Genomic DNA, 144,179 nt, shown 5'->3' with positions numbered 1-144,179 from the left:
TTTTCACACCCCTGTGTGTGGGAAGAGTCTTCTTAAATGAAGTAGATATTTCCTCTCCAGTCATGCTGGAGAAAGGCCACTTAGGACAGAAAATGAGAATTAGTAACTTAGCTTAGACTGAGACAAGTATCTGAACTCAAAGACATGGAAATTCTTGAAGCTGATGCCTGTCCCTGGAGACCCCCATTAGAGGAGCTGAAGGGTGCAGACAGAAAAATCTTCCCTCCCTCCCTTCTTGGTTCTTTGTCAGCTACATTGACACAGGAGAGATTCACAGGAGAAAAACAAATTTAATCTTGTATGTACAGGACGCCATAAAACCATGCGACCCAAATCCAGTGGAGCGACTGAGGCTTGTGTGCTATCCCGAGCTCCGGAAGGGGGACAGGGGCCTGACCTTCCCAGGGAAGGGCCGTTCACGGCAAGATAAGGAGAGCAACTATTTGGTGATCTGGTGATCGCCCTACCATCCTGATAAAACTTTCTTCAGATGAAAAGTTATTTCTGATAATAGCTGTCTGTCTGGGCTCGGCCATGCCATATCTAAAGTCTTTGAGTCAGTTAAGAAAGAGGTAAAACCTTTTCCCGAGTCTACTTGGCCTTGATTGCCTAACGGCATAATCCACATGCCAGTGCGGCCCCTGTCGGGTGGCACAGTCTCCTCCCCTTGAAGGGAAACATGGGTAAGCGCTCACCAAACCTGTGCAAAAGCACTGAAGAATCCTTTGAAGGGAAGGAATAAAGTTGAGATCGTCTTGAAGGATTAGAGAGAAGAGAATTTAGGAAGGCAACAGTTGTGTTCAAATCCTGGCCCTGCCAATTACTAGCTAAACGACCTACAGGGGATGGGTTAGTCTCTCATCCCTTAGTTTCTTCATCCGTCAAAATAGTAACACTCTTATAAATAGGTTGTCCTGAGGACTACACTGAAGCTTATGGAATAGTGTTGAACCATTCAAAGATCATTGTGGACCTAGATCGGTGACAGCTCATGGTAGCATTTATCAATGGAAATATAGTCATTATGTTGTTGATGAAAAATGTCATGAGAGAATAGATGTATTTTAATGATATTTTGTCAATGTATTTAGAGATAAAAAGAGAAATCATGGAAAAAACATAGTCCAGTATCTCTAGACTGGGACATTACATTTTAATTTTTTCCTATTCACGTCTCTATTTCTAGAATTAGCTATAGTAACTTTCTTTAATAAAAAAAAAAAGAAAATACATTTTAATACACAATGAAAGAGCAGCCTAAGAATTCTGGAAAGTTGATTGATAAAAATCAGGTTCTTCAATATGCCCCAAGAAATTAATTTTAATTTCAAAATGCCCTAAGAATTTAGAGGACAAGTCCTGATTTGACTCTTTACCAGTGTGATGTTTAAAACTTATAGTGCCTGCTATTATCCCGCTATCCTTCTAAAAACAATTCCATCCTTGTCAGCAAAGGACACTATGCTAGAATCACTCTCAATGAATAGGCAGGGAATGGACAGTCCTTTAAAAATAGTGACTTGTTGGCACAAAAGCAGCTATACATTAACTTCGCCTTGAAACACTGGATAAGACTGACCAGTTGGTATTAAACAGAAAACAGAGCTGCTCTATAAACATTACGTGTCTACATTTTCACAACAACCTCATAAGAAAGGTGCTAACTATTAGCAAATTTTTCAGTGGACCTAGAGAGCTCACATAACTTGCCCCAAATTACACAGCCAAGATCAAACCAGGAGCCAAATGCAAGCCTGGCATATAGCAGGGCAGCACACTGCCCTGAGCTTCCCCCACAGGAGCTCGGGTCATGTGTGTGCACCCTCACTCTACACGGACACGAAGAGAATCCTTGACACACGTTATAACGAGTTGTTCCCAAGGCTTCCCAGCACTGAGCCCTTGGACTTTAGGATTCTACATTAGCTTATAATTCGAGATTCGAGGCTAAATGGAAAAGGAGGAAGTGATGTCACTAAAAACACTGAAACCAAAGAACAGCCATTGCCTCCGCAGGCCAAACATCTGAAAGAGAACATTGCAAGTTTGGGAGCTGTGTATTACCACAAACCTTTTTTACTTGTCATTATAGAATACAGATGCCGTTCATCTTCTCCACGAACAATTCCAGGGTGTCTGTTACACTCCAGGCACGGTATGCTAGACATTTACGTTGGTCTCAAAAGCCCTCTTACAAGGGCTTCATTTTTTATTTCAAACTTCTCCGACGGTCAGTCCCCAAGGTTCAGCACTAACAGAGGGACGTACCTGCATCCGAGTTCACACACACTCCTGTGCACATGCTGACATAGGCCATGAGCTTCTCTTAAGTTGTCTAAACAAGGAACAGACTTTGCATTCTCCCCGACTAACCTTCAGTTAAGGATTTCTACCTATCTCTAGGAATTATGATGAAAGCAAGTAAGTGTATATTGATGAGATTCAGGACACACTAGTCCAAAATACAGCACCTTGGCACATTGAATATTTTACACCAAAGGAGTGTGAGAAAACAGCAGGAGGAAGGAGGTCACTTCGACTCCGCCACCACCACCTTCTCCTCTCACACATGTCATAAAATCCTCATGGGGGACGTGTTCAGCCCCTGACTCGGAAAGAAAGAAACATGCTTATCTCCAAAGGCTAAGAAGGAAAGTCCACCACTTTTCTTCCACCAAGAAAAGTCCAAGCAAAGGGACTTGCTCAGTTCCCGCCACTTACTTCCTGACCCCTTACTCTGACCTCTTGTATTCCTACACGACTGCCCACTCGCCATCAAACCTAGCATAAAACATTCACGTGTGTGTCTTCCAGGCTCCGTTTCCTTCGTGAAGGCTCCCACATCACATAGAACTTCTATACATGTGTAGGTTTTTCTCTCGGTCAGTTCCATTTTCAGACCCAGCCAAATACTCCAAGAGGATCAAGGAAAACTTTTCTTCCTTCTCAATATACAAATAAAGGTTAATGCAGTTGGAAGGTATTGATACCCAGCAGATATCTATAATTGAGGACCCACTTAACCCCAGTGATCTAAAAAAAAAAAAAAAGTCTGTAACAATGACCATCTTCTTGGAACGGGGACAGAATCGAAGTCTGATTTGACGCATGTAAGGCACTTTGTGTTGATAGTGATGTGTCTTCCTCCTTCAAAGGCAGGGAGACTCTGCGGGAGCACTAGCCCATCCTTCATCACGGAAGGCCTGCTTTGTAATGGAGTCATTATCTTTCTGAGGACTAAGTAAGAGAAAATGTTCCTTCTTTTCTGTATTGAAGTGCCTGCTCCTTGACTCAGTTATTAAAATGAGGGAGCAAATAGCTCCTTGTTCTAATTTTCCTTATCAGCCTCCACAGGGCCCATTTCAGGCTGTCTGTGAAGTATTAGAATGCAATCGTGTGCTTGAATAAAAAGGAGAAACTGAATTAGAGCCTCTTAAGACTATTATATTGTCTTATTTAGTGACACTGTTTGCCTCACCATTACTAAGCAATGAGCTAAGTGTTCTTCCTGAGTAATAATAATAATATCCACATTTAAAGCACTTTTGCATGCTTTATCCCTTTTCATCCATGCAACGAGCCCATCAGGAAGATGGTTTGATCATCGGTGTATAAAGGAGGGGACTGAATTGTGGTTAAGTTACAGTTTAAAACTTGAAAGCCAACCTTTGAAAGCAGATGAGCCTGGTAATGGAGCCTAGTTTGTCCCACTTTTTTTTTTTTTTTTAAAGATTTTTATTTATTTATTTTTTTGACAGAGGGAGATCACAAGGAGGCAGAGAGGCAGGCAGAGAGAGAGAGGAGGAAGCAGGCTCCCTGCTGAGCAGAGAGCCCGATGCGGGATTCGATCCCAGCACCCTGGGACCATGACCCAAGCCGAAGGCAGAGGCCTAGCCCACTGAGCCACCCAGGCGCCCCTTGTCCCACTTTTGAGACAGACAATCCTCCACCTCATAGGAACTCAACGCTCAGCCTCCCTCCGCCTCTGGGTAGAATCCTCTGGATCCTAACTTAAATGGTGACTCGTTGAAAGGACAGAAATGAGGTAAACCGGAAGCACTTCATATTAGAGGACAGAAACATGAATATTTGTTATTAAGCCATGTGTTAGGGAGGGCAGGTCATTTTTTAAAGTGCATATTTATGTGAATATTTTCATAATCTAGTTAGATATTCTGTCATATGTCAAAAAGAGTCCACGTTTCATAGAACATTTCAATACCATCACAAACAGTCTTTTATTATAAATGACACTAGCTGGTATACCTGCTGGTTTGCTTCTTTTAGACACAAACACAATCCTAGATATGTTCGTATAAACCAATTTTCTGACAAACGGAATTTTAGGAGAGGTTTTCCTGATTTTATAGAATTCCCTGAAGATGCTGTTTTATGATGCAAGTAATCTCTCTTTGACTAACTTTACTGATCAATTTGCAGTTTAAGTATAAATTGTTCTTCAAGCAGAATGTGCATAAATGACTCTTAGATCGGTCCTTCGTTTAAATCGGCTGTAGCATTTGCTGAGTGCGAGAACTCTACCAGAGACGGAGGATTCAAAGACGAAAACACTAATGCTTGTCCTCAGGTGCTCACAACGCTGGCTGGAAAGGAAACTAGCGAGGAAAAGGCTGACGTCTCCCTTTGGCCGTCTGCAAATCCCCAGAGATCTCTAAAGCCATTCACGTCATTACCATCAGTAGCGCCCGATCCTGGTCTGGGACCTCTAGAAGGTCGAGCCTTGGTGACAATCAAGATGGTAATGCTTTGGTTAGAGGCTGGAAGGCCAGGGCAGGGGTACGGAGGAAAGGAAAGGAAGCAAGGAGGGACGTGACGCGGTACTCAGGGTCCCCGCTCTGTGACCTTCGCTCTGTAGTCAGCCAGCAAGTTGTTGCGCTCGTGTTAAATAATAAAGAGAAGCATGTTAAAATTTTTTGAGAGTCCATCTGAGCAAAAATTGGGTTGAGTCAGGCAGCACCAAACTGGCAGTGGTTAGGAGGGCTCCACTGACAGAAGAAGGGGAAAGACTTTTTTTTTTTTTTAAGATTTTATTTATTTATTTGACAGACAGAGATCACAAGTAGGCAGAGAGAGAGGAGGAAGCAGGCCCGATGCGGGGCTTGATTCCAGGACCCGGGGATCATGACCTGAGCCGAAGGCAGAGGCTTTAACCTACTGAGCCACCCAGGCGACCCAGGGAAAGATTTTTCAGGAGAGGCAGGAGCAAAGCAAGGAAATTATCTGATTGGCTGTAGCTTAAGCAGCTGCACCGTTTGGGAAAGCCTCGTTGACTGTTGGTGATTGGTGGTCAATTTCTTGACCTGGGGGCATTCCACGCTTAGGTTTTGGTTTCTTCGGTAGGTTTCTAAGGTATTAGAACCAGCTCAGTCTAATGGCCTCCTTGCTTAATTAATTAGACACCGGGGTCTTGATTCTCTGTGGAAACTTCTCTGGAAAGACTGTGAGAATGAACGGTCAGAGTCACCTGTGGGAGAGAGCAAGCAGGGGAAGTTTCTGTGCCAGGCTCCCAGTTTTGTTTGTTTATCGATGAAGGTTAAGCCACAGGGAACACTGATTGCAAATCAGCCCCTCTGTTCACTTGGGAGCCAGTTACCACGCCCAGGGGATGTTTTGTTCAAGGCCAGGTGTGGGGAGACCACTTGGTGGGGGTAACGCACCAGCTGGAAGGGACCGAGCGAGGGAGGGACTCGGAGAGCGGATTTACCTTGACCTCAAGACCACATCCCTTCTCATTTCCATATTTTAGACTCAACACATAAAATAATTGCATGGCTTTCTCCCCAGAATATACTCAGTGAAGACGGTAGGTGAAGTGACTTTTTTACCTCATGTTGAAGAACCATGTGTCTCCCCTCAAAACACTTTCCAGTACACGGTCATTGTTTTTGGATTACTATTTGTCGCTTCTGCTAAATAGTAAGTTTTTGATAACAAGGATCACATCTGGTTTTTATTTCTATCATGTCTCCAGTAGCTGGCATGCGCTAGGAGCTCAGCAGACATCTGTTGAGTGAATAAAGGAATGGATGAGGTGATTGGATTCCACAGTCAGTCACGGAGTTGCTGGCATTCAGCGGCCGCTCGGCTAGCCTCTCTGGTGGCCCTGTTACATACATTTAAAATGTTTTTATTCTTTGTCCTATTTTTTTCATATGCTCTCAACGGCACATAAACATTAAATGGTCATACTTTTCTCTCTGATCTGTCCTTTTAAGTCCTCTACTCTTCCTCTTCCGTCTTTACTCCTTGGGTTTTTCGAACAAGGGAAAGGAATGAGACAGACGTGGTGCCTTTTTACGTACAGGTGCTGCTGTGTCTAAGACACGCATGGCCCCTGGGTGGCCAGGGTCCAAATGCTCTCTCGTGGAGTGCAGGTACTTTTTAGAGCGCTGGGTGGAGAGAGTTTCTGCCAAGGCCTCTATTCTGTGGAGTTCCTTGATGTGGGATGCCTGCTCCAGCTCAACTTCCCCTAATACCCCCTTAGCTCCCACCTCGGGTGGCCTGTGGGCTCTTGCTCCTGGAGTCCCCTCACCAGCAACCAGCCCTCTCAGGCAGGTAAAAGGAAAGTATTAGCAAGTGTGAAGGGGGAAGGGAGGGGAGAGAAGAGAGAAAGAAAAGAAAGAGACAAAAGAAAATGTATATTACTGAACACAATTACCAAAAGCAGTGATTTCAGGGCACTAAACATCCGGGCTGCTGGCTATCTGTCTTCCCTAATCATCTCCTCCATCTGATTTTCTGGCCTTTGTCCTTTGTACTCAAATCACTACCAGGTAATTAAATGACTAAAGTTAATCTAATTCCTGTTGTGGTGGTATTGACAAGTATGAATGATGTAATGGTCTAGCCTATCCAGATAACACATTTGCAGTTGACTGGGTCCTTCAAAGCCTTACCTGTAAGGAAGGGAGGGGGAATGTTAATTTAGAGCTCTACTACAAATCACTACGGGAGATATTTTAGATAGGCAAGAGCATTCTTCCAGTTCTTCTTAAAACTATCATTTATCTTAAGTTGCTGCTTCCTCTCCTTCCTAAAAGCATTGAAATCTATATTTTTACTTAAGATAAAGAGAATTATAATAATCTTATAAGATTTTTGTGGCACATTTTGAGATCATTGGAGACCTCCTGATGTGCCATTACACCAAGGATTGAAATTCCCTCTACAAAACGGTTCGGTAGTTTGTGAAAATCTTATGTATTAAGGTACTTCCAAAAGGAGACCAAACACCCAAATTTTCCCTCTGGAGCCTTGGTTCTAATCCTTAAATTATTCTGATCCGCTCTCACAGGTGCTACATGTGACAACTGAGCTATAATTGCTAGAGGCACTATAAATTAGATGGTGTGTTGTCTTTTTCTTTGATAAAGTTAAACTCTTACCGTTAATCAGAAATGAATTCTGAGTTGTTTAAATAGAGTCCAGGGTCAGAGCGCCACCTGCTGGTTTAATATGTACACTCACGCAACTTTCCTTGATCATAGCTAATAAATACTCTGGTCATTTCTCTATTACCAAAAATCGCCATAATAAAATTTAATTTCAGGAAAAAGTTATTAACATATGTAAAATGTGTATATTATTTTTCTGAGATTACTTTAAAACTTCTAAGGAAAAAAAGTCACTGAACTCTGAAAACCTGACTTGGTTCTACCAACATCAACCAGGGAACAGTGAACAAGTTTTTAATGTCACTGAGCCTCGGGCTTCTAATCTGAAACATTTGGGTCCAAAAAAAAAAAAAAAAATCTGTTCTGGATGAAATACAATACCTTCTTTGAGGAAGGATGAAACAGTGCTGAGAGTGGAAGAATGAATGCAGAATGAAGAATTTACTTACATTGATCCCAAGTCCTGAAAAATGAGATTTGCAGTTTGGTGGGAAACTAAGAGAAGGACGTCTTAGGACAAAATTAAAAGACATTGTACAAGGAACATATACGTCCCTTAGGAATTTATGTAAATGATTCTGGTATGCCTAATCCCTACATTAAAAATATATAGCTGCTTCTTTTAAAAAAAAAAAAAAGGATTTTTAACATGAAAAAAGAACCTAAAATCCAGACTTAGGAAAACATGAAAGGCAAGAGACTAGAGATCACAATGAGACGAGATGAGAGAGAAGGAAACTTCAAATAAGGAAGTGAGTGGTCCAGAGGATAGGACAGAGATTCATCCCAGAGCATGCCAGATGGTGGTGATGTCACAAGTGTGGGGAAAGGGGTGTGTGTCTCGGGGGTAGAGGTACCACACTAGTCTAGGTGTGGGCTGAGTTGCCCAGTGGGCGTTGAATGGTCAATGGCAGCAAAGAGAAAAGACTATCAGCAGGTGTCCAAGTCCCTGCGAACTATGGGGGAGAGACTACCACAACAAGAAGGAAAAGAGGATGATAGAGGCTGAGAGTATCAGTGCCAAAGCAGCTATAATTTCTGCTTGAGGATGGCAGTTTCCTCATCAGTCTCTTGCTCCATCTCTATCTCTCTCTTTATCTCTGTCTTTGTCTATAGTGTCCCAAAAGACTTAAGCTACTTTTAAACTTTAATAACTCCAAAATTACCAAAAAAAAAAAAAAAATCAGTTGAGAGTTTTGCATTTTATTCACTTTTATTTAGTTTTACAGCTTTTTAAATATAAATTTCTAATTTTAATTTGTATTTCAGTCAAAGTTTGCCATCTTCAATCAGAGGAACTGAATGTATTTATTCAGCCAAGATTGATTAAAACCTTCCAACCTACTAAGATTCACAAGCACCTCCTAGCAACAGTGGTAGGGGTGAGGGTGTGGTTCCTATAGCATAGAAATAATTCTTTGATAAAGGAAGGTTGAGTCTCCTTTCCTTCTCAGTATGACCAACTTCATTCAGACACACATATTCACACATATATGCAGAGGCCAGTTTGAAAGCCTGAAACTCGGGAAACCTTCCCAGTTTGTTCCTGGAGGTGCACAGCTGGTCAACTATTAAGATGTAGCACTGTTTCAATTTAAAAAAATAAGGACATACTCCTGGGAAATTTTTGCTAAATGGGCCAGGAATAACTCAGATTCCGTAGCTTTTAATTTGTTTTCTCTCCCTTGCATTTCAGCTCTGTCTCTATTCCCTTGTAAAAAGACGTCAACTACATTAAAAACATATCTTAATAAAACTGAAGTCAAGTTTACCATATATACGGTATGTGTTATTTATTAGATTGTGTCAGTATATTGTTTGTTATATATCACGCTATGTATGAAACCCATTTTCTTATAAAAGTACAAAGCCTGAGGCCATGCTGCTCATTTTAGCATGTGTTCGGGGTTGGTAGAGTAGAATAACTAAAAGCAGACTAACCTGGGTTCTACCTACTAGCTAGGTAATCTTTGGTTAGTTAACCATTCTGAGACTCGATTTCTTCTACTATAAAATGGGGATAGTAATACTGCTCCTTATCCCATAGGTTCTTAAAGAGGATTTAAAGAGATAACATAGGGAAAAGCTATAGCAATGCAGCAGAAAGGTTGTCACTTGGGAGGGAGTCCAATTAGCTCAACCTGTGTTCCATATCCCTTTCCTGCTCCTCCCTGTCCACATGTTAACCTGACCTGCTTCAGCAATCATTTGAAGTGGGAAGTTAAACCTAACTTGCAAGTCTTCCTCTTCCAAATTCCTTCTAGAAAAGAATGCTCCCTTTTCTTTGATCTTCTCTCCCTCCATAAGAATTTGGGGCTGAAATGTAAGACATTTAAATTCACTTTAATCTCAGGGGATCTTAGCATATTGGAGCTCTGTGTCTACTCACTGTCATTGACTTTAAATGTTAGATTCTAGTTCTTAAACCAAAAAGCAATGTGGATTTATTCTTGCCAAGCCAAATTCTCATTCCTTGGTGTTCCCTAGATGCAAACGAAATGGAGATTATAAAAAGGTTAAAGTATTTTTGGAAATTGTAACTATTATGCCAAGCTTTAACTAATTAACCCTTCCATTGAATTAATGACAGGGTTAATTAGCTCATACGGGATACATCATGTAGTTTAGAGGGGAAAAAAAGCCTTGGAGATCAGAGTCATTCTTTTGCCACCTTGTGGTTTCATTCGCACACTGCATTGTGTTATAGAGATTTTTACAAAAGCTGGATAGATACATTGGTCATCTATGTAATGTTAGTATATCTCAGCATGGTATTTAAAGCTGCTGATTAAAACTACCAGATGATTGCATTTGGTCTTTTTTTTTTTTTTTTTTCAAAATGCCAGATACTCAAAAGCTCAGTCTTGATGTCCTTTTAAAGGGGAAAACATTTCATAGACAGTGGCAATAAATGGCACAAGATATAAGGAACAGCTGAGTTGACAAGGGAAGACTGGAATTTGCACAGTTCTGTGGGTTTCTTACTTAGAAGCTACAGCTTCTGCAAGTGTATCATTCCTACTTTTTATCAGCCCAGCTACTGATATCTTGGAAAGATGTAATCAACACAACTTAGACTTCTTACCTTAAAGACAAGTGTTGTCCTGCGATGCTGCTGTCCTTTGTGAACCTCCCTTCTCCCATGCAGGTGGCCACTTCCTTCACCTCCTTCCCTTCATTCTAATGCTGACCAGGAGAGAGCCCTAACCTCACCCTCTTCTTCAGTCACCAGCATTAGCAGTGACTGAATCAGTGCCAAGGTCAAGAAAATCTTTAGGTTCTATAATTTCTGGTCCACTTTTATTTCCACCACACGCTTGAAACATACTCTTATGAACACAGCACACATAAAATAAAAATTCTCCTATTTCCACGTCTCCAAAAGAGGACTACCAGAGATGACCTTTGAAGCTAAAATAGAACTTGCAACTTAAATAAGCAAATCTATAATTTTCCAACTGAAGTGCTAACTGAGCATTAGAACACAGACACATCCATCCTGAAATAACATCCTGTTTTGTCTCAGAGATAACATTATAAATGAATTCACTAGAAAGGACTTCCTAAGCTGGATCAGTTAAGCTATTACAACATGTGGTTAGCTGAGTAATCTGTATTACTTAGCTATATAACCAACCATGTAAAGCATACTGACTTAAAACAATAATTCTGCCATCCAGCCATTAGGACTGGGTTCAGTCGGTGGCTCTCCTGGTCTTCACTGGGCTCTCACATGCATCTGTGGCCATTTGTTGGGTTGGCCAAAAGGTAGTTGGTCTAAGACGGTCTCAGCTGAGACTACATGTCTCTGCTGTCCACAGTGTCTCACCCCTCAGCAGGCTCATTCTGGTTTATTCTCGTGGTATCAGAGCAGGTTTTCAAGGCCTGTTAACGCCAAAACCTGAAACTTGCCTGGGAAGTATTCAAAGACTCTTAAGGCCTAGGCTCATATTTGATACGCTGTCACACCCGCTGCATTCTATTAACCAAAGTGAGTCACAAGGCCATTACAGTCACATAGTAAAGGACATAAATCCAGGGAAGAGTGAAGGATGATTGTGACCTCCTTTTTTTCTCCTTTTTTGCAATCTGTCATTTTTATACCCAGCATATGTAGTTGTAGTTGAATACTTTCAAACAACTATTAACAGACACAGAGGAAGAAACTAACAATAATACAATAATAGTAGGGGAATTTAATACCCTATTTACATCAATGAATAGCTAATACAGATTTAAAAAATCAATAAGGAAATAGTGGCTTTGAATGACATACTGGACTAGATGAACCTAACATATATATTTAGAACATTCTATCCAAAAACAGTGTAATATACATTCTTTTCAAGTTCATATGGAACTTTCTCCAGAATATGTCACAAGTTAGGACACAAAATAAGTCTCAACAAATTCAGAAAGATTAAATCATAATATGCATATTTTCTGATCACAACAGTATGAGACTAGAAATTTTAAAATAAATAAATAAATAACGTGGAAGGAGCACAAATACATGGAAGATAAATAAAATAATAAAAAGCAATCAATGGGTCAGCGAGGAAATTAAAAATACATGAAGACAAATGAAAATGAAAATAAAACAATCCAAAATCTTCAGGATGCAGCAAAAGCTGTTCTAAGAGAGAAAATTATAGCAACACAGACCTACCTCAAAAAATGAGAAAAACTCAAATAAACAACCCAACCTTATACCAAAAGGGGCTGAAAAAGAACAAGGCCCAAAGTCAGTAGGAGAAAGGAAATGATAAAGATTAGAACAGAAATAAATGAAACAGAAACTAAACAAAATAATAGAACTGATCAATGAAACCAGGAGTTCATTCTTTGAAAAATTGATAAAACTTAACCATACTCATAAACAAAAAAACAGAGAGGATCCAAATAAATAAAATCAGAAAGGAAGGATGAGAAATTACAGCCAAAACCACAGAAATATGGGGATTATAAGAAAATACTATGAAAAATTATATTCCAACAGACTGGACAACCTAGTAGAAGTGGATGAATTCCTAGAAACATGCAACCTCCCAAACAGAATCAGAAAGAAATGGAAAATTTGAACAGATGACTACCAGCAATGAAATTGAATCAGTAATCAAAAAATCCCCAAAAAGCAAATGTCCAGAACCAGATGGTTTCACTGAATTCTACCACACATATAAAGAAGAGTTAATCAATACCTATTCTCCTCAAACTTTTTCAAAAAATGGAAAAGGAAGGAAAGCTTCCAAATTTATTCTGAGGCCAACATTACCCTGACACTAAAACCAGATAAATATACTATAAAAGAGAGAAAGAGAGAGAACTACAGGCCAATGTTTCTGATGAGCACACATGCAAAAACCCTCAATAAAATATTAGCAAAGCAAATTCAACAATACATTTTTTTTTAAATGACCATGACAAAGTGGGTATTATTCCTGGGATGCAAAGATGGGGTTCAAATTCACAAATCAAATAACATGGTATATCACATTAAAAAAGAGAAAGGATAAAATCCATATGATCACCTCAATAAATGCAGAAAACACACTTGACAAAATACAACATCCATTCATAATAAAAAACCCTCCACAAAGATACTAGGGAGAGGAAGCAAGATGGTGGAGGAGTAGCAGACTGAAATATCATTAGGTCCCAGGAGTTCAGCTAGATAGTTACCAAACCATTCCAAACACCTACAAACTTAACAGGAGATAGAAGAAGAGCAGCAATCTGGGAACAGAAAATCAACCGTTTTCTGGAGGACGTGGGGTGTCTGAATTTAGCAGAGCTCATAAGTATCAGAGCAGGGAAGCCGGCGACAGAGCCAGAGCTGAGGACTGAGCTCTCAGCTCGGAGTTACCTTAAACCAAGATCCAAGACACAGTCAGGCTGCTGCTCTCTGAGCAGGGACCCCACAAGTGGCAGATCCAGAGAGACCCACCCCTTCCTCCTCCAGAAGGAGTGGCATGGGAGCATGCTGCAGGAATCTGCTGTGTTTGGATACTCCAAATGAGGCTGTGCACCAGAGACAGAAATGCTCAGTTAGAGGCCAGCTGAGCACAGAGTGTGGCCAGAGACCAGGGAGCTGAGAGGGATTGACTGCTATTCTTTTTTGAGGTTCACTGAGGAGGGGGGTCCCGAGCTCTCAGCTCCTTCAGGCCACAGACTGGGAGCCTACCAATTTCACTCCCATCTTCCAGAGCTCTACAGAAAGAGTTCAGGGAACAAAAGCTACTGAGGGAGAACCCAAGCAGATTACTTAGCCTGGCCCCTGGCAAGGGCAGTACAATTCCACCTGGGGAAAAGACATTTGAAAATCACTACAATGGCCTCTCCCCCAGAATATCAGCAAGAAATTCCAGCCAAGACCAAGACCACCAATCAACAAGAACTGTGGAACTCCAGAGCTGGGGAAAGCAACACAGAATTCATGGCTTTTTTCCCATGATCCTTAAGTCTCGCAAAGTTAAATTTCCTTTAATTTTATTTTTTTATGATTCTATTTTTTAACTTTTCCTCTTCCCTCTTTTAATGTTTTTTGACTGCTTTATCAATACATTTTTAAAAAATCTTTTAAAATTTTCATTAGCATAGTCATAGTTTATCCCTTCATTGTATTTAACCTTATTTTTTGTATGCATACATTTTTTTCCCCTTAAAATTTTGGGTTGAAATTTTTAAAAGCTGTTAATGAGGTTCAATAAAAAACGGAGACTCTTGGGGCACCTGGTGGCTCAGTGGGTTAAGCTTCTACCTTCTGCTCAGGTCATGATCTTAGGGTCCTGGGATCAAGACCTGCATCAGACTCCCTGCTCAGCTGGGGGCCTGCTTCTTGCTCCCCCTCTGCCTGCCTCTCTGCCTACTTGTGATCTCTCTCTCTGTCAAATAAATAAATAAAATCTTTTTTTTAATGTAATATTTTTTTAAAATGGAGGTTCTTAAATAACCCAATCAGGAAATGGGCAGAGGACATGAACAGACATTTCTACAAAGAATACATTCAGATGGCCAACAGACACATGAAAAACTGCTCCACATCACTCGGCATCAGGGAAATACAAATCAAAACCAGAATGAGATACCACCTCACACCAGTCAGAATGGCTAAATTAACAAGTCAGGAAATGACAGATGCTGGCGAGGATGCAGAGAAAGGGGAATGTTCCTACACTGTTGGTGGGAATGCAAACTGATGCAACCATCCAGGAAAACAGCATGGAGGTTCCTCAAAGAGTTGAAAATAGAGCTATCCTACGACCCAGAAATCGCACTACTGAGTATTTAACCTAAAGATACAAATGTAGTGATCTGAAGGGGCATGTGCACCCAAATGTTTATAGCAGCAATGTCCACAATAGCCAAACTGTGGAAAGAAAGAACCTAGATGTCCATCAACAGATGAATGGATAAAGAAGAAGTGGTATATATATATACAATGGAATACAATGCAGCCATCAAAGGAAATGAAATCTTGCCATTTGCGATGATGTGGATGGAACTAGAGGGTATTATGCTGAGCGAAATAAGTCAATCAGAGAAAGACAATTGTCATATGATATCCCTGATATGAGGAAGTGGAGATGCAACATGGGGGATGTTGGGGGGTACGAAAAGAATAAATGAAACAAGATGAGATCAGGAGGGAGTCAAACCATAAGACACTCTTAATCTCACAAACAAACTGAGGGTTGCTGGGGGGAAGAGGTAGGGAGAGGGAGTTAAGGCATGGACATTGGGGAGGGCATGTGCTATGGTGAGTGCTGTGAAGTGTGTAAACCTGGCAATTCAGACCTGTACCCCTGGGGCTAATAATACATTATATGTTTATAAATTTTTTTAAAATGGAGGTTCTTACTGCTAGAATAAATGAGGCAGAAGAGAGAACTAGTGATAAAGAAGACCTAATGATGGAGAATAAAGAAGCTGAGCAAAAGAGAGACAAACAACTACTGGAACATGAGGGGAGAATTCAAGAGATAAGTGATACCATAAGATGAAACAATATTAGAATAATTGGAATTCCAGAAGAAGAAGAGAGAGAGGGGGGCAGAAGGGATATTGGAGCAAATTATAATAGAGACTTTACCTAATATGGCAAAGGGAACAAGCATCAAAATCCAGAAGGCACAGAGAACCCCCCTCAAAATCAATTAAAACAGGTCTACACCCTGTCATCTACAGTAAAACATACAAGTCTTAGTGACAAAGAGAAAATCCTGAAGGCAGCTCGGAACAAAAGGTCGGTAACATACAATGATAGAAATATTAGATTGACAGCACACGCTTATCCACAGAGACCTAGCAGGCGAGAAAGGACTGTCAAGATATATTCAGAGCACTAACGAGAAAAATATGCAGCCAAGAGTACTATACCCAGCTAGGCTGTCATTGAAAATAGAAGGCGAGATAAAAAGCTTTCAGGACAAAAAAAAAAAAAAAATTTTTTTTTAAGAATTTACAAACACCAAACCAGCCCTACAAAAAATATTGAAAGGGGTCCTCTAAGCAAAGAGGGAACCTAAAAGTAATAGATCAGAAAGGAACAAAGACAATATACAGTAACAGTCACCTTACAGGCAATATAATGACAGTAAATTCATATCTTAACCTGAATGTAAATAGGCTAAATGCCTCAATCAAAAGACACAGGGTATCAGAATGGATTTAAAAAAAAAAAAAAAGACTCATTGATATGCTGTCTACAAGAAACTCATGATCCAAAGACACCTCCAGATTTAAAGTGAGGGGTGGAAAACAATTTACCATGCTAATGGACATCAACAGAAAGTTGGGGTGGCAAACCTTATATCAGAGAAATTAGATTTTAAGCCAAAGACTATAATATGAGATGAAGAAGGACACTATATCATACTTAAATAGTCTGTCCAACAAGAAGATCTAACAACTTTAAATGTCTATGCCTCTAAAATGGGAGTAGCCAATTACATAAACCAGAATCAAAGAAACACATTGACAATAACAGAATAATAGTAGGGGATTTTAACATCCCCCCCCCTCACTGAAATGGAAAGATCATCTAAGCAAAAGATCAACAAGGAAATAAAGCCCTTAAATGACACACTGGACCGGATGGACATCACAGATATAATAAGAACATTCCATCCCAAAGCAACAGAATACACATTCTCTGTAGTGCACATGGAACATTCCCCAGAATAGATCACATCCTGAGTCACAAATCAGGTCTCAAACAGTACCAAAATATTGGGATCATTCTCTGCATATTTTCAGACCAAAATGCTCTGAAGCTAGAACTCAATCACAAGAGGAAAGCTGGAAAGAACTCAACTACATGGAGGCTAAAGAGCACCTACTAAAGAATGAATGGGTCAACCAGAAAATTAAAGAAGAATTGAAAAAAATTCATGGAAACAAATGAAGGTGAAAACACAACTGTTCAAAATCTTTGGGACACAGAAAGGTGGTCCCGAGAGAAAGTGTATAGCGATACAAGCCTTTCTCAAGAAACAAGAAAGTTCTCAAGTACACAACCTAACCATACACCGAAAGGAGCTAGAGAAAAACAGCAAAGAAAGTCTAAATCCAAAAGAAGAAGAGAAATCATAAAGATCAGAGCAGAAATCAATGAAATAGAAACCAAAGGAACAGTAGAACAAATCAAAAAAATCAGGATCTGGTTCTTCGAAAGAATTAATAAGATTGATAAACCCCTGGCCAGACTTATCATAAAGAAAAGAGAAAGGACCCAAATTAATAAAATCATGAATGAAAGAGGAGATATCACAACCAACACCAAAGAAATACAAATAATTATAAGAACATATTATGAGCAACTATACGCCACCAAATTTGACAGTCTGGAAAAAATGGATGCATCCTTAGAGACATATAAACTACCAAACCTGAACCAGGAAGAAATAGAAAGCCTGAACAGATCCATAACCAGTAAGGATATTGAAGCAGACATCAAAAATCTTCCAAAAAAACAAGAGCGCAGGCCCAGATGGCTTCCCAGGGCAATTCCACCAAACATTTAAAGAAGAATTAATACCTATTCTCCTGCAGCTGTTCCAAAAAACAGAAATGAAAGGAAAACTCAAAATCATTTTATGAAGCCAGCATTACCCTGATCCCAAAATCAGACAAAGACCCCATTAAAAAGGAGAAATACAGACCAATATACTTGATGAATACAGATGCAAAAATTCTCATCAAAATACAAGCCAATAGGATCCAACAACAGTACATTAAAAGGATTTTCCCCAGGACCAAGTGGGATTTATTCCTGGGCTGCAAGGATGGTTCAACATCTGCAAATCAATCAATGTGATACAATACATTAATAAAAGAAAGAACAAGAACCATATGATACTCTCAATAGATGCTGAAAAAGCATTTGACAAAGTACAGCATACTTTCGTGATCAAAGTCTTCAAAGTGTAGGGATACAGGGGACATATCTTAATACCATCAAAGTCATCTATGAAAAACCCACATCGAATATTATTCTCAATGGGGGAAAACTGAGAGCTTTTCCCCTAAGGTCAGGAAAACAGCAGGGATGTCCACTATCACCACTGCCATTCAACATACTGCTAGAAGTCCTAGCCTCAGCAATCAGACAACAAAAAGAAATAAAAGACATCTGAATCAACAAAGAAGTCAAACTCTCACTCTTTGCAGATGATATAATACTTTATTTGGACAACCCAAAAGACGCCACTCTAAAAAGCTAGTGCTCATGCAGGAATTTAGTAAAGTGTCAGGATATAAAATTAGTGCACAGAAATCAGTTGCATTTCTATACACCAACAGCAAAACAGAAGAAAGAGAAATAAAGGAGTCGACCCCATTTACAATTGCACCCAAAACCATAAGATATCTAGGAATAAACCTAATCAAAGAGGCATTGAATCTGTACTCAGCAAAGTATAAAGTCATGAAAGAAATTGAGGAAGACACAAAGAAATGAAAAAACATTCCATGCTCATGGACTGGAAGAACAAATATTGTGAAAATGTCTATACTACCTAAGGCAATCTACACATTTAATGCAATCCCTATCAAAATATCATCAATTTTTTTCAATAAACTGGAACAAATAATCCTAAAATTTATATGGAACCAGAAAAGACCCCAAATAGGCAGAGGAATGTTGAAAAAGAAAGCTGAAGTTGGTGGCATCACAATTCCAGACTTCAAGCTCTATTACAAAGCTGTCATCATCAAGACAGTATGGTACTTGCACAAAAACAGACACATAGGTCAATAGAACAGAATAGAGAGCCCAGAAATAGACCCTCAACTCTATGGTCAACTAATCTTTGACAAAGTAGGAAAGAATGTCCAATGGAAAAAAGACAGTCTTTTCAACAAATGGTGTTGGGAAAATTGGACAGGCGCATGCAGAGAAATGAAACTAGACCATTTCCTTACACCACACACATAAATAGACTCAAAATGGATGAAAGACCTCAATGTGAGAAAGAAATCCATCAAAATCCTTGAGGAGAACACAGGCAGCAACTTCTTCCTAGAAACGTCACCAAAGGCAAGGGAAGCAAGGGCAAAAATGAACTACTGGGACTTCATCAAAATCAAAAGCTTTTGTGCAGCAAAGGAGATAGTCAATAAAACCAGAAGACAACTGACAGAATGGGAGAAGATTTTCGCAAATGACATATAAGATAAAGGGCTAATATCCAAAATCTATAAAGAACTTCTCAAATTCAATACCCAAAGAGCAAATAACACAATCAAGAAATGGGCAGAGGACATGAACAGACATTTCTGCAAAGAAGACATCCAGATGGCCAACAGACACATGAAAAAGTGCTCCACATCACTTGGCATCAGGAAAATATAAATCAAAACCACAATGAGTTACCACCTCACACCAAGTCAGAATGGCTAAAATTAACAAGTCAGGAAACAATAGATGCTGGCAAGGATGTGGAGAAAGGGGAACCCTCCTACACTGCTGGTGGGAATGCAAGCTTGTGCAGCCACTCTGGAAAACAGCATGGAAGTTCATCAAAAAATTTAAAAATAGAGCTACCCTACAACCCAGCAATCGCACTACTGGGTATTTACCCTAAAGATATAAATGTAGTGATCTGAAGGGGCACATGCACCCAATATTTATAGCAGCAATGTCCACAATAGCCAGACTGTGGAAAGAACCTAGATGTCCATCAACAGATGAATGGATAAAGAAGAAGTGGTATATATACAATGGAATACAATGCAGCCATCAAAAGAAATGAAATCTTGCCATTTGTGATGATGTGGATGGAACTAGAGGGTATTATTCTGAGTGAAATAAATCAATCAGAGAAAGACAATTGTCATATGAGTTCTCTGATATGAGGAAGTTGAGAGGTGTGGCAGGGGTTATGAGGGGTAGGGAAGGAAAAAGTGAAGCAAGGGTGCATCGGGTAGGAGACAAACCATAAGAGACCCTTAATCTCAGGAAAAAGAGGGTTCCTGAGGGGTGGGGGTGTATAGAGAGGGTGGTTCGGTTATGGACATTGGGGAGGGTATGTGCTATGGTGAGTGCTGTGAAATGTCTAAGCATGATGATTCATAGACCTGTACTCTTGGGGCAAATAGCATATTATATCGTAATAAAAATAATTTTTAAAAAAACCTCAACAAAGTAGGTTTTAGAGGGAATGTACCTCAACACAATAAAGTCTGTATATGGAAAACCCATAGCAAAATCATATTTAATGGTGAAAAACTGCAAGCTTTTCCCCCAAGATTAGGAACAAGACACGGATGGCCACTCTTACCAATTTTATTCCACACAGTACTGGAATTCCTACCCACAACAATCAAGTAAGAAATTTTAAAAATGCATTCAAATTGGTAAGGAAGAGGTAAAACTTTCACTATTTGCAGATGATAGAACCCTAAAGACTCCACCAAAAAACTAGACTTGATTAATGAATTTAGTAAAGCCACAGGTTACAAAATTAATATACAGAAATCTGTTGTATTTCTATACACTAATAATGAATTAGCAAAAAGAGAAATTAAGCAAACAATCCCATTTACAACTGGACCAAAAATAATAAAATATCTAAGAGTAAACTTAGCCAATGAAGTTAAAGATTGGTACTTCAAAACTATAAAACATTAATGACAGAAATTGAAGATGACACAAATGGAAAGATAGCCCATGCTTATGGAAGAAACAATATTGTTAAAATGTCCATATTATCCAAAGCAATTTATAGATTTGATGCAATCCCAGCAAAATACCACCACTGTTTTTCACAAAACTGAAACAAATAATTCTAAAATCTATATGGAACTATAAAAGAGCCCAAATAGCCAAAAAATCTTGAGAAGAATAAAGCTGGTAATATCACAATGCCAGATTTCAAGATATACTACAAATCTGTAGTACTCAAACAGTATGATACTGGCACAAAGATAGACACATAGATCAATAGAACAGAGAGCTCAGACATAAACCCACCCTTACATGGTCAATTAACCTATGACAAAGGAGGCAAAAATATACAATGGGGAAAGACAGTCTCTTCAACAAATGGTGCTGGGAAAACTGGATAGCAACATGCAAAAGAGTGAAAGGACCATTTTCTTATGCCATACTCATAAAATAAACTCAAAATGGATCAAAGACCTAAATGTGAAATCTGAAACCAAAACCCCTAGAAGAAAACATAGACAGTAATTTCTTTGACATCAGTCATAGCAACATTTTCTAGATATGTCTCCTCAGTCAAGGTGGGGAAAGTAAAATTAAACTATTAGGACTATACCAAATAAAATCTTTTTGCAGTGAAGGAAACCATCAACAAAACAAAAAGGCAACCTATTAAATGGGAAAAGATATTTACAAATTATATATCCAATAAGGGGCTAATATCCAAAAAATATGAAGAACTTACACAACTCAACACACACAAAAAAATCCAATTCAAATGAGCAGGGGTCTGAATAGACATTTTTCCAAAGAAGACATCCAGATGGCTAACAGACACATGCAAAGATGCTCAACATCGTTCATCATCAGGGAAATGCAAATCAAAACCACAGTGAGATACCACCTTACACCTGTCAGAATGGCTAAATTCAAAAAGACAAGAACACGTGTTGGCGAGGATATGGAGAAAAAGGAACCCTCTCGCACTGTTGGTGGGAATGCAAATTGGTAGAGTTGCTGTGGAAAAAGGAGGTTCCTCAAAAAATTAAAAATAGAATTACCATATGATCCAGTAATTCCACTACTGGGTATTTACACGAAGAAAATGGAAAGACAATTTGAAAAGCTACAGGCACCCCTAAGTTTACTGCGGCATTATTTACAACAGCCAAGTTATGAAAGCAACCCCAAGGCCCATTCATAGATGAATGGATAAAGAAGACAAGATGTGTGCGTGCGCGCGCGCACACACACACACACACACACGCAGTGGAATATACTTAGCCATAAAAAAAAGAATGAAATCCTGCCATTTGCAAGGATGTGGATAGAACTAGAGAGTATTATGCTAAGTGAAATAAGTCAGTCAGAGAAAGACAAATACTATATGATTTCACTCATATGTGGAATTGAAAAACAAAACAAATGAACAAATAAAGATGAAAAAGACAAACAAAAAACCAGATTTTAAATAGGACAAACTGGTGTTTCCAAGAGGGGAAGTGGGGGGGATGTGTGGAACAGATAAAGGGGATCAAGAATACACTTATTTCAATGAATAGTAGAGACTTGTGGAATCATATGTACACTTGAAACTAGGAAAACAAAAATAAAATAATTTTTTAAAGAGAAAAATATGAATAACTTCAAGTTCACTCCCATTTAGTTTAGGACAGTGATGTAACACAACAGACTCCCAGTGTTACCAAGAATCTAATAATATTTACATGGAAACGTATTCAAATCATTTTTACAAACTTTATACAAAGTACCAACCCTATTTTAACCTGACATTTACTCCACAGGTTGTAACTAACTAGGAATTGCTAATTAACTTCAATGCCACACAGAAAAATAATGCATTCCAGTGGGGAAAGTAGTGAACTAGAAAACAGATAAAACATAGGCATTTTGGTTCCACCTATGACTCCCTACAATGGTGTCTTCAGGTTAAACCCAAAGACCAGGGAGTTATCCAGATTCACAAACCCCACTCAGTCAAAATAGGAGAAATGAATGAAGAGAGGAGAAGACGAAATGGTGATGTCGAAGAAGGCAAAGGATCCTCTGAAATCTTCGTTTTTGGGGGGAAGTAGCCTGACAGAATAGAAAGAGTACTAGTTGGAGAAATAGAAAGACTGGGGTTCCATTCTCAGCTCTACCACTTACTTATTAGTGGCCTTGGAAAGAACTTGATAGCTATGAAGTTGTGTTCCATCATTTCCATAAGTTAAAGCAGTGGAGTTCAAAAATCCCTGTGAGTGCTTTAAAAACAAAAAAAAAGGTGTGCTGTCTTTGGAAGATCCTGAATTTACCATATAATTACTATGACTAATTCCCATCTTTCTTCATCACCCTCCCACTCCCTATACTTCCCACCCATCATGGAAGAAAAAAAAATTCCAAAAATATGTGTGTAGAAAGGCCTCAATCCGGGGGGACTAAGCGTACTTGCAATGTAAATGGAAGAATTCAACGTGCTCACATTGGTAGTGAGTGCAACTTGTTTGACAGCCAGATTATACGACAGACAAGGCAAGACAAGGCTGCCAACAAGGTCCTGGATGTGTGACTGAGGTGTGGGCGGTGAGGAATGACAGGGACATGAGGAAATAAACACTTTTCTCAAAAAACAGATGATCCCACAGAGAATAAAAATGAAGCTGCTTTGAAGAAAGTAGATAAGACTTCTAGATAAACTCCTTAAAGAGCTACAGGGATGGGTGATTAGAAAAGATGTGAAAGCCAAATGTCAAAATAGGAGAACAGAGTACAAAGCTCAGGGGCGCTAAATGGGGCTGTGTTTCAGAAGAAAGGAGATTCACAGAGACTTCTAGGAATGGAATTCCAAACAATGAGTACTCCGTTCAACTCAGTAAATTCAACAAATGTGTATTGAGAGCCTATTTTGTGCCAAACAACATTCTTCCCGTAAAATAAACCTTTGAAATGCATATTCTTGTCTTCATTGAGCATTTATTAAGGAATGGCAGGCCATAAGCAATACAAATAAATATTATGAATTAGAAAGTATGAGGTGTTATGGGAATAAATAAAGATGGAAAGGGGTCCCCGGTCGGGGTCAGGTAGGTTGCAATTTTAAACAGGAAGATTTCAAGGAGCAGGTGGCATTTAAACACAGACTAGAAAGGTGTGAGGGGATTAGCTTCATGAGCATCTAGGGAAAGATGGTCAAAGGAGAGCATGCCTTATAGATTCTAGGTGCTGAGAAGCCAGTGTAGCTGGAATGGAGTGAGTGGAGGGGAAGGTATAGGAGATCAAGAGAAGAGCCGGTGTGGGCAATGTTCGATGGCCACTCTAAGGATGTGGACTTTGACCCAGAGCATCCTAGGAAGCCAGGGTGTGGCTTGAGCACGAATTTGGCTTGAATGCCATGGGGCTTTGGGCTCAGTCTGACCTGGTTGGTTCATAAACATTTGTACATAAGGAGGACAAATATAAAACAGAACCAAGATCTCCAAATCAGTTTATTCTTCATTCAATGAACAATTATTTACTGAGTGACCAAACATAAGCTTAAATTCTAGGGATACAACATTGAGGATACGCAGACCTACCATAGGAATAAAGATTTAGTGGAGAAATGAGTCACACCTCTGATGTAACTTTCTTTATTCTTTTATAAATAAACCTGATTTGCTCAAAGGCCTTCATTTCCACTCAATAATAGGAAAAAAAAAATGTTACCCATTCACAGTAACCTCCATATTAAAAACAAAAACCAAAACCTAATTCCAATTTAGCTCAGTCTCTTTGGTTCTCCCAGGTTTGGGGTTTCCCCCCTCTCAGAGTGTGGGATAAGTTTATAAAACAAGGGAGAGGCATCTCTTCCCATGTCGATCTCTGAGGCATCCCAGCCCCTCACCTCGGTCTCATTTGTGAGCATCCGACTTTCAGCCGAAGCGTCTGAGGGTTGACTATTCTCTCAGCGTTGCCAACATCACCACTGGTGACCTGCTTTTGCCCGAATCCTCACTGATGACGCTGGTTCTCTGTGATTTTCCCACGACCCCCACTGGCCCTTACCTTTGGACGATTTACCTGCAAGCAAGTTGGTTCCCACACTTCTGGACGCATTCCACATACTCCAGAAGGACATATGAACCATTGTCATCTTCTTCATTCCACTCACAGGCTCCTGGGTATCAAGGAGAGGAAACCCTCACAACCACTTCACATCGGAGGGAAGCACGGTAAGACGTCTGGCTCAGTTTCTCTGATAGAAAACCAGGTACAAAAGCACTCTGTTCTGCAATTCCGCAAACCTTTCTGACTTGTCTTTCTTCCCTCAAACCAAAGTGCACACCCTGAGTTAGGCGCAGGGAATAAGTCCTACACCTATCTCCATTCTACACCTATCTCCATTCTACACCTATCTCCATGCAGGCGCCTGCCTGAACTGAAAAAGGGGCTCTTCTCTCCTTCTGTGGAGTGAAGGCCTGATACAACCTGCATTCTCTCTACTCAATACCTTGGTCTCAAGTTCCCTTTACACTCTTTATTTTTTTTTTAAGATTTTTATTTATTTATTTGACAGACACAGATCACAAGTAGGCAGAGAGGCAGGCAGAGAGAGGAGGAAGTGGGCTCCAAGCTGAGCAGAGAGCCCGATGCAGGGCTCGATCCCAGGACCCTAGGATGATGACCTGAGCCAAAGGCAGAAGCTTTAACCCACTGAACCACCCAGGCGCCCCTCTCTTTACACTCTTGAAAAATTTAATGACCCCAAGGAGTTTTTGCATGGGTTGTATCGATTAATATTTAATGTATTAGAAATTAAAAGACAATTATAAATGCCTATTTCCAAATTAATTATATTATTTTTAAAATAACAATAAACTCATTATATGTTAACATAATATAATATTTCAGAGGGAAAAATACTAAATTTTCAGAAAGGGTTCATGTTTTTGCAAATCTCTTTAATACCTGCTCAATAGATGTCTTAGTTCTGACTGCTATAGCAAAAATACCATAGACTGGTGACTTAAAGAATAGAAATTTATTCTTCACAGTTCTGGAGGCTGAGGAGGCCAAGATTAAGGCATCAACAGCAAGCAGCTTCAGTGTTTTGTGACCTAGTCCTGATTTGCAGACAATTGATTACCTGCTTACTATGTCTCACTTGGCAAGAAAGGAAAGAGGAAGTAGGGGGAGGGAGAGAGAACTCTGTCCTGTTTTTAAAAGGTCACTAATTTCATCATGAGAGCTCCATCTTCATAACCTAATTAACCTTCTACAGACTCCATATACCGTCACATTGGGGTTTAGGGTTTCAACATAGGAATTTGGGGGCAGACACAAATATGCATCCATAACAACAGAAGACAGCTGGATTTTCATCTCTGTTTCTGCATTTAATGTGTTACAATGTGTTGTAAAGAAAATCTGATCACACAGCTATGTAGTTGAAAGGGGAGAAGTATTTTCATAGCCTTTTCGAATTATACTGTATATTCTTCTTTGATTGTATGCCAAAATTTGGTAAGTGGTAGTATCTTAAATGTTAGTTGCAATGTTACATCTGAAATGCAATATTATTGAACATTTTTTTAAAGATTATTTATTTATTTATTTATTTATTTGACAGAGAGAGAGAGGGAGAGAGAGAATCAGGCTCCCCGCGGAGCAAGGAGCCTGATGCTGGCTTTATTCCAGGACCCTGGGATCATGACCTGGGCCAAAGGCAGACGCTTAACCGACTGAGACACTCCAGGTCCCCAAATTAGTGAGCTTTTTGAACTACATTATGTAAAAATCCATTGGTCTCTCTTACACTTTGAATGGATCTTTTTTTTTTTTTCAAGATTTTATTTATTTATTTGACAGAGAGAGATCACAAGTAGGCAGAGAGGCAGGCAGAGAGAGAGGAGGAAGCAGGCTCCCCGCTGAGCAGAGAGCCTGATTCGGGACTCGATCCCAGGACCCTGAGATCATGACCCGAGCTGAAGGCAGCGGCTCAACCCACCGAGCCACCCAGGCGCCCCTTGAATGGATCTTTAACCCATGTGATTTTTCATCACACATGGCTCATTTAAAAATATTGGTTCACTGCGGTGCCTGGGTGACTCAGCTGGTTAAGGGTCAGACTCTTGATTTTGGCTTAAGTCATGATCTCATGGTCATGGAATTGAGCCCTACATTGGGCTCTGTACTCAGCGCAGTCTTCTTGTCCCTCTCCCTTGCTCCGATCCCCACTTGTGCTGTCTCTCCCTATCTCTTAAAATAAGACAATAAATAAAATCTTTAAAAATATACATATATTGGGTCATGAAGTTATGCAAATCTTCCAGTGTTGACACATTTCACTATACCATATCCAAAACACACATTTATTTAGGAAGCAGTGAAATTTAAGATGGCAGATTCAAGTCTAATTTTCACTTGAAAGCAAAATTTATCACCAGAAACAATTACTGTTAGTTGTTTTTCTTGATGTTATAGGCTCATTTAATTGATTTTTTTTTTAATTTCTGCCAAATACCCAACTCTGAATAACAATACCTTGTCTGTCAGTCACTCAGGTAAGAATGATGTTCCATGAAAAAAGTGCCTGGTTCAGCTCTCTACTCTAACATAAATGTTTTTCCACCAGATAGCCATCGTATGCTTTAAAAAATAGTTTTTGTTTGTTTGTTTTTAAAGATTTTATTTATTTGTTTGACAGAGATCATAAGTAGGCAGAGAGGCAGGCAGAGAAGGAGGACGAAGCAGGCTCCCCGCCAAGCAGAGAGCCCGATGCAGGGCTAGATCCCAGGACCCTGGGATCATGCCCTGAGCTGAAGGCAGAGGCTTAACCCACTGAGCCACCCAGGCGCCCCTTTAAAAAATAGTTTTATTGAGATATTATTCACATACATACTGTTCATTTAAGGTGCAAAGTTCAGTAAATCTTAGTATATTCACAGAGTTGTGCATCAGGCATCATCACTACCATAAGTTTTAGAACATTTTCAATCACTGCCTAAAGAAAATCCATACTCTCCAATTCCTATTCCCCTGCTCCACCCCTAAGCAACCTCTAACCTACTTTCTGTCTACAGATTTGCCTTTTCTAGACATTTTAATATAAACAAAATCATGTGGTCTTTTGTGAAAGGTTTCTTTCACTTGGCATATTTTCAAGGTTTATCCCAATTGTAGCATGAATCCGTACTTCATTCATTTTTTATGGCCAAGTAATATACCATTGTCTGGATATCACAGATTTCCACATATCCACTCATCAATTGATACAATTAGGGTTGTTTCCACTTTGGGGTTATTATGAATATGCTGCTATGAACCTCTACATTTAAGTTTTTACATGAATATATATTTTAATTTTTCTTGAGTATATAACTAGAAGTAGCATTGCTGGATCATAAGGTAACATAGATTCAACTATTTGAAGACCTATCAGACTGTGCTCCAAGCACCTACATTATTTTTCATTTTCACCAGTAGTGCATGAGAGGTCCAATTTCTCCACATCCTTTCTAACACATATCTTTATCTGTCTTTTTTATATTAGCTATTTTAATGGGTGTGAAGTATATTTGTTTCAATTCAAATTTCTTTAATAGTTAATATTGTTGGGCATCTTTTCATGTGATTAATAGGCCATTTGTAGAACATCTTTGGGGAAATACCTCTTCAAATTATTTGCCCATTTTTAAGTTGGATTATGTCTCTTTATTATTCAATTGCAGAAGTACTTTATATATCAAAGATATAAGTCTTTTTCTTTTTCTTTTTTTTTTTTTAGATTTTTATTTACTTGAGAGAGCATGAGCAGGGGGAGAGACAGAGAGAGAGAGAGAAGTGGACTCCCTGCTGAGCAAGAAGCCTGATATGGGGCTCAATCCCAGGACTCCGGGATCATGACCTGAGCCAAAGGCAGAAGCTTAGCCAACTGAGCCACCCAGGTGTCCCCTCAAAGATACAAGTCTTATCAGACTTGCAGTTTACAAATATTTTCTCCCATTCAATGAGTCTTTTCTTTTTATTATGTTCATTGAAGCACAAAAGTTTTAAATTTTCATGATGTCCACTTTTGTTGTAAAATGAATATTTGTATCCCTCCAAAATTTATATGTTGAACTCTTAATTCTCAATGTGTTGCTATTTGGAGGTGAGGCCTTTGGGAAGTAATTAAGTCATGAGTGGAGCCCTCATGACAGAATTAGTGCTCTTATATATAGAGAGAGTAGGGAGCTTGCTTCCCCTCCTCCATTCCCTTTCCATGTGAGGACACAGGAAGCAGAACTCTATTGCAAACCAAGAAGTGGGAACCTCACCAGATATTGAAACTGGTGGTGCATTAATCTTGAACTTTCTTGCCCCCAGAACCGTGAGGAATAAATTTCAAACAGTCACCCAGTCTCTGGTATTTTTGTTACAGTAGCCTAAACAGAATAAGACAACTTTAACTAAAGAATTATTTTCTCCCTGTGTACATTTTTGCATGCTATTTGTGTTAATCAGGGTTCTCCAGAGAACTATACCCAATAGGATATATGTAGATACAGAGATTTATTACAGAAATTGGCTCTTGCAATTATGGAGGCTGAGAAGTCCCACAATCAGCCATCTGCAAGCTGGGGAACCAGAAAAGCCAGTGGTGTGTCATCCCAAGTCTCACGTTTTGAGAATCAGGGAGTTGATAGTGTAAGTTACAATCTGAGTCCAAAATCATAACAATCAGGAACACCAACGTCCAAAAGTGGGAGAAGATGGATGTCTCAGCCCAAGCAGAGAACTTTCCCTTCCTTAGCCTTTTTGTTCTATGTGGACCCTCAAAGATGCCCACACTCACATTGGAGAGAGGACCATCTCTTTACTCATTTCACCAAATGCTAATCGCTTCCAGAAACACCTTCACAGACACACTAGAAATATTATACTACCTTATCTAAGTATTACTTAACTTAGTCAAGTTAACACATAAAACTGACCATCCCATGATTCCTCAAAGCCATCCTCCACCACAGCAATGAGGGTGGGTCACAGGGAGTGGGCAAATCAGAATAATCTCCAAGACTTTTCTGATAGAGATACTGAGAAAAATAGTCTTTTGCTTCACAGCATGTGAAATAATGTAAAACTAAAACTGGCCATCTACCTATTTTGCAGTAAGAGAGAATGAAAGACAACCACGCAGACAGAGCAAAGAAAGATCTAGTGCTCTCTTGCCAGTGCCAAATCTTAATCTCTAGTCCTGAGTCTCTACCTCCTGTAGCTTTTCCTTCTAGTGAACTGCTGCAATACCCCTCTCAATAATGTACATCGGTATTTTTTTTTTATTACTCTAGTAGAATTAGGTTGGGGTCACCTAGAAGTAAAAGTGATTGGACATGTTGGTGCTTTCTTGTTATTGGAGCACCCTATGGATTAGAGGTGTAGTAGCATCAGTGTGGTTAGAGTGACTGCCATTGCGAGAACACATTTCTAACATGGTGGGGAGTCTGGATGTGTTTTCTCGTGAATCAGTGGAGATACAGAAGCTAGTATTTTGATAAACAAAGTTATCTTAAAAACCACTTTTTTAAATAAAGATTTTATTTATTCATTTGTCAGAGAGAGAGCCAGCGAGAGAGGGAACACAAACAGGAGGTGTGGGAGAGGGAGGAGCAGGCTTCCCGCTGAGCAGGGAGCCTAATGTGGGCCTCCATCTCAGGACCCTGGGATCATGACCTGAGCCAAAGGCAGACGTTTAACAACTGAGCCACCCAGGCGCCCCATCTTAAAAACCACCTTAACTTTGATCCACTGGTTATCAAAAGGTTACTTTAACTTTGTTGCCTAAATGAAGTTAATTGTTTTGACACAAAAACAGCTAAGAAAACAACGGTATCACTTCACATCTACTTGGATGGCTGTAATTTTTTAAAATACACAAAATAAAAAGTGTTGGCAAGGATATAGACAAACTGAAACCCTAGTGCTTTGATGGTAGGAATGTGAAAATAAATAGTGGCGTGTCTGCTGTGGAAAACAGTTTGGTGGTTCCTCAACAAGTTAAACATAAAATTTCCAATAACCCAGCAATTCCACTCTTATATATATACCCAAAAGAATTGAAAGCAGTGGAAGTAACTGCCCATAAGGCTACTGCAATAAATCACTACAAACTTGGTGACCTAAAACAATAGAAATTGTTTCTCACTGTTCTAACGGCCAGAAGTCTGAAGAAATCAAGGTGTCAGCAGGGCCACATTGCCACTGAAAGCTCTAGGGAAGGATCTTGCTTTACCTCTCCTAGTTTGTGATGGCTGTTGACATCCTTTCTTTAGCTTAACTAGAATAACTCAAGTCTATGCCTCCATGGCCTTCTCTGCGTGTCCCTGGGTGTAATTTTCCATCTCTTAGAAGGACCCTGGCATTGGATTTAGTGCCTACCCTAATCCAGTATGCTCTCATCTCATCCTTGCCTTAAGTACATCTCTAAAGATCTTATTTCCAAATAAGATCAATTCTGAGGTTCTAAGTGGGCATGAATTTAGGGGACACTAACGCAACCTTGTACACTAATGAAGAAATGGGCTGTGGCCTCAGACAGATTTGGATATAAAGTCCCAAATCTGCTTCTTTCTAACTCCGTGATCTTAGCAAGTCATGCCTCTCTGGTTCTTAACACTGGAAATGTTAATTATATTCGGTCATAATATTTGGATTTTTTAAAGATTTTATTTATTTGACAGAGATCACAAGTAGGCAGAGAGGCAGGCAGAGAGAGCGGGGGTAGGGGAGAGCAGGATCCCTGCTGAGAGCCCAATGCAGGGTTCAATCCCAGGACCCCAGGATCATGACCTGAGCTGAAGGCAGAGGCTTTAACCCACTGAGCCACCCAGGTGCCCCTGGATATGGTTTTAAACTTGTCTGATAATATATGTAAAAAAGTAAGGAAAATCAAGCAGTGGAAAAGAGATGACTCTTCATGGTTTGTTTGAAGACATTCTGAACAGTTGAATATTTAAAGTTGTAATATTTTGGTTTTTAGGTAATACAGACTAATAACGATAATGAATATATTGCTGAAATACATACCTGAGTTATTTTAAAATAATAAAAATTTAAAATAATTAATGGCATTATCAACGTCATCAAAACTCTTCACTAATCTCTCATTTCAAATTGTGAATATATTTCCTCTAAATAAATAGTAAGTTTGAAATGGTAGTGTCTTCTAATCACTTATGTGAGCTGAACTGCGTCCCTGAAAAATTCATATGTTGAAGCCCTAACACCCAGTACCTCAGAACATGACTGCACTTGAAGACAAACCTTCCTAGAGGTAATTAAATTAAATGAGGTCATTAGAGGGGTGCCTCGGTGGCTCAGTGGGTTAAGCCTCTACCTTCAGCTCAGGTCATGATCTCAGGGTCCTGGGATTGAGCTCCACAACGGGCTCTCTGCTCAGCAGGGAGCCTGCTACCCCCCCGCCCCACCACAGCCTGCATGTGATCTCTCTGTCAAATAAATAAAATCTTAAAAAAAAAAAAAAAAGATTTAAATGAGGTCATTAGAGAGGGCTCTAACCCAATATAACTGGTATCCTTAAAAGAGGAAGAATTTGAACACAGACACACACAGAGGAAAGACAATGGGAAGACACAGGGAGAAGACAGCCATCTGTAAGCCGAGTCCCCATAAAAAATCAACACTGCTGACACACTGACCTTGTACTTCTTGCCTCTAGAATAGTGAGCAAATGAATTTCTCTTCTTTAGGCGACCCACTCTGTGGTACTTTGTTATGGCAGTCCCATTTGCCATTCATTTATATATCGCACTAAAATCTGAGCATACTCAGAGTGTTCTCTTTCCTTAAGATGAACTATTCTCTGAAAATCGCTATGTGGATTGTAATGTAATTTTAATGAATATTACAATTTTCAGGGTAGGATCTAGTTAGAACAACAGCCTGAGAAATGGTGTCTCTTGGGACCTACAAATTATTACTATTTCTGGTATCTTCTCATTCATCTTTGTAAAAAACAATTTTTTTTTTTCCTGGAGTACAATCTCAATTTTCTTCATATGATGTTCATTGGTCACAAACTTCTTAATATTTTCATTTTGGCAATCTATCTTACCTTCACTTGACTAGGTGGCTGGGAATAGATTCTAAGTTCAAAGTCACTTCATCTTATACTTGGACTTTTCCTTTGTTTCATATAGCCCACTATTGTGGATAAGATGTCTGAGCTGATCCTTGTTCCTTTGTAAAGATCTTCTTCTGCTTCTATCTGAAAGCTTTTAGGATTTCCTTTTTATACTTAAGAGTTTTAAAACGTATTATCGACATGTTTCCAGGTGTATCTTTTAAAATATTTTTCTTCTTGGTTCTTCAGGGATTCTTTCAGTCTGAAGACTCTTTTCTTTAGCTCAAGAAAATTGTCTTCCATTATTTTTTTTTCTGCTTTCCAGATTCTGCTCCTTTATAGAATTTCTCCTAATGCTATACCTGCTAAATATACCACATTCTTTAAATTTTCTATCATATTTTCTTTAGTTCACTTATTTGTCTTTCACATTGCCAGTTGGTTTTTCAACCATGTCCTTTCTAGTTATTTATCATACCTACTGAATACCTAAATTTCTAACCACTCTTATTGCCTAACAGCTTTTTTTTTTTTTTTTTAACAGCAATGCTTGTTTTATGGGTCTAATTTCTTCTTCAATACTTATAAAGACACTAACTAGAATTTTTTATATTTTTATTTTTTTACATTTGCTTCCCACATGAATTGTTTCTGTCTCTTGTTGGTTGTTGCGTCAGTTAATCCTGATCTTTTTAATACTTTTTCCTCTTCCTGTGTGGGTTTTCTCTTCAGTTTGGTTGTCCTGTTTCCCTAGTAATCCTTTCATCTGAAGGGGAGGGTAGGTTTCACGTAGGGAGGTGACACCTGCCCATAGGCAGGATTCCTTGCAGGGTGGGTGGCCTGGGAACTAGTCAACAGGCAGACAGGGCTGTGTTTGAAAAAATAAGGACACAATGTATTCTGCTTAAACCATGAGTTCGGCTGCCTATTCTTTTCATTTCCTCTGTGTCTATTTTTGAGGACACAAACTGTTCCACCTCTCAGGATCAAACACCCCAACTAGAAACTGCTCAACAATCTGTTCCATTCTGGGGAGAAATATGGTGCTTAGCTTATTATCTTGAACCAGAAATTCTAAGTTAGTTTCTTTAACCTTATCAATTCTTTTTTTTTTTAAGATTTTATTTATTTATTTGACGGACAGAGATCACAAGTAGGTAGAGAGGCAGCCAGAGAGAGAGAGAGAGGAGGAAGCAGGCTTTCTGCAGAGCAGACAGCCCAACGTGGGGCTCGATCCCAGGACACTGGGATTCTGACCTGAGCCGAAGGCAGAGGCTTTAACCCACTGAGCCACCCAGGCGCCCCAACCTTATCAATTCTTTTTTAGGCATGGTTAAAGTGAGATAATACTCAGAGACTTTGCTTTGTATTCAATAGCAACAACAAAATTATCTTGCTGCTGCTGCTGCGGCTTCTTCTTTTCTTACTATTATCACCATCATCATCACGAAGGACTTTATTTTTTAGTTTTAGGTATATAGAAAAATTAAGTGTAAAGTAGAAAAAATTCCCATATGTCCCCTCTCCTGACAGAACATTTTCCTCTGTTACTTATGTTTTACATTAGTGTTAAATTTGTTACAGTTGATGAACCATTACCATGCATTTTTTAAAGTGAGGTATAATTGACATGTAAGTTTCATATGTAGCACACAGTGTTTAAATACATGTATATAGTGCAGAATGATCACAATTAGTCTAGTTAACATCTGTCAACATGTAATTTTTTTTTCTCGTGATGAGAAGTTTTAAGATCTACTCTTAGCAACTTTCTCAACTATGCAATACAGTATTATTACCTATAGTCACCATGCTGTAGAATACATCCTTCATGACTTATTTTATAACTAGAAATTTTTACCTTTGACCCCTTTCACTTACTTCACCTACCTCCCATTCACCACCTCTGGCAATCGCCAATCTGTTCTCTACATCTATGAGCTTGGTTTTGGTTATTTTTGTTTTTTTAGATTCCACTTCTAAGTGAGGCCATATGGTATTTCTTTTAAGGTCCATCCATGTTGTCTGTTACAAATGGCAAGATTTCCTTCTATTTTTTGGCTGAAATACTTTCCACTGTGTGTGTGTGTCTGTGTGTGTGTGTGTCTGTGTGTATACACATTTTCTCTATCCATTCACCTATCAATGGACATTTAGTTCGTTCCCCATATCTTAGCTACTGTAAATATTGTTGCAATGAATATGAAGGTGCCTATCTTTTTGAGTTAGTGTTTTTGTGTCGTTCAGATAAATACCAGAAGTGGAATTCCTGAGTCATATGGTAGTTCGATTTTTAAATTTTTTGAAGGAAAATCCAGTTTTTCATAGTGACTAAACTAATATACATTCCCATCAACAGTATACAGTATTCAACAGTATACAAGAATTCCTTTTTCTCCACATCCTTGCAAACATGTATTTCTTGTTTTTTTGACAACAGCTAACCTATGAAGTGACATCTCACTGTACTTTTGATTTGCATTTCCCTGATGGTTAATGATGTAAACACCTATTCAATATACCTGTTGACCATCCGTATGTCTTCTTTGGAAAAATGTCTATTTAGATCCTCTGCCCATTTTAATTGGATTATTTGGCTTTTGCTATTGAGTTGTATACCATTACCTTGCATTTTTATAGCACTTTATTGTTTACAAAATCCTTTAGTTATGTCTTTTAATCATCAGATAGCAGGTGTCCAGTAAATACTTTTGGATCATTGAATGAATTAAGCAGCTGTGTATGAGCTACAACTGGGTTGTAATTAAATGCAGATGGCAGGACAAAAATATTAAAATAACTATTCTTTTTAAACTTAGCATCTATCATTTGCTAAATTACATCTTCCAGACTACTAGTAATTCCTTGGTATCTTATACGGTTGATTTGCCTCAGTGGAGGGAGAACTTGGTACCTAGAATATTCCCTCCCTCTGGCTCACGAGGCAATATGACTAAGCATATAATCATAATAAAAAAAAGTTTTAAATGCCTAAAATTATACTTTACTGAAATATTGTTTTCACAACTCCACTAATTATAGTGACCTTCTGACATAAGTTATTAAAATGGTTTTATTAAAAATATGTTCTTTGTATTACCCACACCTGAATCATGTGAAACATTGCTTTTAAAGATCTTCTCTGTGCTAAGAAAGTATATTCTAATTAGCCAATATTTTTGCTAAGATTTTAGGGAGCAACCAGAGGAAGAAAATGCTCAGATATTAAAAGACTAATAAGATATCTTATACTACATAAATCCTCCACATAAATAGCATCAGTGGTTTGTAGCTAGCATTTTCTACTTCCATATGCAGGATTCTCTGAGGGAAAACAAAAAGTATTCACTCCATAGAGACTGATCTAAAAGCTGATCTTTCATTGGGTTGAAATCCAACTGCAATGGCATCTCAGAGATTCAGAGTCTAACCCTGTTGTTACTACTACTTATCTAAAGCCCTTAACTCTTACAAAATTTATCCAGCAAGTGGGAAGAGGGTCCCTATCTTGATTCCTGAGGAAAAGACTTTTGCTATGTTGTGGCCCATACTCAAGAGACCACTAGAGAAAAATATATAGCAATAGTAAAATAAGGAAACTATCATTCTTTTCTTTTCATGTATGTTCTGTATGTCATGGGCTGATTACAAAGTAATCAGGATGTCCAAAAAAGAACTACCTATGAGTTCCAGAAGAGCAAGGAATATCAGAATAATATGAAGCCTGGGAAGACTGAAGTATAAAAGTGGGCATAAAGAAGCCCACTCCAGCAGACCTAGAGATTATTCTCATCTTCATCCGTCATAACCTTGGCAAAGGAACCCAGAAAGATTTGGTAGGAAGGAAATGAGTTTGTCAACTTCATACGCTGACTACTAATCTAATGTTGTTAGGCAGTAAGTTTTTACCCATTAACTTCTTAATATAAGCTAAAAACCTTGACATGATATAAGGTTTAGCCCCAGTTCCCTCATAAATCTTTAAAAAGCGTAACAGAAGAATATTCCTTAGCACTGCAAAGAATATTAAGAATAACTATCTTAAACTAGTATACATTACTTTTATAATCAAGGATAAACTAGATACATTACTTTTATAATCAATGATAAAACTTTGTTCTGATAATTCTGGCCAAAGCATTTAATAAAAAACCTAAACAAAAGTATAAAAGAGAAAAAAAAGACACAGACACATGCATACACTTCCAAATTCAGTCCACTTGCAGATCCAAAGAGTGCTGTAACCTAGCTACAGCCTCTCTTAAGCACGGGATGAAAGTAATTGAGGAAGACTCAAGGAAATGGAAAGATATTCTCTATTCATGGATTGGAATTAACATTGTTGAAATGACCATACTACCCAAAACCATCTTTAGATTCAATGCAATCCCTATCAAAATTCCAGTGGCAACCTTCACAGAAATAGGAACAATAACCCTAAAAGTCCTATGGAACTACAAAAGACCTCAGATAGCCAAAACAATCCTGAGAAAGAACAAAATTGGAGGCCTCAAACTGATTTCAAGTTGTCTTAAAAAGATATAGTATCAAAACGGTATGGTGTTGGCATAAAAATACTCATAATCCAATGCAACAGAATGGAGAGCCAAGAAATAAACCCATGCATATGAACTCAACTAATCTTTAACAAGGGTACCAAGAATACAGAATGGGGAAACACTGACCTTGTCAATAAATGGTGCTGGGACAACTGGATAGCCACATGCAAAATAATGAAGTTAAAACCATGTTTTACACTATATACAAAAACTAACTCAAAATAAAGTCTAAAACATAAGACTTGGAACTCTGTAACTTCTAGAAAAAAACAGGGAAAACCTTGACATTACATTAGTCTCAGCAATTTATTTATTTATTTATTTTTGGGGGGGGGGGGATTTGACACCAAATAAACAAATAGGGCTACATCAGCCTACAAGGCTTCTGGGGGCACCTGGGTCAGTGGGTTAAAGCCTCTGCCTTCAGCCCAGGGTCCTGGGATCGAGCCCTGCATCAGGCTCTCTGCTCAGCAGGGAGCCTGCTTCCCTTCCTCTCTCTCTGCCTGCCTCTCTGCCTACTTGGTACCTAGAATATCAAATAAATAAATAAATAAATATCTTTAAATATCAATAAATATCAATAAATATCAAATATCAAATAAATAAATAAATATCTGTCAAATAAATAAATAAATATCTTTAAAAATAAAATAAAAATTAAAAAACTTCTGCACAGAGAGGAAAAAATCAACAAAATTAAAAGCAACTTACAGGAAAAGTATTCAAAAAGACCTCATATAACTCAATAGCAAAACTGAAAAAAAATACAATTTCAAAATGGGCTAAAACCTAAAAAGACATTTTCTAAAAGGACTACAAATGGTAAACAGGTATATGAAAAAGCTCTCAATATCACGCATCATCAGAGAAATGCAAATCAAAACCAGTTATCACTTCACATCTGTTAGGACTACTGGTACTAAAAGACAAGAAATTGCCAAGTGTTGACAAGGATGTGAAGGAAAGGAAATCCTTTTATACTGTTGGTAAGAATATAAAACTGTACAGCTTTTATGGAAAACAGCATGGGGATTCCCAAAGAAATAAAAATAAAACTACCATAAAATTCAATAATCCCTCTTCTGGGTAAATAGCCGAAGGAAATAAAATCAGGATTTTATTTTATTTTTTTTTAAGATTTTATTTATTTACTTGAGAGAGAGACAGTGAGAGAGAGCATAAACGAGGAGAAGGTCAGAGAGAGAAGCAGACTCCCCATGGAGCTGGGAGTCCGATGCGGGACTTGATCCCGGTACTCCAGGATCATGACCTGAACTGAAGGCAGTCGTCCAACCAACTGAGCCACCCAGGCGTCCCTAAAATCAGGATTTTAAAGCAGTATCTGCACTCCCATGTTCACTGCAGCTTAATTCACAGTAGCTAAAATACTTAATCTAAATATCTACTGATGGACAAAAAAATTATGGTATATATACACCTACAAACATCCACACTAATGGAGTATCTAAAAAAAGGAGATCCTGGCACATCTGCAGCAACATGAACTTGGAGAAAATTGTGCAAAGTGAAATAAATCAGACACAGGGGGGAAAAAATACTGTATGATTCATTTATATGTAGAATCTAAAAAAGACAAACTCTAAGAGTAGAATGGTTGTAGTCGGGTTGGGGGGGCAGGGAATGAGGAGCTGTTGGTCAAATGATACAAAAAGTCAGTTATAAGATTAATAAGATCTAAAGATCTAACATACAACATGATTAGAGTTAGTAATATTGCATAGTGCACTTGATATTTACTAAGAGAGTAAATCTTAAGTGTTCTTACCATACATCCAAAAAAAAAAAAAAATTGGTAACTATGTGAGGAAATGAATGTGCTAACTTGTGTGGTAATTGCTTCCCAATGTATACATGTTAAATTATCAAGTTGTAAACCTTAATAATAAAATGATGTACTTCATACTAAAAGCATGATTTATGAAAGAAAAAAATCATAAATTAGACTTCATCAAAATTTAAAACTTCACTCTTAAAAAGACCCCATTAAGATGATGAAAAGGATACCAAAGACTAGGAAAAAATATTCCAAACCACATACCCAAAATATGACTCCTATCTAAAATAAATTTTTCCAGAGTGCCTGGGTGGCTCAATGGGTTAAGCCGCTGCCCTCGGCTCAGGTCATGATCTCAGGGTCCTGGGATCGAGTCCCGCATCGGGCTCTCTGCTCAGCAGGGAGCCTGCTGCCTCCTCTCTCTCTCTCTGCCTGCCTCTCTACCTACTTGTAATCTCTCTCTGTCAAATAAATAAATAAAATCTTTAAAAAAATAAAATAAAATAAATTTTTCCAGGGGTGCCTGCCTGGTCCAGTCAGACTCTTGACCTTGGGGTTTTAAGTCTGAGCTCCACGTTAGGTGTAGAGATTACTTAAAAAAGCAAAATCTTTAAAAAAACATTTTTAGAAATAATAAAATACATTTTTTATTTCTAGCTTTACTGAGATATAATTGACATGTATTTTAATAGTTCTAGATTATATATTTTATATATATTTATATATTTTAAGATTGTATATATTATGTATAATATATATATATATAATAATGATTTTATTTATTTAGGGGAGAGAGGGACAGAGAGAGAGAGCACAAGCGTGGGGGGGGGGCAGAGGGAGAAGCAGACTCCCCGCTGAGCAGGGAGCTGTGCAGGGCTCGATCCCAGGACCCTGAGATCATGACCTGAGCTAAGGCAGAAGCTTAAGTGACTGAGCCACCCAGGCATCCCTAGCCGTATGTAATTTTTTAAATGATAAAAAATCAACATTTAAAAAAAAATCCAAATAGAAAATGGTCAAAAAACATGAAGAGATACTGCACTGACAAAGATCTATGGATGACAAATAAACATATGAAAAGATATTCAACATCATTAGAAAATACAAATAAAATTATGAGATAACACTATCTATTCAAACAGATTTTAAAAAGGTGAAAATAGCAAATGCTGCTGCTGATGTGACAAAACTGGTTATCTCATACTGATAGTGGTAATGTGAAACAGTACAGCCACTCGAAAATAAGTTTAGCAATTTCTTTAAAAAAAAGTTACCATATGTATTTCTGCACATTTATTCCAGTGAAATAAAAACTTAAATTTACATAAAAACAGGTACACAATACTATACTTTTAGCACAGTGATACCAAAGAACACTACTCATGACAGAAATAAATGAACTATTGGTCTATCTAACAACTTCGGTGGTTCCCAAGGACATTATGCTGAGTGAGAAAAGCCAAAGGTCATATATTCGATAAGATTCCATTGATATAACAATCTGTAGGTGACAATATTATAGTGATGAAAATAAGTGAGTAGTTGCCAGAACTTAAGACTAGAAGGCTGGGGAAAAAAAAAAAAAAAAGACTAGAAGGCCAGGTGATGGAAAGCGGTGAGCTGATAGGAGTATTAAGAGGGAGCATAAAGAAGAGCTTTGTGGCCATCTTGGTTGCAGTGGTGGTTACATGTAATAAAGTAACATGGAATCATACACATTATTCTCATCCAAATTATGTTTTGGACATTGTACTATAGTATATAATATGTAACGATTAGGGACAACTGAATGAATGGTACATCCATTCATCAAGTGAATGGATAAAAAAACTGGAATACTATTAAACAATAAAAATAATTACAAGCCTCACAGGTTTTTGTGGGAGATGTCCATGATGGATTAATGGATATTGAATTTATTCTCTCTGCACTATGTACTAGCAAAATATTAAACATAATTATGTGGAGGCATTGGACAACAGTGCAGGGCTCCAATTCTTGAAAGGCATAAGGTTAGCTCCACATGCTTTAGGGCACTTTGCAAAACTGAGCACAGGGAGTGGAATTCAAACAGAGCAGCAGTCTCATGGGGCAGTGAAAACAGACTGTAATATGGGCTACTGTTGAGAGAGCTGGAATTGCAGAGATACCAAATACGGAGCTGCATTGAAAACAGAGCTCCAGAAGCCTGCATGGTGCCCAAGAACAGTGTTGTGTAATAGAACTTTCTGTAATGATGGAAATATGTATTTTTTGCAAAGATGGAAATATTTAATGTGCTGTCCAGTATGACAGCACCACTATTATATGGCTACTGAGCACTTGAACTGTGGCATGTACAAGTAAGGAACTAACATTTTGTTTAAATTTAAATAGCTACAACATGCGGTTTGCCCTAGAGTTTGACTGAATAAATTGCAAATATGCAGGGCAAAATTCAATGAGGTCTTTCTGTATCTGGCTTATTTCCCTTAGCATAATACAGTCCAGATTGATCCATGTTGTTGTGAATGGCATGACCTCCTTTTTAAAAACTATATTGTGCAGATATATGCCACAATTTATCCATTCATCTGTTGGCAGTTTGTTTCTCTATCTGGACTGTTGTGAATTATGCTGAAATGAATACGGGAGTATTCAAATAGCTCTGATTTCTTCTCCTCTGGATATATACCCAGAAGAGTGATTACCCAATTGCATGGTAGTTCTATTTTTAAAATTTTTTTTTTTTTAAGATTTTATTTATTTGGGCGTCTGGGTAGCTCAGTGGGTTGAGCCATTGCCTTCAGCTCAGGTCATGATCTCAGGGTCCTGGGATCGAGTCCCGCTTCGGGCTCTCTGCTCAGCAGGGAGTTTGCTTCCTCCTCTCTCTCTCTCTGCCTGTCTCTCTGCCTACTTGTGATCTCTCTCTGTCAAATAAATAAATAAAATCTTCTTTTACTTTTTTTTAAAGATTTTATTTATTTATTTGACAGAGAGAGATCACAAGTAGGCAGAGAGACAGGCAGAGAAGCAGGCTCCCTGCTGAGCAGAGAGCCCGATGCGGGACTCGATCCCAGGACCCTGAGATCATGACCTGAGCCAAAGGCAGCAGCTTAACCCACTGAGCCACCCAGGCGCCCAGATAAAATCTTTAAAAAAAAATTTTATTTATTTATTTGACAGAGAGATCACAAGTAGGCAGAGAGGCAGGCAGAGAGAGAGAAGGAAGTGGGCTCCTAATGCGGGGCTCCATCCAAGGACCCTGAGATCATGACCTGAGCCAAAAGCAGAGGCTTAACTCAGCCATCCAGGTGCCCCTATTTTTAATTTTTTGAGGAACCTCTATACTGTTTTCCATAAAGGCTGTACGACTCTACATTCCTACTAACAGGGTTCTCTCTTCTCCAATCACATCTACACTTATCTTTTATCCTTTTGATAACAGCCATCCTAACATGTGATAACTCTGTGATTTTGATCTGCATTTCCCTGATTAGTGATGTTGAACATCTTTTCATGCATCTGGTTGGTCATTTTTGTTTTCTCTGGAAAATTATCTCACTTACAGGTTGAATCTAGAAAAGTTGAACTCATAAAAGCAGAGTAGAACGGTAGTTCCTGGGGGCAGGGAAGTGGAGGAAATCAGGAGATGGCTGTTGAAAGGGTACAAAGTTGTAGCTATGTAGGATGAGTAAGTTTTGGAGATCTAATGTGCAGTATGATGACTACAGTTAATACAGTATTATATACTGGAAATTTGCTGACAGCAGATTCTAGGTGCTCTTGTCACACATGAGAACATACATGAAATGGAAATTAAGGAGACACATGTGCTAACTAGTTTGACTGCAGTAATGGTTTTACTATGTATATCAAAACACCATGTTACACACTTTAAAGATACACAATTTTTATTAAAAGCAAACAAAAAGGGCACCTGGGTGGCTCAGCAGGTTAAGTCTCTTCCTTCAGCTCAGGTCATGATCTCAGGATCCTGGGATGGAGCCCTACATTGGGTTCTCTGCTCAGCGGGGAGCCTGCTCTCCCCCCCCCTCACCTGCCTCTCTGCCTACTTGTGATCTGTCAAATAAATAAATTAAATCAAAAAAAAAAAAAAAAAAAAAAAGCAAACAAAAAAAACTTTGTGAGGCCTGAAAGAATTACCAGGAGCTGTGAGCTGAAAGAATGGCAAAATGTAGATACATTTCTCACAAACTCGAGAGCCCTTGTTGAACCACCCAGGCTTTTACTTTAGACACAGAAAGTCCACACTTCAGGAAAAGCTACTCTACATTTAGAAATGGTTTGTCAACCTCGGCATTACTGACACATTTTAATGGGGATTAATTATCTGGCATGCAATGTTGGAAGTGGGAGTGTCTGTTCACTGTGCAAGGTTTACCAGCCTTCCTGGACTCTACAGTAGTGCCAGTAGCACCCACACAAATTCTCACTATAACGATCAAAATTGTTTCCAGGGGCATCTGGGTGGCTAGCCAGTTAAGCATCTGATTCTTGGTTTCAGCTCACGTCATGATCTCAGGGTCCTGGGATTAAGCCCTGCATCAGGCTCTGCACTCAGTATGGAATCTGTTTAAGATTCTTTTCTCCCTCTGTCCCTACCCCCCCCCCCAATTCATTCTGTCTCTCTCTCTCAAACAAATAAATAAGATCTTAAAAAGAGGGACACTTGGGTGGCTCAGTGGACTAAAGCCTCTGCCTTCGGCTCAAGTCATGATCCCAAAGTTCTGGGATCGAGCCCCACATTGGGCTCTCTGCCCAGCAGGGAGCCTGCTTCCTTTCTTCTCTCTCTGCCTGCCTCTCGGCCTACTTGTGATCTCTGTCTGCCAAAAAATAAACTGAATATTAAAAAAAAAAAAGAAAGAAAGAAAAACCAGAACCATTTCTAGACATTGCCAGATGTTTACTGAATCATAAAATCACCCTAGGTGAGAATCACTCTCTAGAGTAACAGCCAATCTGAAACTATCCTACAGACCAAAACAAATTCTCAACAGGATCACGCTGATCAATAATAAAGTAACCCCTTAAATAAAATTCTTTAGAGGGGAAAAAAAACCTCAGTAATAAAGTTTATTTCCAGTAATACATGTATTAAGAGGTCAACAATTTCCCTACTTTAAAAAAAGTATAAAGCTAGACAAAATGGTCAAAAGCTATCATTTCAAGGCACCAGAAACCAACCTGGGGTAAATACTAGGTTAAGAACATTTATTCCTGAAAAAACAGCTAAAGCTCTGGGGGAAAGTAAAAAAAAAAAAAGCTGGAGCCTATGGGATTCTTTTTTTTTTTAAGATTTTTATTTATTTATTTGTCAGAGAGAGCGAGCGAGCGAGCGAAAGCACAAGCGCACAAGCGGCCAGAGGTAGAGAGAGAAGCAGGCTCCCTGCCAAGCAAGGAGCCCGATGCAGGACTCGATCCCAGAACCCTGGGATCATGACCTGAGCCAAAGGCAGTGGCTTAACCGACTGAGCCACCCAGGAATCCCATGCCTATGGGATTCTTGAGTGAGGTTTTCATTCTACCCAAGTTGGTCAGTAAGGATTATATCTTTAACAGGCTATGGCTGACTACAAAAACCAACAACTCTGCCCTAAAAGGGAATGGACTTGATTCAGTGCTGTGGTGTAAATCTATAGCTTTGTCAGTTAATGTGCAGGAAATCAGTCAGGAATGGCCATGGAACCTGTAGTTACTAGCTAAAAGTTACAGTCCCAGTTCTTAGAAAGTTAACAGAGCTGCCAGAAATTTACTTAGATGATCCTGGAAACAAGACAGACACATAAGAGCTAAGATAGATCTGTACACATACTATCTAACTCAGAAATGAAGCAAACACAGGAGAGATGCGAAAGAGGATGGCAAAAAGTAAAAGCCAAGGAAGATTTAAGAACAATACTGAATGTATCTCCCCTCCCCCTCATCCCACACAGGGAGCAATTAGCAGAAGGTAGAAAGTCTACAGACTCAAAGTGTCAATATGTCAACCTCTGTTTAATCATCAGCCAACTACTAAACTATATAAAAATAGAGGCTATCCCTACAGAGCCAGGATTAAACACTTAAATAAAGAATTTTAAAAACTGAGCAGAAATACCACAGGGGCAACAGAGTCCATAGTTTGAGTCCAGGAGAGATCATAAATTAAGAAAAAAAAGAAACCCCAGACATAAAACATAACCAAGAATTGCTACAATACCTAAAAGGTCTAATTTTCAACCAAAAATTATTAGACATGCAAAAAACAGACAAATATGAAAAATACTAAAGGGAAAAAGGCAGTCACTAATGATAACTGAGTCTGTATGAACCTAGGTGTTAGATTAACAAAGACTACAATAGGGTATTAAACACATTTATATAATTAAAGGGAAGTATGTTAAAAATGAATCAACAAAATTGGAAATCTACATAAACTATAAAAAGAACCAAATTTAAATTCTAGAGTTAAAAAAGCACAATTACTGACATTAAAAATAAAAATCATTTACATGAGCTCAAACAGCAAATATGCGATAGCAGAGAATCACTGATTTCGAGACGTTATCAATAGAAAGTATCCAAAGAATTAAAAGAAAAAAGATTTTAAAAAGGAATAGAACATCAGAAATCAACATATGTGTAGTGAGTCAGAGGAGGAAAGAAAAAGGAGAAAAAAACTTCTGAGTAATAGCCCAAAAGTTCCCAAATTTGATCAAAAACATTAACATTCAGATGCAAACAGCTCACCAAATTCCTAGGAGAATAAATACAAAAAGAATCTAGAATCTATACCAGAGTCAAAATGATAAAAGGCAAAAAAATCTTCAAAGGAGCCAGAAAAACAGGACTCATCACACAGAACAATGTAATTAAGAATGGACTTACTAGAAATGAAGGAGGACATAGGTAATGGAAAAACAAAGTCAATATGCTCAAACAACAACAAAAACCATAAACCCAAAATGATCTATCAAGTAGAACTATCATTCAGAAATGAAGTCAAAATAAAAGCATTCCCAGATACACAAAAATTAAGAGAATATGTTGCTAATAGATTTACCCTATAAAAGGTACTAACGTTCGTCAGGCTGGAAGGAATAATGCCAGGCAAGTTAGATGTACAGGAAGGAATGAAGAATACCAAAGACAATCAATATAAAAGACTGTTTATGTTTTTTCTCTTTTCTTAATTAAAAAAAAATAATTCAAAATAAAAATTATGACACAAAATTGTTGAACTATATAAATACACATAGTCAGATATATGCATATTAAACAATGAAATAGTATAAATTAAAAGAAAAAAGAAATGAAGCTAAGAAAATGCAAAATTGCTAAGTTTTACTGAAATGAAGTCAGTAGTAACCTGACTTAAGATAAACTTAATCTGACCAAGATAAACTTAAAGATATAGACATCTCTATAGCAACCGATAAAATAATACCTCAACGTATATATTCAGTGGATTTAAAATGGTACACTATAAAGACTGCTAACCCCAATAAAGCAAGAAGAAACAGTTATAATAAAAACAAAAAACTCCTCCCCAATGTCCATAACCCCACCCCCCTTCTCCCAACCCCCCTCCCCCAAGCAAAACTCCTTAAGACATATAGAAAACAAAAGAGCACATATAAATTCAATCTTACCAATATTTACATTAAATAAGTAGATTACATATTCCAATCAAAAGGCAGAGCCTATTACATTGGATTTTTTTTTAAGATTTTATTTATTTATTTGCCAGAGAGAGAGAGCGAGCGAGCGAGCACAGGCAGGCAGAGTGGCAGCAGAGGCAGAGGGAGAAGCAGGCTCCCTGCTGAGCAAGGAGCCCGATGTGGGACTCGATCCCAGGACTCTAGGATCATGACCTGAGCTGAAGGCAGCCACTTAACTAACTGAGCCACCCAGGCATCCCTTACACTAGATTTTAAAAACTCAAGATCCAACTATGTGCTTTCCATAAGAGACACATCTTAAATTAAGACATAATAAATTAATGTTAAAAGGACAGAAAAAGATACATCAGATGAATGGTATACATAAGACAGTTGAAGTAGCTATATTAACATCAAACAAAATAAACTTTAAGATTAAAAAAATTACTAAAAGATACTTCATAATGATAAACAGTTCAATACAGCAGTAAAACAATGATAAATTTTGAATATGAACCTAACAAAAGGATCAAAATAGATGAAGGAAAAATTGACAGATATAAAAGAAACATATTTAATAGGCAGAATCAGAGGTATCAATACTCCTTTATCAGTAATAGAAAGAAAAACTACACAAAAATCAGGAAATATATGGAAGACTTACACAACACTATCAACCAAAAGACAGAGAATACCCCACCCAACAGCAACAGAACACACATTAGCTTCTAACACAAGGAAAATTCTCAAAGACAGACCATATTGTTGACCATAAAATATCATCAATAAATGTTAAAGGACTGAAAGTGTACAAATGATGTTTTCCGCATACATCAGAGGCCAACAAATCCCACTTACAGGCTAAAAACAGATCACTGACTGCATTTTGTATATGAAGTTTTATTGCAACATAACCATACCTATTCATTTATTTATTGTCTATGATGCTTTCATGTTTCAGGGGCAGAACTGAGTTGTTGCAGTATCAACCATACAGCTGCAAAAGTTAAAACTTGAGTTGGTTTAGAAAAATCAAATCTGGAGAACTTCCAAATATTCAATTTACAAGAAACACTTCCAAATAACTCACTGGTAAATGAGGGCCTCACAAGAAAAAATTTTAAAGTACCTTGAATTAAATGACATATCAAATGAAGCTTTCAATGGTTGAAACAGGAAGGAAGAAAATTCTAAATTAAAGAATCTAAACATTCACCTTAAGCAGCTAGGGAAAAAAAGGGCAAATTAAACCCAAAGCAGAATACAGTAAATCATAAAGATTCCTTATTTATTTATTTATTTATTTGTAAGAGAGAGAAAGGAAGATGGACAGGGAGAAGGAGAGAAGCAGATGTCTCGCTGAGCACGGAGCACACCTCAATGAGGCGCTCAATCTACAACTCCCAAGATCATGAGCTGAAACCAAGACTCCCAACACTACACTTATTAAGTCACCCAAGTGCCCCAGAATGCACTAAATTATAAAGAGCAGATCAAAAATGAATGGAATAGAAATACAAAGAGAGAAAAATCAATTAAACGAAGTTAATTTTTTTTAAATTTTATTTATTTATTTAACAGAGAAAGAGAGATCACAAGTAGGCAGAGAGGCAGGCAGAGGGGGAAGTGGAAGCAGGCTCCCCCTGAGTAGAGAGTCTGACCCGGGGCTCGACCCCAGGACCCTGAGATCATGACCTAGGCCAAAAGCAGAGGCTTTAACCCACTGAGCCACCCAGGCACCCCAAAAGTTAATTATTTTAAAAGAACCATTGATAAAAGCTTAGCAAAAAATGACCAAAAAAAGAAAAAGGGAAAAAAAGTAATTATACAGCAAAATTTGTGCTTCAGATACTGTACTATTTTTATATTAATTTGGGTATTTTAAGATTATTTTGTCAAATCTCAAAAAAGCTTGAGAGAAAATATAAAATTTCACACAAATCAAGGTAAAACTTTAGAGATATGCAAATTCTTTAAAAAATAAACCTACCAAAACTAAAGAGATAAGAAATCTGGATATTCTGGTACTTATTAAAGAAGTTAAAGCCATAATTAAAAATTTCCCCACAAAGAAAACCCCAGACCTGGACGGTTTTACTGTTAATTCTTTGTAACACTTAAGAAGGAAATGTTACCAATCTATTACAAACCCTTCCAAGGATTACAAAAAGAAGAAACAGGAATGCCTGGGTAGCTCAATTGGTTAAGCCGCTGCCTTTGGCTCAGGTCCTGATCCTGGTATCCCAGCACAGAGTCCCACATCAGACTCCCTGCTTAGCTTCTCCCTCTAACCCTACCCCCTCATGCTCTCTCTCATTCTCTCTCTCTCAAATAAATAAATACAATCTTTAAAAAAATTTTAAAAAAAGGAACAGTGTTCACAGAGACTACTACTCAGAAATAAAACATGAATGTACTGATATACATACTATGGTGGAAGAAACTTAGACACTGTGTTGAATGAAAGTATATTTTATGAGTCATTTATATCAAGTTCTAGAATAAGCAAAACCTCTCCACCATGATAAAGAAGAACAGTGGCCCAGGGTCCAAGTCAGGTTAGCAGGAATTGAATTGGACAGAACAGGAACTTCCTGAAGTGGCAGAAGTTTTGTGGGTTACTTAGTTTAAGATGTACTTGCCAAGAACCCACTGAACTGTCAGATCTATGCATCTGACCATTTGTAAGTTACATCTATAAAATAAATGCTTCACTTAAAAAAATAATCAAGCCATTGCAGATAACTGACCAAAAATCTGGCCAGTCCAGGTAAAGATGGAGACACATCTAGTCCTATAACTCTTGACTTAGGAAAGCAAATATAACCAGTTTCTCTAGTGATAAAAGTTTATTCATATACTAAATTCTGCAACTTCTTACAGAAACACTGAGAAGTTAATAGACAATGTCTTAGCAAGCCTCAAAAAAAAATGAATGTGCACGATTTTTTTAATAAAAGCAACAGTGAACACATACTGTTAAATTACATGACAAATGAAACTAAGATTTTCAAGTTAATATGAAAATACCTATTAAAATGACTTCAAAAATAGCTGCTAGCAATTTGTGACATTTAGCCATTTTTCTCCCCTAAATCTACATATTTTCAGTGCATCTGGTCATATTAAGAAGAAAGCCTGAGTTATTTTTAAATGATCTTTCACACTGACTTTCCCTCTAATAGAAAGATGAGTGCTAAGCAGAAGCATCATTGTGAAACCTGAAGGTTTCAGAGAGAACTTGATCCTGCCGACATTTTGATTTCAGGACAGTGAGACAATAAATTTTTATTTTTAAGCCACCAGTTTGTACTATTTTGTTACGAAGCCCTAAGAAAGTAATACAAATGTACTATTTATATATATCACAATTCTCATTATTGGATTATTTCATTAGTGACTTAAAAACATTTAGAAAAGATTAAATGAATGAACATATTAATCAAATCTCTCCTAAAAAAGAAATGTCCTATATTTCATTCACTGTGACAGCTGATTCTTTTCCTGTTATTAAAATACTATGAATATGGGCATCACTACAGACTATGTGTACATTTGTAGAAAAATCAGAAGACACATGGGAGTTTGAAATGTTTATCAAAGAACACACAAAACTGAATAAAATTTTTATTTTAAAATATATCACAAATAATTATAAAGATAAATGTCTCAACTGCACAAACTTTTATATATTTACGTGTATGTGTATATATATGTGTCCACATATATACACACACAATATATATACATACACAAGTATTTAAACTTTGCTTCATCTTTCATCTTTTTATCTGAGTAAAAAGAAGCACACTTTCCTCATTCAGGAGATTTTTGATGTTGTAATAATTACCTAGAAGGAAAGTGGTAAGAAAAAAAAATTATTTCCATAGACATCATTTCCTTTTGACTAAATATTTAGCTATCACTAAGGCAGTTACAGTATATAGTACCAAATTTTTTCTTAAATCAGTTCATCTAACCTAAAGTAAGTTTTATTCAACTCCATGAACTAAAAAATCCAAGAGTTAACCATCACCTGTGATCCAGACAAGGTTTGAAAGAAATGAAAATCTCACATCATTCTGATAATGAATGCAAAGGTGAATTAGACGAGGGTGAAGAAGAGAAAATTTCTGTATATTCAAACTAATACATGCTAAGATTAACTGAGTTACAATAAATGAAATGTGTTCACAACAGTTCTGGTACATGCTAAGGACTATATAAACATTGCTATTATTATTATTATTATCTTCTTTCATTGGAATGTAAGCTCTGTAAGGACAGGGAGTTTTCCTCTATTTTGCTCACTTATGTATCCTATACTCTGAGAGCAGTGCTTAACAGATTCTCTGTCGAATGATGAATAAATAAATGAACAAATTAAAAGTTCTCTTTCCAGAGGCTTGTGCTCTTTAATAGCTGATGAAAAACACTATTCTGTATGTTTAAAATAATCTACTAAAAATTGCTTGACTACATAATGTCTTATAGATAATATAGCAGAAATAATTTTCCTCCTACCCTAGACACAACTAAATCTTTATACACTTTGCAATAAGCAATTCTTATCCAATTTTCACATACCCATATACTAACATACTTACCTAAAGACAAAATCAAAATATGCATTGTCATGAGTCACATGACATTTTATTTTGACCCGTGTGGCTTCCATTTGCATGGTACTCATGCGCAACTATATAAATATTTTAACTATATGAAAGAAGATTGTCTTTATTTTCCTTACCTGAAGGAACATAGAACGAATCCCCAGTTGTTATTATATAAGGTGTTTCATGTAAGGTACATAAAAGGTCACCAAAGTTAACATAAAAAACCTGTAAAATTAAAAATTAAAATCTCATTTCAAATCGAACCACCACCACAACACGGTACAAAAAAACTTAAAGGAATGCAGTACGCAGAATCATAACCCTCCAAAGATGTCCACACTCTAATCTCCAGAATTTATTTTGTTACATGACAAAAGGGACCTAGAGACTGGGAGATAGGTTAAGTCTGGATTATATAGTTGGGCCTCTTCTAATCACGCAAACCGTTAAAAGTGGAGAGTTTCTCCTGGAAGCAGAAGAGAGATGAAGCAGAGGGAAACCAGAGAAATTCAAAACATGAAAAGGACAGACTGTTGCTAGCACTGAAGATAATAGGACCATGGGTCAAGAAATACAGGCTATTTCTAGAAGCTGAGAATGAACTCTGGCCAACAGCCAGCAAGGAAATGGGAGCCTCAGCCCTACAATATGGAACTGAATTCTGCCAACAACCTGAATAAACCTGAAAGCAGATTCATCCTAAGAGTCTCCAGAGAGGGATACAGAGCTCCCAACATCTTGATTCCAGCCCTTTGGTACTCTCAACAGAAGACTCGGCCAAGCTTACCAGGGTTCTAATCAATATAACTGTAAGATAATAAATAGATCTTGTTTTAAGTCAATGAATTTATAGTAATTTGTTAAAACAGCAATAGAAAACAAACACTGGAAAAAATTTCTTTTGTTCTTATTATTTAACAGCTTATGAAAATTCAGAACCACTGTAAATAATATCACTTAGCTATACTACAAAATAGCTTGGTCTTATATACACCTCTTCAAAGGTTACATGGTTGGGACAAGTAATTCAATCACCCCACCAAAGAGAGGACAAAAAGTAAAACAAATAAATGGTACATTTAAGCAAATATCAACAAGAAAGTAAAAGAGAATAAATCTAATTCTCAATCATAAAGACTTCCATATTCATAGTCACGGCAAATTTTACATTTTATACATAGGTAGCACCCAAGTGATGATTTGGTTTTGGGACAACTAGAAAAACCGAAAGCCTTCCAACATTCAGATTCAAATTTTGAGATTCAGCCATCAAAAATATTTTGCCTCAGAGAATTACTCCTCCTCTTCCACCCCCTTCTCTTATTTTTTTTTTAACACTTTGTAAAATGAGCCTTAAATACCAGAAAAACGATAGCAGCTAGCACTTATATAGCACTTACTCCTTGCCAGTCACTATTCTGAGCACCTAATTTACATTCATTTTATGTATGTAAGTAGCAGTGAGACAGGTACTATTTTAATAGTTTTATACAAATGAAGAAAATAAGGCAACAGACTGGGGTAATTTTCCAAGTTCACAATGTAAAAGGCAGAAACGAGATTTGAACTCAGGCACTTTGATTCCAGAATTCATGCTCTTAACCACTATGAAATGCTGCCTCCCTAAATAGGGAAAAAACTCTTCAAATGGTTCCAAAGTACGGTACCTTATAATTTACTTTTAAAAAATTTTATTATATCTTAAAATAATTTTGCATTAATTGAAAAGACAAAAAGGTAACAAACATACTACCCAGAAGGTCAAGCATATATTTCTAGGTGTTTTTTTTTTTCCTTTATCTATTCAGCTTACACCTCTTTCCACTTCTGCAAACATCTTGGTAGGAAGGTTTTTGAAAGTGCTTGCTTTGGCAGCACATACTAAAACTGGAAGGCTTCTGAAGTACACAGATACAGAAGGACGAACTCCCATGAATACCCAACACCAACAGCTTTCCCCCGTTCCATCTCGTTACTTCCCCCATTCCATGTTATCTTGCAATAAATACCCCAGCATCATAAATCATCTGCAAATATTTCAGTGTGTACTAAAAAAGTCAAGGTGTTTTTAATTTTTTATTTTTTAAAGTTTGGTTTATTATTATTATTATTATTAGTTATCTCCATACTCAGCATGTGGCTTGAACTCAGGATCCCAAAATAAAGAGTCACATGTTCTACCAATAGAACCAGCCAGGCACACCTCAAGGTGCTTTATAAAAACACAACTATAACAGTTTTATCACAACTAAACATAAATGAATATTTAATATCAAATACCCAGTCAGTATTAAATTTCCAATTTTTTCTTAAATGTATTTTTTTTTTAAGATTTTATTTATTTGACAGAGAGAGATCACAAGTAGGCAGAGGCAGGCAGAGAGAGAGGAAGGGAAGCAGGCTCCCCACTGAGAAGAGAGCCCAATGCGGGGCTCGATCCTAGGACTCTGGGATCATGACCTGAGCTGAAAGTAGAGGCTTTAACCCACTGAGCCACTCAGGCGCCCCTCTTAAATGTATTAAGAAGTTGTTCATCCTCTTAAATTGCTCAATCTATAGTGGTTCTCAATTTGGGGGTGCTTTCTCAATTTCCGGAGACAACAGGCAATGTCTGGGGACATTTCTGATTCTTACAACTAGAGGAGTACAGCTAGAATCTACTTGGCAGAGGCCAGGGATGCTACCAAACATCCCACAATGCATAGGAAGCCCCTCTACAACAAAGCATTATCTGAACTAAAATGTCAATAGTGCCATGGTTGAGAAACAGTGATCTATAGGTTCTACTTGGTTTTTATTCCTTGCAACTTATTTATTAAAGAAATCAAGCAGCAAAGTTTGCTGTAAAAATCTTTGCATAGCTGAATTTTGCTGATTACCAACACCTGAGTATCATATGAAAGGTCATCTATTCTTTATTTCCTATAAATTGGTGGTTAGATATTAGAGTTTGATCAAATTTGGGTATTTTTGTTGTTTGCTTTATAGGTTTTTTCTGTTTGCTTGTTTTTAAAGGAGATGGAAGAGGCAAGACTATTTCATACAATGTTGTACTCTTCCATCAGGAGGCACATAATGTCTGGTTATCTTCTTTTTATTTTTTTTCTCCTATTTTTTAAATTTACTTTTTTTTTTTTTTTTAAGATTTTATTTCTTTATCCGGGATCACGAGTAGGCAGAAAGGCAGGCAGAGAGAGGAGGAAGCAGGCTCCCCACTGAGCAGAGAACCCGAAGTGGGGCTCAATCCCAGGACCCTGGGATCACGACCTGAGCTGAAGGCAGAGGCTTTAACCCACTGAGCCACCCAGGCGCCCCTAATTTACTTTTATAATTAATTATTTTTACCCCTCCTCCCACTCTCCTTCCTTCCACCAACCCTCAGTTTGTTTCCTATAATTAAGAGTCTCTATGGTTTGTCTCCCTGATTTTGTTTTGTCTTATTTTTTCCTCTCTTCCCCTGTGATCCTGTTCTTTTTTTTTCCAGTTTTGTTTCTTAAATTCCACATGAGTGAGCTCATTTGGTAATTCTTTCTCTGACTGACTGACTTCATTTAGTATAATACCCTCTAGTTCCATCCACATCATTGCAAAAGACAAGATTCCATTTTTTGATGGCTGAGTAATATTCTATTACGTGTATATGGAATATTGTGTATGTACACACACACACACACACACACACACACACACATCTTCTTTATCCATTCATCTGTCAGTGTACATCTGGGCTCTTTCCATAGTTTGGCTATTGTGGACATTGCTGCTATCAACACTGGGGTGCAAGTGTCCCTTCAGATCACTACATTTGTATCTTTGGGGTAAATCCCTAGTAGTGCAATCACTAGGTCATACGGTAGCTCTATTTTCAACTTTCAGGGTTGTCTTCTTTTTTAGATATTAGCAGACATTGATACTCAATGCCTAGACAGATCCAACAGTTTATCAAGGATTACAAAATGACAATATTTTACTCTACTATTTCTTTTTCATTTATTAATTGGAATTTCTTTTTAAAGATTTTATTTATTTATTTGAGAGAGTGAGAGTACAAGCAGGGGGTACATCAGAGGGAGAGGGAAAAGCAGGCTCCCCACTGAGCAGGGAGTCTGATGAGGGGCTCGATCCCAGGAACATGGGATCATGACCTGAATCAAAGACAGATGCTTAACCAATTGAGCCACCCAGGCACCCCTAAATGAAATATTTCTAACAAAAACAAACTTCACCTCATTTTTATTTGGTTACGTAATAGTACACTTTATAAGAAAAGGGCAGAAAAAATATTCGATTATTTCCCTTTATTTATCCTTTGTTGTCAATATAAGTTAGCCTCCTAGTATTCTCCAAGAGTGGTGAATTAGGTTTTCTTTTAGTATCAGTCTTTCAAATTCATGAATTTATATATAGTAGATATGTATCAATCCACTTAAGTTATTCTTATTTACTCAAAACACTTCAAGATCAGGGGTACCTGGGTGATACAGTCCACTAGGCCTCCAACTCTTGGTTTCAGCTCAGGTCATGGTCTCAGGATTGTGGGATTGAGCCCTGTGTCACACTCCACGCTCAGCGCAGAGTCTGCTTGAGATCCTCTCACTTAACCTCTCCCAATCCTCCCCACATTCTCTTTCTAAAATAAATAAATAAATAAATCTTTAAAAATACATATTTCAAGCTCAGCTCCAGGCCTCCATTCAGACAATTCTCTAAGGAGCTCTGGTTCTTTAAAGTATGTTGCTCTAACTTTTTGTTTTTTAGTTCTGGAACATTTATTGTCTAATTTTTCAAATATTTCCATCCCTTCACTCATTTGGTTTTATTTCCTCTCTTCTGTTTTCTTTTCCTGTTTTCCACATCACTTCACTTTTTTATTTTATATTACATAATTTTTTATATTTATATTATATATTTTATATTTATATAATATAATAAAATATATATTTTATATTACCATTTCTAAATCTCATCTTTTGGGAGAGCTCCACAACCAAATCCCATAGTAATCTGTTAATTCTTTTGTGGTTTGATTTTAACAAATCTACTACTGCTACTATCTCCCTCTCATACAGACTTTTTAACATTGAGTTTGAAGGAAAGAGTTAACAGTCTATGCTAGTTCTCTCTCTGGTCCCTTTTGTTTTTCAAAAGCATATATTTAAAAGTGTCCTTCATGTTTTAAAAAATTTAAAAATACTCTCATATTAAAAAAAAGAATAACTCTGATTTTCATTCTAAAAAGTTAAAGGCAATATTTAGAAGAAATAAAAATAAACTATGATCACCTGATAACGTTATTTTTCTATAGTTCCTTCAATTTTCATTTTTAAATTTTGGTCAGAATAAAACAGTTTTCTATTTTCCATACGTTTGCTTAAATATTTATCCTAAAGTTCTTCTTATATGGCTATTCTTCAAAACTATATGCTTAAACTGATATAAAAATACTTATTACAGTATCTGGAACATCTAAGTCCTATATAACTGCTTATTATCATATAATGACATCTTATTATAAAGTCAAAATATAAAATATAACCATTTCTTTCTGCAACTTTTCAATAGTTTCTAATTTTTGCAATTACTATCAATGTTACAAAAAAATACCTATATATGTTCAGTTTCCCTACCCTTTAAATTATTTTCTGAGGAAAATATACTGAAATAAGAGTCATAAATCAAAGGGTACAGATATTTTTCCAATAATTTCTACTAGCTCAGTAAATATAAAATATTCTTGTTTTTAATGTTTTTTAATGTACATTCCTTAGAATAGTAGCCAGATTAAATACTTTCAAACATCTTCTATTTACATTTACTATTTAAATTTTCTTTTGTCTAATAAAGGCATCACAGTTTAATGGGTAACTGGTATTATTTCAATCATGATATTTCATAATGCTTGTCTTATTAACTGTTCCTTAATTATTATGCAGAAATCATCATTACTTTAGTTAGTTAAATGTGTTTTTTACTCTTTTAATAGCACCTGGAGATCTTTATCATTTTAAGATTGGATTAAAGTATTTTCTAATTCTAGTTATACTAAGGTATTAATGAGTTACTTTTTCATGTGTGCCTTTTTTTCTTGCCTCAATTTGCCCTTCTTTGATAATATAAACCCAAGGGTCCTCGTGTTCCTTCTCTTTTTCTTTCTTGAGTAAAATTAATTGTTTTGAATGCAATACTCCAGTAACCCATGATACCACAGGTTCTTGAAATGTTACATACTGAAAAATGTGCCTTAGACTAAGTATTTTTAAATGGCAGTAAAACAGTAAATATATATTTTTTTAAAGATTTGATTGATTTATTTGTCAGAAAGAGAGAGCAAAAGCAGAGGAACAGCAGGCAGAGGGAGAAGCAGGCTCCCTGCCCAGTAAGGAGCCGGATGTGGGACTTTAATCCCAGGACCCTAGGATCATGACCTGAACCAAAGACATGCTCAACCAACTGAGCCACCCAGGCATCCCTAAAACAGTAAATATTATTAAAATTTGGTGATATTCAAATTCTGCAATTTTCAAATTCAAAATGTACAAATATAACATATATATACTTCACATTAATGGTGCAAAGGTGTGTGTCTCCAATGAGAGAACAAAGATGGACTCACCTTGAAACTCATTATAATTTCAGCCAGTAATGCTGCCACATACAGTAATACATTATTTAATATTTATTGAAGTAACTAGCTCCTACTCCTTAGTCTACTGCTAATTACATGATTCTGAGAAAAACTTTTAAAACCTCATTATTCTTAAACTACATGATCAGTGAAATGAAATTTAGACTTAATTTTCACCAGCTCTAATGATTTGTTTGCAAATCTATATTCTACCATTCCTCAAAGTAAAGAACATTCCTTAAACTTTTAAATTTCAAGGTTACATGGCTATGCAGAGAACAGGTACTTATTAAAGAACCATTGCCTGATTGACTCTAAACAGATTTAACAGAAAAATTCTCTATGCACCACAATAATATCATTTCTGAGAAAACAGCATTTTTAATGCCTCATCAAGTCCAATAAATCAGAGTTATGCCAATAGAGAAACATAAAGATATGGAGAAATACACTCACCAATATATCTGAGCCAACATGCTGCTTTCCCTTTTCTTGATGTGGTCCCAATATCAATTTTCCAGTAGAAAAAATAGGTGTATCCAGTGTTTTATACACTTTCAACTCATGATGCTCAACACAAAATTGATATGTATCTCGTGGCCTTAAAAGATCTAAGGGAAAAACACTAATATAAATATAGAGCAATAGCAATAATAATGCTCAATGATATAACATATATACACACATATATAATAGCATTATTCCTAGATATAAACCTGGCTTACAATGACAGAAGTGATTAAGGTCATTTACTTGAGCTAGAATGGTAGAGGTCAAATTTTGTCTATCTCACAAGTTGTGTGACCAGGCAAGTTACTTCTCTATGCCTCTGTTTTCTTTTCTCTAAAATGGGACAATAATAGTTCATCTATGTTAGAATTGTGAATATCAAATGAATAAATGGGGGCGCCTGGGTGGCTCAGTGGGTTAAGCCGCTGCCTTCGGCTCAGGTCATGATCCCAGGGTCCTGGGATCCAGCCCCGCATCAGGCTCTCTGCTCAGCAGGGAGCCTGCTTTCTCCTCTCTCTCTGCCTGCCTCTCTGCCTGTTTGTGATCTCTCTCTGTCAAATAAATAAATAAAATCTTAAAAAAAAAAAATGAATGTGTATAAAGTATTTAAAATACTGTCTGGCACAATTAATAAGCATTAGGTAAGTCTTAGCTATTAATAAAAAATGGTAAAATTATTATTATTTCTATTATAGCTCAGAGAACATAATTAGCTAAGGAACAAGATTTCCACATCTTTATAAAGTTTAACATGGCCCACAATTAACAAATGTATCATTGTAATAGATTATTTTGTGCTTGCTTGACGGATTATTAAACAGCAAGATTTTTATCAAGTAAAGCCAGAGTACTTACTATTGCTCACAAATCACTATCTTAATTCTGAAGTCCCCTTTTACTTATAAGCCTTTCCAAATATATAGTTAATATATTCTTCTGCAATCAACTTCTGTTTCCTTGGGTATTTAGGAATGTTAGTAATCTCACAGATTGTAGATAGAAAATATACAGACTCAACAAACAGACAAAAAGTTATGAACTCCTGACAACTCTCTAACCTGATACAATATAGCAATGTTTTTGGTTAAGAACGTTACACTAAACAAAATTTTCTGTACTTCTACCTCTGTTGCTAAATAAATAATCCGATTATAAAAATACTTAATACTACTTAAGATGTCAAATGGAACCTATTTCACAGCCAAAATTTTAATTGGGAATGCGATTACTGCCTCTCTGGTTGCACCTATTTGTCCTCTGATTAGGAGAAATTAGTCCTGAGTACTCACTGGTATAGTCAAAACAGCTAAAACATTTAACTATTTCCTATATGTAAATTCCGCCTGTTGGTAGATAGCTAAGTGTTCCCTCTTTGCCCTCACCACACTATAGTTCATCTTTTGGAACCAGTCATGGTCTCACAGACAAGGTACTTTTAAGGCCTATTAGACACGACGGTAGGCCTCTAGAACCCCTCTGCTGGCCTTAGGTTAACCATGGCATTTATGGTATGCCGATCAATGTCCCTGCTCGTCATCACTCTAAAGGTCTGATCTCCCAGGTACTATTACTGGCATCCCATGGTGCAGAAAGCTGTCCAAATCCTGTCCACAATCCCTGTCTGGACTCACAGTAAGGGTTTATTCTAGGATCTACCAGCTAAATTGCAACAACTACCCATAAAAAACCCCTGTTCCCATGTGTCATCTTGGTTGCCTCCCCCTGGGCCCTACTGCAGGAGGCAACACTCCTGATGATAGCACCTGAACCCTAGAGGATAAATGCCTTGTGCTATGTGTCCCTAGACATTGTTTGCTATCAGAGCTCCTCCAGAGTAATCCTCAAAGGCTGCTTACTGGAATTAGATACTCTATGGATCTGGGCTCTAAAAGAGCTAGGAAGTAAAAGAGAAAGTAGATAGGTAGTCACCTATAGATAGATAGTCACCAAGCCAGCAATCTGTCCTTACTAATTATTAAATTAAGCATTTTCATTATCCCTAATCTTACCCATGGGAATAATCTCTCTTGTTTCTGGGTCCTTTACCCTTGTTGGCTTCAATGGATCTCCCAGAGGTATATTCAGATTTATCATGAATTTATTCTCTGCAAAAGAAATACCACTGTAATAAAGCTACTTAAAATTCTTCCCAATTAAAAAGAAGTCTGATATTAAATACAGCTATGAATAAGTTGGAAAAAAAAAAAAAAGACTGCCACAGGCATAACAATCTCTTCCTATTTTCCTATTTATAAATGACCACTCTGACAAACAAAAATTCAAAAACCCCAATGATTTAATACAGAAACAAACATACTAAACTATTTTCTGCAAACCTGTTATGGATACTCTTGCATCATCAAGAAAATTTAGAATATTCTCTCAGAGAGCAAGAAGTATAAAAGAAGTATACATTTCAGAAAAAAATTCATTAAAAATGTCAACTTTAATTATAATTTGACATGGGAAAAGTTAGCTTCAATGACAGGGTAATTTACTCACGAGGAAGTGTTTTTTTATATTATGCTATTAATGATTTTTTTTTTAAGTAAAAATCTGTTTATTTTCAGAATTTGGGGGAAAAGTGGATATTAAAAAGTGAATTCAAGGGGGGCACCTAGGTGGCTCAGTGGGTTAAAGCCTCTGCATTCGGCTCAGGTCATGATCCCAAAGTCCTGGGATCGAGCCCTGAGTTGGGCTCTCTGCTCAGCAGGGAGCTGGCTTCCACCTCTCTCTTTGCCTGCCTCTCTGCCTGCTTGTGATCTCTGACTGTCAAATAAATAAATAAAATCTTTTTAAAAATTTAAAAAATTAAAAAATAAATAAATTTTTTTAAAAAGTGAATTCAAAACAATAATAAAGAAAACACGATACTCCAAAACCAATAGGATGCAGCAAAAGCAGGTGTTAAGAATGAAATTTGTTATAAACGTTTGTATTAAGAAATAAAGTTCAAAGAAACAACATTACACAAGAACTAGAAAAAGACTTAGCTGAAATTTAGTAGAGGAAGGAAGTAACAAAGAAAAATCAGAAATAAATAAAATAGAGACCAGAAGAAACACTAACATAACATTGAAAGTAATGAGCAGTTTTACCATTTGATTTCTTATTTGGCCCAATGCTTGTCTGTGCAGTAGTGTATTGTTTAATATTTACATACTAAATATTTAATAGTTTACACTATAGATTTTCCAGCTTTGTTTTATTGTTGATCTTTAGTTTTGTACCACTGTGGTTAGAAAATGTTTTGGTATGATTTCAGTCTTCTTAAATTTACATTATTTGTTATGTCTCTTTTTATGTGGTTTAACCAGGTGATTGATTCTTCGGTGTGTATTTGAAGAAATGTGTATTCTACTTTTCTTGGGTGGAATGTTTTATATGTATTTTTGGAACCATGTATTCTGAAGTATGTTTTGAGTTAAAAATGTTCTTGTTGAAAAAAAAGTAACTCTCACTGAGGGTACTTATTTAAAATAAAGCATATCAGAAGGGAGGTGTGTGGAATGGTGAAGTAGGTGAAGGGGATAAAGAGTATACTTATCATGATGAGTACTGAGTAATGATGTTCAGAATTGTTAAATTACTATACTGTACACCTGAAACTAATAGAACACTATACATTAACTACACTGGAATTAAAATTTAAAAACTTAATAAGAAAATAAAGAAAAAAAGGTGAATTCACCCTAAACTATCACGTCTAACATTTTTACAAATAAATTACAGAATTTGTAAAGAGCTACTTCTCAGAGCACTATTATTTAAAATAAAATCTAAAGGTTACTTTCAGGAATAAGCTCATACTTCTTTCCTCATTATCAAGACAGATCCTTTTCCTAGCAACCATTTTATTGACTTTTCCACTCTTTCCTTTTGACTTCCTTTTAGATGATACTGTGTCTGGGGACAGTATTCCACCAATCACAAATCCTCCTGAAAGTTAATGACAAAAAAACGTAAATATCATACAAGAGAAAGTAAAAATATTGAACCAAAATTTAAATTACTATAGCATATTTTCTTTCAGACTATCAAAGAATGTATTACTATTATACTTTACAGTTAGTAACTCAAACAACACAAATACCAATTTCACTTATGTTTCTACCATCCTAAATCCAGATGCACTGATGAAACATGATAGAATGATCTCTGTTGCTTGAAATCAAGTCAGTTTGAAAAACAACACAAAAGCCAGCAATGAAATATTTATAATAATGCACATGTGAGTTTAGTTCTTTGACTTAGATATATCCATCACAGAAAGGAAATAATTTTCTGGCCCACTATCTATATTTCTATAGAGAAATATGACGAGCAAATGGGATGAGAATAGTAAAAGGGAATACTAATCTTTGCCACTTACTATTTTCTCATGTTCTGATCTAATGACTTATTTCTTGCAATTAAAAACCTTGTGCAATACTATGGAATAAAAATACTCTCAAGCCACAAACTCACCTCAAATTGCTACCAAAGAGAGAAAAAGATAAGCATTTCCATAGTAATCTGATAGATCTGTACTTGAATCTATTCTGACCTCATTTTTGAAGGATAATGATAAAATGAGGTAATTCATGTACATATGTAAAATAGTGCTTTGCACATAATAAACTGTTATATCCTAATTATTATTTGCCAGATATTAAAATGTAAACTGGAATTTACCTGATGGCCTTCCATGATAATCTATTCGCTCTCCCCGCCAATACTCCAAAGGTTTCAACCGTGTTCTCTTGGTCCTGCGAACATTTGGTGTGTTGGAAGGCAATACTGTAAAAAGATATCACACAAAAAAGGTATGAACATAAATGTTTAATTGGATGGTCTTTGTAGCAGAAAGATTGATATTACCCTGTAGAACACTCATGTTTCTAGACAAAACAGAAAAAAAATTTCACAATATATTTGTGTTAATAGTTAAAGAAATATCAATGAAAAAATAAGTTGCTAGATTGTCAAAGATTAAAAAACTTGATGACACCCAGGGTGAATGATGTTAAAGAAACTCAAACATACTGTAAGTAGAAATGTAAACTGAATTGAAAGCAACTTAGCCATAACTTGATTTAGAATTTAACTTACATAAAATTAATCTGCAAAAATACTCACAAAAAGAGGGATCGCTAGAGGTGGTCTAAGACAGTAACATAGGGAAGACCGTGGGCTCACAACTTCCATGGACATACTGAACCTCACCTAAATATAGACCAATTTCTTCTGAAGAACTGAAAACTGACAAGAACTTCTGCTCAACAAAGGACAGAGGGACCACGGAGAGAAAGGGAGGAGAGGAAAAGACAAAGTAGTATCTGAAACTCTACTCCCTCTGATGACCTGCAGAAGGATGTCACTGAGAGGTACACAGACTCACCTGCCCTGAGGCACAAAATAAACAAACAAACAAAATACCAGTGGTTTAAAAGGTAACTAGACAGTAAGTGAAGAAAAGCCATTTTCTAACCTTAGAGCATCTGTCAAAAAGAGGCACAGCTACTGGAACTCTCTCCAGGTCAACAGGTGCTGGCAAGCACCACTGTTTACATTCCTTAACCGTGATAATACAGATGGAATTAAAATTCAGGTGCTCCAGCTGGCCTGCTAGGGCTACCATAGCCAGACCCAGGACCCAAGCTCCAACTACCCCCGTAGGGTAGCACCCCATCTGCCTTGTCTCATCACACCAGGGTGACAACAGCCCAAGCACACTCCAGGTCTAGCCGGCCACCCAAAACCACCAAAACACAGAGTCTACATAGGGGATATTCTTACACAAGTCCATTTCTTCAAGACCAAGAACGGTAACTGTCCAATTTATTCTTAGATACAAATAGAACATTACACAAAATAAGGAGACATATTCATGCTCATGTTCCAAATGAAAGAGTAAGATAAAACTCAACAACAACAACAAAAAACCCTAAACAAAACACAAGTAAACAATCCACCTTGGAGTTCAAAGTAATGATCATAAAAATGCTCACCAAACTTGAGAGAAGAATGGATGAACTCAGTGAGAACTTCAATAAAGAGATAAAAAAATATAAAAAAGAACCAGAGCTAAACAATACAAAAGTGAAAGGAAAAACAGACTATAGGAACTGACAGCAAAGTAGAGGATATAGAAGAATGGATCAGTGAGATGGGTAGTAAAAAAGCACCTATGTTGAAAAGCAAAAAGAAAAAAAAAAAAAACATTTTTAATGAGGATAGGTCAAGGGAACCCTGGGACAACATCAAGTGTAATAACAGTAGTACCAACAGGGGTTGAAGAAGAAGAAGAAGAAGAAGAAGAAGAAGAAGAAGAAGAAGAAGAAGAAGAAAGAAGAAGAAAACAGAGACAGAAGGGCAGAAAAATTAACTGAAGAAGTAATAACTGAAAACTTCCCTAATTTGGGAAAGGAAAGAGACATCCAAGTTCAGGAAGAACAGAGAGCAAGGAGGTCCCAATGAGGTCCACACCAACACACATGATAATTAAAATATCAAAAGTTAAGATAAAGCAGAAATCTTTTTAAAAAGCAGCAAGAGAAAAGTAGACAGTTATGTACAAGGGAAAACCCATAAAGATATCAACTGATTTGGGGCTCCTGGGTGGCTCAGTGGGTTAAGCCTCTGCCTGCTGCTCAGGTCATAATCTCAGGATTCTGGGATCGAGCCCCGCATGGGGCTCTCTGCTCAGAAGGGAGCCTGCTTCCCCCCACCCCCTCTGCCTGCTTCTCTGTCTACTTATGATCTGTCAAATAAATAAATAAAATCTTAAAAATAAATAAAGACTACAAGAGACAAAGAAGGGAATTACATAATTATGCAGGATCAATCCAACAAGAGGATTTAACAGTTGTAAGTATATATGAACACAGGAACACTTAAATATATAAAGTAAATACTAACAGACACAAAGGGATAAACTGACAGTAGTACAACAGCAGTAGACTTCAGGGGTGCCTGGCTGGCTCACTGAGTTAAGCATCTGTCTTTGGCTTAGATCATGATCACAGAGTCCTTGGATCAAACCCCATGTCAGGCTCCCTACTCAGTGGGGAGTCTGCTTCTCCCTTTCCCTCTGCCCCGCCCCTTCCCCTACCTGTGTGTGTGCTCTCTAATATAAAGAAATCTTAAAAAAAAAAAAAAAAAAAAAAGAATTGTCTTCACAGATGACATGATACTCTATGTGGAAAATGTAAAAGATTCCACCACAAAATTGCCAGAATTCATATAGGAATTCAGGAAAGTGGTATGATATAAAATCAATGCACAGAAATCAGTTGCATTTCTATACACTAACAATGAGATGGAAAAAGGAGAAATTAAAGAGTTGATCCTATTTACAATTGCACCAAAAACCATTAGACACCTAGGAATAAATCTAACCAAAGCAGCAAAGGATCTGTACTCCGAAAACCATAGAACACTCATGAAACAAATTGAGGAAGACATAAAGTAATGGAAAAACATTCCATACTCATGGATCGAAACAACAAATATTGTGAAAATGTCTATGCTATCTAGAGCAATGAACAACAAATATTGTGAAAATGTCTATGCTACCTAGAGCAATCTACACATTCAATGCAATCCCTATTAATATACCATCAACTTTTATCACAGAACTGGAACAAATAATTCTCAAATTTGTATGGAACTACAAAAGACCCCAAACAGCCAATGGAATCTTGAAAAAGAAAACCAAAGCTAGCAGCAACACAATTTCAGACTTCAAGCTCTATTACAAACTTCGAATCATCAAGACAGCATGGTACGGGCACAAAAAAGACATAGATCAATAGAAAAGAAGAAAGAACTTGGAAATGAACCCTCAACTCAACAATCAACTAATCTTCGACAAAGCAGTAAAGAATATCTGATGGAAAAAAAGACAGTCTCTTCAACAAATGGTGTTGAGAAAATTGGACAGCCACAGGCAGAAGTCTAAAAGTGGACTATTCTCTTATACCATACACAAAAACAAGCTTTTCAAAATGGATGAAAGACCAACATGTGAGATAGGAATCCAATAAAATCCTAGAGGAGAACATAGGCAACAGCAACCTCTTTGACCTCAGCTACATCAAGCAGGCAGAGGGGGTGGGGGGAAGCAGGCTCCCTTCTGAGCAGAGAGCCCCATGCGGGGCTCGATCCCAGAACCCTTGAAGGCAAGGGAACCAAAGGTAAAAACATACTGGGCCTTCATCAAGATAAAAAGCTTTTGCACAGCAAAGGAACAGTTAACAAAACCAAAAGACAACCAACAGATTGGGAGAAGATATTTGCAAATGACATATCAGATAAAGGGCTAATATCTAAAATCTATAAAGAACTTACCAAACTCAATACCTAAAGAACAAATAATCCAGTCAAGAAATGGGCAGAAGACATGAACAGACACTTCTCCAAAGAAGGCATCCATACAGCCAACAGACACATGAAAAAATGCTCAACATCACTCAGTATCAGGGAAATACAAATCAAAACTACAATGAAATACCACCTCACACCAGTCAGAATGGCTAAAATTAGTAAGTCAGGAAATGACATGTTGGCAAGGATGTGGGGAAAAGGGAACTCTCTTACACTGCTGGGAATGCAAGATGCTGCAGCCACTCTGGAAAACAGGATAGAGGCTCCTCAAAAAGTTAAAACTAAGAGCTACTTTACAACCCAGCAATTATACTATTAGGTATTTACCCAAAGGACACAAACATAGTGATCTGAAGGGCACAGGCACACCAATGTTTATAGAAGCAATGTCCATAATAGCCAAACTATGGAAAAAGCCTAAATGTCCATGAACAGAGGAATGGATAAAGAAAATGTGGTAGGTATATACAATGGAATATTACTCAGCCAGCAAAAAAAACGAAATCTTGGCTCTTGCAACAATGTAGATGGAATTAAAGGACATTACACTAAGCAAAATAAGTTAATCAGAAAAAGACAACTATATGATTTTACTCATGTGTGGAATTTAAGAAACAAAACAGGATTCATAGGAGAAAGGAGGGGAAAATAAAACAAGACAAAATCAAAGAGACAGATAAACCAGAGGAGACTCTTAATCATAGGAAACAAACGAGGGTTGCTGGGGTAGTGGGAGATAGGGAAACGGGTGATGGGCATTAAGGACGGTGATGGAATAAACACTGGGTATTATACAAAACTGAGGAATCACTGACCTCTACCTTTGAAACCAATAATACATTATATGTTAAGTGAATTTAAATAAAAAAATTTTTTTAAAAGACTAATGAATCACTGAACTCTACCTCTGAAACTAATAAAACACTATATATTGATACAATTAAATTTTAAAAATAAAGAAAAACAAACATTTTTTTAAAAAGCAGCAGCAGGGAAAAAAAAAGGCAGTATTAATAAACTGAAATTCTCATAATCATTACAACTTTGGCTGTTAAAATTTACCTTAACCATCTAGCCAATTTTCTGTTGGAAGTATTTTGGAGTCAAACTTACATACTAACTTTATTATGAACTAATTTTGAAACATCCCAGATGTTACAGCCACTCAACCTCTCTTATGTAAACTGTAGCTTCCTCCATCTGCCTAATAAAATAAATAACAGATAAATAACAGAACCTACCTTATGGAGTTTTGTGAGATGGAGTTTTATACCATTTGTTTAATGGTAGAAAATGCCTGACATATAGCAATTCATTGAACATTAGCTATTACTGTTTTTTTTTACTTTATTTACTTACTTACTTATTTAAGTAGTCTCTACACCCAACATGGGGCTCAAACTCATGACCCCAAGAGCAAGAGTCACATGTTCTTCTGACTGAACTAGCCAGGCATTCTGCTATTACCGTTTTTTAAAAAAATGGGTAAAGCTGTATTTGTAAGAACATTCATGGTAGTACTATTTATATTTAGAAAACAAAAACCAAACTGAACACCATCTAAATGCTCCACAACAGAAAACTTATAAATCAGGAGAGTTATGTATGCATGTTTGTGTGTATACACATAAATCCACTAATTTTATCTGAACAATGCAAAGTTCTATACACTAAGCTGACTTTGTTGGGTATATAATCAAATTCCTATGCTTTTACCTACTTTGCTTGCTAGAAGTTTCCAATGAATTGAAAGAAGTTTATTAGAATCTCCCAGTCTAACTATAATGTTTAAGTAAAAATTGGAGTTTCTTAAAAACTTTTTTCTTTATATATTTTATTTGATAAGTTGTTTGGTGCGTAAGCATTTGATTTTTCTACCTTCTTCATTAATTTTTTATCATTATCTGTCCTTCTTTATTCTGTTTTTCAAATCTGAGAGTCCCTACCTTTTTAGAAGAATTCAATCCATTATTTAGTGTTAACAAGTACCATGTTTCTTTTTATTCCTTCCATCTTACTATTTATATTTAACTAGTTATTTTGCATTGATGCTTCTTTCTCATTTTTACTGATTTGAGCAAATGACCATATCTTTTTACTCCCCTCCCTTAGTCATTTTAAAGTTTTACTGTGCTTTTTTCCCTCTAATATTGATCACCTTCCCATTCTTGGCACTCAAAAATCAAATTCTCATTTCTCCATGATTTTATTAAAAACTATAACCCTTATCAACATACACTATCTTCTCTTTTTCTCATTCAGTAAAATAAAACATTTTGACTACTTTTACTACTGCTGTTCTGCTCCTATTCTCTTCCTTACCACATTAAGTTTTTTTTTTTTTTTAAGATTTTATTTATTTATTTGACAGAGAGAGGTCACAAGTAGGCTGAGAGGCAGGCAGAGAGAGAGGGGGAAGCAGGCACCCCACTCAGCAGAGAGCCCGATGTGGGGCTCGATCCCAGGACCCCGGGACCATGACTTGAGCCGAAAGCAGAGGCTTCAACCACCGAGCCACCCAGGTGCCCCCCCACATTAAGTTTTAATTAAAGATAGTATGGATTTCAAAGTATTATTATAAATGTCATTATTTAACACTAATAAATCCCCATTCACAATAACATTAGGTAGTAGTCACACCCTAAGGTACCAGCAATGAATGATTCAACATCCTTGTGTAATAATCCCCTCCCCTAAGATGTATGTGGGAACTGTGACTTTCTTCCCATCTGCAGAATATGGCAATAGTGACAGGGAATCACTCTGATTATGTTATGATTATATATGTGACAATATATGATATCATACATATAAGACACCATTGAGCAGAAGCAAAAATTCTGCCTTGCTGACTCTGAAGGGGCCTATGGAAAAGGTCAAGTGGCAAGAACTGCAGGCAGCCTTTAGAAGTTGAAAGTAATGGCCCATGGCTGACAGCCTGTAAAAAAAAAAAAAAAACAGGTACATGGGGCGCCTGGGTGGCTCAGTGGGTTAAGCCGCTGCCTTCGGCTCAGGTCATGATCTCAGGGTCCTGGGATCGAGTCCCGCATCGGGCTCTCTGCTCAGCAGGGAGCCTGCTTCCCTCTCTCTCTCTCTGCCTGCTTCTCCATCTACTTGTGATTTCTCTCTGTCAAATAAATAAATAAAATCTTAAAAAAAAAAAAAAAAAACAGGTACCTCAGCCCCAGTTTCAAGGAACTGAAATCTAAAAGCCACATGAGCTTGAACAGGACCTCAAACCTCAGATGAACTGAAATCTAACAGCCACATGAGCTTGGAACAGGATCTCAAACCTCAGATGAGACCACAACCCAGGCTGACACTTTTGACTGCAACCTGAATCCTAAACAGAGGACCCAGCTAATATGCATCTGGGCTTCTGTCCAAAAGAAAATACAGATAATAAATAAATGTGTGTTGTCTAAGCCACTATATTGTGGTAATTTAGTACATAGCAACAGAAAACAAATACACATTACTTAAATTTAAGCACATATATTACAAGAATTATTCCTCACCACTATTTCCTTTCTTTGGAGTCAGTTTTGATTTATATACTTAGTTAAAATACACGAGTATTTTATCAGAGGATTTAGAGTCAACTCAATCTTTGTATTATCTGCAAAGTAAATTCACTTATCAGAAAGGAAAATATCTTGGCTAGGTGTAAGATTACTAGATTGTAATATATTTCTTAAAATGGGCTACAGATGTTATTTTATTCTTGTAATATATTTCTTAAAATAGGCTATAGATGGTATTTTATTCTTCCAATGTTATACAGATCAACAGTACTCATCATTTTTTCTCCCATATATATTTCTGTCTAGAAGCTTCCTATAGTCTTGAAATTTAGAAATTTTATTCATTGATGTCTAGAAGTGTATCTATTTCAATAATTTTGACTGGCATTTGGCAAACTCATTCAAATTGCAGATTTAAGCCATCTTTAATTTAGGTAAGTTTTCTTTAACATACTTCTTTTAACTTTTTTCCTTCCTCCACCTGTTTCTCTTTTCTGGAAATCCTATTGTTTGCAAGTTTTCTCAACTATCTCCATATTATTTCCACCTTTTTCCCTCATGTTTTCCATCTTTTCGTATTTTGTCTCTGATAAATTTCTTCCATGTCAACACCAGTTACTAATTCAGTTCTCAGCAACAGTGACTACCCTTTAGTTTCACTTCATCTACTGACTTTTTTTTTTTAAGATTTTATTTATTTAACAGACAGAGATCACAAGTAGGCAGAGAGGCAGGCAGAGAGAGAGGGAAGCAGGATCCCCGCTGAGCAGAGAGCCTGATGCAAGGCTCGATCCCAGGACCCCGGGACCATGACGTGAGCCAAAAGCAGAGGCTTTAACCCACTGAGCCACCCAGGCGCCCCCATCTAATGACTTTTTAAATTTAAAAAAATTGAGTTTTTCTGTCCCAGAAAGTTTTCTATGCTATAATGGAATCTCTGAAAATCCTCATTATTTCTTTTATTGTTGAAACTGTTATGCATCTACTAACAAAAATTCTAGCTCACCAGCAGTTGTCTACTTTCTTATGCATGATACTAGATTTTCCTCTCTCTAGTTGCTAAAGCCCTTGCTCAGAAACATTTTTATCTCTGTTTACCTACTCCTGACTAGTTATCATTCCAATTTTCAAGAAAGTATTAAACACTAAGAGGTAAAACAGTCTTCACATTGGGCCCACAAAATATTGACAAAATGTGAGTTTTTGGTTGAAGCAATTTGAAGAAGTTTCAGTTCTAGTGGTTTCCTTAGATACAAGTGCAAGAGGTCTCATGAGTCCTCACTGGCAAATACACTATTGGGAACTGAAGAATTTTAATCCTCCATGGCCTCTCCATGAGTTCCCCATCTCCCACCTTTGCCTACCTATGCCAGCTACTGCTTTGTTTGCAAATGAGGTGGATAAAAATGGGAGTTGTCAAGTGTCATCTACCTAGCAGTTATTATTTACAGAATTCTCCACCCTAACTTCTTAGCCTGGGCAAAATCATGTTCCTTAATATGGGGCAAAGAGTGAGAGAGACACAAGATTTAATAAAGATCATCATTGGCCTATGATGACTTATTGTGAAATTCATAAAAACTAAACAAATACTTTCAATTTATCTGCCAGTTAATCCAAATACTTCCTTTCTCTGTGTGAGAAGAATTAAGACCCATTTAGTAACAGAGGTTTTATAATATGAAGATATTAAAAGACAGAAATAATCTTACCTAACTTGTGATGTATTTTATCCTGTGGTATCACTGTAGATATTTTTACTCTTGAGTCACCTGCAAAATGCAAATGATAATCTCGTGAGCAAAGGCTGCTAATTCCATGTTGAATTCAACTGTGTTAGTTGTAAATTTCAATATAAGTATTTTCATTAAATTTAACTTGACAATCATGGTATTACTTCTTTTACTTTTTACTGCTGAGAAATAAAGACTAATGAAAAACAGTGTGACATTTCTTTAGATTTTGCTATAATGTATATCTAAAGAGCCTAATAATTAAACATAACAAAAAATAAGTTTTCTAGACTTGAGGTAAAATAAGCAACTTAGTACATTAAAATGTAGGGTGTAATAAAGAACGATCAAATGCTAATAATGTAATATATGATCTTTTAAGCTCTAAAATAGTACAAGTATACTAAATTTAGCAGTGTGCCAATTAGGCCAGAATTTTCAACTTTAGTATTGAAATAGCATCTAAACATAGCTGCCATTAATTCTTTCTCTTCCTATGCACAAATGTCATTCCTTATCAAGAAGCAGAGTCTAATTCCCTTTTCTCTGAATTCCCTAATTCCCTGAATCTCTGCTGATCTTAACGACCTGCTTGACCAACAGAACACAGCAGAAATGATATTCTGGGACCTCAAAGGTAAGTCCTAAGAAGATATTCAAGTTCCACCTGGGTCTCTTAGAACTTCACTTTGGAGAAAGACACCTTATGTGAAGTCTGACCCCCCCAACACTGCCAAGCTGTGAGGAAACCCAAGCTAAGCACATGGAAAGAACATGCGGAGAAAAAAGATACATGTGGCCAGCCCTCAACGGTTCCAGCCACACCAGTCAAGTGCTAAGTATTTTTCTTGTTGTTGTTGTTGTTAAAGACTTTTTTTTTGAAGATTTTATTTATTTATTTGACAGATGGAGATCACAAGCAGGCAGAGAAGCAGGCAGAGAGAGAGGAGGAAGCAGGCTCCCCACAGAGCAGAGAGCCCAATGCAAGGCATGATCCCAGGAGCCTGGGATCATGACCCGAGCCGAAGGCAGAGGCCTCAACCCACTGAGCCACCCAGGCGTCCCTAAGTGCTAAATATCTAAGTGAAAAAAGTCACCCTGGACTTCCAACCCAGTTGAGCTTTCAAAGGACTCCAGGCCCAGCAGCTTGCATTTTAAGTATGAATTCATGAGAAAGCCCAAGTTCAAGAACTGCCCAACTAAGCCAAGTCAACCCAAGAACACTGAGAGATAAAAATCAATTGTTGTACTAAGCTACTAAGTTGTGTGTGTTTGTTATGGAGCAACATGTAACTAGGACACTTAATGTCTATGAATGACCTAAAACTTTTGATACAATTTTATATGTAATATGCATTTCCTGAAAAATAAGTCTAAGCTTTCATTATATTCTCAAATGAGTCCACGATACAAAAAGACTGTTTAAAATGACTGAACTGGGGCACCTGGGTGGCGGCAATCATTTAAGCATCTGACTCTTGATTTTAGCTCAGATCATGATCTCTGGGTTATGAAATCGAACGCCAAGTTGGGTACCATGCTGAGCATGGAACCAGCTTTAGATTTTCTCTCTCCCTCTCCCTTTGCCCTTCCCCATCCCACTCACACATGCATGTACACTCACTCTAAAAAAAAAAAAAGTTAAAATTAAATGACTGAATTAGTTACCTTATAAACTTGCGGGCTAAAATCATAAAAATCTAATGTTCTAGTGATCATAAAATCTAATTTCCCTGTCCAGCACTGGCAAATCTATAGAGATCTATAGAAAATAAAAGTAGATTAGTGGGTGCCACAGGCTTAAAAGGTAGGGAGAGGTGAGGGAATGAAAGGTGCCTGCTAGAGATAGAGAATACAGGGTTTCTTCTGGGGATGATAAAATGTTCTAAAATTTACTGTGGTGATGGTTACATTCCATAGAATTATATCCCATAAATGGGTAAATTTTATGGTATGTTGACTATCTCAATATACATCTTAATAAAGCTGTTACCAAAAAAAAAAAAAAAAAAAAAAAATCTAATTTTCAGGTGCCCCTCATGTACTGTTTCTAAACCACTTTGTTTTAGGTCTGTAAGAAAGGTTAAGTAAAAAGATAAATAAAAATATAAAAAAGAGCAATGAGCCAAAAGAAACTAGGGTCATAATATTAATATTAGACAAAACAGACTACAAGGTAAAAGCACTGTAACAAGATCAAGAAGATAAATTTGGGGGCACCTGGGTGGCTCAGCGGGTTAAGCCTCTGCCTTCAGCTCGGGTTATGATCCTGGGGTCCTGGGATGAAGCCCCAAATCCAGCTCTCTGCTCAAGCAGGGAGCTTGCTTCCCTCTCTCTCTACCTGCCTCCTTCCTACTTGTGATCCCTCTCTTTCTCTGTGAAATAAATAAAATCTTTAAAAAAAAAAAAAAAAAAAGATGAATTTGACCAAAGCAGGTACATTCCATATAAAGGTTTACATGCTTACTAACAGCACTGAAATGTACAGAGCAAACACTGCAGAAAATATAAGGAGAAAATAGCAGACTATTGTAGTGGAAACACTTTACTTCAACTCTGGCAGTCTTCAGCAGGTTTCACAAATCACAAGCAAGGATATAAAGGATCAAATTAATATCTAATGTAATATGTTCAATTCTAATATCCTCTTCTTTTCCCCCAAATCTGCTCCTTCCCTAACAGTTTTCAAATCAAGTAATGACAACATAATTCTTTTAGGTGCTCAAGCCTACAGCCTTCAAGTTATCCCTGATATCTCTTTCTTACATCCCACATCCCATCCATCAGGAAATGCTATTGATTTTATCTTCAAATCTATTCAAAATCCTACTACTGTTGTCCACCTTCCACTGCTACCACCCTAGTCTAAGCAAACTCTCAGGGGGATTACTAATGTCTCACCAACCAGTCTCCCTGCCTCCAACTTTAATGCCAGCCCCCTCAAACTCACCAGCCTTCCCTAACACAGCAGCCAATCATTCTGTTTATAGGTCCATCATGTCTCTCCTCTGTTCAAAACCCTCCAATGTCTTATCAACTCTCTTAGGAAAAACTTTTGCAAAAAATCCTTAAAATAGCCTTTAACATCCTTTGTGATCTTTCATTCTCGTTATCTCTGTGACATCATCTCCTAATACCTCTCTCTTTGCTCCGCCCAGTCTCCTGAGTGTTTCCTGCCATCAGACTCATTATCATATCAAAACTGGCCTTGTTCTTCCCTGACTTGAGGTATTTCCTGATACAGCTACAAGATTTGCTTCCTCATCTTTTCCTCAGATGATCACGTCCTCAGTAATGCCTTTTCTGCCCATCTACCTAAGCATGTAACCACCATTTCCCACCACAAAATCCCTGCTTTATTACTCTACTCTCAATCCAGCAAATCCTAAATTTTGCTCTCATTTTTTATTGTCTTCTATGCTGGTTCCCCCAGAAAGTAGGCTCCAGGGGGACAGAAGTTTTTGTCACTTTTGTTCACTACCACATCTGCAGCCTCTAGAAGGATACATAGTAAATATTCCATAATATTCTATAAATATTAAAGAGTTCGGGGGCACCTGGGTGTAAACATTTGCCTTCAGCTCAGGTCATGATGTCAGAGTTCTGGGATCAAGTCCTGTGTCGGGCTCCCTGCTCAACAGGGAATCTGTTTATCCCTCTTCCTCTCAAATGCCCACTCACCTTCTCTCAAGTAAATAAAAATCTTTAAAAATTAAAAATATTTGAGTTCCATAAATATTCAAAATATTCAAAAATATATATACACTTATATCAATAAAATAAGTGGATATATATTTCTATATCCATACATGTACACAAAAGAATAGTGTTCTTTTAAAGCACCCATAGGAGAACCCATGAATTTTTTATGTTCTAAGCATACTACAGATCATAAAGAAAACCTTAATAAATTCAAAAAATAAATAATACAAGCCAAAATTCCCTAGAACAATGAAATGAAATTAGAAATTGTTAACAAAGAACAAAACACTTCAGAATAACAGTCAACATAATAATGTTTTAATATAAACCAGATATTAAACTAAATAAGAAAGCTAAGGGATTAGAAGTGATATTCCAATTTTATAGATAAGTATGCTGAAGGTAAGAGCAATGAAATTTTTTACTCAAAATAACATAGTAGGGCGCCTGGGGGGCTCAGTGGGTTAAGCCGCTGCCTTCAGCTCAGGTCATGATCTCAGGGTCCTGGGATCGAGTCCCAAATCGGGCTCTCTGCTCAGCAGGGGGCCTGCTTCCCTTCCTCTCTCTCTGTGATCTCTTCCCTTCCTCTCTCCTACTATGATCTCTCTCTGTCAAATAAATAAATAAAATCTTAAAAAAAATAATAATAACATAGTAAATAAGTGGTAGAGTTCGACTCTACCAAGAGACTCTGGGGGCCAAGCTGTTGGACTAATATATCCTTAAAAGACTCTTGGGTCAAAGAAAAATCACTGTAATTTAGGGTATACTACAGTAAGAATACAACATTTGGAGTGATCTGGGTGGCTCAGTTGGTCTAGTATCTAACTCTTGATTTCAGCTTAGGCCATGAACTCAGGGTTGTGGGACCGAGTCCTATGTCAGGCTCTGCACTCACAGGGAGTGCTGGAGATTCTCTCTCCCTATGCCCCTCCTCCTAACCTTCCCCGGCTTGTGCTCTTCTTTCTCTTTCTAAAATAAAAGAATAAATCTTTAAAAAGGAAAAAAGAACACAATATTTAAAAAGCTGTAAAACTGGGGCACATGGGTAGTTCAGTCGGTTGAGAGTCTTGATTTTGGCTCAGGTCCTGATCTCAGGGTCATGAGATCAAGCCCCAGGTGGGGCTCCACACTCAGCACAGAATCTGGTTCAGATTCTCTCTCTCCCTCTTGCTCTGCCCCAACCCTGCTCACACTACAAATAAATAAACAAATAAATAAAATCTTTTTAAAGATTTTAAAAATAAATAAATAAAAAGCTGTAAAATTAAGCTAAAGCTGTAGTCGGGAAAATTTGTTTTTTCAAATAAAAAAATTTTTATTATAGAAAAATAATAAGAAAGCATTCAACTTAGAGGAGAAAAATAATAAAATAATTCTCAACACAGAGAGAAAAAAAACAATTTAAAAGGGGGCACATGGCTGGCTTGGTTGATAGAGCCTGCAACTCTTGTTATCAGCATTGCAGTTTCAAGCCCCAAGAGATGGGGATGCTTATCTCTAAGCATAGAGATCCCTTAAAACCAGAATCTTTAAAAAAACAAATTCCACATTCCTAGTATTTCAAGAGATGCAAATCAAAAGGAAAAAGAGGGGTGCTGGACGGCTCAGTTAGCTGAGTGTCCAACTCTTGATTTTGGCTCAGATCATGATCTCAGGGTTGTGAGATGAGCTCTGAGCTCAGCAAGGAGTCTGCTTAAGATTCCCTCCCTTTCCCTCTGGCCACCCCACCCCACCATGGCCAGGCCTGCTCATGGGCGCACCTGTGTGTGCTTTCTCTCAAAAAAAAAAAAAAAGAGAGAGAGAGAGAAAGATTCCAATTTTAAAAAATAAAAAAGGAAAAGGAAAATGAATTAGTGACTTAGGAAACAAAAAACAGTATAACTGATTAAATTCCAAGCACATTCTTTAGCAGCATAAAAATTACAAAATTATTAAGAGGCATTTTAAAAACTGTACTATGTGAAGTTTCAAATATATTTAAAATAGAAAAAACAATATAATGAAACTGATATACCCATCATACAGCTACAGTATACATGGCTAATCTTTCTTCATTTATACCCTTAACAGCTTAACATACTTATTTTTAAAAAAAGATTTATTTATTTCAGAGAGAGAGAAAGAGAGAGAGAAACTGCAAGGTGGGCAAAAAGAGAGGGAGAGAAAGTCACAAGTAGACTCTACATGAGCATGAGCCCAACACTGGGCCCTATCTTACAACACTAAGATCATGACCTGAGCTGAAATCAAGAACCGGGCACCCAACCAACAGTGCCACCCAGACACCTCTTAACATTTTTCAATACTCAAGTAGATATTTTAAGTGTTAATTACTTCTTTATGTTCTACCTCAAAGAAAGGACTGTCACTCTGTCATTCTCTCTCTCTTCCTGCCTCTATCACACAGGTATAAGATCTTACAAATCTTACAAATTTGTAAGTATCTTAAAAATACTAAGGCTCTTAAGAGTAAGTACTCAATACACACTTGCCACTGGCAACAATTTATATAAAACATAGCACACCCTACTCTGCATGCATAATGCCATAAATATCAAGACAACAAACAATAAGTAATAACCTACTTGAAGTTTCCTGAACTTCCTTGTCATCCACATCAGAATTATTCTTTCCAGGTGTTAAATAATTCTTGAGCCTGAAAGGTCCACTTTAAGATAAAAAAGTAAATCATCAAATTTGTGCTTTTATAATACATATATCTAATTTTCTACCCTAATGGTCATTTTTCTCCCCAAAAAGGTTTCCTTCTTATAAAACTAAGAGTGATGCTATAGATCACCAAAAGTATATTTACATGCCAAATAAAACAAAGAATCTAAAATTTAATCCTATAACTGTCAAACAGGACAAATACTGAATTTTATATAACCTTTTAAACTCCATGAATTAATTCTAAATTTTAATTTCAACTCAAGTAACATCCCTTGATAAATCAAATTATAAAAAATTTTAGAAATAAATCAGCTTTTCTTAATTAAAAAATATAGTCAGAAACAAGTGGAATTTAAAATATAGTCCAGAAATTGCTCAGAGATAATTCAGCTTATCCCAGTTCTAGATCCCTTTCCTTCCATTATGAACCCAGGATAGGCCTAGTAGTCATAACCTACCAAATAGTAAAGAAATCTTAGCCATCACTTAAAAGTCCTGATAATCTGTTATAATTTACCATTCCTTCATTTTAAAAAGGGGTATATGATTTCAGATATTGTAAGAGTAGGTTAACTTGGTTTGTTCACTGAGTGTACCTGTTTTAAACACATACCCACAAATTTTTAAATACTCCTCTTTTCGAGAGAGAGAGCCTAATCCCCCATTCCTTAAATGTGGTCTGGACTTAATGACTTGTTTCCAACAAACAGAATGGAGTAGAAGTGATAGTGCACAACTTCAGAGAGACAATTTTAACCTCCATCATAGTCACACTTTCTCTTGGATTACTTGTTTTGTAAAAAGCCAGCTGTCATGTTGAATACCCTTATGGAGAGGGCCACATAACAAAGACACATAAAGCTAACAGCCATGGAAGCAAACTACCTTATAAGTAGATCCTCCAGTCACAGTCAAGCCATCAAAGGACTACAGACCAGGTAGGTATCTTGAATGCTACACCTCATTAGAACCACTGAGTAAGAACTAGCAAGCTAACCCAGACTTCTTGGCCACAGAAACTATGAAACCACAGATGTTTCCAAGTCACTGTTAAAGTTTGGGGTAATTTGTTACACAGCAATGAGTGACTAGTATAAGGTAAACCCAATTATCCTTAGAACACATACATACCTTCCTTCCAAAACTGAAATCTTCTGCTCTCTAGAATCGAAGTTAGATTCTGCTGGTGTATTGTGTGTAAATCCCTTGATCTGAGACTCCTGATGAACATTCCGTTCACTCATATTATCTTGATCCTTTGTACTTCTTGTACCTCTGTGAAAATGTAAAGTGTAAAGTTGTTTTCATTTCTCCATAAAATATTTCTTTCAGGGATAATACACAATGAGTAAACAATATCATACTGGCTGTAACAAATATTAGATAACCCTGTTTATAGGTCCTAGGACATACAACTAACCTAGGAAAAAAATTTGATTCTAGGACTACTAAGAAAAATTTTGAGGGGCACCTGGGTGGCCCACTGGGTTAAAGCCTCTGCCTTCAGCTCAGGTCATGATCCCGGGGTCCTGGGATTGAGCCCCGCATCAGGCTCTCTGCTCCGCAGGGGGCCTGTTTCCGCCCTTCTCTCTCTCTGGTTGCCTCTACTTGTGATCTCTGCCTTTCAAATAAATAAATAAATAAATCTTAAAGAAAAAAAAAGAAAAGAAAAATTCTGAAATGGTACAGACCTGGCCTAAGATAGAGGTGATGACAAGGGGACACAAGGAGACATCACCTACAGGCAGCATATGATGTATATTACACATTTAATCATTTTTTTTTTTGAAAATCCACAAGAAACTGAAATTGCTTTCTTTGACACCCCTAGTCAGCCTACTGAGGTACAGTAAGGTGCTCAGAGGGAATCAGGCTCATCTCTTTAACAGCTAATCAGTTTATCTCCAATACATGCAAATAGGATATACTATTCCCAGACTGTATGATTTTTTTCTTCTCTCACATTCCTCTTCTAAGTCCTATATTTTAATTTGTTTCTTGACTCAGTCTATCAACCTACTCTTATCATATGTGAGAAAATAATTTGCATACAACGTTACTAAAAAACATGCAGATTTCGGTGCTATAATCATAATCTGAAGAAATAAAAGGGATTATAAGAGATTACTATGAACAATTATGTCAACAAATTAGATAACCTAGATGAAATGGATAAATTCCTAAAGACACACAAATTACCAAAACTGATTCAAGAAGGAATAATCTCAAAGACCTGTAACAAGAGAATAAATCAGTAATCAAAAAACTACCCAGAAAGAAAAGCCCAGGCCCAAATGGTTTCCCTGCTAAATTCTACCTAGCATTCAAAGAATACAAATTCTTCACAGACTCTTTCAAAAAACAGGAGAACTTCTCAACTTACTTTATAAAGCCAGGAATCTCCTGATACCAAAACTGGACAAAGACATCACAAGAAAACTACACACCAAAAAACTCAACAACATATTAGCAAAAGAAATCTAACAATGTATAAATAGAATCATACATACATCATGACCAAATGGGATTTATACCAGAGATGCAGTTTGGTCTACAACCCAAAAACCAATTAAATAATACATCAGATCAATAACAAACAAAAGAGCATTTAACAAAATCCAACACCTTTTTATGATAAAAATGCTCAACAAAGTAGGATTAGAAGGGAACTGCCTCAGCCTGATAAGGGTATATATGAAAAACCTACACCTAGCAATATGCTAAATGGTGAAAGACTAGATGTTTTCATCCTAAAATTTAGGAACCAGACAAGAAGTCTGCTGTTGCCACTTCTATTGAACACTGTACTAAAGATTTTAGCAAGGGCAATTAGGCAACAGAAGACAAAAAATAGAATGGAAAGGAAGGGTAGAACTATTTCTATTCACAAATGACATGACTTTTATACTCAGAAAATCCTATGAAATATGCTAAAAAGCTATCAAAACTAATAAATGATTATACTGATGGTTTGCACATATCTGTGAATATACTATAAAACCACTGAATTGTACACCTTTCATTAGTAAATTGTATGGTATGTGAAGTACCCTTCATAAACCTGTTTAAAAAGAAATCTACTGTAATTAGCTTCTGTTCTATTAGGCTTACAGAAATAATATAGAAATTAAGTGATTACATAAATTTGAATGAAAGAACCTCAGTGGAAATTGCTTACACTGTAAGTGCTCTAGCTCTTAAAGTTTGGTTTATTTTGTTCCCAAAGGTTTTAACAGGGAAAAAGGAAGTTAGCTTGTAGTTTAATTAATGCTCATGGTCATAAAAAAGCAAAAAATATCACTTTTAAACTAGTTAAAAGTTTCATTATCTGTTAAATACATGCAGAGAGGAGAAGTAACTCAAGTAACATTTCTAATCAGGAAGACACCTTAAAAATAAAAAATTTTAAAAAAGGAAGACTCCTTAGACCAATTAATTCGGTTTTGGCTTAAATACTATAATCCATCTCATCCCTGATTTCAATGTGTGCATGTGTTTGTGTGTTTGTACATGTGTACGTGCATGTGTGTCACAGAATATTCTAGAATTGAAAGGTTTAAATTTATTTTCTCAAAAAAAAGTATAGTTTTAATTCCTCAAAGTCCTCTATTCTACTGGTTTTAATATGGTGACAATAATACCTTTGAACACTATAAAATATAAAATTATGTGCCCAACTAATTTAAAAAATAATAATGGTAATAGGGTCTTTTTTCAGGATTTATTTACTTGTTTTAGAGAGAGAGCGCAAACAGAGGGAGGGGAAGAGGGAGAGAATCCAGAGCAGACTCCCCCCTAAGGGGGAGCTCATCATATGGGGCTCAATTTCACATTCCATGAGATCATGACCCGAGCTGAAGTCACTAGCAGGATATTCAACCAACTGAGCCACACAGGCTCCCCAGTAATAATCTTTTTTTAAAAAGTAATTCTTTTTTTTTTTTTTTTAAGATTTTGTTTATTGAGAGAGAGAGAATGCCCATGAGTAGGGAGAGGGGCAGAGGGAGAGAGAGAATCTCAACCAGACTCCCCAGTGAGCACAGAGCCCAATGCAGAGTTGGACCCCACAACCCCTAGATCATGACGTAAGTCCCAATCACAAGTCAGAGGGTCAACCAACTGAGCCACCCAGGCGCCCTAGAATTAATTCTTACAGAGCCATAAATTATAAGAATTCAATGTATCAGCTTAAATTGTGTTTTCAAAACCTTTACTTAACTTTAAGACTTTAGACTAGTATTAAATTATGTTAATAATTAATCTTTGGCTATATGGACAATGCCTAAGATAAAAAATAAGAAATTGATTTCTAAATGTAGTTTTAATTTACCCGTCTCACACATTTTAATACCATCAGTTAAATAGACTAAAAATAAGCCAATACCTTCAGATGCTAATATATAACGCATGTTAGCCACTATGAAAACAATGTTAAAAGGTTTATGTAATATGTACTTGGGACACAGCAATAGCTATATAGTTCTTGATTACCCACTTTCATATCCCCAATGTCCAAAGGAAACAAAAGCTGAGTGCTTAAAGGCTGAAAATACTTGAGACTACACTAAATAAAACAATTACAGAAAAACACAAATACATATACAAAGTAATGAGTATGTTTTTTATACCAAATCAATTCTTACAATTTATAAAGAAGGTAAAATCAATACAAATTATATACTATTTGCAGAGCCTGGGTGCTCAATCAGTTAAGCATCAGCTCAGGTCTTCTCAGGGATCCTGAGGATCCCATCTCAGGGATCCATCTCAGGGTCCTGGGATCAAGTCTTGCATTGGACTCCCTGCTCAGTGCAGAGTCTGCTTCTCCCTCTCCCTCTGAACCCTCCCCCTTGCTCATGCTCTCACTCACTGGCTCTCTCTCTCTCTCTCAAATGAATTAAAAAAAATAAAAAAGAACTCTCACACCTTGTTATAAATCAGCCCAACCAATTTGGAGAGTGATGCAGCAATATTTAGGCAAGTAAACCCTAAAGTTCAGCAATTCTACTTCTTATATATATACTACAAGAAATCTCTTTCTTGCACAAGGAAACATCTAAAATGCCCATTCAAAAATCGTTTTTCAACATGCCTGCATGGTTCAGTAGTTTAAGTATCTGCCTTTGGCTTGGGTTGTAACCAGGGCCCTGGAATCAAGTCCTGCACTGGGGGGTCCCTGCTCAGTGGGGAGTCAGTCTACTTCTCCCTCTACCCCTCCCCTGTGCTCATGCTTGCTCTCTTGCTCCCTCTCTCAAATAAAATCCTTTAAAAAAAAATTGTTTTTCACAGTGAAAAATTATCAAGAGACTAAAAACACTGTACAATTGAAAATATAACACTATGTTAATTATATTAGAAGGGAAGAGAAGCATCTGGAAATAAATAAAAGTTATTATCATTTAAAAAAATAACAGCAACACTGGAAACCACCCAAATACTCACCATTTAATGAATGGATTAAAAAGTGGTGTATTATTTGCAATAAAAAGGAATGAAGTACTAAAAAAGAGAGAGAAACTGAGTATTTTCATATAACCACATAAGATGTTAACTATAAATTCAACCAGCCACTTGTTTTTTATATATATACTGAGAGCTAAGAATGGTTTGTATATTTTTCAAAGGTTACATCTTACAGGATTATTTAACTATAGACATATCTGTTTCTATTTTGCCTTTTAGCCAGCAAAGCCTAAAATATTTACTATCTGACCCTTTAAGAAAAATTTACCAACCTCCACTCTTTATAAAGGAATAAAAATAAATCACTTATCAACCAGAATAATCTCAAAAATGAACTGTGGGGGGAAAAGCAAGTCACAGAAGGATGTGTATACCAATAAAAACCATTTTTATAAACTTTTAAAACCATACCACATGCTGTTCATATATACATGCACACACAGGAAAAGTATAAAAATATCCACGAGAATGGTGACTACCAAATTCAGTATATAGGCTACCGCTAACAAGGGCTCAGCAAACATACAAATGGGATTTTAATACAAATGGGATTTTAATAGTCACTATAATATTTTATTTCTTAAGTGAGATCATGGGGGGAATCAGGTGTTCCTTTTTTTTTTTTTTGTAAACCTGAAATATTTTATAAACCTGGAAAGTAGCATGGAAATGCTGTGAAAGAGTTAAAGAGAATGTGTATGGGATTTTTTTTTCTGTACTACAATGACATACACTACTACATTTTAGGGCACTATAATTTATTTCCATACATCCCTAACTCCTTGCAGTTTCTCACATACATGTATTATTTGTTGAGTAAATGAAAGAATAAATACTACATCAGTAAGCAAAAATATGCAAGAACAACATTTAACTCACTAGGTTGTTAGGATTGATGAAAATTCATTGAAAGCTCCCAGTAATACTGGAGCATACTTGGCACATAATAAGCACTCAAAGTATGTTAACTATTACCACCTTAGGGATAAGAGAAGTTTTTTGTTTTTTTTTTTAAGATTTTATTTATTTATTTGACAGACAGAGGTGACAAATAGGCAGAGAGGCAGGCAGAGAAAGGAGGAAGCAGACTCCCCGCCGAGCAGAGAGCCTGACATGGGGCTTGATCCCAGGACCCTGGGATCATGACCTCAGCCAAAGGCAGAGGTTTTAACCCACTGAGCCACCCAGGCGCACCAGGATAAGAGAAGTATTAGATGTATTCCTAATTATTGAAATCACATTAACCTCACTTAAAAGGAAGCTAATCAAACTATACATTAAAAATGACTAAGAGGTGCCTGACAAGCTCAGTTGGTTAAGCTTCTGCTTTTGGCTCAGGTCATGATCCCAGGGTCCAGCGACTGAGGTCTGCCTTGGGCTTCCCGATCAACAGGGAGCCTGCTCCTACTTCTCTCTCTCCCTCTGCTCCTCTCCCCTGTTCATGCGCTGTCTCTTCTCTCTCAAATAAATAAATACAGTCTTTTTTTCTAAAAAATGACTAAGATGGCTAATTATACTGAAATTAAAACATAGGGCGCCTGGGTGGCTCAGTGGGTTAAGCCGCTGCCTTCCGCTCAGGTCATGATCTCAGGGTCCTGGGATTGAGTCCCACATCGAGCTCTCTGCTCAGCAGGGAGCCTGCTTCCTCCTCTCTCTCTGCCTGCCTCTCTGCCTACTTGTGATCTCTGTCAAATAAATAAATAAAATCTTTAAAAAAAAATAAATAAAATGACTAAAATGGTAAATTTTATGTTTTTACCACTTTTTTTAAAAAAACAACTCTTAAGTGATGATAATAATACTTATTAAATACATCACTCACTGCTGTGAAATGCGTAAGCCTGATGATTCAGAGACCTGTACCCCTCGGGCAAATAATATGTTAATAAAATACATATATATATATCACTCACACCCACATTCCTTATATTATTCCCATTTTAATATGAGGAGACAAATTCAGATTACTACCTTGCCCTGGGGCATCCTCCAACTAACAGTTGCGTCTGGATTTACAACCACCTTTGCAGACTGCAGAGCCCTTTATGCTAATACTGTTTCCGCATAAATGATTAATTGACAGTGACCAACTATTAAATGCTGAACACCAAAAATAACTATGTTGTATACCTAACTATATTGTATACCTAAGAAGATTTTTCTTCTTAGCCAGGTCTTCCTTATCATTTTCCAATGACTCATTCTGGGAACAACTGGAAATTTCATCATGGTCAATAATTCTTCCAGAATCTTTAGCATTTAAAAACTCCTGTGCTCTTGAGCTGCCCGAAGTAGTACTCTTCTGCCCTTTAAATGGAATAGTTTTTTCCTCAATGTTTTTAGTTGATTGATTTGACTTTTCAGTAGGTTTTCGTCTACTGTTGTGACACACTGACAATTCATTTCTTCTTGGAGAATTGCTATAAAGAAGACCTGAAGGATTCAATGATAACCTAAAGTTAGCATAATGTTTACCCAGATTATCCGGCTCACTGACAACATTATTTATTTACACATAAACACACACACCAGTTTCAAAGACTATGTTTATTTTCAAATTAAATTCATAAACTGCAGCTTTTCAACCCCTTTAAATTTATCACAAGCTTCCAAAACCACCCTTTGTGTCTCTCCCCACTACTCCTTTGGCCATCCTTAAGATCCTATTATTTCCCAAGCTTCCAGCTCCAGCTTCTCACTCTGGATCCCTACTTTGAGGGATGTAGATCATAATATTCACCTACCACTCTTCCGCAAACCTGACCTTTTGTTTTTAGTTCCTATCTTAATGAAAAGTTTAACAATTTACCCAAATACCTACATCAGAAATCTGAGTCATCCAAGACTCCTGTCCCTATCCACAACCAAATCCCCTAATCCTGTAATTTCTACATTCTTAATACCTCTCAAATCCACTTCTTTCAAGTTCTCCGGCCTATCACTGACCTTCAGCATTTAACTGGGTTATTAAAGCTCCTCTTAGTCTCCCTTTCTCTAGCTTTGCTGTTCTTCAATCCATTCTTCACACTGCTTCAAGAATCATCTTAGGAAAACACAAGTTGAATAATGACAACCTTGCTAAAATCTTTTAGTGATTATAACTATTTTCAATAATTTACTTCTACACTTCATTAATTCAAATTTTCAACATTCTTCTCCAAATAAACCAAAACCCAGCAATACTGAACTACCTGCTTGTCTCTAAAGAACTGGTTCTTAAAAAATTGGTCCTTAGACCAGCATCACTTGAGAATTTGTTTCAAATGCAAATTCTCTGGCTTTGCTTTAGGCAGACTAAATCAGAAGGTCTGAGAAGAGCCCAGTAATCTGTGTTTTAACAAGCCCTCCAAATAACTCTGACAAAACTTTTTTTTTAAAGAGTTTATTTATTTATTTGACAGACAAAGATCACAAGCAAGCAGAGAGGCAGGCAGTGGGGGGTCGGGGGGGAGGTAATGAAGCGGGCTCCCCGCTGAGCAGAGAGTACTATTTGTGTCTTGATCCCAGGACCCTGCCTTGATCCCAGGACCCTGGGATCATGACCTGAGCGGAAGGCAGGCTTTATAACCCACTGAGCCACCCAGGAGCCCCTGACAAAACAATTTTTAAAAGGTTAAACTCTCAGCTCCAGATCTCTGTACATGCTACTCTACTAGAAACATTCCATCCTTCCTCCTCACCCCACCCAGTCACTCAGTTGATTCCTAACTCATCCTTCAGGAATCTTTCCCTATTTCCCATACCTAAATTAAGTAGCTCTCTCTCAACCCTTTAAAAATATTTATCACCCATCTAACTGTTTACTTATCTTTCTCTTCCAGCAGACTGACAATTCCTTGAGACCAATATTGCTTTTACCTATCTTCATATTCTCAATAGCTAACACCAGGGCCAGGACCATGGTGAAGCAATTTTTTCCAGTCCACTGAGATATAATTGAAATATAACACTGTGTAAGTTGAGGGTACAAAATGTAATAATTTTATATATGCAGATATTACAAAATGAATACCAAAGACTATACCTTAAAAGTTTTCACCATTAAAAACAAAACAAAACATGAGGTGCCTGGGTGGCTCAGTGGGTTAAAGCCTCTGCCTTCAGCTCAGGTCATGATCCCAGAGTTCTGGGATCAAGCCCCACATCAGGCTCTCTGCTCAGCAGGGAGCCTGCCCCCCCCTCTCTATGCCTGCCTCTCTGCCTACTTGTGATCTCTGTCTGTCAAATGAATAAAATCTTTAAAAAAAAAAAAAACAAAAAACAAATGGGGGCACCTGGGTGGCTCAGTCATTAAGCATCTACCTTTGGCTCAGGTCCCAATCCCAGGGACCTGGGATCGAGCCCCACATCGAGCTCCCTGCTTTCCCTCTCCTAGTCCCCTTGTTTGTGTTCCCTCTCTCGCTGTGTCTCTCTGTGTTAAATTAATTAATTAATTAATTAAATCTTTAAAAAAAATTTAACTAGGGTAGGTAATTTGAAAAGGTGATCACTTTCAGAGAGTCATACAGGGACTGAACCTGGACTCACACAACCCTGATACTAAATGCCTCCTCAAATTTCTCATTCTATATTACTCACTTGCCTCACTCTAGTACTGGCCCTAACACCATTCCTGCCTCACAGTGGGCACTCCATAAATGTTTCTCAATATACATGAAAAAGCAGTTTAGGCTAAACATCTACTTTAGGCAGCATGGTTGCTTATTAGGAAAATTAAAAATGCATCAACAGTCAGGAAACCTGGGTTCTACTGTTTTCCAGCTCTAGCACAAAAGTCTATCACCTTAGGTTGCAAGTGATGCTGCTTTTTTGAGCCTCAGACTTTCTTTTTCTAGCAGATGAAGGATTGTTTTAACTTTGAGATCTATAGCATTCTTCCATTTTTGTGACTCCCTACTTGATTAGAAACTCAACATCGGTTTTAAAACTGCTACAGAAGTTTTTTGGTAAGTCTCAGAGTTCTAGAAAAATTATCCAGGCTTTTTAACATTTTTATTTACCTGTATATTTACACACTCATCTGCTATAGTACAGTTTCAGGCACCTGGAGCAAAAAGGTGAGTTCCTCAGAGCAGTAACAGTAGTAGATAATATTTTATATAGTAACTACATGCCTAAGTCCTTATAATGAAGTAGAAGGATTTGTAATCACGTTACAGAATAAGAAACTGAACAAAATATCTTGCCCAAAGTTGAGAAATCATAATATAAACTCAGATCTAAGTCCCAAATTCAAGGAAGGCTGCAACATAATATTTCTTTCTACTATCAATCAAGGATCCCAATGATTCAAAAATTCACAAGGCCTCATATGTAGTGCCATATTTGTTCTACTCTCACTTGTTGACCTAAATACCTCAAAGTCAATAGTATCTGTATATGTAAATGTTATCTTATCATCTAGCATCTTTTCACGATTAACCACCTTTAAAAGATCAAAAATGTTCCAAAACAATGAATGTTTCATACTGTACAGAAAAAAGTTGGCAGAGCAGACCTAAGAATGTTATCCTTAGAAAGACCTGCTTGCAAAGTTAGTTCTTGGCTAGCATTTGGGAACTTTAATTTCGGAGGGTTCCCATCATTTCCTAACTGATAAATGTGGGTTAGTGTAAAAATCTTGGGTACTAAGTCTCTAATGAGCTTCCCTAATAGATAACAAACATTTCATACATCTATCCTAAATATTTGTTGCCAAAAGAACTAAGTGCCTCTGGTATGAATCCTTTGAGAGAGGACTCCTTCAGACTTTGCCCATGTACTTTTTCTCTGATTTTGCTTTGTATCTATCCTCTTGCTGTAAAGAAACTTCAGACTTCTATTATCACTGATCTCACATCGCTTTCACTTGATGGTCCTGCTTACTACTTCACTGAGAAAACAAAAAACTCAGAGTACATATTCATCTTCTCACCATCAATTCAACCAACCTACTTCCATCTGTGTACTGCAAAACAGCCCCCTCCTGACCCCCTTCAAGGGTAAGGAGTCCTCCTTCAAGGACTGCCATCCTATATTTATGCTCTAACTTTCTAGGAGGTTAGGGTTTTTGTTTTTTTCACTCGAGAGTCTTTTTTAAGTTTTTATTTAGTAGGGGGCACCTGGGTGGCTCAGTCAGTTAAGCATCTGCCTTCATCGCAGGTCATGATCCCAGAGTCCTGGGACAGAGCCCCAGATGGGGCTTCCTGCCCAGCAGGGAGCCTGCTTCTCCCTCTTCCCCTACCCCCTGCTTGTGCTCTCTCTCACTCTCAAATAAATAAATGGAATCTTTAAAAAAATTAAAAATTTAAAAAAATCCAGCTAGTTAATATACAATATATTAGTTCAAGTGTACAATATAGTGATTCAACACTTCCATACATCACCCAGTGCTCATCACGACAGGCGCACTCCTTAATCCCCATCACATATTTAACCTGTCTCTCTACCAACCTTCCTTCTTGTAAGTTTGTTCTCTATAATTAAGAGTCTGTTTCTTGGTTTGCCTATCTCTGTTTTTCCCCTTTGCTCATTTGTTTTGTTTAAATTCCGTGTATGAGTGAAATCATATGGCATTTGTCTTTCCGACTGACATATTTCACCTAACATAATGCACTCTAGATCCATCCATGTCATTGCAGATGACAAGATTTCACTTTTTATTATGGCTGAGTAATAGTCTGTTGTGTATACATATACCACATATTCTTTATCCATTCATCCACTGATGGAGACTTGGGCTGTTGCCATAACTTGGCTACTGTAGATAATGCTGCTATAAACATCAGGGTGCATGTATCCCTCTGAATTAGTATTTCTATACTGGGTAAATACCTAGTAGTAGAATTGCTGGATCACAGTATTTTTAACTTTTTGAGGAACATCCATACTGTTTTCCATACTGGCTGCACCAGTTTGCATTCCCACAATAGTACAAGAGGGTTCTCCTTTCTCCACGTTCTATGAAGCTATTTTAAATGAGCAGATAAACCAATATAACATCTTGTAGATCACACACACACACACACACACACACACACACACACACATCCCCCTACCCTCGACCCATCTTTAACCTCCCTTATCTTACTATCTTTCCTTCCTCACCTCCTACTCTTGAAACCACTTGAATCAGGCTTTTGATCTGATCATTCCACAGAAACCATTTCTATCAAAGTGACCTACAACCTCCATGTAGCCAAAATTATATTATCAGTCCTTAACTCTCATCTACCTCAAGCCATCAGCAGTATTTTAAATGAGCTCATCACTCAATCCTTAAAATGTTTTCATTACTTTGCTTTCCTAACCCTAAGTTCACTTCATTTTCTTTAACCTTACTAAATGTTCCTGTTTAGTTTCTTTTGGTGGATCTTCCTTCCCATCTTGACTCCTAGAACTGGAGTCTCCCCGTTCTCAGACCTGAGCTTTCTTTCTTCTCTAGGTTTAGTCTATCACTAGGTGATTTTAGGTAGTCCTGATTTCAGGTAGTCCTTAAATATCATCCATATACTGGTAAGTCCCTATTTATATGTCCTCCCAAATCTTTCCCCCTAACTTTAAGCTCATTTACCAGGCTACTTTCTCAATGTACCTACTTTGATATCTAATTAATTTCTTACAACCTGAAATCTTGACATCCTTACCAAATCTGCTTCTTTCATACTTTTCCCTCATCTCAGTAAATAGTAGAGCTCCCTTATTCTATTTGTTCAGGAAAAAAAAAAAATCTGAGTCATCCTAGACTCCTGGTTCTCTAACTCCAATCTGTTAATACCAAATCCAACCACTTTTCTTCTCTTCCCTCCAACAATCTCTTAACTAGTGTCCATGCCCTAGTTTCCTCTCTATCTAGCAGTAAAAATAATTATTTTAGTGTGCCTGGGTGGATCAATTGGTTGAGCATCTGCCTTTGGCTCAGGTTATGATCCCGGAGCCTCAGGATCTAGCCCCTGTGTCAAGCTCCCTGCTCAATGGGGAGTCTGCTTCTCCCTCTGACCCCCACCCCACTAGCAGTCTCTCTCACTCTCTCTCAATGAATAAACAAAATCTTTTTTAAAAATGTCTTAATATTAAAATAAAAAAAAGAATAATTCTTTTAAAAGAGGACTCAATCAAGTCACTTTGACTTGATTAAAATCTTACTTAAAATATTTCAGTAGTCTTCCAATACACTGCATCTAAACTGTCTATCACAGCCTCCCTCTCTGACTTGATCTCTCCTGGCTTACTCATCTTTAGCCAGACTGGCCTTCCTGAATTCCTCAAACAGCCAAGTATGCTCCATTAGCATCTTTACAAATATATTCAAATAACATTCTCTTGGTCTGAAATGTTACACACCATGTTATCTGTACGGTTCCCCTCTTCATTTTTCTGAGATATATGCTATGAAAAATCAAAATGGACTCTTATCACTACCTTTTATAAAAACACTGTTCTATCTTCTTATCCATGCCTACTTCTGCCGTCTACTTCTCATCTCTATCTTTTATCTGCTTTATTTTTCCTTAATGCCTATCACTGCATGACTTATGCACTTATATTGCTCGTCTTCCTCCACTCAAATGTAAGTCCCATGAGAGCAGGGGGTTTGTTTTCCCAGTTATATGCCCTATATCTAGACTATAGTGTAGAGTAGAGCTAATATCTTGACACTTAACTGATGTGATATTTCTATTAACAACCCAATTTAACTTCATCCTCATTAAATTTTCTGTGGAAAATGGGAGCATAAATCAAACATAAAGCCTCTTACAGAATGACTTTTTAGAGCTCTCAATGAACATCATTTAAATAAAATACTTACTCTGATCAGACTTTACCACCCACCAATTAGATGGACGCCTAGAAATTCTTCGACTTCTTGTAATAGTTGAAGTCACTTCGTCAGGTACAAGTTTATTCTTTTTGGACCCACTGGGAAAAAGTTTCTTTTTATATTCCTTATCTTTTTTCTGATTCTCTGTATAAGGAACATTGGTGCTGTTTTTCTTGCTTCCTAATTTAAAAAAAAACATAAAAAAAATTTACAATCTATGAAACCAAAGAGTTTTCAGAAAATCACAATACGTTAAAAAAAACTATCAATTATGTCTTAAATTTATTCTGTGGGCTTCTTTCATCCTTTTTTTCTTTTAAAGCCAAATCTTCTCAATAAGATCTGTTTCTGTCAGTTAAATACAAACTTTTCACATTGCTTGATACCATACACTTCTGAGCCAAAAAAATGGTACACTCTGAAAAGGAAAAATATATGGCTTCTTCAAACTACTTACCAATGTCCCAAGTTAAAAAGAAAAGTAACTACTTCTTTTCTGTTTTGAATTAAGTCATTATTTTGTCAATCTAATTTTTGAAGGAGGAGATTTTAAAGTGAGGTTTCAATAAAGAGATATTCTTATATGTAGGAAAAACATTATTTTTGTAAACAGAATTTAAAAAGAGAAAAGAGAATGAAAATAAACAATAAATATGGCAAGTAATACATAGCTGATGAAAATGTTTGGTGTCAGTAGTAACCACATTTCACTACCAGGACAAATAGGTAAGAAAAGAATCTAACAGAAGGGTGAAATCAATTGTAGTTTTGTTTTTTGTGGCTGACAACCAGAAAAATCAGAGAAATACACAATATTTCAATAAAATATTACAGTTAAGAAGGGCACAATCACCAAAATGGAAAATTTCTTTTTCTCAGAAATAGGTTTAGGGATGCCTGGGTGGCATAGTTGGTTGGGCGGCTGCCTTCGGCTCAGGTCATGATCCCAGTGTCCTGGGATCAAGTCCCACATCGGGCTCCTTGCTCAGCAGGAAGTCTGCTTCTCCCTCTGCCTCTGCCTGCCACTCTGTCTGCCTGTGTTCACTCTCTCTGACAAATACATAAATAAAATCTTTTTAAAAAAAGAAACAAGTTTAAAATATTAGGTGTGAGTAGACAGAATGGAAAATTTTCTTGATCATCAAATAAATCAAGAAACCATTTTATTAAGTAACCGAGACAAAGATTGCTAGTCCAAAGAAGGAATTACACTCATATCAAATAGGAAATACTCATGGACTAAATAAACTACATAACAGTATGTAAGACTGAGCAGGTATTATATATAATCACATAATTATGAAACTATATAGAACTTTTTTAAAAGATGAAAGGAGAACATAATACAGGTTGAAATCTGAAAACACAGGAAATACAAGCCCAGTCTTTCACTAAGAAGGTAAATTTGGGGAAATAATTCAGATGGAGATGATATCTAAAGCAAAAGAATAATTTTATTAAGGTATGACTATAAAGGAAGAGCAAAGAGTACACTATTAAACTTGGGGAATATGGAAAGAATCACCAAAATTTATAGATTAAATGAGGAAAAGTAATTAGTAAAGACACAGAAGGAAATCAAACAAAAAAAAATAGGGAGAATCAGAATAGTACAGCCTCAGAAATTAGACAGTGTTTAATTGGGCTATAATGAAAACTACATCTTGTCATCTTTACTATATGTAGTATATAACATTGTGTTTGGCACATATGCTTGAAATAAGAATTCAGGGTGAAGCCAATGTTACAGCAGGCACTGGAATTGGCAGAAGTACTTCCAGCATGAGCTATTTTAGACAGGATCCAAGTTTTGATACGCCAACTACACTTCACAGATCTCATCTATTATCAGCATCACCTAGGAGAGACTATTTAGAAATATAGAATCTTGAGGTGCCTAGGTGGTTCAGTTGGTTAAACATCCCAACTCTCAATTTCAGCTTAGGTCATGATCTCAGGATCATGAGCTCAAACCCAGCATCAGGCCCATGCTCAGCGGGGAGTCTGCTTGTCCCTCCCCCTCTCTCTGCTTCCTCTATTTCTCTCTTTCAAATAATCTTAAAAAAAAAAAAAAAAAAAAAAAGAATGCAAGAAAGACAGAATCTTGGGTCCCATCTGAGATCTACTAACCCAGTTTATGAATCAAAATGTTAAGAAAATCATCAGGGAATTCAAATGCATATATTCAAGTTTGAAAAGCACTGTTCTGCTATTTTAGCCATTCTCCCAATCAAATGTGATTGAGAAGTAGAGAGATAGAAAATGAGCCAAATTATGTCAAGATCCCTTACAGCAGTATAACTCTCTGAGTTCAGTTTGACAATAAGCTACAGGATTTGGCAACTCTGAATTTGAGACAAAGAGAATGATATATGCTTATAATAAAAGGAGTAAAAGAAAAATATTAGCCTTAATGATCTGAATCAGGCACAAAAAAAGTTGATGAAAAAGGAAAGAATATACTTTACCAATACTGTGCTTAATACAAGAATCAACCAATATGCTAGAAGGGATAAGAATGGGAGTTTTAGAAGAGACACAACAGATAGCAAAATCTTTACAGTGAAGAACATATCTGAGGGAATAGATATAGGAGATAATAAAGGGTCAGTTTACAAAACACTAAAGCAAAGACAGAGAACTTTCAACATGGTTGCTACTGATGAGTGGGTTTAAGGAATCACCAGTGATTCCTGCAAGAATCCTCACCAGTGCGCAGCATCTTCAGGCCTCCTATATGTCCACCCTGTGTCTCTTCTCCAACTCCTTTTCCTCTATTTCCCCCTTTTTCTTTCCTCTGATCAAAAGTATCCTTAGGAACTATTTTTTTTTAATAAAGATTTTATTTATTTGTTTGTTTGTTTGTTTGAGAGAGAGAACACGGGGATCAGCAGAGAGAGGGGGAAAAGCAGGTTCCCCACTGGGCAAGGAGCTCCATGTGGCACTTAATCCCAGGACCCCAGGTCCATGACTTGAGCCGAAGGCAGGAGCTTAACTGACTGAGCCACCCAGGTGCCCCCTCAGAAACTGTTCTAACAAATCAGAGGTGCTCATGATGACATAAATTGCCCATGTTCATGAATAAACTTAAAAAAAAAAAATCAGTGTGAACAATGATTTAGGGAAAAAGAATCTGATGAAGAGGGCGCCTGAGTGGCTCAGATGGTTGAGCAACTGCCTTCGGCTCAGGTCATGATCCCAGACTTCCAGGATCGAGTCCCGCATCCGGCTCCCAGCTCCTTGGGGAGTCTGCTTCTCCCTCTGACCTTCTCCTCTCTCATGCTCTCTCTCACTTATTCTCCCTCAAATAAATAAATAAAATCTTTAAAAAAAAAAAAAAAAAAGAATCTGAGGAAGAAAACACTATCATGAAAGACTTATTCAGACAGCGACATAGAAATCATACAAATTCAAAAACAAACCAATTAATTATTCTAGAAACTAATTCCAGATCAGGGAAGATCAAAAACTGAATGACAACTTACAAAACTAATAAACAAGAACATATGCAGAAGGTATGAACAGATGGTAATGTGAAGAGAGCGGACTCAGAACTGAGCAGACATATTGTCCTAAGTAGAGCAATGGCCAGAAAAAGAGGTGACTTAGAAGTGATACTTTTCTAGGGCGCCTGGGTGGCTCAGTGGGTTAAAGCCTCTGCCTTCAGCTCAGGTCATGATCCCACGGTCCTGGGATCAAGCCCTGCATCGGGCTCTCTCCTCAGCAGGGAGCCTGCTTCCCTTCTCTCTCTGCTAGCCTCTCTGCCAAATAAATAAATAAAATCTTTATTTAAAAAAAAAAAACAATACATTTCTAATACTGTGGGAAATTTGCATATTTACATGTAAAGGAGTATCATTTTGAAGGTGGGACATCTTTTAAAAAACTGCAAAATTATTCACCCAAAACAAAGTAATACTTCTGTATTCCAAGGACCCATAGAGATAACTGCTAAGGCTAAGATCTAAGGGATACTTTAGGAATAGAACAGATATAGTTCCTATTCTCATGAAACTTTCAGTCTAACTGCCAGAAGGAGAGATGGAAATTTAGCAAGTAATTATATGTTTGATAAAACGAAAAGGATGCTATTGGAGCATATATAGGAACATACTGGGATAGGGAGTAATAATCAAGTAAAATGATATTTAAACTGAGTACAAAGTTTGGTAGGGGACAGAGTACATTTAGGAAAAATTTTCTAGGCAAAAGTCACAGCACTTTAAAAGGCCCACAGTTGAGACAGTATGTTCATGAACTGGAAGAAATTCATTATAAAGTAACCCAGGAGATGAACCTGGAGAGCGGAGAGAAGACAGAGGGCATGTACATAAACTGCTAAAATAATCTAAGAAACAAATGACTCTAAGTAAGAATAGCAAGAGGAAAGGAGAGAAGTAAAAGAATGGAAGTCAAACTTTATACAGGTTGCTGAAGGAAAGAGGAGTCAAAGATGATCCAGGTTTCTTTCCTGAGCTACTAAATTCATTATGGCCCCATTTATAAAGATAGGAAAACTAAAGAAGGAGCAAGTTTGGAAGAATTTATTAGTTTCGTAAATCATCTAGTATGAGAAGCCTAAGAGATAGGAGAAGTGGAAAAGTCTACTGCTTCAACACCAATCATTAGCTTAGGCATTACAAATTTGTCAAGTGCCTTTTAAAAAAGAAAAAATATCTTCAAAGACTATCCTTGGAATTAAGTTATTTTCCTATTATTAGTCTTTGAACTGAGATGGTTAGTAGAATAATATCCTTCCAAAAATGTACTCACCCTAATCCACAAAATCTGTGAAAATGTTATCTTATATGGCAAGAGACTTTGCATATGTGACTAAATAAACCTCAAAATTGGGAGATTACCCTGGGTTATTTAGGCTGGTCCAATCTAATTATATGGGTTCTTAAAAGTGGTGGTCAGGGGGCGCCTGGGTGGCTCAGTGGGTTAAAGCCTCTGCCTTCAGCTCGGGTCATGATCTCGGGGTCCTGGGATCGAGCCCCGCATCGGGCTCTCTGCTCGGCGGGGAGTCTGCTTCCTCCTCTCTCTGCCTGCTTCTCTGCCTACTTGTGATCTCTGTCTGTCAAATAGATTAAAAAAAAAAAAGTTTAAAAAAAAAAGTGGTGGTCAGAATGATAGAACAAAGGAAGAAGAGGCAAAAGAATTTGGAAATCTAAGAAACCTGGTATTGCTGGCTTTGAAGATGAAAGAAGGAAACCATGATTCAAGGATATAAACAACTTCAAGAGGCTGGAAAAGATAAGGAAACATATTCTCTCCTAGAATCACCAGAAAGAAAAGCAACCTTGTCAATATATTGATTTTAGCTCAACAAGATCTATTTCAGACTTGTGACCCACAGAACTGTAAGATAATAAATGTATGTTGTTTTAAGTCACTAAGTATGTGGTAATCTGTTATGACAGTGATGGAAAAATTAATAAAATTGGTAATTAATCAGACATTACATTCACTAACCAATCTAGATAAAGAATTTATCTGAGTATCAATGTGAAGAATCTGACAGGTACTTAATAAATGTTTAACATTTATAATTAAACAGTATCCTTCAAGAATACTTTTTTTTTTTAAGATTTTATTTATTATTTGACAGAGATAACAGTTAGGCAGAGAAGCAGGCAGAGAGAGAGAAGGAAGCAGGCTTCCCGCTCAGCAGAGAGCCCAATGCTCGATCCCAGGACCCTGGGATCATGACCTGAGCCAAAGGCAGAGGCTTTTATCCACTTACCCACCCAGGCGCCCCTATAATTTCTTGATATAATGTTTTTTCCTAAGAAGACAAATCAAAATTTTGTACCTTCAAATTTTGTGAATTAATATTCTACATAAAGGACTAATAAAAAAAAACTTCCCTATAACTTCAGTTTAGTCAGATTCTTTATATTTCTTAAAATAGCCAGCCACTAATGAGAAAGTGAAGAAAGTTGAGAGAAAGAGAGAGAGAAAAAAAGAAGAAAGAGAGAGAGAAAGAAATTCAATAAAAATAATATGGGGGGGGCACCTGGGTGGCTTAGTTGTTTAAGTATCTGCTTTCTGCTCAGGTCATGATCCCAGAGTCCTGGGATCAAGTTCAGCCCTGCCAGGCTCCCTGCTCAGTGAGGAATCTGCGTATCTCTTTCCCTCTGTCCCCCACCCTACTTGTACTCTCTCTCTTTCAAATACATAAAAATCTTTAAAAAAAAAAATAATATGGGATATGTCAGACATTTACAAGAGAGGTCTGCAAAACAGAAAAGGTGGATACACAAAGGTACAGACAAAACTGAAGTCTGACAACTATTATTTAAGGTGATATAAAGTCTATGTTTAGATTATAAAAAAAGAAAGCTAAAATAATTGAACAATACTTAAAGTAGAATTTCCTTTCATAAAAACTAGCTTAAATACTGTGCTTTAATATATACTCTTTCTCCCTTCTGTATCAGCAATATTATAGTATAGTATAGTCATCTAGGACCTCCAGGTATAAATACAATTCTGGTGAAGAGAGTTTTCTGGTTTGCTAATAGCTTTTTCAAATCAGCATCGAAAACATTTTCACTTATTTCAAAACTTCTTGACAGTGCTGAAGAAATATAGGCTCTAATGAGGGGACAGATCCTGAGCCAATATTTTCTAACCTTGAGTATTATCGCCTAACTTATAGGGCTGTCAAGAAGGATTAAATTGTATTTCGTACACATAAAGTGTCTAATACATTTGTTTAGTGTTTTCTACTCCATTAACTATTCTAAAGAAATTCTGTAAGAGTAACTACTTCTTCTATTACTTCAAAAAAAGTGGTACAAAAAACATAAATGAATCTTTTCTTCATGACATTGTCATCATTACAAACCTCAATCACTACAAAATGATTACATAAAGAGGGCAGCCACACTCCAAGTTTGTCTGAGACAATCCCAATTTATGCTTCCTATACTGACACCCCCTCTCATTCTCAAGTGTCCCAGTTTGGATGATAAATACTATAGTGGTCCAAGATAAAAAGATCTATTGAGATACTACTTGGATAACTGTTCTCTGTAATTCTATTATCATCCTGTGAATATATGTGTATATCTCCTAGTCTACAGACACTACTACATTGATTTTTTTTTTTTTAAGATTTTATCTATTTATTTGACAGGCAGAGATCACAAGTAGACAGAGAGGCAGGCAGAGAGAGAGAGAGAGAAGCAGGCTTCCTGCTGAGCAGAGAGCCCGATGCGGGACTCGATCCCAGGACCCTGAGATCATAACCAAGCTGAAGGCAGCAGCTTAACCCACTGAGCCACCCAGACGCCCCTACATTGATTTTTTTTTTAATGGTGATAACTGTTTTAGTTCTCTTTGTAATTTCAGTGCCCAATACAGTGTATGGCAATTTACTGAATGTTAGATAAATAAGTAAATGATAGAAAAGAAGAATATGAAGTTTTATTCTAGAAGAAATAGCTCCATACTATCTTAGGGTTTTCTTCCCCCTGTTTATATTTTAATAAAACTCAAAGAATATATGATGTTGTCTTATTCATATTCTGGTAACCATCTGCTTTATAAGCCTTTTCCCTTCACTTTTTCCTTTATATATGCTGCCATCTTAGAAGCTACACAAAAGTCAAGTGACTCAGAATTAAATTACATGTAAAACAGAGATACTAGAAAAGAGCTTATAGATATAGGTTTACTTTGCCTACTTCCCAAAGCTAAATAGAAATATTAAAAGAACATGAAGTGGTAGGATAATGTTCACAGATATACTTAATGTAAAAAACTTACCCACAGGCAGCATCTGTTTTTTGGGAAATATCAGTATTTATCATCTCTTCACACTCTTCCATATTTCGGTCTGAATATCTCTGTCACTTACCTTGGGTGATATGTGACATATTTGTATTTTTTTCTTTAGACTGAGCCACATCAACCTGTTCTTCAAGTACATTGCCCTTATATTTTCTTCTCTGTTTTTGTTTTATAGTCTTTTTTTTTCCAGATGATTTTTCTGCATTCTCATTATACATTTCATATTTTGTAGATCCACAGTGATTTTCCAGTTCATTTGCCAAAGCACACCCCTTACCCAGTCGTTTTTGTTTAGAAGGCTGAGATTTCTCTACTGGGTAAGCTGTGTCACAATGTCTGTCACTTGTCATATTTGCAGGTGGTACACGGTGATGTTTTTCTCTTGACTTCTTACTTTGAAGGGGTGCAGAGTTCTCTGCAGGGTTTACTGTGCATTGTTTCAGAGGCCCAGCTTTTCTCGGTATAGTAATCCAAGATTGACTGGCAAAACTTCTTTCGGATTCCTCGATTATAAATTCATCCTCTAACAAATTCACGTCATTTGAAGGAGATGAGTGAAGGGGAGCAGTTGCTATATGCCTAACAACAGGACTAAAACAGGATGTTAAAATAAACAATAGCTCAAAAATTAAGTTTTTACCTTTGCTTTGTGAAGACCATAATCTATACAGGAAATAAAATCTATGTATCTTTTTTTTTTTTTTTAAGATTTTATTTATTCAACAGAGAGAGATAGCGAGAGAGGGAACACAAACATGAGGAAGCTGGAGAGGGAGAAGCAGGCTTCCTGCCAAACAGGGAGCCCGATGCAGGGCTTGATCCCAGGATGCTAGGATCACGACTTGAGCTGAAAGCAGTCACTTATGATTGAGCCACCTGGGTGCCCCTCTGTGTATATATATATTTATTTTTAAATTTCTTTTCAGCATAACAGAATTCATTGTTTATGGACCACACCCAGTGCTCCATGCAATATGTGCCCTCCATAATACCCACCACCTGACTCCCCCAACCCTCCCCACCCCTTCAAAACCCTCAGATTGTTTTTCAGAGTCCATAGTCTCTCATGGTTCATCTCCCCTTCCAATTTCCCTCAGCTCCCTCTCTCCCCCATGTATATTTTAAAGAACGAAGCACACCTCAATTTTCCCTTACCCTTGAAAATCCTCCTCTTCTTTTACACTTCTGTAATACCTGATTACACTTATTTATAACACTAATGAAATCTGAATTGAATCTCAATTTAAATTTAGAGTTGGAAGCCTAGACATCAACTAATTTAATGCTCTCCCCAACCCATTTTATATACTGAACAGTTAAAACTCAGAAATGTGTGGGGCGCCTGGAGGCTCAGTGGGTTAAGCCTCTGCCTTTGGCTCAGGTCATGACCCCAGGGTCCTGGGATCGCGCCCCACATTGGGCTCTCTGCTCGGTAGGGAGCCTACTTCCCCCCATCTCTGCCTACTTGTGATCTTTGTCTGTCAAATAAATAAATAAATAATCTACAAAAAAAAAAAAAACCTCAGAAATGTGTTAAAGCCCAGACACATTGACAGTCCAAAAATGCATGCCGTTATTACATAGAATGTTACCCTAATTTTATGTATGAATGGATGTATAGCTGTCTCTTGGGGGCCAGATGTCTTCACATTCAAGACAAGATTATTTCCAAGACATCTTCAAGTCTAATATTCTAAGAAAACACTACTAAATTATGCACTAAATTATATTATGTAAAAATTATTCCAAGTTTGAATAATTCACATACTTTTCAAATAAGTTTTAATACTGTAATCATGGTATAGAAATAAATGGAAAGTATCTAGAAAAACAGGCAAATTGGGATTAAACAGCATCTCTTCCAATTAGTTGGGAAAGCTTTCTAGAGAAGGAAGAATTATTTAAAGGATAGTAATCTGATGGACTCTTTTCTATTTCCTTCCTTTTTATAACAGCCTCAGGCAAACCACATATTGAAGTGATATATGCATAAATAAAACCTTAGGGTAAACAACCAAACTCTGAAGCTAGCATATGTACTCCTGTTTCTACCTTTCCCACCTGAGTATGCAAGCTTAACCATCATTGTGTCTGCTTTTTCTATGTTTTCACTAATAAAATATACCCCAAAAATTACAAATTGAAAACACCTTCCCTATTTACCTAATCTCAAGCCCCTCATGATTCTTATAATGTAGAACAGTATACATACATACACATACAAACGTGTTGTGTTGCTGGTAAGAAACTATACTCTCCTTACAGTTACGCATAATTTCAATTAAAATTTGCATCAATTAAGATTAACTTTTAGTTAAATTATATGTATGTGTGGGGGCACCTGGGTGGCTCAGTGGGTTAAAGCCTCTGTTGGCTCAGGTCATGATCCCAGGGTCCTGGGATCGAGCCCCACATCAGGCTCTCTGCTCAGCAAGGCGCCTGCTTCCTCCTCTCTCTCTCTGCCTGCCTCTCTGCCTACTTGTGATCTGTCAAATAAATAAATAAAATCTTAAAAAAAAAATGTATGTATGTGTGTATATATGCTAAGAAATATACTTTCTTCTAATAGGTAGAGTTTTGCAAGTTTATGTAATTAGAAAACTAGAAAGTCTAATGAAAAACAAAGTCAATACAAACAGAAAACCATAATGAATGAATGTTTAAACAGAAATGTTACTTTTCAACATTTAAAGAAATAGCCAATCTGTTAAAAATAGATTTAATTTGCTTTACTGTATATAACTCACAGTTATCTGTTTACTTTTATACATAAGAAAGTAATGCTAAGAATTTAAAAATTAAGCCTTCCTAAACCAGCCAATAAGAATTCTCTAAGGGTGCCCAGGTGGTTGAGTCAGTTAGGCATCTGCCTTCCGCTCAGGTCAGGCATGATCCCAGGGTCCTGGGAGCCCCACATCGGAAAGCCCCTTACTCCCTTTCCCTGCCACTCCCCGTTTGTGCTTCCATGAGCATGCGCTCGCTCTCTCTCTCTCTCTCTCTCTCTGTGTCAAATAAATAATAAATAAATAAATAAATAAATAAAAGAATTCTCTAACTCTGCTCCTCTATTTTACTTCAAGGGACTTCCATAACATCAAGATTATTCTAACTGATGATAATATCCTTAGGAAACAATGTTGACACCTGCTTCAGACTAAATATCTGTATACTTCCAAAATTCATAAGCTGAAACCGAATCCCCAATGGGGTAGTATTTGGGGGTGGGGCCTTTACGAGGTGATTAATTCTGTTCCACACTCATGAACAGAATTAATACCCTCATCAAAGAAGCCGCAGAAAACCCCCTTACCACCTCTGCCATGTGAGGTTATGGCAAGAAAATAGCCATCCACGAACCAAGAAGCCGATGTCACCAGAAAGGAAAAAGGAGATTGGCATATGACAAGGGAAAATGGTATGCCAAAACGGGGACAAATGGAAATGTGTACGAGCAAGTTGGCAGAAAGAGTTAACTAGGGAGAATGAAGGCCATAAATACCAGCCAAAAAAATCTGAAGTTTCTCTAGGTCAGGGGTTCCCATCTCTAACTGCCATTAATTCTAGTTAACTGCAATGTGCAGCCATAGTTAAGAATCACAGTGTGGACACTAAAGAACCTCTGAAGGTTTTTTAGTAGGCAAGAACAGATTAAAATTTCTTCTAGGATCACACTTTTATTAACTCAAGAAGAAGAAAAGGAAAGAAGATTAAAGCTCTTAACAGTGAAATACACCACAACGTAATTCTGTCTCTAAATACTGCCTTCATTCTTTGATAGCATACAGACTAGAAAGTGCTAAGGAGCAAAAGCACTGAATCAGCAATGAAAGCAATGAATTATGAATAAACTGTCTTTCACATTTAATTTACTAAGTACCTAATGATGGCTTTGGGGGTGATTTGCTGGTAAGAAACTACACTCTCCTTAGGGTTAGGCATAATTTCAGTTAAAACTTGCACCAATTAAGATTAACTTTTAGTTAAACAGCATTAAGAATCCTTGATATTGTTTACAGAATATAAAGAAAAAAATGACTCAAAGGATAGTTTCTTAATAACTTACCTGGATTCACTTTTTCTTTTTACAGTTTCTAAAAACAATGTTGAAAAACTCTTTTTAGTTTGTGGATGAATTTCATCTTCTAAATCTGGTACTCTTTTCTGAGATGCCCTTGACAATTTCCTCTCTTGTGGTTCTTCTGATCCTTTATCCTCTATTTCTGGTATTTTATTTGCTATTTCTACTTCCTTCAAAGCATTTTTATCTTCAAAGTTTAACCTAAAAAGTTGAAAGGAAGGCAAGTTGAATAAATACTCTCACAGTTTGCTGAGTTTGGAGTTCTCCTGAACTCCCCTCAGTAACAAAACAGACCAAATACAAAATTTTTCACAAGCCCTTTATTTAATGTCTAAAAATTCTGATTTGTAATCTTTTAAAATACACAAGGCAATTGCTCAGGAAAATTAAATTTCTTATTTGTCAGTGAGAAAAAAAGAGAAAAGACCAAGAAACTCTGTAGCTTAAAGGACTCGTTCTCAAACATTTAGTAAGATTTTCAATCATCTGAATAATCTTATTAAAATGTAGATTCTGAGTTAGGAGGTCTAGAATAGGGTTTGAGATTCTATATTTCTAACAAGCTGCCAGATAATGCATTGCTCTTGATCCTGAACTGCATACCACATTTTGAATAGCAAAATCTTAGAATGTATTTAACTCCTTGGCTCCAAGAATTACACAAGACACTAGACAGACATTAATTACACTCACCGCAGAAGTCCCCAGTAGCAAAGGACTTTGAATGATCTACTTTGCTTCTTAAAGGCCAAAATGAGCCCCAAGAAATAGACAATAATTCACCACAACTTATCTTCAAAATACTTATCCTTTGCTACCCTAGAAATGAGCCAATATATACCTACCACTGTAATTACAAATGACATAGAGAAAACACTCTTAGGAAGACACAGAAAACATATTATCAGAAGAAAACACTTTTTTCCATAAACTACAGAAATGTTTACCCACAAACTTCTCTGAAGTATACTTTAAGCCTTCCTTATTATATAAACTGAACCATGTTATGCTCTTCTCATGTTAATATTCCTCAATACTTACTATAAAATACATTAAAAATAAATTTAAAAATTAATTAATAAATAACTTTAAAATTTTTAAGCAGATTGATATTATTTCAGTAAATAAAAATTCACCTTTTCCTGGTTTTAAGAGAAATCTCCATACTTGAAGACAATGTATTTACTGAATTTTTTTTTTTGGCAATGGATGAAATCACATTTTGTGATACAGAAGCTTTTGCATCCGAAAGAACAAAAGGTGAACCAACTGGTAAGTGTAATTCCTTATCAGCCTCACTGTGACAATCTTTTAATTTTTTACTCGACATTTTTCTCGAGTCAGGTGTACTTTTAGAACCAATACCAGCTGTCAAAATTTGCTGATGAACTTCATGGTCCTGACCTGGAAGAAAATTATATGAAGACATTAGAAACTTTTAAAATAATACTATTAGAATCAAATGTGCTTTTTAAAATTCAGCAGCAATAACTAGAAATAGTTTTCAGAAGACTCACAGTTCATTTAGTTTATAATCAAAGATCTATGACTAAAATACATAAAGGCAGGGCGCCTGGGTGGCTCAGTTGTTGAGCAGCTGCCTTCAGCTCAGGCGGTGACTCCAGGGTCCTGTGATCGGGCCCCACCACTGGGCTCCCTGCTCAGCGGGAGGCCTGCTTCTCCCTCTCCCACTCCCCCTGCTTGTGTTCCCTCTCTCACTGTATCTCTCTCTGTCAAATAAATAAAATATTTTTAAAAAAATAAATAAAGGGCGACTGGGTGGTTCAGCTGGTTAAGCAGCTGCCTTAGGCTCAGGTCATGTTTCCAGGATCCTGGGATTAAGCCCCAAATCGGGCACCCTGCTTAGCAGAGAGCCTGCTTTTCTCTTTCCCTTTGTCTGCTGCTCTGCTTAATTGTGCTATCTCTCTGTCAAATAAATAAATAAAAATCTTAAAAATAAATAAATAAATTATATAAGGCCTTTAAAAGTTCTGATTCATGAAATAATCAGAGATTATTCAGAGACATAACAGATATGTATAGAGATATATAAAAGATTTGTATATGTGTATATATGTAAAGATATACATATAAAAATATTCTTTATACATAAAAGTTTATATACATACACATATACACATGTACATATATATATATATACACATATATATAAATAAAGAAAGAAAATACATATTCTCTTAGGCTTATACCCTCAAATATCAAAGAAAAAGTAGAACTGTTGGGGATTATTTATATTGATTCATACTCTGAAAAAGCAAAGATTAGGAGCACCTGAGTGGCTCAGTATCAGTTAAGCATCCAACTCTTGATTGCAGCTCAGGTCCTGATTTCAGGGTGGTGAGATTGAGCCCCACGTTGGACTCCACACACAGCACAGAGTCAGCATGGGTTTCTTTCTCCCTCTGTCCCTTTCCCCGAACTCCCATGCACTCAACCTCTCTCAAATAATAAAGAATTTTTTTAAAAAGCAAAGATTAGGGGCGCCTGGGTGGCTCAGTGGGTTAAGCCACTGCCTTTGGCTCGGGTCATGATCTCAGGGTCCTGGGATCGAGTCCCACATCGGGCTCTCTGCTCAGCAGGGAGTCTGCTTCCTCCTCTCTCTCTCTGCCTGCTTCTCTGCCTACTTGTGATTTCTCTCTGTCAAATAAATAAATAAAATCTTTAAAAAAAATAAAAATTTAAAAAAAAAAATGCTCCTCCACCATGGGAAGGATATTCCCAAATGTTTAAAAAAAAAAAAAAAAGCAAAGATTAAAAATTTTAAATATAATCAAAAAGGAGCTTGTGAAGGTTATAGAACAAGAGAGTATACTCAGTTTTCTCTGTTTTTCCCACCAAATACAAGTAAGCTAATAGTACATATCCATCAAAACAATAAGAGAACTCTAAGAGCTAGAAGGAAAGAGGCATATTTGCTAGGAACCTCAAGTCTTGAGCAACAAAAGACAGTACCTTCCCTTTATCTCCCACGAATCCCTAGACTGGGTTCTAGAGAGGTGTGCAACCCTGAACCACAAACAAGGGGATAAAAAACCCTGCATTTTCCATCCAAAAGACCTGGAGAAGGGAAACACAACATAGACATAATGGGGAACCCCAACTCCCATTCCACAAGCTGAGCCACTAAATACTCCATTCTGCAGTGGCGCTATAAGAGGAGCAAAGCCTTCGACCATGCCAGGACCCACTCCATAAGTTCTAAGTTATAGTAGTAGCAGAGGAGCAAAGTCCTAGAGTAACCTTGTCCCTCAACCAACACTGTCCCCACTTCAACAATCAAGGACAGCAGACCATATGATCCACAAACAGCTGCAAAGTAGTGAAGCCTCTGAGGTCCCCAGCCACTGCCTCACAGGCGACACTGTGAAACACGGTTAGTACTGACAACAATGAGGGTACCAGTGAGCAGTCTAATCTAAAGCAGGAAGAACATAAAAGAACACTACACCCCCATCCCCCTGTCCTCTACCCAGTGATTTAAGAAGATCCAATCCCAACAGCTTCTGACCCCAACCCTCATTTGAATGAATGAGGACATGGGGTACTCAGGAAGCACCTTCCATTCACCTGACACAGCACCAGCAAGAAGAACTAAGGAGGAATCTCAGCAGCATTAGGAAACAAAACAGAACAAAATACCACTGCTAGGACTCTAACACTTAACTGTCACTGGAAATAAAATCCACAAAAGTGAGCAAGAACCTACACATTAAACCAAGATGAGGAAACTATATGTTATAATAAACAATTTAAATACAAATACAATTAAATACAATCAAGAGTTTCCAAAAATAATTACCAAAATGTCAAGAATACAATAAAAATGACTGCTTATACCAAAAACCAGAAATATACAACCTGAATAAGAACAATATGATCAATGGACACAAATAGACAAGATGAATCAAATGTTGAAATTATTTAATAAGAATTTTAAAGTATACATCATAAAAAATATTTTAACAATTATGAACTGACTTTCATTTGTTTCTCCTGAAACAAATGAAAAGACAAACTCTCAAAGAAACGAGTTACAAAGGAAAATCAGTTTTTTGGATTTTAGCCCATTCTTTTCAGTGTGCAGTGGATCTAATTATTATTTTAATTTAAAATTTCCTAATGACAATGATGAACAATCAAGCCACAATGAGATTACTACTTCACACCCATTAGGATGACTATTATCACAAAACACACACATGCACCGAAAGTAACAAGTATTGGTGAAGATGAGGAGCAACTGGAACCCTTATGCAATGTTGGTAGGAATGTAAAATTACACAGCCACTACAAGGAACAGCCTAGTGGTGCCTCAAAAAATTAAATATACAATTGCCATGCAATCCAATAATTTCTTTTTGGGGTATGTATCCAAAAGAATTGAAAGCAGAGACCGCAAGAGTTATCTGTACACTCCCATTCACAGCAGCATTATTCATAATAGACTAAAAGTGGAAACACAAGAGCAAACACAAGCAGGGGGAGTGAAAGGCAGGGGAGAAGCAGGCTCCCTACTGAGCAGAGAGCCCAATATGGGGCTCAATCCCAGGACCCTGAGATCATGACCTGAGCCGAAGGCAGTCACTTAACCAACTGAGCCACCCAGGCGCCCCAAAAACAGACTCTTAACTACAGTGAACAAACTGATGGTGACCAGAGTGGAAGTGGGTGGGAGGATGGGGGAAACAGGTGATGGGGACTAAGAGGGCACCTGTGAGGAGCACCACGTGTTCTATGGAAGTGCTGAGTCACTACATTCTACACCTGAAACTAGTATTAGATGGTATGTTAACAAACCGGAAGTTAAATAAAAACTTCTTTAAAAAAGATGAAAAGCTAAGATTCTACATTTACCATTAGGATAAGACGGACTTTTTAACCAAAACAAGGTCAAAAAATATAAAAGTCACACATCTGACAATTAAAATAAAAAATCTTACTCATCATATGGTTAAAGATACCATAAACAAAATCTGTAGAAGACAAGGGATCGTTTGAACACCCACGAAATCAGCCCAAAAATGTAAGAAGATATATCCAGATCTCTACAGAGTATCTCCAGCGGTTGGTTTTGAGGTGTGAAGCAGGGAGCCGTGATTCTGTGGGCAGATATCGGAAGATAAACAGAAGGTGGAGGGAGACTCTGGGATCTTGAGCTGCTGAGCACAAAAGCCTCCTGCATGGGGGACCAGGCAGAGACTCACAGACTGGTAGCAAACTGCAGGGAGAGGGTTTGGGGGCAGCCCCCAGACTGAAACCTGGAGCTGCAGGGGGGCAAGTGCAAACTGCGGGCAGCTGGCAGTTTCAGAAGTACAAAGGGCAGAGACATGCCTGAACCTGGAAGTAAAGACTGGTAATACTGCTGTGGGGCATACAACCCAGAACGCTCTGGTTTTTAGCGGCACAGACAAAAACAGAGTCAGTGTGACCTGGAGGGCTCTCTAGAGAAGAGACTGCGATCTCTCTGGTCTGAGTCAAAAGACTGGATAAAGTCACTTCTGCTCTGATTCTTGGAAGAGACACAGAAAGCCGCTAGTGAAAGCGCCCAGCAAACAAAAGCCCCAAAAACCTAGTCTTCACTGAGCATCCCCCCCTGCCCACTGGAGGCAGGGCAACTCTGCCCAAACACGGTTGCCTGAGTAACAGTGTGGCAGGCCCCTCCCTCAGGAGACAGGCTAGAAGAACAAGAGGCTAACAACCCTAAGGTCCCTATAAAACAGGTGCATCTTGCTTTGGTTGTGGTCAATAGTCTGGACTCTGTACATTCCCTCAACCACGCCTCAAAGGAATGACTAAGAGAAGAAACCCCCAACACAGGAAAAATTCAGGGACTGTGACCTCTGCCACAGAACTAACTGATATGGATATGAGCAAGATGTCGGAAATAGACTTCAGGGTAACAGTTATGCAACAGTAACTACAATGGAGAAAACGACTAATTCTCTAAGGGCAGAAATGAGAGCTGATTTGGCAGAACTTAAAAATGCTATCAATGAGATCCAATCTAATCTAGATACTCTAACAGTCAGGGTAAACCAGGCAGAAAAACAAATTAATAATCTAGAAGACTAACTGATAGAAAAGAAGGAACAGGGGACGCCTGGGTGGCTCAGTTGGTTGAGCAGCTGCCTTCGGCTCAGGTCATGATCCCAGCCTCCTGGGATCGAGTCCCACATCGGGCTCCTTGCTCCGCAGGGAGCCTGCTTCTCCCTCTGACTCTGCCTTCCACTCTGTCTGCCTGTGCTCGCTCTCGCTCGCTCTCTCTGACAAATAAATAAAATCTTTAAAAAAAAAAAAAAGAAAAAGAAAAGAAGGAACAGGAGGAGGCCTGGAACAAACAGCTTAAAATCCATGAAAACACTGAAAACAGAATTAGACAAATAAATAAAGCCATGAAACATTCCAGTGTCAAGGAATCTCAAGGCCATCTTAAGGGGAGTTAGGGGAGAGATTCCTTACGTACAGAGGGAGGAACATCAGAATAACGTCAGACCTGTCCATGGAGACCTGGCAACCCAGAAAGGGCTGGCAAGACATACTCAGGGTACTAAATGAGAAGAACATGCAGCCAAGAATACTTGATCCAGCAAGGCTGTCATTTAGAATGGATGGAGAGATAAGAGCTTCCAAGATTGGCAGAAACTGAAAGAATATGTAACCACTAAGCTAGAGCTGTAAGAAATATTAAGAGATTTTCGAGGACTATTAAGTTAAGGGGGGGTTCATATGAAAGGAGTAAGACCCCAAGAATGATACAGAAATTTACAGAGACAAGCTATAGAAACAAGGACTTCACCAGCTTAACAATAACAATAAAATCGTATCTTTCAATAATCACTCTCAACGTGAATGACGTAAATACTCCCATAAAATGGTACAGGGTCGCACACTGGATAAAAAGACAGGACCCATCCATATGCTGTCTAAAGAAGACTCATTTTGAACTTAAAGATACATCCAGACTGAAAGTGAAGGGATACAGAAGCATCTTTCATGCCAGCAGGCTTCAAAATAAAGCTGGGGTGGCAACTCTCATATCAGACAAATTAGATTTTAAGCTAAAGACCGTGGTTAGAGATACAGAAAGACACTATGTCAGTCTTAAATGGTATATCCAGGAAAAAGATCTAACAATTGTAAATATCTATGCCCCCAACATGGGAGTAGCCAACTGTTAACCAAAATAGAGACATATTGATAATAATACATTAATTATAGGAGCACTCAACAGTCCATTTCTCAGCAATAGACAGATCATCTAAGCAGAAAATCAACAAAGAAGTGCTTTAAATGACACACCGGGCCAAATGGCCCTCACAGACATATACAGAACCTTCCACCCTAAAACAACAGAATACTCACTCTTCTTGAGCACACAGGCAACTTTCTCCAGAAGAGACCACATTCTGAGTCACAAATCAGGTATCGACCCATACCAAAAGACTGAGAGACTGAAATTATTCCTTGCATATTCTCAGACCACAATGCTCTGAGACTGGAACTCAATCACAAGAAAAAGTTTGGAAAAAATTCAAACACTTGGAAGCTAAAGACCATCCTGCTTGAAATGTTTGCGTCAATCAGGAAATCAAAGAAGAACTTAAACAATTCCATGGAAACCATGGAAAACACATTGGTCCAAAACCTATGGAATATGGCAGAGGCATTCCAAAGGGGGAAATATATAGCCATCCAAGACTCACTCAAAAAAAAAAAAAAAAAAAAAACCAAGAAAATCCTAAATACATGAACTCTCTTTACACCTTAAAGAGCAGGAGAATCAACAACAAATTAAGCCTACCTACACACAAGAAGGGAAATAATTAAGATTAGAGCAGAGACCAATGAATTAGAAGCCAGAAATACAGTAAAACACAGAAACTAGAAGCTGGTTCTTTGAAAGAATTAATGAGATCAATAAAACCACTGGCCACACTTAATCTAAAAGAAAAGAGAAAAGGAGTCAAATTAATAAAATTATGAATGAAAGGGGAGAGATCACAACTAATACGAAGGAAACAGAAACAATTATCAGAAATTATTATCAACAGCTATATGCCAATAAATTAAGCAACCTGAAATGGATGCATTCCTAGAAACCTATAAACTACCAAGACTGAAACAGAAACTGACAACCTGAATAGACCAATAACCAGTAACGAGATTAAAACAGTGATCAAAACCCTCCCAAAGAACAAGAGTCCATGACCTCACGGATTCCCTGAGAAATTCTACCAAACATTCAAAGAAGAAATAATACCTGTTCTCCTGAAGCTGTTTCAAAAAAAAACAGAAATAGAAGGAAAGCTTCCAGACTCTGTCTATGAGGCCAGCATTACCTTGATCCCAAAACCAGGCAAAGACCCCATCAAAATAGAGAATTTCAGACCAATATCCGTCATGAATATGGATGCCAAAATAATCAGCAAGATCCTAACTAATAGGATCCAACTGTACATTAAAATGATTATGCACCACACAATCAGGAAGGATTTACCCCTGGGATGCAAGGGTGTCTGAACATTGTGAATCAATCAATGTGAGAGAATACATAAATAAGAGAAAAGAACCACATGGTCCTCTCAACTTATGCAGAAAAAGCATTTGCAAAATACAGCATCCTTTCGTGATTAAAACTCTTCACAGTATAGGGAAAAAGGGAACATTCCTCAGTTTTATAAAATACATCTATGAAAAACCCACAGCGAATATCATTCTCAATAGGGAAATGTTGAGAGCCTTTCCCTTAAGATCAGGAACATGACAAGAATTCCCATTCTCGTCACTACTGTTCAACATAGCACTAGAAGTCCTAACAACTAGTCAGACAACAAAAATAAATAAAAGGTATTCAAATGCAAAGAAGAAGTAAAACTCTCTCCACAGATGACATACTTTATGTGGAAAACCTGAAAGACTCCACTCCCAAATTACTAGAACAAAGCAATTCTGTAATGTGGCAGCATAAAAAACCAATGCTCAGAAATCATCAGTTACTTTCTTATACACTAACAATGTAACTGTAAAAAGAGAAATTAGAGAATTGATCCTATTTATTATAGCACGAAAAACCATAAGATACCTTGGAATAAACCTAACCAAAGAAGTAAAGGATCTAGGGGTTCCTGGGTGGCTCAGTGGGTTAAGCCGCTGCCTTCGGCTCAGGTCATGATCTCGGGGTCCTGGAATCGAGTCCCGTATCGGGCTCTCTGCTCAGCAGGGAGCCTGCTTCCCTCTCTCTCTCTACTGGAGATCTCTCTCTGTCAAATAAATAAATAAAATATTTTTTTTTTTTTTTTTAAAGATTTTATTTATTTATTTGACAGAGAGAAATCACAAGTAGATGGAGAGGCAGGCAGAGAGAGAGAGAGAGGGAAGCAGGCTCTCTGCTGAGCAGAGAGCCCGATGCGGGACTCGATCCCAGGACTCTGAGATCATGACCTGAGCCGAAGGCAGCGGCTTAACCCACTGAGCCACCCAGGCGCCCCTAAATAAATAAAATCTTAAAAAAAAAAAAGAAGTAAAGGATCTATACTTTAGGAACTACAGAACATTCATGAAAGAAATCGAAGAAGGCATAAAAACAAAAAACAGAGAAACATTCCATGCTCATGGATTGGAAGAATGAACATTGTTAAAATGTCTATGCTGCCCAGAGCAATCTATACTTTCAACCCCATCCTGATCAAAATACCAATGGCATTTTTCAAAGTGCTGGAACCAAAATCCTAAAATTTGTATGGAACCAGAAAAGACTCCAAATAGCCAAGGAAATGTTGAAAAGAAAAACAAAGCTGGAGGAATCATGTTGCCTGACTTCAAGCTGTATTACAAAGCTGTAATCATCAAGACAGTCTACTGACACAAAAACAGACACACAGACCAATGGAACAAAATACACACTACACACATGAACCCTCAACTCTATGGTCAACTACTCTTTGAAAAGGCAGGAAAAAATATCCAAGGCAAAAAAGTCTCTTAAATAAATGGTGATGGGAAAATGGGATAGCGATATACGAAGAATGAAACTCGACATTTTCCTATACCATACACAAAGATAAACTCTAAATGGATCAAAGACCTCAAGATGAGACACGAATCCATCAAATCCTAGAGAAGAACACAGGCAGTAACCTCTTCAACATTGGCCATAGCAACTTCTGTTAAGACACATCTCCAAAGGCAAGGGAAACAAAAGCGAAAATGAACTTTTGGGACTTCATCAAGATAAAAAGTTTCTGCACAGCAAAGGAAACTGTCAACAAAACTAAGAGGAAACCCACGGAACGGGAGAAGATATTTGCAAATGACACTAGAGACAAAGGGCTGATATCAAAGATCTATAAAGAACTTCTCAAACTCAACACCTAAAATACAAATAATCAAGTCAAAAAATGGGCAGAAGACATGAACAGTAAGTTCTCCAGAGAAGACATACAAATGGCTAACAGACACATGAAAAAACATTCATCATCATTAGCCATCAGGGAAATTCAAATCAAAACCACACTGAGACTTTTGGGTTTTCCACATATAGTATCATATCATCTGCGAAGGGCACTCCAAAACTGCTAGAACTTGTACAGGAATTCAGTAAAGTGTCAGGATATAAAATCAATGCACAGAAATCAGTTGCATTTCTCTACACCAACAACAAGACAGAAGAAAGAGAAATTAAGGAGTCAACCCCATTTACAATTGCACCCAAAACCATTAGATACCTAGGAATAAACCTAACCAAGAGACACAAAATCTATACTCAGAAAACTATATAAAGTACTCATGAAAGAAATTGAGCAAGACACAAAGAAATGGAAAAATGTTCCATGCTCATGGATTGGAAGAATAAATATTGTGAAAATGTCTATGCTACCTAAAGCAATCTACACATTTAATGCAATTCCTATCAAAGTACCATCCATCTTTTTCAAAGAAATGGAACAAATAATTCTAAAATTTATATGGAACCAGAAAAGACCTCAAAATAGCCAAAGGGATATTGAAAAAGAAAGCCAACGTTGGTGGCATCACAATTCCGGACTTCAAGCTCTATTACGAAGCTGTCATCATCAAGACAGCATGGTACTGGCACAAAAACAGACACACAGATCAATGGAACAGAATAGAAAGCCCAGAAATAGACCCTCAACTCTATGGTCAACTAATCTTCGACAAAGCAGGAAAGAATGTCCAATGGAAAAAAGACAGCCTCTTCAATAAATGGTGTTGGGAAAATTGGACAGCCACAGGCAGAAAAATGAAACTGGACCATTTCTTTACACCACACATGAAAATAGACTCAAAATGGATGAAGGACCTTAATGTGCGAAAGGAATCCATCAAAATCCTTGAGGAGAGCACAGGCAGCAACCTCTTCGACCTCAGCCGCAGCAACATCTTCCTAGGAACAATGCCAAAGGCAAGGGAAGCAAGGGCAAAAATGAACTAATGGGATTTCATCAAGATCAAAAGCTTTTGCACAGCAAAGGAAACAGTTAACAAAATCAAAAGACAACTGACAGAATGGGAGAAGATATTTGCAAACGACATATCAGATAAAGGACTAGTGTCCAAAATCTATAAAGAACTTAGCAAACTCAACACCCAAAGAACAAATAATCCAACCAAGAAATGGGCAGAGGACATGAACAGACATTTCTGCAAAGAAGACATCCAGATGGCCAACAGACACATGAAAAAGTGCTCCATATCACTTGGCATCAGGGAAATACAAATCAAAACCACAATGAGGTATCACCTCACACCAGTCAGAATGGCTAAAATCAACAAGTCAAGAAATGACAGATGCTGGCGAGGATGTGGAGAAAGGGGAACCCTCCTACACTGTTGGTGGGAATGCAAGCTGGTGCAACCACTCTGGAAAACAGCATGGAGGTTCCTCAAAATGTTGAAAATAGAACTGCCCTATGACCCAGCAATTGCACTACTGGGCATTTACCCTAAAGATACAAACGTGGTGATCCAAAGGGGCACGTGCACCTGAATGTTTATAGCAGCAATGTCCACAATAGCCAAACTATGGAAAGAACCTAGATGTCCATCAACAGATGAATGGATCAAGAAGATGTGGTATATATACACAATGGAATACTATGCAGCCATCAAAAGAAATGAAATCTTGCCATTTGCGACAACGTGGATGGAACTAGAGCGTATCATGCTTAGCGAAATAAGTCAAGCAGAGAAAGAAAACTATCAAATGATCTCCCTGATATGAGAAGTGGGGATGCAACATGGGGGCTTAAGTGGGTAGGAGAAGAATCAATGAAACAAGATGGGATTGGGAGGGAGACAAACCATAAGTGACTCTTAATCTCACAAAACAAACTGAGGTTGCTGGAGGGAGGGGGTTTGGGAGAAGGGGGGTGGGGTTATGGACATTGGGGATGGTATGTGCTTTGGTGAGTGCTGTGAAGTGTGTAAACTTGGCGATTCACAGACCTGTACCCCTGGAGATAAAAATGTATGTTTATAAAAAATAAAAATTTTAAATAAATAAATAAGATTCAAAAAAAAAAAAAAAACCACACAGAGATACTACCTTACACCAGTCAGAATAGCAAAAATTGACACGACAAGAAACGAGAGGCTGTGAAGAAAGGGGACCCCTCCTACACTGTTGAAAAAAATGCAAGTTGGTAGAGCCCCTTTGGAAAATGTGTGGAGATGCCTCAAAAAGTTAAAAATAGAGCTACCCTATGACCCAGCAATTGCACTACTGGGAATTTACCCCAAGATACAGATGTAGGGAAAAGAAGGGTCATATGCACCCCAATGTTCATAGGGGCAATGTCCCCAGTAGCTAAACTACAGAAAGAGCTGAGATGCCCTTCAACAAATAAATGGATAAAGATGTGGTCCATATATACAATGGAATATTACTCAGCCATCAGAAAGGACAAATAGCAACTTTTGCATCAACATGGATGGGACTAGAGGAGATTATGTTGAGTGAAATAAGTCAAGCAGAGAAAGTCAATTATCATATGGTTTCACTTATCTGTGGAACATAAGGAGTACCACAGAAGACATTAGGAGAAGGAAGGGAAAAATGAAAGGAAGGAAATCAAAGGGGGAGACAAAACATGAGAGATGGGACTCTGGGAAACAAACTGAAAGTTTTAGAGGGAAGAGGGAAGGGGGATGGGTTAGCCCAGTGATGGGTATTATTAAGGAGGGCACATATTTCATGGAGCACTGGGTATTTTACAAGAACAATGAATAATGGAACACAACATCAAAAGCTAATGATGTACTGTATAGTGACTAACATAACAAAATAAAAATTAAATTTTAAAATGTAAATAAACTTTTCAAAGTAGCAGCACATATGACTAATTAAAGGAAATGAACAAAAAAAGAGAGGAAAAGAACACTACCTATGTGTATACAAACACTGAAATCATGTTGTATACTTGAAGCTAACATAATGTTACAAGTCATTTATACCTCAGTTTAAAAAAAATGCTCACAAAGCCCATGGAGAGGGGTGCCTGGGTGGTTCAGTGGGTTAAGCCTCTGCCTTTGGCTCAGGTCATTATCTCAGGGTCCTGGGATCGAGCCCCCTCATCAGGCTCTTCGCTCAGTGGGGAGCCTGCTTCCCTCTCTCTCTGCCTACCTCTCTGCCTACTTGTGATCTCTCTTTGTCAAATAAATAAAATCTTGGCGTGGGGGGAAGAAGCCAATGGAGGGCCATGTGAAAAGCAATTAAGGCTTCCTGCTCACATCCAGACCCATGTGAGTCATCTTGGAACTATATCCTTAACCCCTCAAGCCCTCAGATGACTGCAACACTGGCCAACATCTTGACCACCACCTCATGAAAGACTGCAAACAAAAACCATCCAATTACTAAGCTGCTTCTCAATTCCTGATACACAGAAATTATGTGAGATAATATTTATTATTTGTTAAAAAAAAAAAGCCAAATCTATTTGAAAATTCTTAAAACTATAGCCCTATAATAATTCTTAATGTCTCTTACTGTATCCTAATAATCAATGTTCTTACCACTAAAACAAAGAAATATTCAAATAAAGTTTATTATTCATGTGAAAAAAAAAAAACAAACACTACCTACTTTGCCTAGGCTAACCCATGAATTTGTCACCCAAGCCAACACATGCAACACTTTCAGCACCTCCTTTTAAATATGTCTAAGTAAATAATATCCATGGGGATGCCACCAACCTGATCTGCTGTCAACTTCACTTGGAACAGAGGCTTCTTTCTTCCTTAAAGAAACTGGAACTGAATTCAGATGAGATTTCTGGCATTCAGCCTAAAAGATATATAACATTAGAGCAATTAAAAATTAGTAATTCTGATTAAATACAATTGTTTTTAAATTGGAAAAAAAAAGTATTTAAAAACAATAAACCAGGGCGCCTGGGTGGCCCAGTGGGTTAAGCCGCTGCCTTCAGCTCAGGTCATGATCTCGGGGTCCTGGGATCGAGTCCCGCATCAGGCTCTCTGCTCAGCAGGGAGCCTGCTTCCCTCTCTCTCTCTGCCTGCCTCTCCATCTACTTGTGATTTCTCTCTGTCAAATAAATAAATAAAATCTTTAAAAAAAAAAAAAAAAAACAATAAACCACACGGCGGGATACACTGATGCTGCAGAAGAATGGATATTTCTTACACTGAGGGATGGGTACATAAGTGCTCATTTATATTATTTTTAATAACCTTACATAATATCTTTTCTTCTGTAAATTTGAAATATACCAAGTCATAAATTTTAAAAATCTAGAAAAGGGAAATCTCATTCATACATTACAAGTGGCAAAGAAAACTGGTAAAATCATCTTGCAGAAAAAATTGACAATATTTAACAATTTCATTTGAAATGTGCATATCCTACAGAAATACAGTTTACAACAGGTGCGCAAAGAGGCATGAACAAAGGTGCACATCAGTGTACATGACTGTAATAATGAATAGATGGAAACAAATCTACCAGTTGGGGAATATATAAATAAGGAAGCCACTGCACTGTTGTTCAGTGAATACACTATGAAATTCAATTATATAAAGAAACAAAAGCAAGTTTTCACTATATTCTGTTCCTCTTAAAACCTCATTAGGATTTTTTAAAATGTATAAACCCAGAAGTATGAGGAGAAAGACAAGGGAACAGATGGCAGATGTCAACAAACTTTTCTTAAATTGGAAAGCAGATCAGCAGCAACTAATCAGTCCAGAGAGAGGAGAAACATGCTGAGAAAACACAGAAGGAGACAGATTAATACTTATGGAGAAACCAGTAAGATCAGTAATTAGATGTGCAAGGCACCTCTAAAAGACGGGTTCCAAGTGAGGTCGAGGAATAGAAGAGTTGCTAAAAGTAGGTACAAGAAGCAGTCAGAGTCACGGAGCCTCTCCTCTTCCAACCCTGTCATATTAGATGTTTACTCTCCTGAGTTCCAGAATCAGAGAAACTATAGACTCAGACATAGCCGAAAGTAAAAGTAATACAGTAGAAACAGAGATATTAAGTGGAAGCATCCAATTGTACCTTCCCTCTGCCCCACGTGGCTGAGAACATTTGTAGTTAGAATCAGACTCCCAAGCAGGACACATGTGTCAGAAAAACGTACCAAGCCAAGTTTTAAAAAAAACCTGTAGATAGTAACACCTGGACATCCACAGTGACATGGCCCAGACAGATCATAGCACAGTAAAATCTACCAAGGCACAAATTTTACTGCATAAATAGAACTTTCAATCACCATTTTAATTTTCCATTCAAATATGAAGAGACCACTAAGATTCACTGGACATACGACAAAAGGCTCTAGTACAAAAAGGCAAGGAATTTGCAAGAAACAGAAACTGTAAAAAGAAATCTTAATGAGAGGAGTTAGAGGAGGGGCGCCTGGGTGGCTAAGTGTGTTAAGCCTCTGCCTTCGGCTCAGGTCATGATCTCATGGTCCTGGGATGGAGCCCCATATCAGGCTCTCCACTAAGCAGGAGCCTGCTTCCTCCTCTCTCTGCCTGCCTCTCTGCCTACTTATGATCTGTCAAATAAATAAATAAAAATTTTTTTATTTAAAAAAAAAAAAGAAGAGTTAGAGGAATCTAACATCAAGGAATATCATGAAATTTCTAATCACTAAAAGCAGGGACACCTGGGTGGTTAAGTCGGTTGAGAGTCTGACTCTTGATTTCAGCTCAGGTCACAATATCAGAATTGTGAAATTGAACCTCAAGCCTGTATTAATGTCAATATCCTGGTTGTAATTCTGCAAGTACAGTTTTACAAGATGTTACCCATAGAGGAAACCAGGTAAAGGCTTGCACTCAATTCCTTATAGCTGCTTCTTAATTTATAATTATCTCAATACAAAAAGCTTAATTAGCAAAATAAGTTAGTAGAGTTCCCAAAATCTTTCTATAGAGTAGAAAGAAATCTTATCTCTTTTTAGGCAGATTGGACTGAAATGAACAGATCCTCACTCTCTCATGGAATAAGATGGGTCAGTCTAAGATGAAATTTTAATGAGACCAATCCATTCCTAGACTACCCTGTTCTTCAGAATGAGGTCTCCTGGGAAACTGAGAGCCAGGTAAGTCACCTTAGCCCTTAAATATTGGGAGACATCAGTTCTGTCCTGTGAAGGTTTCTGTTCAACTTTTTAGCCTCTTGCCTCAGACTGCTTCAATATCTGGCAATTGCCTTCCTGGCATAGCAAGACTATATATGTCACTCCACCTAACTGGCTCAGGATTCTGTGCCAGGCCCAGAACTTACAAATGTTCTTTAAGGAAAAGTGCCTACCCATTTGGAACATCCCTGGAATCCAGTCTGTCATGCCATCTCAACACAGCTGACAAAAAATATGCTTTCCCACATAGACTCTCTCTGTGTGGGAAGGCCTAAAGCCCTCAGCTTTTGCACCAAATAAGCTAACACCCTTCTAAGGAAAGAAAAAGATTAATAATCATCAACTCATCTCAAGATTCTTCTCTCTTTGGAATTTTATCCAGCCTGTGTTCTTTCCACAGCTCCCCATGTCTCTAAAATTAGAATTTGTTCGCATTTCATTCTTTTTAGCTTTAACAGCAGAAATGTTGGCCTACTGCAGTCTGTCCCTTCCTACTGAGGAGTGAAAGCCCTAGCATAACTTTGATACCAAAGCCCTATAAAAACATTTTGCAAAAAAGAAAGAAAAGACAATACTGTTCATGAACATAGATGCAAATGCTTCATATACTAGCAAACTAATTTAAAAAGGTTAATACTTTATGACCAAGTCAAATTTATCTCAGAAAACTTAAGGTTGATTTAACTTTCAAACACCAGTACTATATAATTTACCACATTAAAGAGAAGCTCTCTAATTCTGGATCTGTTTTCAGTCTTTGGAACCAAAAAGCTATATATACCTGATTCCTGAACAAGGGTTTGAACTGTGAGGGTCCACTTATTCACAATTTTTTGCAATAAATACAGTACCATAAGTGTATCTTCTCTTCCTTATAACTTTCTTAACACTCTCTTTTCTCTAGCTTTTTAAATTTTTTTGAGAGAGGAACAGTCTCAAGCAGACTCCGTGCTGAGTTCAGAGCCTGACATGGGGCTTAATCTCACAACCCTGAGATCACAAACTGAGCCAAAACCATGAGCCAGATGATTAACTAACTGCACCATCAAGGCGACCCTCTAACTTACTTAATTATAAGAATATAGTATATAATACATATACAAAATTATGTGTTAATCAGCTATTTAATACATATACAAAATATGTGTTAATCAACTGTTCATGTTATCAGTAAGGCTTCTAGTCAACAGTAGGCTATTAGTAAAGTGTTTGGGAAGCCAAAATTGTAAGTGGATTTTCAGCTGCAAGGGTGGGTCCACAACCCTAACCTCTTCATTGTTCATAAATACCTATATAATTAGGTATTTATACAAATTTCTAATCAATGTTATTTCTAAATTTCTAATCAATGTTATTTCTAGTACTACGTAATTTTTCTCTCCAATTTGTATTGTACTTTTGAATAACTTGTCTTTATTCATTAGCTTCACAAATTCTATTTGAAAGTTTGCTATTTTGTAGTTAGGTCAACCTAGCAAAATAAGTCAAGCAGAGAAAGACAACTATCATATGATCTCCCTGATATGAGGAAGTGGTGATGCAACATGGGGGCTTAAGTGGGTAGGAGAAGAATCAATGAAACAAGATGGGATTGGGAGGGAGACAAACCATAAGTGACTCTTAATCTCACAAAACAAACTGAGGGTTGCTGGGGGGAGGGGGTTTGGGAGAAGGGGGTGGGATTATGGACATTGGGGAGGGTATGTGCTTTGGTGAGTGCTGTGAAGTGTGTAAACCTGGTGATTCACAGACCTGTACACCTGGGGATAAAAATATATGTTTATAAGAAATAAAACATTAAATTTAAAAAAAAAAAGATATAATCTTTAAAAGACTGATTCTCCTTATAGTAATAGATTAACTTTGGTTTTCAGAATATAACCAAATTTGCCAACCTGGATTAGGAACTTCAGCAGCCGCCCACTTTCCTAAAAACCTAATTCAATTATTATTTTAGGAGAGGTGAAAAATGATTGTGCAGCAATATAATAATTCTACACCCAGACCTCCAATTTCAAACACTTGAAACATCAAGTCAAAATTGTCACAAAACACCTCTAAATGATAAAAAGAATGGGAATATAGGATTCCCTTTTAAGAATAAGACGTAAAAAAAACTAGAATAAATAGAAGTATATTTTGTAATGTTTCATCATTAAACTGTTAAAGCTATACCAGCTCTTCTTTTTGACCTACCTCTTTGCTTGGTGACTGAATACAAATGTCTCCTGTTTTAGGTGTTGAATAAAGCAATGATTTTGTAGAATTTGTGCTAAAATCATTGGCCAAACCTTAAAAAAAGCAGTAAATAAATAAATAAACACGGTATAAAATCTTTTGGTTACAATTAAAAGAAGCCCTACATGAAATGTGAAGAAGTTTGACAACTCTTTAAAAACAATTAGTTTAAAATTAAGTACAAACATCACTTCAACATTCAAATGTTCCTAGTCGGCATCAGGAACTGAAAAAGGCAAACAAGATTCCTGAAGAAATAATATAACAGCTCTTCTTTCAGTGCTTATACAGAAGAAATATTTTTCCATTGTTTCTTTGGTTGGCCTATTCTCTTATTTCAATGCCTTCTAATGCTGACAAGCACTTAGAGAAGTTTTTGCCCTAACTCACCATTTCTATAGAAAGAACTGCATATCACCAAACATTACCTCTTAGAGATCCTAAGTATTCCGCACATTTACTCCCACTATATGAAATACCTTCTCCTGTGTATGATAATTATTTATGGACTCCCAGAGTATAAGAATCTAGTATGAACTAAAGGAAATGATAAATTATTCTCTTTTTTGCTACTATCATCCTCAGTGTGTCAGGAAATACATAAAGGATTACACGTGTACTCAACATTCTGGGAAGATATTTTATATATATTTAAATGTCAGAATGTATTTACTGAATTTAATATTAATAATTTAATAATATGACAAATTTACATTTTCATCCAACCCAACCATCAAAGTCCACCTTTAAGATGTCTTACTATTTTCTTCAAAACAGTCTTGCAAGATTTCCAGTATGTTCTGGCCTTGCTTCGTCTTAATGTCAGGTGCTCTAATAAGAAGGAAGGGAAAATGTCACATATCATTTCCAGAAGATATTTGCTATTTTAAGTTACCATCTACTTTGAAAATTTAATATCTCATTATAAAATGCTATTTTACTTAATGGGGAAAATATCACTTTTACTATCTCAGGACAAAACAAGTACTTGAGAGTCCAAGAGTTTCCAGAAAAGTATCCAAAGCAGTATACTGTTATCTACATTAACAATTACATTCCTTGATTGAAGAGCCACATCTAAAGCCATTTTAGACTACTGGTATATCTAAACAACAATATAAATGGTTTTGAACAAATCCAATCCATACTAAAACACTAATAAAAACTCATGGTCACAGTACTAATAGCTCCAAGTAACAGTCTTCCCTTCAAGTTCTCCAATGCATTTTTATTTAATATTATTAACCTTAATAGCAGCTTATGAATCAGTATAAAATTTTCATTGTAGTTTCACATGCAGTTGTAAGAAATAAAAGAGAGAAAATCCCTTGTTCACTTTTATCTAGTTTCCCCCAATGGTAACATTTTGTAAAACTATACTATACTACCACAACCAGGATACTGATATCAACACAATCCACTAATCTTTTCTGATTTCTCCATTTCTACACATACAGTTGACCCCTGAACAATATGGGTTTGAACTCATACACAGATTTTTTTTTTCATCCACTCATACAGATTTTTTTTTCAGTAAACATACTGGAAAATTTTTTGGAGATCTGCAAAAATTTGAAAAAACTTAAGACAAACCACATAGCCCAGAAATATAAAAAGAAATTAACAAAAAGTTAAGTATGTCATGAATGCATAAAATACATGTAGATACTAGTCTATTTTACCATTTACTACCATAAAATACAGACAAATCTATTTTTAGAAGTTAAAATTTATCAAAACTTATACATGCAATACATGGTGCTATTTGTAGTCAAGAGATGTGAAGAAATGTAAAGATGCAGTTAAATCATAATGGCATAAAACTGTAGTGCATGCTGTACAACTGTAATAATTTTACAGTCACTCTGCTGCTGTTGTGCTGAGCTCAAGTATTAGTGAGTATCCCCTTAAAATGCCATCTAACACTAAGCATCTCTGAGTGAGCAGTTCATCTTCTCCAGTAAACTGCGAATTGGCAGTAAAAAGTGATATCTCACAGTTCTCCCATTTTTCATTATGTTTAGTGCAATACTGTAAACCCCGAATAACACCAGGGGACCCAACAAGGTACCACTAGTGATGCTGGAAATGCCACCAAGAAACAGAGAGATCGTCATGACATTACAAGAAAAAGTTGAATTACTTTATATATATACCATAGACTGAAGTCTGCCTCTGTGGTTGCCTGCTATTTTAAGATAAATAAATGCAGCATAAGGACTATTGTGAAAAAAGAAATTAGTGAAGCTGTCTTTGCTGCTGTGCCAGCAGATACAAAACCTTGCATTTTGCTAAATAGCTTTTTATCTTGTACTGAAAATGCAGCTTTTATGTGGCTTGCAGGACCTCTTACGAGAAAGGCATAAATACAGATACTAATATGGCTTGAAAAAAAGCAAGGTTACTATAAGACATCTTAAAGCAAAGGAAGTGAAGGATCTAAAGCTAGAGAATTTCATACCAGGAAAGGATGGTCTGACAATTTAGAAAGAGACTTGGCTTTTTAAAAAAGTCAAGATTAGGAGCAAGAGGCAGAGCACTAGGAAACCTAAATTCCTTCTAGTCCCAGGAATTCCGCTAGATAGCTAACAAACAATTCTGAACACCTACAGACTCAAAAGATCAAAGAAAATAATAGCAATTCTATGAACAGAAAAATGACCACTTTCTGAAAGGTAAGGCTTTCGGGAAAGTAAACACAAGGCGATATACAGAAATACAGACCGCGGTGGGTTGGTGGGGGAGGAGAGAAGGCCTCCATCAGCCAGCTCCTGGCAAGTGACAGAGCAGCAGAGCACAAAATCAGAACTTGGAGAAGTCTGCTCCACTGAGGGATGTAGCTCCAGTGGCTAAGGACAGGCCAGGGGAGGGGGTGGAGCTCCCACTGAGACAGTGTGGTCTCAGGAGCCTCAGGGTCACAGAAAGACTGAGGTTGCCTGAGTGCGGCACAACTCCCAGGTATCAGAGCAGGGAAGCCAGCTGCAAAGATGGAGCTAAGGAGTGCGTTCTCGGCTCAGGGTTGCCATAAACCATGATCCCTGGCACAGCCAGGCTACTGTTTTTCGGGCAAGGACCCTACAAGTGGCAAATCGGGGAGACCCCCCCCTTCCTCCACCAGGAGGGGCAGCACGGGAGCGCACTGCAAGAATCTGCTGGGTTTGGAGACCCCAAACAGGCACAGGCCAGGTGAGCACAGAGTGCAGCTGGAGACCAGGGAGACAGGCGTGTTTGACAGCTTTTCTCTGAAGGCTCACTGGGGAGTGGGCCTCCAAGCTCTTGTCTCCTCCAGCCTGGAGATTGAGAGGCTGCCATTTTCACTCTCATCCACCAAAGCTGTGCAGAAAGTTGTCAGGGAACAAAAGCACCAAGAGCAAACCCGAACAGAGTACTCAGCCTGGCCCCTGGTAAGGGCGCTGTCAATTCCGCCTAGGGCAAAGACACTTGAGAATCACTGCAACAGGCTCCTCCCCCAGAACATCAGCAAGAACATCCAGCCAGGACCAATTTTACCAATCAATGAGAACAGCAAAACTCCAGCACCAGGGGAATACAGCAAATGGAATTCATGGCTTTTTTCCCATGATTCTTTAGTCTTTCAAACAAATTTTTTTTAATTTTATTTTTTTTTTAATTTTTCCTCTTATTTTAATCATCTTATTTTATCAATACCTTTTTTAAACTCTTTTTTAATTTTAATTTTACATTCATTTTTTTGTTACTTCATTGTATTTAACTTTATTTTTTGTATATATATGTGTGTTGGGGTGGGTGTGTGTGTGTGTGTGTGTGTGTGTGTGTGTGTATGTTATTCTTTCTTTAAAATTTTGGGATATACTTTCTTCTAACAGACTTATACCCTAAATCTAGTGTATGGCTTTCTTCTAGTCTCCAGCCTGAGGATGTTTCTCTTCCTTTTTTTTTTTTAATTTTTTTTCTTTCTTTTTTCAATCAACTTTTCTCTTATCAATTACTTTTTAGAAATCTTTTTTAATTTCCATCTTTACAGTCATATTCCATCTCTTCATCACATTTACCATTATTTGTATGTGGGGAGGGTGTATATACATATACATGATTTTCTTTCTTTAAAATTTTGGGAGGCAGTTTCTTCTTCTTTTTTTTTTTTTTTTTTTTTTTTTCCAAAAGATTTTATTTATTTATTTGGAAGACAGATATCATAAGCAGGCAGAGGCAGGCAGAGATAGAAAGGGAAGCAGGCTCCCTGTTGAGCACAGCACCTGATGCAGGACTCAATCCCAGGGCCCTGGGATCATGACCTGAGCCAAAGGCAGAGGCTTTAACCCACTGAGCCACCCAGGTGTCCTGGGAGGCAGTTTTTTCTAACAGACCAAAATACACCCAAAATCTAAAGTGCGGCTCTGTTCTATTCACCAGCCTGATGATATTCTTTCTTTTTTCTCCCCCCTTTTTTTTGCCCTCAATTACAGGTCTTTTCTGATTCATTTAGTGTATATTTTTCTGAGATCATGGTTACCCTATTGGCATTTTGTTCTCTCATTCATCTATTCTTCTCTGGACAAAATGACAAAAATGGAAAAACTCATCTCAAAAAAAAGAACAAGAGGCAGTACCAACCACAAGGGACCTAATCAATACGGACATTAGTAAGATTAGAAACATAACAGCTGAGCTTGAAAAAAGCTTAGAAGATACTAGAGAGAGGGCGCCTGGGTGGCTCAGTGGGTTATGCCGCTGCCTGCGGCTCAGGTCATGATCTCAGGGTCCTGGAATCGAGTCCCGCATCGGGCTCTCTGCTCAGCAGGGAGCCTGCTTCTCTCTCTCTCTCTCTCTCTGTCTGCCTCACTGTATACTTGTAATCTCTGTCAAATAAATAAATAAAATCTAAAAAAAAAAAAAAAGAAGATACTAGAGAATCGTTTTCCAGAGAAGTAAAAGAACTAAAATCTAACCAAAATGAAATAAAAAAGGCTATTAATGATATAGAATCAAAAATGGAGGTTCTTAATTCTAAGACAAATGAGGTGGAAGAGAGAATTAGTGATATAGAAGACCAAATGATAGAGAATAAAGAAGCTGAGAAAAAGAGATAAACAGCTAATGGATCATGAGGGGAGAATTCAGGAGATAAGTGATACTGTCAGATGAAACAATATTAGAATAATTTAGATCCCAGAAGAAGGAGAGGGGGAAGAAGGTATACTGGTGCAAATTATAGCACAGAGCTTCCCTAATTTGGGGAAGAACACAGGAACCAGAATTCAGGAGGCATAGACAACCACCCTCAAAATCAATAAAAATAGGTCAACAACCCATCATCTAATAGTAAAACTTAGAAGTCCCTAAGACAAAGAGAAAATCCTAAAGGCAGCTCAGGACAAAAGGTCTATACAATGGTAGAAATATTAGATTGGCAGGAAATCTATCCACAGAGATCTGCCAGGCTGGAAAGGACTGGCATGATATATTCAGAGCACTAAAGGAGAAAAACATGCAGTCAAGAATAGTATATCCGGGACACCTGGGTGGCTCAGTTGGTTAAGCAGCTGCCTTCAGCTCGGGTCATGGATCGAGTCCCACATCAGGCTCCTTGCTCGGCGGAAAGCCTGCTTCTCCCTCTGCCTCTGTCTGCCACTCTGTCTGCCTGTGCTCGCTCACTCTCTCTCTGACAAATAAATAAATAAAATATTTAAAAAAAAAAAAAAAAAAAGAATAGTATATCTAACTACACTGTCCCTGGAAAAAGAAGGAAAGATAAAAAGCTTCCAGGACAAAAACAGCACGGAGGTTCCTCAAAAAGTTGAAAATAGAGCTACCCTACAACCCAGCAATGGCACTACTGGGTATTTACCCTAAAGATACAAATGTAGTGATCTGAAGGGACAGATGCACCTGAATGTTTATAGAAGCAATGTCCACAAGAGCCAAACTATGGAAAGAACCTAGATGTCCATCAACAGATGAATGGATAAAGAAGATGTGGTGTATACATATACAATGGAATACTATGCAGCCATCAAAAGAAATGAAATCTTGCCATTTGCAATGACATGGATGGAACTAGAGGGTATTATGCTGAGCGAAATAAATCAGAGAAAGACAATTATCATATTATCTCCCTGATATGAGGAATTTGAGAGGCAGAGTGGGGGGCTTGGGAGGTAGGGAACAAAAAAATGAAGCAAGATGGGATCAAGAGGGAGACACCATAAGAGACTCTTAATCTCACAAAACAAACTGAGGGTTGCTGGCGGGAGGGGGTATGGAGGGGGTGGTTGGGTTATGGATATTAGGGAGCGTATGTGATATGGGGAGTGCTGAGACCTGTGTAAGCCTGACAATTCACACACCTGTACCCCTGGGGCAAATAATACATTATATCTTAATTAAAATAATTAATTAAAAATAAAAAAATAAAAGCTTCCAGGACAGACAAAAACTAAAAGAATTTGCAAACACCAAACCAGCTCTATAGGAAATACTAAAAGGGGTCCTCTAAGCAAAGAGAGAGCCTAAAAGTAACATAGATGAGAAAGGAACAGAGACAATACACAGTAACAGTCACCTTACAGGCAATATAATGGCACTAAATTCGTATCTTTCAATACTTACCGTGAAACTAAATATGCTAAATACCCCAATCAAAAGACAAAGGGTAACAGAATGGATTAACACAAGCCCTATAATGGGTTAAGGCCTCTGCCTTCGGATCAGGTCATGATCTCAGGGGCCTGGAATCAAGCCCCACATCTGGCTCTCTGCTCAGCAGGGAGCCTGCTTCCTCCTCTCTCTGCCTGCCTCCCTGCCTACTTGTGATCTCTGTCAAATAAATAAAATCTTAAAAAAAAAAAACAAGCCCAATCGATATGCTGTCTGCAGGAGACTCATTTTAGACCCAAAGACACCTCCAGATTTAAAGTGAGGGGGTAGAAAAAAATTTACCATGCTAATGGACATCAAAAGAAAGCTGGGGTGGCAATCCTTAGATCAGGCAAATTAGATTTTAAACCAAAGACTATATAATAAGAGATGAGGACACTATGTCATACTTAAAGGGTCTATCCAACAAGAAGACCTAACAATTTTAAATATCTATGCCCCTAACATGGGAGAAGCCAATTATATAAACCAATTAGTAAAAAAACCAAAGAAACACATCAACAATAATAAATAGTAGAGGACTTTAACATCCCCCCTCATTGAAATGGACAGATCATCCAAGCAAAGGAAATAAAGGCCTTAAATGGCACACTGGACCAGATGACATCACAGATATATTCACAACATTCTATCCCAAAACAAACGAATACACATTCTTCTCTAGTGCACATGGAACATTCTCCAGAATAGATCACATTCTCGGTCACAAATCAGTCTCAACCAGTACCAAAAGACTGGGATCATTCCCTGTATATTTTCAGAAGTTAGAACTCAATCACAAGAGGAAAGGTGAAAAGTACTCAAATACATGGAGGCTAAAGAGCATCCTACTAAAGAATGAATGGGTCAATCAGGAAATTAAAAATTTTTTAAATTCATGGAAACAAATGATAATGAAAACACAACTGTTCAAAATCAATGGGATGCATCAGAGGCAGTCCTAATAGGAAAGTATATCGCAGTACGAGACTTTCTCAACAAATGACTCCAATACACAACCTAACCCTACACCTAAAGGAGCTGGAGAAAGAATAGCAAAGAAAGCCTAAACCCAACAGGAGAAGAGAAATCATAAAGATCAGAGCAGAGGGGCACCTGGGTGGCTCAGCGGGTTAAAGCCTCTGCCTTCGGCTCAGGTCATGATCCCAGGGTCCTGGGATTGAGCCCCACATCGGGATCTCTGCTCAGCAGGGAGCCTGCTTCCTCCTCTCTCTGTCTCTGCCTGCCTCTCTGCCTACTTGTCTGTCAAATAAATAAATAAAATTAAAAAAAAATCAGAGCAAAAATCAATGAAATAGAAAACAAAAGAACAATTGAACAAATCAACAAAACTAGGAGCTGGTTTTTTGAAAGAATTAATAGACTGATAAACCCCTGGCCAGACTTATTAAAAAGAAAAGAGAAAAGGACCCAAATTAATAAAATCATGAATGAAAGAGGAAAAATCACAACCAACACGAAAGAAATACAAACAAGTATAAGAACATATTATGAGCAATAATATGTCAGCAAATTAGACAATCTGGAAGAAATGGAGGCATTCCTAGAGATGTATAAACTACCAAAACGGAACCAGGAACAAACAGAAAACCTGAACAGACCCATAACCAGTTAGGAAATTAAAGCAGTCATCAAAAATCTCCCAACAAGAGCCCAGGGCCAGATGGCTTCCCAGGGGAATTGTACTAAACATTTAAAGAAGAATTAATACCTATTCTCCTCCAACTCTTCTAAAAAATAGAAATGGAAAGAAAACTTCCAAACTCATTTTGTGAGGGCTGCACTACCTTGATTCAAATACCAAAGATCCCATCAAAAAAGAGAATTACAGACCAATATCCCTGATGAACATGGACGCAAAAATTCTTGCCAAAATACTAGCCAATAGGATCCAACAGTCCATTAAAAGGATTATTCACCACAAACAAGTGGGATTTATTCCTGGGCTGCATGGATGGTTCAACATCTGCAAATCAATCAATGTGATATAATACATTAATAAAAGAAAGAACAAGAACCATATGATACTCTCAATAGATGCTGAAAAAGCATTTGACAAAGTATAGCATCCTTTCTTGATCAAAGCCTTCAAAGTGTAGGGATAGAGGGCATATACCTCAATACCATCAAAGCCATCTATGAAAAACCTACGGCAAATATCAGTCTCAATGGGGAAAAACTGACAGCTTTTCCCCTAAGATCAGGAACACAGCAGGGATGTCCACTATCACCACTGCTATTCAACATACTACTAGAAGTCCTAGCCTCAGCAAGCAGACAACAAAAAGAAATACATCCAAATCATCAAAGAAGAAGTCAAACTCTCACTTTTTGCAGATGATATGACACTTTACGTGGAAACCCAGAAGACTCCACCCCAAAACTGCTAGAACTCATACAGGAATTCAGTAAAGTGTCAGGATGTAAAATCAATGCACAGAAATCAGTTGCATTTCTATACACCAACAACACAGAAGAAAGAGAAATTAAGGAGTCAATCCCATTCAAAGTAGCACGAAAAACCATAAGATACCTAGCAATAAAGCTAACCAAAGAAGCAAAGAATCTATACTCAGAAAACTATAGAATACTCATTAAAGAAATTGAGGAACACAAAGAAATGGAAAAACATTCCATGCTCATGAATTGGAAGAACGAAAATTGTGAAAACATCTACGCTACCTAAAGCAATCCACACATTTAATGCAATCTCTATCAACAAACTGGAAAAAATAATCCTAAAATTTATATGGAACCAGAAAAGACCCCAAATAGCCCGAAGAATGTTGAAAAAGAAAACCAAAGTTGGTGGCATCACATTTCCAGACTTCATTCAAGCTCTATTACAAAGCTGTAATCAGTGACAGTATGGTAACTGGCACAAAAACAGACACACAGATCAACGGAACAGACTAGAGTGCCCAGAAATGGACCCCTCAACTCTATGGTCAACTAATCTTCAATAAAGCAGGAAAAAAAGGTCCAATGGGAAAAAAGTCTCTTCAACAAACAGAGTTGGGAAAACAGCCACATGCAGAAAAATGAAACTGGACTACTTTCTTTCACCATGCACAAAAAATAGACTCAAAATGAATGAAAGACCTCAATGTGAAATAGGAATCCATCAAAATCCTTGCAGAGAATACAGCCACAGCAACTTCTTCCTAGATACATCACCAAAGGCAAGGGAAGCAAGGGCAAAAGTGAACTATTGGGCCTTCATCAAAGTATCAAGATCAAAAGCTTTGCACAACAATGGAAACAGTCAAAAAAACCAAAAGACAACTGACAGAATGGGAGAAGATATTTGAAAATGACATATCAGATAAAGGGCTAGTATCTAAAATCTATAAAGACCTTATCAAACTCAACACCCAAAGAAAAAATAATCCAATCAAGAAATGGGCGGAAGACTAGAACAGACATTTTTGCAAAGAAGACATCCAAATGGCCAACAGACACATGAAAAAGTGCTCCACATCATTCGGAATCAGGGAAATACAAATCAAAACCACAGTGAGATACCACCTCACACCAGTCAGAATGGTTTAAAATTTAAGGTCAGGGAACAACAGGTGTTGGTGAGGATGTGGAGAAAGGGGAACCCTCCTACACTGCTGGTGAGAATGCAAGCTGGTGTAGTCACTATGGAAAATAGTATAGAGGTTCCTCAAACAGTTGAAAATAGAGCTATCCTACAACCTAACAACTGCACTACTGGGTATTTAACCCAAAGATAAAAGTGTAGTGATCTGAAGAGTCACATATACCCCAATGTTTATAAAAGCAATGTCCACAATAGCCAAACTATGGAAAGAGCCTATATGTCCATCAACAGAGAAGGGATAAAGAAGATGTGGTATAGGGGCACCTGGGTGGCTCAGAGTATTGGGCCTCTGCCTTCAGCTCAGGTCATGATCTCAGGGTCCTGGGATTGAGCCCCGCATCAGGCTCTCTGCTCAGCGGGGAGCCTGCTTCCCTCCGCCTCTCTCTCTCTGTCTGCCTCTCTGCCTACTTGTCATCTCTGTCTGTCAAATAAATAAAGAAAATATTTAAAAAAAAAGATGTGGTATATATACACAGTGGAATAATTCTGCAGCCATCAAAAAGGAGAAACCGAAATCTTACCATCTGCCACATGGGCAGAACTAGAGGGTATTATGCTAAGCAAAATAAGTCAATCAGAAAGGGACAATTATCATACGATCTCACAGATTTGAGGAATTTGAGAAACAAGACAGAGGATCATAGGGGAAGGAAGGGAAAAATGAAACAAGACGAAACCAGAGAGGGAGGCAAACCTTAAGAAATTCTTGGTCTCAGAAAACAAAGGGTTGGGCGCCTGGGTGGCTCAGTGGGTTAAGCCGCTGCCTTCGGCTCGGGTCATGATCTCAGGGTCCTGGGATCGAGTCCCGCATCGGGCTCTCTGCTCAGCGGGGAGTCTGCTTCCTCCTCTCTCTCTCTCTGCCTGCCTCTCTGCCTACTTGTGATCTCTGTCAAATAAATAAATGAAAATTTAAATAAATAAATAAAGAAAGAAAGAAAGAAAAGAAAAGAAAACAGAGGGTTGCTGGAGTGCAAGGGGGTGGAAAGGATGGAGTGGCGGGATGATGGACACTGGGGAGGGTGTGTCCTATGGTAAGTGCTGTGAAGTGTGTAAGATTGATGAATCACAGACCTGAACCCCTGAAACAAATAACACATTATATGTTAATTTTTAAAAAGTCAAGATAACATAAGACTCTTCTGTTAAACAAAAGGCAGTATACAGGGACACCTGGGTGGCTCAGTTGGTTGAGGCACCGCCTTCAGCTCAGGTCCGGATCCCAGAGTCCCAGGACGGAATCCCACATCAGATTCCCAGCTCTGCAGGGAGTCTGCTTTTCCCTCTGATCTTCTCTCCTATCATGCTCTCTCTCACTCAAATAAATAATATCTTAAAAAAAAAAAAGGCAGCATACAAGTTCCCAGATGCTGCAGCTCAAGTCATGATCTCAGGATCAGGAGACGGAGCTCCCCACTCGGTGCAGAGTCTGCTTAAAGTGTTCTCCCTTCTCTCTCTGCCCATCCACTGTCCCCACTGCTTGTGCACACCCTCTCAAAATAATAATAATAATAATAATAATAATAATAATAATAAAAAATAAAACCGGCTCAGTCAGTTGGGCATCCGACTTTTGATTTCAGCTCAGATCATGATCTCAGGGCCATGAGAATATGCCCTACATCGGGTTCCATGCCCTCCATCAAGCATGGAGCCTGCTTAAGATTATCTCTCTCCCTGTCCCTCTGCCCCTCCCTCCTGCTTGCATGCCTGCTCCCACACTCCTCTCTCTCAAAAAAAAAAAAGGGGGCTCAGTCAGTTAATTATCCAACTCTTGGTTTTGGCTCAGGATCCTGGGATCAAGCCCCTCACCGAGCTCCCCTCACAAAAAGGAGTCTGCTTGTCTCCCACTCTCTCTGCCCCTCCCCCTGCTTATACACATGCTCTCTCTCTCTCTCTCAAATAAATAAAGCTACTTTTCCCAAAAAAGAAAAAAAAAAAAGGCAGAAAAAGTTAATCACTGAGTAAAAAGGATCTCTGTATAAACATATTTTAAAGCAGACAAAATTGTCCTATTCTAGAAAAAACATGCCATAGAGGACATTTATTATTAAGGAAGAGAAGCAAGCAAAGGATAGGCTAACTCTACTGTTTTGTGCAAATAATAATAATCAGGACCGACTTATCTACAAAACTGCTAAACCCCAGCTTTGAAGGAAAAAGATAAAACACCAGCTGCCAGATTTGGGGCTGTATGATACCAAGAAAGCTGGGCAATGAGAATCCTTCTTCTGAACTGGTTCTACCAGTGCTTTGTCCCTGAATTCAAGAGGTATCCTACCAGTAAGGATCTATCTGTCTTTTAAAGTTCTTCTGATATTAAAAATGCCACTGGCCACCCAAAACCCCAAGAGTTCAACACTGAAGGAGTCAAAACGGTATACCTGCCCCCAACACAACTTCTCAAATTCAGCCTCCAGAATAGAGAATCATAAGGACTGTAAAGACTCATTACACCTGGTTCTCTATGCTAAGGAATATGTAACAGAGAAAACAACATGAAAGTCTGGAAGGATTACAGCATTGAAGATACCATTATTGTTAGGAGAAAAAGCTATGAAAACCATTAAGCCCAAAGCAATAAAATCCTGCTGGAGCAAACTATGTGCATATGTAATACATGACTTCACAGGATTTACAATGGAGCCAAACAAGAAAAGTCAAAAAAAAAGCTTGTGGATATGGCAAAAAAGGTTGGGGTACAGGGTTTTAAAATAAGGATCTTGGAGAAATTAAAGAGCTAATAGACATCAATACCGGAGGAATTAACAGAAGATGACTATCTGGAGATGAGCACTTCTAAATCAGTACCAGACAAGGTAGGAGATACAGAAGCACTATCAGAAAACAAATTGACGGGCGCCTGCGTGGCTCAGTGGGTTAAGCCGCTGCCTTCGGCTCAGGTCATAATCTCAGGGTCCTGGGATCAAGTCCCACATCGGGCTCTCTGCTCAGCAGGGAGCCTGCTTCCTTCTCTCTCTCTCTCTGCCTGCCTCTCTGCCTACTTGTGATCTTTCTCTGTCAAATAAATAAATAAAATCTTAAAAAAAAAAAAAAAGAAAGAAAACAAATTGACATTAGATAATCTGATAGAGGCTTCCAATTACTCCAGACTGTTTTTGGCCTCTTTTATGACATGGACCTTCTAACTGTCATAACAGACAGTGAAAATAAGGTAAACAGCAGAAGGATTGGTACCACTGGTACCATATAAAATCAATTTTAGAGAAATGAAAAAGCAAACATCAGACAAAAATTATGGTCTAATTGTATAAAGTTGTACCAAGCATGCCTGCCTCTCCTGCCTCCCCTTTTACCTCCCCACCTCTTCTGCCTCCATCACACCTGAAATCAATCACCTCAGCTCTTTCTCCTCTTCTTCAGCCTGTTCAATGTGAAGATGATGAGGATGGAGATCTTTGTGATGACCCACTTCCACTTAATGAACAGTAATCAGCACGCCATATCATTAATGAACTATGTGCAAATGTGAAAATCTATTAACTGTATAGCAAAAAACGTATGAAACATTTGTGTGTCATTGTCATCATCACCTAATGATTCATTGTGAGAACATCTTGTGCAAAACCTGACGGAAGTAGATAGCCTATCTTTACATGGGCATAAGGTGAGTGATATTTAATATAAAAATTAATAATGTGTTATCTCGCTGTCTTTAACTTTCCTTTCAAAGAATTATACTACCATATAATTTGTCTTTCCTCACAGGTAAGTGGTTTAATAAAAGAGTAACAATGTTTCCAAACTATATTATGAATATAACTATTATACCATATGCTGTATGCTATAAAAATTTTACAATTCATTCAGTAGTGTATAGACTAGGCTACCATAAAACAATCATATTGATCACTCCAGGCTACCATAAAGCAATCATATTACTGCTTCTTTATCAATACCTGTTATATTTGTAAATAAATATGAATTTCTTTCCCACATATTTTCATGTCTGATGTCTAGTGCTAGTAATATATACAACATCTACAGTGTTTTTATAAGACTATATTAATATAGGTAATAACAGACAATTCTTGTAAACAGGCAACAAAAACTTACTGTTATCAATACAGTACAGTACTGTAATTGTGTTTCCTTATGATTTTTTTAATAACATTTTCTATTCTTTAGATTATTTTATTATAGAATACAGTATATAATATAGAGTATACAAAGTATGTGTTGATTATTTATGTTATTGGTAAGGCTTCCAGGCAGTAGTAGGCTGTTAGTAGAAGTTTTGGGGGAGTTAAAAATTATGTAAGGATTTTCAACTTTTCCAACTTTAGTGGTCAGCAACCCTAACCCCCAAGATGTTCAAGGGTGAACTGTACTCATTTGCAAGTTTACGTCAATACCTAGTTCTGTGCAATTTATGACATCTGTAGGTTCAGATATCACCACCACAGTCAAGATACTGAACAGTTCCATACTACAAAGATCCTATATTGCCTCTTTGTAACCTACACCTATGTTTTCTTTTAGCCCCAACAAATATGCTGCATCTTTGTAATATTACCATTCAATCCACTCTATAGAGTGCTTTCCCCATGGCTGTCAGTCAGAACTAAGACTGATTCTTCCTGAACCATAATTTATTAGCTAAATTTCTTTTCTCACTACTGCTAAGTCACTACAGTGATTGCATTAATATTTCCGTTAATATAAAATCACTAAGTAGACTATACTTAATCAGTGGGCACAGAAATCATTGTTAGAAGTAATTTTCCCTTCTTCATTTAAAAATCACTTTCTGAAGATAGAAATAAAAATGACTTAAAAAGCTTAAATAAATAACTCACCTGCAAGGTCGGCAAAATCTTCTTCTATAGTCATTTTTGAGATGATCCTAAAAGAAAAATAAATCATCGAACTGATGAACAATTTAAGTTCCTCATTTATTCATTCAGCAAGTTTTGATAATTGGCCATTATAATATTATAAAGAGGAATTCATCTGGATCAAGGAATTCATCTGCCTCATATCTACTGTTTCAAAATCTTTGCTTATACTATTTGCTCACCCTGGGATTTATTCCATCTTTCTCCTTTTCCTCTACCCTGCCTCCATACCTTTTCCATCAAAATTCCAACTATCTGTGCTTCTAATAATTCAAATTGGTTGACTCACAATATCTACTTATCTCCTTTACTTGCAGGCAGATCCCTGTAGAATAATAGTTAAGCACTAAAATGACATAAAACAACAATGAAAAAGAGGGTGGAAGAGAGGACCACCTATTAACAAAAAAATTTAACAAATTTCTAGAAGATTGAAAAAAATGGATTATGTTAATTGATGAAGCAGAATAAAAGCGGTAGCAGCCAAAAATAAGCTCGGAGGATCCAGTTTTTGATGGGTCGTAAAGCTAATCTGCCCAGGAAAAAGCCGTAACAATACAGAACTAGGAAAACTAGAAATATGAAGGAGGAAAGAGTGAGAAAGGGAATGAACAGGATAAAAGACTCCCACATCCCCACCCCATCAACACAGAGCTAACTGACTAACTGAATTTAAAGAATACAGAGCTAAAAAACTGTATTCTATTGTTTCAGTCTTAAATACCACCAGCATCTATAGATCACCAGACATTTAAAAGTCTCTCAACAAAACAGGAAAATCAAGACGAATTTTAAAAATGGAAAAGAAAAAGGCCCAAGAGAAAAATGAATTCAAGAATGAGAAAGAAGAGCATAACCCAACATATAAACACATCAAATTTTTATGTTGTACATTTGAAAGTAATGTAACATTGAGTGTCAAGAAACCCTGCGGAGGGTCAAACAAAGCCCCTGCAGAGCAAGGAGCACAACGAGGGACTCCATCCCAGAACCTTGGGATCCTGACCGGAGCAGGAGGCAGATACTTAACTAACTGAGCCACCCAGGCTAGGCTTCTATGAAAGAGAAAAAGAGAGAGAGAGAGAGAGAGAGAGAGAGAATGTAAAAACAAAAAACAAAACTCTAATTAGTACATGGAAAAGAGATTTGAAATACTGGACTCATAAAACAAAAGTGGTATACTACGCTGAGCCCAAGAAAAATTCTTAATAATTTAAAACATTTTTGCCTAAAATTTAAAAAGCAGTAATTATGAAAAAGCTAAGATACATCTGAGAGGGGGAAAAAAAAGACCAAAAAATGAAGAGGAAGTAGAAAATGGGAGAAACAAAGAAGTTCCAAAACTCAGGGGGTCCAACTTCTGACCAATTGTTATTCCACAAAGAACAAAGAAAAAGAAGAGATCTACTCTGAGAAAATACACAATCAAATTCCCTAAATCTGTAGAGCATATAGCCAGCATGATGAATTTAAGAGAATCCATACCTAGGTGAGACTAAGAAATGCTAGGATGCTTCCACAAAGAAAAAAGTCATTAACTCCAACTAGGAAACAGCCTCATCACTGGGAACAACAGGAAAAATAAAACACAGAGACATGCTGATTTTGGAAACCAAGAGGATATTTGAGATACTTAGGGTTCTATCTTTAATCGTTAAATCAATCCTAGTTGAAAACTGGGTAGTAACAGGATGAACAGCATGCTTTAAAAAATACTATGAATACCAAATATTTATTGATCCTCATTTTCACTTGGCCCAATGGGCTATAAATGACCCCACCACATATAAACACTCTCTTTACCCCACTCATGCTCTGACATCCTGAACTGAACCACCCTCCTGACTGTACTCAGGCTCCAACACAGGTCTCTGGGCCATTGTAGTTTCCCACCCATAAGGATCTCCTACCTTGCCTGACCCCACCTAAAGGATTTTCGACTCAATTATTCAACAAGATGAAGATCTCTTATTTGATTTTTTAAAACTTGAAGACCTCTATTTGATTTTTAAAAACTTGAGAGCAGAGACTTCATGATAAGTTATCTATATTCTTCCCAGAGCCTTGTCTAGTGTATTATACACCACACAAACACCATTTTCTTATGTTTTTCATATACTAAGTGAGACCACAAACTCAGATTAAAAATGTTTGTCTTTAAAGAAGGTGAAATATACAAGGGTAATGATTATTGAAGACTGACTGCAGTCATGAAAAACAAGAAATTCAGTCAGTATGAGAACTGAGACTAATTTCAACCAGTCTAAGCTTCCCAAATTCTGAACAGCAACATTCTCAAGAAAGAAGAAATTCATAAAAGAAAGGCAGAGATCACGATGAGAAAAGAGTTTATTAACATGATTGATAATATTATTAATTGCAGATTTTAAATCCATGCCAACATTTATCCAAATAAAACCCTGATCATGGTTTAAAAAAAAATTTAAAAGGAGAATGAGAGGACAAGAAACAGGCTGGAAGAAAATATTTGCAGAAGACATATCTGGTAAGGACTATTATCCAAAATATAGAAACAATGCTTAAAAGTCAACAGTAAGAAAACAAACGAACAACCCAATTAAAAAATAAATGGACTTGGGGCACCTGGGTGGCTCAGTGGGTTAAGCGGCTGCCTTCCGCTCCGGTCGTGATCTCAGGGTCCTGGAATGGAGCCCTGCATCACGCTCTCTGCTCAGCAGGGAACCTGCTTCCTCCTCTCTCTCTCTCAATCTCTGCCTGCCTCTCTGCCTAGCTGTGACGTCTCTCTGTCAAATAAATAAATAAAATCTTTTTAAAAGATAAATAAATAAATGGACCTTACACTTCATGGAACAAGATGTACAGATGGGAAATAAGCATATGAAAAGCTGTTTCACATCATATTTCATCAAAAGCAAATTAAAACAATGAGGTATCACTCTACCTATTAGAATGACCAAAATCTAGAACACCCAACAACTTCAAATGCGCAACAGAAACTCTCATTTATTTTTGAATGTAAAAATTCCAAACGTACAGCCACTTTGGAAGAGTTTGGTGGTTTTCACAAAACTAAAGAGACTCTTACCATGACTTAGCTATCATACTGCTTGGTATTTACCCAAGGGAGTTGTCCACACAGCTGTCCACACAACAATCTGCACGCAGATGTTTAGAGCAACTTTACTTCTAACTGCCAAACTTGAAAGCAACCAGATGTCAGGTGAACGGGTAAACTGTGGTATATCCAGACCACGGACTATCATTCAGCACTAAAAGGAAAGAACTATCAAGCCATGAAAAGATACGAAGGATAAATGTGTAATGTCAAATGAAAGTCAATCTGAAAAGGCCATGTATGTGTGATTCCAACTCGATGACATTCTAGAAAAAGCAAAAACTATGAAGATGGTAAAAAGATGAATGGTTCCAAGAGCTGCGTGGGGAGGAAGGGGTAAATGGACAGAACACAAAGGATATCGGGGCTGTGAAAATCCAGTCTATAGGACACCACAATGATGTAATGACGCCTGTCATTACATTTTTGTCCAAACGGACAGAATAGACACCACCAGGAGTGAACCCCATGGTACATTATGGACTTTGAGCAATAACGATGTGTCAGTATAGGTTCATCCCGTGTAACAGATGCACCACGCTGGTGGGGGATACTGACAACAGGGGTGGCTATGCATGTGCGGGAGTAAGGGGGTAAGGGAAATCTCTGTAACTTCCTGCTTAATCTTGAGAAGAACCTAAGACTTAAAAAAAAAAAAAAAAAAAAAACAAGAAGAAGAAGAAGTCTTTTTTTTAAAGGAACTGTGGACATTTGGTAAATTTTATTCCCCTCCTCTCCCTCCAATGAAAATGGCCTTATTCTCTCTCTCTTTTTTTTTTTTTTAAATTCTACACAATGGAAACAGTGGGCGTGCTCACCTAAAAAGTCCGCTCTCCAGCATCCTTTCACACATCGCCAGGCGTACAAGCCCACATTTATAACTTTACATAAAGGGCAGATCCCTGAGCAAGATTTTCTTAAAGGGGGAGAGAGAAAGTAGGAAATACACTAGGACAGGGACTGATGCGGCTTGTAAACGACACAGGAACCCTAAGCGAAGTGTGAAATACCGAATCGTGACCATCAAGGGAGCCCAGAGACGGAAACAAAAAAACACGTGCCCGCCCCCCTTGAGTCCTTCCCACCTTAAGCGCCTTTTACTTAACAGCCGCCCTCTGGGAAACTTTACCAACAGCAGATACGTCAGTACAAATAATCTGCTTCTCCAGACCGTCACGTCCAGACTTTGAAGGCGTCCCAACACTTCTACAGACAGAAAATGATTTGAAGGACTAAGACGTAAAGTTAGGCCAAAAAAAAAAAAAAAAAAAAAGTTTAAATCACAAGATTCTCTGAAGAGAAAGATGCCATCGCAACCAAAATTGAAGGAACCCTTGAGGAAACAACACGAAAATGAACTCTGGCTATCGGCATTCGATCAGTGTTCGTCTCAAAGAATTCGCGGGCTTTCCCGCTGAACTCTCCACGAAGCCACAGCACAGGCTAAATAAACATTTCATTCTCCTCCGCCCCGAGCGCCGGGGCACGGGGAGGCCGAGCTCCCGCTCACCAGAACGGCCGGAGCCTGCACTTACCAGACCCGACGCAGCCATGTTCCCACCCGGCCCCGGGCGTCTGGCACGGAAGTCCTCGCGGGCCGTGGCTCCGAAGAAGCCAGGCACTGCCCAGAGTCGCGGGAGGAGCGGTTAGACTGCGCCTCAGGAGCCTGAGGTGGGAGAGCGGCAAAATCGAGGGACCTGCGAGCCGGAAAGCGAGCTACCACCGCTCCTCAGCCATTGGCTCGGCCCCACAGGCACCGCGCCCAGCAAACTCCGCGGTTTGAAACGGTCTGCACATGCGCAAAACGAGACGAGCGACCCAATAGAGAGCCGTTTCGGGCTCTCTCCTTCCCGGGACGCTCCGGCAGTCCCGCCCTTCGCAGCGCCCACCGTAGCCCCGCCCCGTCTTTCCCGTAGCCCCGCCCACCATTTCTCCTAACGCTTGATCCTCCTTTGCTCCCCAGCCATGCGGAGACTGAGCTTCAGACGAGTTTTACTTAGCTAGACACCGTCTGGAGAGCGGCCTTTGCCCTTGAACCCAGTGTAAGACGTGTCGACGGTTCTATTATAGAGTAAAAAAATAATACTCGAGTGGATAAGAGGTTGAAATTGCAGAAGTTGTTTGAAGAGGAATATTTTACTGTGCAGACTTGTCAGCCACCTGTAGCCCATCTATGCATCAACTCTGAAAGTAAAAATAATAATATGATGATGATGTATTCTTTTTTCACATATGTGGGTAATATTTTCATGAAGCATTGCCAACAAAATGACCAAGGTGAATATATGTCATTTAAGTATGATGTCCTGAAAGGAGTCCTAATCAGGTGTCTTGAAATCTACTCAGCCATTAGCAATGTCATCTAGGAAAAATTGTGGCACCATTCTGGGTGTTTCCTTAACATAGTTATAGAATGGGAGAGCTAAATTAGATGCTCTGAAAACTTGTCCATTTTATGATTCGATGAAACCGTTCTATTTTTTGTGACTTAATAAAAATTTGTGTGAGAAGTTTAA

The 144,179-nt window shown here is 37.6% G+C and overlaps 1 protein-coding gene across 2 annotated transcripts; it reads right to left on the bottom strand.

Annotated features, from left to right (window-relative positions):
- Nucleotides 1-50,274: 50,274 nt before the first annotated feature.
- Nucleotides 50,275-143,884, bottom strand: CENPC (centromere protein C). 2 transcript variants are annotated; one of them, XM_082726362.1, is made up of 19 exons: nt 143,199-143,884; nt 138,528-138,574; nt 124,209-124,295; nt 123,423-123,517; nt 118,813-118,903; nt 105,714-105,981; nt 104,563-104,778; nt 100,567-101,090; nt 92,688-92,879; nt 86,047-86,332; nt 79,568-79,711; nt 78,349-78,431; nt 72,038-72,097; nt 63,109-63,213; nt 62,245-62,373; nt 60,444-60,539; nt 58,381-58,535; nt 51,434-51,524; nt 50,275-50,533 (listed from the first exon to the last, which is right to left on the bottom strand). In XM_082726362.1, exons 2-19 carry the CDS (start codon nt 138,559-138,561, stop codon nt 50,463-50,465), a joined length of 2,727 nt encoding a protein of 908 aa, XP_082582488.1. In that variant the 5' UTR covers nt 138,562-138,574; nt 143,199-143,884; the 3' UTR covers nt 50,275-50,462. The 2 variants fall into 2 exon arrangements, with proteins under 2 accessions (XP_082582488.1, XP_082582487.1); XM_082726361.1 differs by having other exon boundaries at nt 124,225-124,295; nt 143,199-143,882.
- Between the last annotated feature and the right edge of the window lie 295 nt (nt 143,885-144,179).

The sequence above is a fragment of the Mustela nivalis genome (assembly GCF_964662115.1).
Source record: "Mustela nivalis genome assembly, chromosome: 4".
Lineage (NCBI taxonomy): Eukaryota > Metazoa > Chordata > Mammalia > Carnivora > Mustelidae > Mustela > Mustela nivalis.
Note: the sequence above shows the minus strand (reverse complement) of the source record. Positions and strands in the feature narration are given on the sequence as shown.

What these genes read in the sequence shown, in the direction of transcription:
- CENPC (XM_082726361.1), bottom strand. An exon ending in TTCAGTCACCAAGCAAAGAG is followed by an intron (nt 118,904 to 123,422) that starts GTAGGTCAAAAA and finishes TATATCTTTTAG; the next exon opens with GCTGAATGCCAGAAATCTCA. An exon ending in TATGTCACATATCACCCAAG is followed by an intron (nt 92,880 to 100,566) that starts GTAAGTGACAGA and finishes TTTTTAAATTAG; the next exon opens with GAAGCAAGAAAAACAGCACC.